This window comes from Ascaphus truei (assembly GCF_040206685.1).
Source record: "Ascaphus truei isolate aAscTru1 chromosome 20 unlocalized genomic scaffold, aAscTru1.hap1 SUPER_20_unloc_3, whole genome shotgun sequence".
Classification (NCBI taxonomy): Eukaryota; Metazoa; Chordata; class Amphibia; order Anura; family Ascaphidae; genus Ascaphus; species Ascaphus truei.
Window position 1 is genome coordinate 1 of NW_027453859.1, and position 144,179 is coordinate 144,179.

At 49.8% G+C, this 144,179-nt stretch overlaps 2 protein-coding genes and 1 long non-coding RNA gene across 17 annotated transcripts; 2 read left to right on the forward strand and 1 right to left on the reverse strand.

Annotated features, from left to right (window-relative positions):
- Positions 1-8,139: 8,139 nt before the first annotated feature.
- Positions 8,140-73,325, reverse strand: PHF1 (PHD finger protein 1). 15 transcript variants are annotated; one of them, XM_075580910.1, is made up of 16 exons: positions 73,132-73,313; positions 72,309-72,476; positions 68,368-68,563; positions 68,086-68,167; positions 63,820-63,915; positions 63,607-63,707; positions 62,625-62,773; positions 54,808-54,903; positions 39,736-39,804; positions 37,597-37,720; positions 32,399-32,449; positions 31,295-31,362; positions 30,794-30,934; positions 26,799-26,913; positions 21,735-21,832; positions 8,140-8,238 (listed from the first exon to the last, which is right to left on the reverse strand). In XM_075580910.1, exons 2-16 carry the CDS (start codon positions 72,323-72,325, stop codon positions 8,157-8,159), a joined length of 1,485 nt encoding a protein of 494 aa, XP_075437025.1. In that variant the 5' UTR covers positions 72,326-72,476; positions 73,132-73,313; the 3' UTR covers positions 8,140-8,156. The 15 variants fall into 15 exon arrangements, 13 of the variants coding, with proteins under 13 accessions (XP_075437025.1, XP_075437026.1, XP_075437030.1 ...); XM_075580911.1 differs by having other exon boundaries at positions 68,374-68,563; positions 73,132-73,312; XR_012790600.1 differs by having other exon boundaries at positions 8,159-8,238; positions 26,799-26,902.
- A 14,430-nt stretch (positions 73,326-87,755) lies between these two features.
- Positions 87,756-118,329, forward strand: LOC142474725 (uncharacterized). Its single transcript, XM_075580924.1, has 6 exons — positions 87,756-87,859; positions 88,128-88,229; positions 89,518-89,634; positions 95,705-95,848; positions 114,395-114,536; positions 115,857-118,329. Exons 4-6 carry the CDS (start codon positions 95,792-95,794, stop codon positions 117,923-117,925), a joined length of 2,268 nt encoding a protein of 755 aa, XP_075437039.1. The 5' UTR covers positions 87,756-87,859; positions 88,128-88,229; positions 89,518-89,634; positions 95,705-95,791; the 3' UTR covers positions 117,926-118,329.
- Positions 118,330-120,695: 2,366 nt separating this feature from the next.
- LOC142474726 (uncharacterized) lies at positions 120,696-126,477 on the forward strand. The gene is made up of 2 exons (XR_012790602.1): positions 120,696-121,930; positions 126,161-126,477. It is a non-coding gene; the product is annotated as an uncharacterized LOC142474726 (long non-coding RNA).
- Positions 126,478-144,179: the final 17,702 nt, after the last annotated feature.

Sequence of the window (144,179 nt, forward strand, 5' to 3'; positions counted from 1 at the left end):
GAGAGGTGAGATAGAGGGTGGGAGAGAGAAGGTGAGATAGAGGGTGGGAGCGAGAGAGGTGAGATAGAGGGTGGGAGAGAGAGGTGAGATAGAGGGTGGGAGAGAGAGAGGTGAGATAGACGGTGGAGAGAGGTGAGATAGAGGGTGGGAGAGAGGTGAGATAGAGGGTGGGAGAGAGAGAGGTGAGATAGAGGGTGGGAGAGAGAGAGGTGAGATAGAGGGTGGGAGAGAGAGGTGAGATAGAGGGTGGGAGAGAGAGTGAGATAGAGGGTGGGAGAGAGAGGTGAGATAGAGGGTGGGAGAGAGAGAGGTGAGATAGAGGGTGGGAGAGAGAGGGAGAGGAGGTGAGATAGAGGGTGGGAGAGAGAGGTGAGATAGAGGGTGGGAGAGAGAGAGGTGAGATAGAGGGTGGGAGAGAGAGAGGTGAGATAGAGGGTGGGAGAGAGAGAGGTGAGATAGAGGGTGGGAGAGAGAGGTGAGATAGAGGGTGGAGAGAGAGGTGAGATGAGGAGGAGCGAGAGAGGTGAGATAGAGGGTGGGAGAGAGAGAGGTGAGATAGATGGTGGGAGAGAGAGGTGAGATAGAGGGTGGGAGAGAGGTGAGATAGAGGGTGGGAGAGAGGTAAGATAGAGGGGTGGGAGCGAGAGAGGTGAGATAGAGGGTGGGAGAGAGAAGTGAGATAGAGGGTGGGAGCGAGAGAGGTGAGATAGAGGGTGGGAGAGAGAAGTGAGATAGAGGGTGGGAGAGAGAAGTGAGATAGAGGGTGGGAGCGAGAGAGGTGAGATAGAGGGTGGGAGAGAGAGAGGTGAGATAGAGGTGGGAGAGAGAAGTGAGATAGAGGGTGGGAGAGAGAGGTGAGATAGAGGGTGGGAGAGAGAGAGGTGAGATAGACGGTGGGAGAGAGGTGAGATAGAGGGTGGGAGAGAGGTGAGATAGAGTGTGGGAGAGAGAGAGGTGAGATAGAGGGTGGGAGAGAGAGAGGTGAGATAGAGGTGGGAGAGAGAGGCGAGATAGAGGGTGGGAGAGAGAGAGGTGAGATTGACGGTGGGAGAGAGAGGTGAGATAGAGGGTGGGAGAGAGGTGAGATAGAGGGTGGTAGAGAGAGAGGTGAGATAGAGGGTGGAGAGAGAGAGGTGAGATAGAGGGTGGGAGAGAGAGAGGTGGGAGAGAGAGGTGAGATAGAGGGTGGGAGAGAGGTGAGATAGAGGGTGGGAGAGAGAGGTGAGATTGAGGGTGGGAGAGAGAGGTGAGATAGAGGGTGGGAGAGAGAGGTGAGATAGAGGGTGGGAGAGAGGTGAGATAGAGGGTGGGAGAGAGGTGAGATAGAGGGTGGGAGAGAGAGGAGAGATAGAGGGTGGGAGAGAGAGGTGAGATAGAGGGTGGGAGAGAGGGTGGGAGAGAGAGGTGAGATAGAGGGTGGGAGAGAGAGGTGAGATAGAAGGTGGGAGAGAGAGAGGTGAGATAGAGGGTGGGAGAGAGAGAGAGGTGAGATAGAGGGTGGGAGAGAGGTGAGATAGAGGGTGGGAGAGAGAGGTGAGAGAGAGGGTGGGAGAGAGGAGGTGAGATAGAGGGTGGGAGCGAGAGAGGTGAGATAGAGGGTGGGAGAGAGAGGTGAGATAGAGGGTGGGAGAGAGAGAGGTGAGATAGAGGGTGGGAGAGAGAGAGGTGAGATAGAGGGTGGGAGAGAGAGAGGTGAGATAGAGGGTGGGAGAGAGAGGTGAGAGAGAGGGTGGGAGAGAGAGGTGAGATAGAGGGTGGGAGAGAGAGGAGAGATAGAGGGTGGAGAGAGAGGTGAGATAGAGGGTGGGAGAGAGGGTGGGAGAGAGAGGTGAGATAGAGGGTGGGAGAGAGAGGTGAGATAGAAGGTGGGAGAGAGAGAGGTGAGATAGAGGGTGGGAGAGAGAGAGAGGTGAGATAGAGGGTGGGAGAGAGAGGTGAGATAGAGGGTGGGAGAGAGAGGTGAGAGAGAGGGTGGGAGAGAGAGAGGTGAGATAGAGGGTGGGAGGAGAGAGGTGAGATAGAGGGTGGGACAGAGAGGTGAGATAGAGGGGGAGCGAGAGAGGTGAGATAGAGGGTGGGAGAGAGAGAGGTGAGATAGAGGGTGGGAGAGAGAGAGGTGAGATAGAGGGTGGGAGAGAGAGGTGAGAGAGAGGGTGGGAGAGAGAGGTGAGAGAGAGGGTGGGAGAGAGAGAGTGAGATAGAGGGTGGGAGCGAGAGAGGTGAGATAGAGGGTGGGAGAGAGAGGTGAGATAGAGGGTGGGAGCGAGAGAGGTGAGATAGAGGGTGGGAGAGAGAGGTCAGATAGAGGGTGGGAGAGAGAGGTGAGATAGAGGGTGGGAGAGAGAGAGGTGAGATAGAGGGTGGGGAGAGAGAGAGGTGAGATAGAGGGTGGGAGAGAGAGAGGTGAGATAGAGGGGTGGGAGAGAGAGAGGTGAGATAGAGGGTGGAGAGAGAGAGGTGAGATAGAGGGTGGGAGAGAGAGGTGAGATAGAGGGTGGGAGAGAGGTGAGATAGAGGGTGGGAGCGAGAGAGGTGAGATAGAGGGTGGGAGAGAGAGAGGTGAGATAGAGGGTGGGAGAGAGAGAGGTGAGATAGAGGGTGGGAGAGAGAGAGGTGAGATAGAGGGTGGGAGAGAGGTGAGATAGAGGGTGGTAGAGAGAGGAGAGATAGAGGGTGGGAGAGAGAGGTGAGATAGAGGGTGGGAGAGAAGGGTGGAGGAGGTGAGATAGAGGGTGGGAGAGAGAGGTGAGATAGAGGGTGGGAGAGAGAGAGGTGAGATAGAGGGTGGGAGAGAGAGGGTGGGAGAGAGGTGAGATAGAGGGTGGGAGCGAGAGAGGTGAGATAGAGGGTGGGAGCGAGAGAGGTGAGATAGAGGGTGGGAGAGAGGTGAGATAGAGGGTGGGAGAGAGAGAGTGAGATAGAGGGTGGGAGAGAGAGAGGTGAGATAGAGGGTGGGAGAGAGAGGTGAGATAGAGGGTGGGAGAGAGAGGTGAGATAGAGGGTGGGAGAGAGAGGTGAGATAGAGGGTGGGAGCGAGAGAGGTGAGATAGAGGGTGGGAGAGAGAGAGGTGAGATAGAGGGTGGGAGAGTGGGTGAGATAGAGGGTGGGAGAGAGAGAGGTGAGATAGAGGGTGGGAGAGAGAGAGGTGAGATAGAGGGTGGGAGAGAGAGGTGAGATAGAGGGTGGGAGAGAGAGAGGTGAGATAGAGGGTGGGAGAGAGAGGTGAGATAGAGGGTGGGAGCGAGAGAGGTGAGATAGAGGGTGGGAGAGAGAGAGGTGAGATAGAGGGTGGGAGAGAGGTGAGATAGAGGGTGGGAGAGAGAGAAGTGAGATAGAGGGTGGGAGAGAGAGAGGTGAGATGAGGGGGGTGGGAGAGAGAGGTGAGATAGAGGGTGGGAGAGAGAGAGGTGAGATAGAGGGTGGGAGAGAGAGGTGAGATAGAGGGTGGGAGAGAGAGTGGTGAGATAGTGGGTGGGAGAGAGAGGTGAGATAGAGGGTGGGAGAGGGAGGTGAGATAGAGGGTGGGTGAGAGAGAGGTGAGATAGAGGGTGGGAGAGAGAGAGGTGAGATAGAGGGTGGGAGAGAGAGGTGAGATAGAGGGTGGGAGAGGAGAGAGGTGAGATAGAGGGTGGGAGAGAGAGAGGTGAGATAGAGGGTGGGAGAGAGGTGAGATAGAGGGTGGGAGGAGAGAGGTGAGATAGAGGGTGGGAGAGAGAGAGGTGAGATAGAGGGTGGGAGAGAGAGAGGTGAGATAGAGGGTGGGAGAGAGAGAGGTGAGATAGAGGGTGGGGAGAGAGGTGAGATAGAGGGTGGGAGAGAGAGGAGAGATAGAGGGTGGGAGAGAGAGGTGAGATAGAGGGTGGGAGAGAAGGGTGGGAGAGAGAGGTGAGATAGAGGGTGGGAGAGAGAGGTGAGATAGAGGGTGGGAGTGAGGTGAGTAGAGGGTGGGAGAGAGAGGTGAGATAGAGGGTGGGAGAGAGAGAGGTGAGATAGAGGGTGGGTGAGAGGGGTGGGAGAGAGGTGTGATAGAGGGTGGGAGGAGTGAGGTGTGATAGAGGGTGGGAGTGAGAGAGGTGAGATAGTGGGTGGGAGAGAGGTGAGATAGAGGGTGGGAGCGAGAGAGGTGAGATTGAGGGTGGGAGAGAGAGGTGAGATAGAGGGTGGGAGAGAGAGGTGAGATAGAGGGTGGGAGAGAGAGAGGTGAGATAGAGGGTGGGAGAGAGAGGTGAGATAGAGGGTGCGAGAGAGAGAGGTGAGATAGAGGGTGGGAGAGAGAGGTGAGATAGAGGGTGGGAGAAGAGGTGAGATAGAGGGTGGGAGAGAGAGGTGAGATAGAGGGTGGGAGCGAGAGAGGTGAGATAGAGGGTGGGAAGAGAGGTGAGATAGAGGGTGGTGGAGCGAGAGAAGTGAGATAGAGGGTGGGAGAGAGAGGTGAGATAGAGGGGGGAGAGAGAGGTGAGATAGAGGGTGGGAGAGAGAGAGGTGAGATAGAGGGTGGGAGAGAGAGAGGTGAGATAGAGGGTGGGAGGGAGAGGTGAGATAGAGGGTGGGAGGGAGAGGTGAGATAGAGGGTGGGAGAGAGAGGTGAGATAGAGGGTGGGAGAGAGAGAGGTGAGATAGAGGGTGGGAGAGAGAGAGGTGAGATAGAGGGTGGGAGAGAGAGAGGTGAGATAGAGGGTGGAGAGAGGTGAGATAGAGGGTGGTAGAGAGAGGAGATAGAGGGTGGGAGAGAGAGGTGAGATAGAGGGTGGGAGAGAAGGGTGGGAGAGAGAGGTGAGATAGAGGGTGGGAGAGAGAGGTGAGATAGAGGGTGGGAGAGAGAGAGGTGAGATAGAGGGTGGGAGAGAGAGGGTGGGAGAGAGGTGAGATAGAGGGTGGGAGCGAGAGAGGTGAGATAGAGGGTGGGAGCGAGAGAGGTGAGATAGAGGGTGGGAGAGAGGTGAGATAGAGGGGTGGGAGAGAGAGAAGTGAGATAGAGGGTGGGAGAGAGAGAGGTGAGATAGAGGGTGGGTGAGAGAGGTGAGTAGAGGGTGGGAGAGAGAGAGGTGAGATAGAGGGTGGGAGAGAGAGGTGAGATAGAGGTGTGGGAGGAGAGAGGTGAGATAGAGGGTGGGAGAGAGAGGTGAGATAGAGGGTGGGAGAGAGGTGAGATAGAGGGTGGGAGAGAGAGAAGTGAGATAGAGGGTGGGAGAGAGAGGTGAGATAGAGGGTGGGAGAGAGAGGTGAGATAGAGGGTGGAGAGAGAGAGGTGAGATAGAGGGTGGAGAGGAGGTGAGTAGAGGGTGGGAGCGAGAGAGGTGAGATAGAGGGTGGGAGAGAGAGAGGTGAGATAGAGGGTGGGAGAGAGGTGAGATAGAGGGTGGGAGAGAGAGAAGTGAGATAGAGGGTGGGAGAGAGAGAGGTGAGATAGGGGGAGGGTGGAGAGAGAGGTGAGATAGAGGGTGGGAGAGAGAGAGGTGAGATAGAGGGTGGGAGAGAGAGGTGAGATAGAGGGTGGGAGAGAGAGAGGTGAGATAGTGGGTGTGGGGAGAGAGGTGAGATAGAGGGTGGAGAGGGAGGTGAGTTAGAGGGTGGAGAGAGAGAGGTGAGATAGAGGGTGGGAGAGAGAGAGGTGAGATAGAGGGTGGAGAGAGAGGTGAGATAGAGGGTGGGAGAGAGAGAGGTGAGATAGAGGGTGGGAGAGAGAGAGGTGAGATAGAGGGTGGGAGAGAGGTGAGATAGAGGGTGGGAGCGGAGAGAGGTGAGATAGAGGGTGGGAGAGAGAGAGGTGAGATAGAGGGTGGGAGAGAGAGAGGTGAGATAGAGGGTGGGAGAGAGAGAGGTGAGATAGTGGGTGGGAGAGAGGTGAGATAGAGGGTGGGAGAGAGAGGAAGATAGAGGGTGGGAGAGAGAGGTGAGATAGAGGGTGGGAGAGAAGGGTGGAGAGAGAGGTGAGATAGAGGGTGGGAGAGAGAGGTGAGATAGAGGGTGGAGAGAGAGGTGAGATAGAGGGTGGGAGAGAGAGGTGAGATAGAGGGTGGGAGAGAGAGAGGTGAGATAGAGGGTGGGAGAGAGAGGGTGGGAGAGAGGTGAGATAGAGGGTGGGAGCGAGAGAGGTGAGATAGAGGGTGGGAGCGAGAGAGGTGAGATAGAGGGTGGGAGAGAGGTGAGATAGAGGGTGGGAGCGAGAGAGGTGAGATAGAGGGTGGGAGAGAGAGGTGAGATAGAGGGTGGGAGAGAGGGTGAGATAGAGGGTGGGAGAGAGAGAGGTGAGATAGAGGGTGGGAGAGAGAGGTGAGATAGAGGGTGCGAGAGAGAGAGGTGAGATAGAGGGTGGGAGAGAGAGGTGAGATAGAGGGTGGAGAAAGAGGTGAGATAGAGGGTGGGAGAGAGAGGTGAGATAGAGGGTGGGAGCGAGAGAGGTGAGATAGAGGGTGGGAAAGAGAGGTGAGATAGAGGGTGGGAGCGAGAGAAGTGAGATAGAGGGTGGGAGAGAGAGGTGAGATAGAGGGGGGAGAGAGAGGTGAGATAGAGGGTGGGAGAGAGAGAGGTGAGATAGAGGGTGGGAGAGAGAGAGGTGAGATAGAGGGTGGGAGGGAGAGGTGAGATAGAGGGTGGGAGGGAGAGGTGAGATAGAGGGTGGGAGAGAGAGGTGAGATAGAGGGTGGGAGAGAGAGAGGTGAGATAGAGGGTGGGAGAGAGAGGTGAGATAGAGGGTGCGAGAGAGAGAGGTGAGATAGAGGGTGGGAGAGAGAGGTGAGATAGAGGGTGGGAGAGAGAGGTGAGATAGAGGGTGGGAGAGAGAGGTGAGATAGAGGGTGGGAGCGAGAGAGGTGAGATAGAGGGTGGGAGAGAGGTGAGATAGAGGGTGGGAGCGAGAGAGGTGAGATAGAGGGTGGAGAGAGAGGTGAGATAGAGGGTGGGAGAGAGAGGTGAGATAGAGGGTGGGAGAGAGAGGTGAGATAGAGGGTGGGAGAGAGAGGTGAGATAGAGGGGTGGGAGCGAGAGAGGTGAGATAGAGGGTGGGAGAGAGGTGAGATAGAGGGTGGGAGAGAGAGGTGAGATAGAGGGTGGGAGAGAGAGGTGAGATAGAGGGTGGGAGAGAGAGAGGTGAGATAGAGGGTGGAGAGAGAGGTGAGATAGAGGGTGCGAGAGAGAGAGGTGAGATAGAGGGTGGGAGAGAGAGGTGAGATAGAGGGTGGGAGAGAGAGGTGAGATAGAGGGTGGGAGAGAGAGGTGAGATAGAGGGTGGGAGCGAGAGAGGTGAGATTGAGTGTGGGAGAGAGAGGTGAGATAGAGGGTGGGAGCGAAAGAGGTGAGATAGAGGGTGGGAGAGAGGTGAGTAGAGGGGGGAGAGAGAGGTGAGATAGAGGGTGGGAGAGAGAGAGGTGAGATAGAGAGTGGGAGGGAGAGGTGAGATTGAGGGTGGGAGAGAGAGGTGGGATAGAGGGTGGGAGAGAGAGAGGTGAGATAGAGGGTGGAAGAGAGAGAGGTGAGATAGAGGGTGGGGGAGAAAGAGGTGAGTTGAGGGTGGGAGAGAGAGGTGAGATAGAGGGTGGGAGAGAGAGAGGTGAGATAGAGGGTGGGAGCGAGAGAGGTGAGATAGAGGGTGGGAGAGAGAGAGGTGAGATGGAAGGAGGGAGAGAGAGAGGTGAGATAGAGGGTGGGAGAGAGAGAGGTGAGATAGAGGGTGGGAGAGAGAGAGGTGAGATAGAGGGTGGGAGAGAGAGGTGAGATAGAGGGTGGGAGAGAGGCGAGATTGATGGTGGGAAAGAGAGAGGTGAGATAGAGCGTGGGAGAGAGAGGTGAGATAGAGGGTGGGAGAGAGGCGAGATTGATGGTGGGAGAGAGAGAGGTGAGATAGAGGGTGGGAGAGAGAGAGGTGAGATAGAGGGTGGGAGAGAGAGGTGAGATAGAGGGTGGGAGAGAGGCGAGATTGATGGTGGGAAAGAGAGAGGTGAGATAGAGCGTGGGAGAGAGAGGTGAGATAGAGGGTGGGAGAGAGGTGAGATAGAGGGTGGGAGAGAGAGAGGTGAGATAGAGGGTGGGAGAGAGAGATAGATGATAGACAAATACAGATAGATACGGATCGATCGATAGACAAATATATAGATGATGTGAGATCGTTACACACACACACACACACACACAAACACACACACACACTGTGCTGCTCTCACCTGGACTGCAGGGAGGTCGACACAGATCCTGATGTGTTTGCAGACGGATGAAAAGAGGCGAACATCCTGATGGGAGGACTGAGGGGGGAAATACGTATAAACACAGTGTGACTCACATACACACAGTGTAATACACACAGTGTGACTCACATACACACAGTGTAATACACACAGTGTGACTCACATACACACAGTGTAATACACACAGTGTGACTCATACACACGGTGTAATACACACAGTGTGACTCACATACACACGGTGTAATACACACAGTGTAACATCCTGATGGGAGGACTGAGGGGGGAAATACGTATAAACAGTGTGACTCACATACACACAGTGTAATACACACAGTGTGACTCACATACACACAGTGTAATACACACAGTGTGACTCACATACAAACAGTGTAATACACACAGTGTGACTCACATACACACAGTGTAATACACACAGTGTGACTCATACACACGGTGTAATACACACAGTGTAACATCCTGATGGGAGGACTGAGGGGGGAAATACGTATAAACACAGTGTGACTCACATACACACGGTGTAATACACACTGTGTGACTCACATACACACGGTGTAATACACACAGTGTAACATCCTGATGGGAGGACTGAGGGGGGGAATACGTATAAACACAGTGTGACTCACATACACACAGTGTAATACACACAGTGTAACTCATATACACACGGTGTAATACACACAGTGTAACATCCTGATGGGAGGACTGAGGGGGGAAATACGTATAAACACAGTGTGACTCACATACACACAGTGTAATACACACAGTGTGACTCATATACACACAGTGTAATACACACAGTGTGACTCACATACACACAGTGTAATACACACAGTGTGACTCACATACACACAGTGTAATACACACAGTGTGACTCACATACACACAGTGTAATACACACAGTGTCACTCATACACACGGTGTAATACACACAGTGCAACATCCTGATGGGAGGACTGAGGGGGGAAATACGTATAAACACAGTGTGACTCACATACACACAGTGTAATACACACAGTGTGACTCACATACACACAGTGTAATACACACAGTGTGACTCACATACACACAGTGTAATACACACAGTGTGACTCACATACACACAGTGTAATACACACAGTGTGACTCATACACACGGTGTAATACACACAGTGTAACATCCTGATGGGAGGACTGAGGGGGGAAATACGTATAAACACAGTGTGACTCACATACACACGGTGTAATACACACAGTGTGACTCACATACACACGGTGTAATACACACAGTGTAACATTCTGATGGGAGGACTGAGGGGGAAATATGTATAAACACAGTGTGACTCACATACACACAGTGTAATACACACTGTGTGACTCACATACACACGGTGTAATACACACAGTGTAACATCCTGATGGGAGGACTGAGGGGGGGAATACGTATAAACACAGTGTGACTCACATACACACAGTGTAATACACACAGTGTGACTCACATACACACGGTGTAATACACACAGTGTAACATCCTGATGGGAGGACTGAGGGGGGAAATACGTATAAACACAGTGTGACTCACATACACACAGTGTAATACACACAGTGTGACTCATATACACACAGTGTAATACACACAGTGTGACTCACATACACACAGTGTAATACACACAGTGTGACTCACATACACACAGTGTAATACACACAGTGTAACATCCTGATGGGAGGACTGAGGGGGGAAATACGTATAAACACAGTGTGACTCACATACACACGGTGTAATACACACAGTGTAACATCCTGATGGGAGGACTGAGGGGGGAAATACGTATAAACACAGTGTGACTCACATACACACAGTATAATACACACAGTGTAATACACACAGTGTGACTCACATACACGGTGTAATACACACAGTGTAACATCCTGATGGGAGGACTGAGGGGGGAAATACGTATAAACACAGTGTGACTCACATACACACAGTGTAATACACACAGTGTAATACACACAGTGTGACTCACATACACACGGTGTAATACACACAGTGTAACTCACATACACACGGTGTAATACACACAGTGTAACATCCTGATGGGAGGACTGAGGGGGGAAATATGTATAAACACAGTGTGACTCACATACACACAGTGTAATACACACAGTGTAACTCACATACACACGGTGTAATACACACAGTGTAACATCCTGATGGGAGGACTAAGGGGGGAAATATGTATAACACAGTGTGACTCACATACACACAGTGTAATACACACAGTGTAACTCATACACACATAGTGTAATACACAGTGTAACATCCTGATGGGAGGACTGAGGGGGGAAATATGTATAACACAGTGTGACTCACATACACACAGTGTAATACACACAGTGTAACTCACATACACACAGTGAAATACACACAGTGTAACATCCTGAAGGGAGGACTGAGGGGGGAAATATGTATAAACAGAGTGTGACTCACATACACACGGTGTAATACACACAGTGTAACATCCTGATGGGAGGACTGAGGGGGGAAATATGTATAACACAGTGTAACTCATATACACACAGTGTAATACACACAGTGTAACTCACATACACACGGTGTAATACACACAGTGTAACATCCTGATGGGAGGACTGAGGGGGGAAATATGTATAACACAGTGTGACTCACATACACACAGTGTAATACACACAGTGTAACTCACATACACACAGTGTAATACACACAGTGTAACATCCTGATGGGAGGACTGAGGTGGGGAATATGTATAAACAGAGTGTGACTCACATACACACGGTGTAATACACACAGTGTAACATCCTGATGGGAGGACTGAGGGGGGAAATATGTATAACACAGTGTGACTCACATACACACAGTGTAATACACACAGTGTAACTCACATACACACAGTGTAATACACACAGTGTAACATCCTGATGGGAGGACTGAGGTGGGGAATATGTATAAACAGAGTGTGACTCACATACACACGGTGTAATACACACAGTGTAACATCCTGATGGGAGGACTGAGGTGGGGAATATGTATAACACAGTGTAACTCACATACACACAGTGTAATACACACAGTGTAACTCACATACACACGGTGTAATACACACAGTGTAACATCCTGATGGGAGGAGTGAGGGGGGAAATATGTATAAACACAGTGTGACTCACATACACACAGTGTAATACACACAGTGTAACTCACATACACACGGTGTAATACACACAGTGTAACATCCTGATGGGAGGACTGAGGGGGGAAATATGTATAAACACAGTGTGACTCACATACACACGGTGTAATACACACAGTGTAACATCCTGATGGGAGGACTGAGGGGGGAAATATGTATAACACAGTGTAACTCATATACACACAGTGTAATACACACAGTGTAACTCACATACACACGGTGTAATACACACAGTGTAACATCCTGATGGGAGGACTGAGGGGGGAAATATGTATAAACACAGTGTGACTCACATACACACGGTGTAATACACACAGTGTAACTCATACACACACAGTGTAATACACACAGTGTAACATCCTGATGGGAGGACTGAGGGGGGAAATATGTATAAACACAGTGTGACTCACATACACACGGTGTAATACACACAGTGTAACTCATATACACACGGTGTAATACACACAGTGTAACATCCTGATGGGAGGACTGAGGGGGGAAATATGTATAACCACAGTGTGACTCACATACACACGGTGTAATACACAGTGTGACTCACATACACACGGTGTAATACACACAGTGTGACTCACATACACACGGTGTAATACACACAGTGTGACTCACATACACACAGTGTAATACACACAGTGTAACATTCTGATGGGAGGACTAAGGGGGGAAATATGTATAAACACAGTGTGACTCACATACACACAGTGTAATACACACAGTGTAACATCCTGATGGGAGGACTGAGGGGGGAAATATGTATAAACACAGTGTAACTCACATACACACAGTGTAATACACACAGTGTGACTCACATACACACGGTGTAATACACACAGTGTAACTCACATACACACAGTGTAATACACACAGTGTAACTCACATACACACGGTGTAATACACACAGTGTAACATCCTGATGGGAGGACTGAGGGGGGAAATATGTATAAACACAGTGTGACTCACATACACACTGTGTAATACACACAGTGTAACATCCTGATGGGAGGACTGAGGGGGGAAATATGTATAAACACAGTGTGACTCACATACACACAGTGTAATACACACAGTGTAACTCATACACACGGTGTAATACACACAGTGTAACATCCTGATGGGAGGACTGAGGGGGGAAATATGTATAACAGTGGGACTCACATACACACACTGTAACTCACATACACACGGTGTAATACACACAGTGTAACTCACATACACACGGTGTAATACACACAGTGAAACATCCTGATGGGAGGACTAAGGGGGGAAATATGTATAACACAGTAAGACTCACATACACACAGTGTAATACACACAGTGTAACTCATACACACGGTGTAATACACACAGTGTAACATCCTAATGGGAGGACTGAGGGGGGAAATATGTATAACACAGTGTGACTCACATACACACGGTGTAACACACACTGTAACTCACATACACACGGTGTAATACACACAGTGTAACTCACATACACACGGTGTAATACACACAGTGTAACATCCTGATGGGAGGACTGAGGGGGGAAATATGTATAAACACAGTGTGACTCACATACACACAGTGTAATACACACAGTGTAACTCACATACACACGGTGTAATACACACAGTGTAACATCCTGATGGGAGGACTGAGGGGGGAAATATGTATAACACAGTGTGACTCACATACACACGGTGTAACACACACTGTAACTCACATACACACGGTGTAATACACACAGTGTAACATCCTGATGGGAGGACTGAGGGGGGAAATATGTATAAACACAGTGTGACTCACATACACACAGTGTAATACACACAGTGTAACTCACATACACACGGTGTAATACACACAGTGTAACATCCTGATGGGAGGACTGAGGGGGGAAATATGTATAACACAGTGTGACTCACATACACACATTGTAATACACACAGTGTAACTCACATGCACACGGTGTAATACACACAGTGTAACTCACATACACACGGTGTAATACACACAGTGAAACATCCTGATGGGAGGACTAAGAGGGGAAATATGTATAAACACAGTGTAACTCATACATACATTGTAATACACACAGTGTAACTCACATGCACACGGTGTAATACACACAGTGTGACTCACATACACACAGTGTAATACACACAGTGTGGCTCACATACACACGGTGTAATACACACAGTGTGACTCACATACACACAGTGTAATACACACAGTGTAACATCCTGATGGGAGGACTGAGGGGGGAAATATGTATAAACACAGTGTAACTCACATACACACAGTGTAATACACACAGTGTAACTCACATACACACAGTGTAATACACACAGTGTAACATCCTGATGGGAGGACTAAGAGGGGAAATATGTATAAACACAGTGTAACTCATACACACATTGTAATACACACAGTGTAACTCACATGCACACGGTGTAATACACACAGTGTGACTCACATACACACAGTGTAATACACACAGTGTGGCTCACATACACACGGTGTAATACACACAGTGTGACTCACATACACACAGTGTAATACACACAGTGTAACATCCTGATGGGAGGACTGAGGGGGGAAATATGTATAAACACAGTGTAACTCACATACACACAGTGTAATACACACAGTGTAACTCACATACACACAGTGTAATACACACAGTGTAACTCACATACACACAGTGTAATACACACAGTGTAACTCACATACACACGGTGTAATACACACAGTGTAACTCACATACACACGGTGTAATACACACAGTGTAACATCCTGATGGGAGGACTAAGAGGGGAAATATGTATAAACACAGTGTAACTCATACACACATTGTAATACACACAGTGTAACTCACATGCACACGGTGTAATACACACAGTGTGACTCACATACACACAGTGTAATACACACAGTGTGGCTCACATACACACGGTGTAATACACACAGTGTGACTCACATACACACAGTGTAATACACACAGTGTAACATCCTGATGGGAGGACTGAGGGGGGAAATATGTATAAACACAGTGTAACTCACATACACACAGTGTAATACACACAGTGTAACTCACATACACACAGTGTAATACACACAGTGTAACTCACATACACACAGTGTAATACACACAGTGTAACTCACATACACACGGTGTAATACACACAGTGTAACATCCTGATGGGAGGACTGAGGGGGGAAATATGTATAAAAACAGTGTAACTCACATACATACAGTGTAATACACACAGTGTAACTCACATACACACAGTGTAATACACACAGTGTAACTCACATACACACGGTGTAATACACACAGTGTAACATCCTGATGGGAGGACTGAGGGGGGAAATATGTATAACACAGTGTAACTCACATACACACAGTGTAATACACACAGTGTAACTCACACACACGGTGTAATACACACAGTGTAACATCCTGATGGGAGGACTGAGGGGGGAAATATGTATAAACACAGTGTGACTCACATACACACGGTGTAATACACACAGTCTAACTCATACACACGGTGTAATACACACAGTGTAACTCACATACACACAGTGTAATACACACAGTGTAACTCATACACACGGTGTAATACACACAGTGTAACTCATACACACGGTGTAATACACACAGTGTAACTCACATACACACGGTGTAATACACACAGTGTAACATCCTGATGGGAGGACTGAGGGGGAAAATATGTATAAACACAGTGTAACTCATACACACGGTGTAATACACACAGTGTAACTCACATACACACAGTGTAATACACACAGTGTAACTCATACACACAGTGTAATAAACACAGTGTAACATCCTGATGGGAGGACTGAGGGGGGAAATATGTATAACACAGTGTAACTCACATACACACAGTGTAATACACACTGTGTGACTCACATACACACGGTGTAATACACACAGTGTAACATCCTGATGGGAGGACTGAGGGGGGAAATATGTATAAACACAGTGTGACTCACATACACACGGTGTAATACACACAGTGTAACTCATACACACGGTGTAATACACACAGTGTAACTCACATACACACAGTGTAATACACACAGTGTAACTCATACACACGGTGTAATACACACAGTGTAACTCATACACACAGTGTAACTCATACACACGGTGTAATACACACAGTGTAACTCACATACACACGGTGTAATACACACAGTGTAACATCCTGATGGGAGGACTAAGGGGGGAAATATGTATAAACACAGTGTGACTCACATACACACGGTGTAATACACACAGTGTAACTCACATACACACGGTGTAATACACACAGTGTGACTCACATACAAACAGTGTAATACACACAGTGTAACATCCTGATGGGAGGCCTAAGGGGGGGAAATATGTATAATCACAGTGTGACTCACATACACCCAGTGTAATACTCACAGTGTAACTCATACACACGATGTAATACACACAGTGTAACTCATACACACTGTGTAATACATACAGTGTAACTCACATACACACGGTGTAATACACACAGTGTAACATCCTGATGGGAGGACTAAGGGGGGGAAATATGTATAAACACAGTGTGACTCACATACACACGGTGTAATAAACACAGTGTGACTCACATACACACAGTGTAATACACACAATGTAACTCACATACACACGGTGTAATACACACAGTGTAACATCCTGATGGGAGGACTAAGGGGGGGAAATATGTATAAACACAGTGTGACTCACATACACACGGTGTAATAAACACAGTGTGACTCACATACACACAGTGTAATACACACAATGTAACTCACATACACACGGTGTAATACACACAGTGTAACATCCTGATGGGAGGACTAAGGGGGGGAAATATGTATAAAAACAGTGTGACTCACATACACACGGTGTAATACACACAGTGTAACTCACATACACACAGTGTAATACACACAGTGTGACTCACATACACACAGTGTAATACACACAGTGTAACTCACATACACACGGTGTAATACACACAGTGTAACATCCTGATGGGAGGACTGAGGGGGAATTATGTATAAACACAGTGTGACTCACATACACACGGTGTAATACACAGTGTAACTCACATACACACAGTGTAACACACACAGTGTAACATCCTGATGGGAGGACTGAGGGGGGAAATATGTATAAACACAGTGTGACTCACATACACACAGTGTAATACACACAGTGTAACTCATATACACAGTGTAACATCCTGATGGGAGGACTGAGGGGGAAATATGTATAAACACAGTGTGACTCACATACACACTGTGTAATACACACAGTGTAACTCACATACACACAGTGTAATACACACAGTGTAACATCCTGATGGGAGGACTGAGGGGGGAAATATGTATAACACAGTGTAACTCACATACACACGGTGTAACACACACAGTGTAACATCCTGATGGGAGGACTGTCATGGGAGAGGGTGTTTGGCCCGGTATTAAAGGGGTTACACCCCATTTGGCCACCCCCTGCTCTCACTTGGGAAGCAAGGGGTTAACTGGACTGCGGTCCAGTAATGTGTTTTTACCCTGCTTCAGAATCCAAATCTATATTCCCCTGTAAAAATGTATTGTCTCATCCCAGTGTTTGCACCAACACATACACTGGGGTTGATGCGGGAGGGAAGGGGTTAATGTTAATTCAGTGATTATAGCCCTTTGTTCCCTTTTCCCGCCTTTTCAGGCTCCATTTTGCAGCCTTCCATAGGTCGCCATTGCAGCTCCATTGATTCCAATGGAAGATCTGGCAGTTTTGGACCTGTTTCCAGCGGAGACCAGCAGGGGACGTCCGAGAGGAGGAGCGGCGGTTTCCCATTGTAAGTCAATGGGGCCATTGACTTCAATGGGGATTCCGACGCCGACCTCCAGGAACAGGTTGGCTGCCATCCAAACTGCAGACCGCAAAAGCGGATACCTTGTCTTTTAAGAGAGCTTTATCACTGAGTTCAAGTTCACTGAAAATTGGCGTGGGAATCTTAGGTTCTAGGGCACCTAGGAATAAAATTCTTTTTGCCCCTAGCTCCGAGGCCTCCCCACACTCGACCACCACGGGTCCGAGATTCCAGGACCCTTGTAAAGGGTCGAGCTCAGTAAGAGGGTCGCACCATTGACTTCAATGGCGGAGCGGAGGTCCCACTGAATCTAATAGCGGCACTCGCCCATACATTGCCTATAGCGGCGCGGCCATTGATTCCAATGGGAGAAAGCCGCGTGGCGTGAAAACGGCCAAGTCCGAAACTGTAAAAAGTGTAAGTCCATATCTCCGGTTCTGGGAGGACCAGAGGGCTGGCATTTGGGTCACATGTAGCCAAGGTTCCGGCATGAATGCATGGCCATTCCCAGCCCTCTACGCACAACCAGGCGGAGTGTGGGCAAAGGTAAAGATTGGTGAGTTTCCCCATAGCCGTCAATGGCGGCGTTTCCCCATTGAAAGGCTATGGCGGAGAAGTCCCATAGACGTCAATGGCGGAGTTGCCCCATTGAAAGTCTATGGCGGCGGAACCCATTGACTTCAATGGCGGAGTTGCTCCATTGAACGCCTATGGCGGCGGAGCCCGTTGATTTCAATGGGGAAAGAGTGAAAAGCAGAGATAACGTTTTAAAGGTAAGAATCCTGTATTAAAAAAGTGTTTTAACCTGCATTGGTGTATCTCCGGTTCTGGGGGTTGCAGGGAGCTGAAACTTGGCCACTATGTAGAACCCCCTCCGGCATGAGGGATTGGCAAGTATCAGCCCACTGGGCCCAACAGAACCGATTATTTTGATGTGTGTAGATATTAAACTATGAATTGTATTTTGGGTTTGGTATGAAAATTCAGAGCCCATCTGCTATGTCAATGTTCCGGATGGCTGACAAATGGCCGAACAAAAACTCCTGATCAAAGGCTCCCCCACCCTGCTTATGTATGCAAGCACAACAGAAGGCAGGACATGGGGACTTGAGATTAAGTGTGGTAATTCACACCTTGGACAAAGGGCATCCTGGGCCAAGCTAGACTTGAAGACACCAGGCTAGTGAGAGGGGGACTGAGAAAATAAGCCCCCTGTTTACAATATTACCCACCCAGTGGGCAGGTATTATGGTGCCCCTCAAGTGAGGTGGCATGGAGAGATTGGGTGCAGGTAATTGTTCTCCAATGGCCTGCACTCAATAATAAGGTATAGCCTGGAGATTGCATATAAACCAGTGTCCAGCATATACTCAGTTGTTAGTCGTGTTGTTCGTGTTTCAAGTTACCAACTATTTCATGCTGATGAAATGCTAATCCTGTTTCCTGATTACTTCATCATCCCCATTCCAACCCTAAGTAAGTGTCTATATTTTGCCTGTTATTTGTATATCTTGTGTGTTCACCTTATTTAAGGAATAAACTATAATTTATCATATCTAAGTCGTGTTCAATTCAACCCAGAGATATTTTTTGTGTGTATATTATAACCTTGTCATAAGTTACTGAGACAAGGACTAAGGGGGGGGTTGGGGGGGGGAGGGGTGTCACGGTCGCCTAGACCTCCTGCTTAGCCATAGTTCTTCTTTGTCCACTGGGTGTGCTGCTGTCTTCTGTTTCCTCTGGGTTCCTCTGTCTGCCGGTCTGTCTTCTTGTTGCTCCTGTCTCTGTCCTTTATAGCTTCTGCTTCCTGGTTGGTTCAATTGCCTTTGTTTCAAGTCAGACTCCTATTGCACATGCCTCTGTCTCTGATCCTGATCTGTTCCTGTACCCGCCTGTATTTGATTCCGTTCTTAGTAAAGGCCCTTGCTGGTAATTTGGCTTGTCCCTGTTTGTTCCTTGCTCCCCGTTCTCAGTCCCTGCTCCCGGACCTGTCCTGCCCCGCCTGTCCTGTTCCAGTCTCCTCGTTGCCGACCTCTGCTTGTTACCTGACTTCGCTACCTGCCGCCTGCCTCTGATCTCCGCTTGTGACCCCTACTACGCTCCTGCTGTTCCGGCCACCGAGATCCTACCCGCCACAGGTTGTAATACACACAGTAACTCACATAAACACGGTGTAATACACACAGTGTAACTCACATACACAGTGTAATACACACAGTAACTTACATAAACACGGTGTAATACACACAGTGTAACTCACATACACACGGTGTAATACACACAGTGTAACTCACATACACACGGTGTAATACACACAGTGTAACATCCTGATGGGAGGACTGGGGTTACACACACGTAGACCACCTTGCCCACACGCTGTACCTCTCGCGCATACACACACACAATTCTTCTCTTGCTCGTGCACACACGTGGTTCCTCTCGTTCACATACACATGGCTTCTCTCGTGCACACGCACAGCTCATCTCGTGCACACACAGTTTTTCTCTAGCACGCACGGCTCCTTTCATGAACACACACACACACACGGTTCTGCTCATGTACACTCGCGATTCCTCTCATGCACACACACGACTCCTCTTGTGCACAGTTCTTCTCGTGCACATACGTCGCTCCTCTCGTGCACACGTGCGATTCCTCTTCTCGTGCACACGCACGTGTCTCCTCTTGTCCACAGTTCCTCTGATGCACACACACGGCTCCTATTGTCCACAGTTCCTCTCATGCACACACGGCGTCTCTCGTGCACAGTTCCTCTCATGCACACACATGGCGCCTCTCGTACACAGTTCTTCTCGTGCACACACGTGGCTCCTCTCGTGCACAGTTCCTCTCGTGCACACACGCGGCGTCTCTCGTAAACAGTTCCTCTCATGCACACACACGGCTCCTCTCATGCAGTTCCTCTCATGCACACACGCGGCGCCGCTCGTGCACAGTTCCTCTCATGCACAGTTCCTCTCATGCACACTCACGGCGCCTCTCGTGCACAGTTCCTCTCATGCCCACACGCGGTGTCTCTCGTGCACAGTTCCTCTCATGCACACACGCGGCGCCTCTCGTGCACAGTTCCTCTCATGCCCACACGCGGTGTCTCTCGTGCACAGTTCCTCTCATGCCCACACGCGGTGTCTCTCGTGCACAGTTCCTCTCATGCACACACGCGGCTCCTCTCGTGCACAGTTCCTCTCATGCCCACACGCGGTGTCTCTCGTGCACAGTTCCTCTCATGCACACACACGGCTCCTCTCGTGCACAGTTCCTCTCATGCACACACGCGGTGTCTCTCGTGCACAGTTCCTCTCATGCACACACGCGGCGCCTCTCGTGCACAGTTCCTCTCATGCCCACACGCGGTGTCTCTCGTGCACAGTTCCTCTCATGCACACACGCGGCGCCTCTCGTGCACAGTTCCTCTCATGCCCACACGCGGTGTCTCTCGTGCACAGTTCCTCTCATGCCCACACGCGGTGTCTCTCGTGCACAGTTCCTCTCATGCACACACACGGCTCCTCTCGTGCACAGTTCCTCTCATGCACACACGCGGTGTCTCTCGTGCACAGTTCCTCTCATGCCCACACACGGTGTCTCTCGTGCAGTTCCTCTCATGCCCACACGCGGTGTCTCTCGTGCACAGTTCCTCTCATGCACACACGCGGCGCCTCTCGTGCACAGTTCCTCTCATGCCCACACGCGGTGTCTCTCGTGCACAGTTCCTCTCATGCCCACACGCGGTGTCTCTCGTGCACAGTTCCTCTCATGCACACACACGGCTCCTCTCGTGCACAGTTCCTCTCATGCACACACGCGGCGCCTCTCGTGCACAGTTCCTCTCATGCCCACACGCGGTGTCTCTCGTGCAGTTCCTCTCATGCACACACGCGGCGCCTCTCGTGCACAGTTCCTCTCATGCCCACACGCGGTGTCTCTCGTGCACAGTTCCACTCATGCACACACGCGGCTCCTCTCGTGCACAGTTCCTCTTATGCACACACGCGGCGCCTCTCGTGCACAGTTCCTCTCATGCCCACACGCGGTGTCTCTCGTGCACAGTTCCTCTCATGCCCACACACGGTGTCTCTCGTGCACAGTTCCTCTCATGCCCACACACGGTGTCTCTCGTGCACAGTTCCTCTTATGCCCACACACGGTGTCTCTCGTGCACAGTTCCTCTCATGCACACACGCGGTGTCTCTCGTGCACAGTTCCTCTCATGCCCACACGCGGCGCCTCTCGTGCACAGTTCCTCTCATGCCCACACGCGGTGTCTCTCGTGCACAGTTCCTCTCATGCCCACACGCGGTGTCTCTCGTGCACAGTTCCTCTCATGCCCACACGCGGCGCCTCTCGTGCACAGTTCCTCTCATGCACACACGCGGCGCCTCTCGTGCACGCGGCGCCTCTCACCTCTGCAGGCAGCGCGCTCCTGTGCGTCGAAAGTTATAGGTGCTGCCGCGGTATCCCTGGTAATCCTGGTGAGAGCTAAACGGATTGTGCACAATGTCCTGTGACAGAGAGAGAGATGCAACTAATCCAATACATCCCCTATACAGCTCACATCCATCTCCCTGCATGTCACCCCCTCTCCCTGCATGTCACCCCCTCTCCCTGCATGTCACCCCCTCTCCCTGCATGTCACTCCCTCTCCCTGCATGTCACCCCCTCTCCCTGCATGTCACCCCCTCTCCCTGCATGTCACTCCCTCTCCCTGCATGTCACCCCCCTCTCCCTGCATGTCACCCCCTCTCCCTGCATGTCACTCCCTCTCCCTGCATGACACCCCCTCTCCCTGCATGTCACCCCCCTCTCCCTGCATGTCACTCCCTCTCCCTGCATGTCACCCCCTCTCCCTGCATGTCACCCCCTCTCCCTGCATGTCACTCCCTCTCCCTGCATGTCACCCCCTCTCCCTGCATGTCACCCCCTCTCCCTGCATGTCACTCCCTCTCCCTGCATGTCACCCCCTCTCCCTGCATGTCACCCCCTCTCCCTGCATGTCACTCCCTCTCCCTGCATGACACCCCCTCTCCCTGCATGTCACTCCCTCTCCCTGCATGTCACCCCCTCTCCCTGCATGTCACCCCCTCTCCCTGCATGTCACCCCCTCTCCCTGCATGTCACTCCCTCTCCCTGCATGTCACCCCCTCTCCCTGCATGTCACTCCCTCTCCCTGCATGTCACCCCCTCTCCCTGCATGTCACCCCCTCTCCCTGCATGTCACTCCCTCTCCCTGCATGTCACTCCCTCTCCCTGCATGTCACTCCCTCTCCCTGCATGTCATTATCTCTCCCTGCATGTAATTCCCTCTCCCTGCATGTCATTCCCTCTCCCTGCATGTCATTCCCTCTCCCTGCATGTCACCCCCTCTCCCTGCATGTCACTCCCTCTCCCTGCATGTCACTCTCTCCCTGCATGTAATTCCCTCTCCCTGCATGTCACTCCCTCTCCCTGCATGTCACTATCTCTCCCTGCATGTAATTCCCTCTCTGCATGTCACTCCCTCTCCCTGCATGTCATCCCCTCTCCCTGCCTCTCCCTCCCTCATTCCCTCTCCCTCCCTCATTCCCTCTCCCTGCCTCTCCCTGCCTCTCTCCCTCTCCCTGCCTCTCTCCCTCTCCCTTCCACATTCCCTCTCCCTTCCTAATTCCCTCTCCCTGCCTCTCCCTCCCTCTCACTCTCTCCCTTCCACATTCCCTCTCCCATCCTGATTCCCTCTCCCTGCCTCACTCCCTCATTCCCTCTCCCTGCCTCTCAATCCCTCATTTCCTCTCCCTGCCTCTCTCTCTCCCTTCCTCATTCCCTCTCCCTGCCTCATTCCCTCTCCCTGCCTCATTCCCTCTCCCTCCCTCATTCCCTCTCCCTGCCTCTCCCTCCCACATCCCCTCTCCCTGCCTCTCCCTCCCACATTCCCTCCTTGCCTCTCACTCCCTCTCCCTCACTCATTTCCTCTCCCTTCCACATTCCCTCTCCCTGCCTGTCCCTGCCTCTCACTCCCTCATCCCCTCTCCCTGCCTCTCGCTCCCTCATTCCCTCTCCCTGCCTCTCACTCCCTCATTTCCTCTCCCTGCCTCACTCCCTCACTCCCTCCCCCTGCCTCTCCAACATTCCCTCCCCCTCCCTCATTCCCTCTCCCTGCCTCTCACTCCCTCCCTCAATTCCTCTCCCTGCTTAACTCCCTCTCTTTCCCTCTCCCTCTCTAATTTCCTCTCCCTGCCTCTCTCATTCCCTCTCCCTGCCTCTCACTCCCTCTTCCTGACTCTCACTCCCTCTCCCTGAGTCTCACTCCCTCTCCCTGACTCATTCCCTCTCTCTGTCTTAGGCAGGTCTGCAGCCCTGCCTTTCACCATTATCACCCAGCATAGCACTCCCACTGCAGCAAGGGATTCTGGGAAATTATTTATTATTATTTATAAAATATTTTACCAGGGAGTAATACATTGAGATGACATGCAAATGAACACACCGTGTCACCTTTTGCCTGAAAACCCACTGTTACATGGAGCCCATATAAGCTGATGCTCGCTAAGACATGCGAGTGTGCTCACAAGGGATCTTTTTATTTGCTATATGCCATACGGTGGAGGTTTCCTGTTGCCTTTTTCACCCACCATAACTTAAACCTTGACGGTAAACCCTACAGCCTTGAAAATGCAAAGCCAGCAGTACAACCAAATTCACACGGATGATACCCATTAAGGGTGAAACATGTCTGTGAGTGGTTACTCTGGCTTTGCATCTGATTCCCATGCTGTGCTTTTAAATCTGTGTTAACAGCGAGCATTAGCTTATATGGGCTCCGTGTAACAAAGGTTTTTCAGACAAAAGGTGACACATTGTGTGCTCATTTGCATGTCATTTCCCAGAATCCATTGCTGCATTGGAAACACTGTATGCTTGGGTGATAATGGTGAAAGGCAGGGCTGTAGACCTGCCTAAGACATGCGAGTGTGCTCACAAGTGATCTTTTTATTTGCTATATGCAATACGGTGGAGGTTTCTTGTTGCCTTTTTCACCCATCATAATGTAAAACGTGACGAGATATATGTATATATATATATGCAAATACAACGGTATATATATAGATGCAGAGGTATCAGTACCGTGCTATCCGAGTTTTAATAATCAAAAATGAATAGATGATACCGTTCTGTGGCTAACGAAATGCTTTTATTTGTGCGAGCTTTCGAGATACACTGATCTCTTCTTCCGGCGATGTTACAATGAATAAAGCTAAAAAGGGGTTTATACTTAAAAACAGTGCATCCTGGGATGTGATCTGTGATGGAAGCAATCCCTCCCCCGTGCAGTTATATGGCTAGAGGTGACAGATCACATCCCAGGATGCACTGTTTTTAAGTATAAACCCCTTTTTAGCTTCATTCATTGTAACATCGCCGGAAGAAGAGATCAGTGTATCTCGAAAGCTCGCAAGAATAAAAGCATTTCGTTACCCACAGAATGGTATCGTCTATTCATTTTATATATATATATATATATATATATATATATATATATATATATATATGTGTGTGTATATATGTATGTATATACAGTTAGGTCCGTAAATAATTGGACACTGACACAATTTTCATAATTTTGGCTCTGTACGCCACCACAATGGATTTGAAATGAAACAACCGAGATGCAATAGAAGTGCAAACTTTCAGCTTTAATTCAAAGGGTTGAACAAAAATATTGAATGAAACGTTTAGGAATTGCAACCATTTTCATACACAGTCCCCTTATTTCAGGGGCTCAAATGTAATTGGACAAATTAATACAATCATAAATAAAATGTTCATTTTTAATACTTTGTCGGGAATCCTTTCCAGGCAATGACTGCTAGAAGTCTGGAACGCATGGACATCACCAAACGCTGGGTTTCCTCCTTTGTGATGTTTTGCCAGGCCTTTACTTCAGCTGTCTTCAGTTGTTGTTTGTTCGTGGGTCTTTCTGCTTTAAGTTTTGTCTTCAGCAAGTGAAATTGTATTGTATGTCTTTATTTATAGAGCGCTTCACAGTAGTAACACACATGGTAATCAAATAAATAACATGCATGCTCGATCGGGTTGAGATCAGGTGATTGACTCGGCCATTGCAGAATATTCCACTTCTTTGCCTTAAAAACCTCCTGGGTTGATTTCGCAGTATATTTTGGGTCATTGTCCAATCAACTTTGCTGAATTTGGCTGAATCTGAGCAGACAATATATCCCTATACACTTCAGAATTCATCCGGCTGCTTCTGTCTTCTGTCACATCACATTTCCTTTCCCATTGTCTGATTTTTGCTGCACTTATTGTATTTTTAAAATTCCCTGTACTGTATTCTTTGTGAAGCGCTGAGTACACATCTGGCGCTATATAAATACAGACATAGAATACAATACATCATCAATAAACACTAGTGACGCTGTGCCATTGTAAGCCATGCATGCCCATGCCATCACCCTGCCTCCACCGTGTTTTACAGATGATGTGGTATGCTTTGGATCATGAGCCGTTCAAAGCCTTCTCCATACTTATTTCTTCCCATCAATTTGGTACAGGTTGATCTTAATTTCATCTGTCCAAAGAATGCTGTTCCAGAACTGGCCTGGCATTTTTAGATATTGTTTGGCAAAGTCTAATCTGGCCTTTCTATTCTTGAGGTTTATGAATGGTTTGCACCTTGTGGTGAACACACTGTATTTGCTCTCGTGAAGTCGTCCCTTTATGGTAGACTTGGATAATGATATGCCTACCTCCTGGAGAGTGTTCTTCACTTGGCTTGATGTTGTGAAGGTGTTTTTCTTTACCATGGAAAGGATCCTACTATCATCCACCACTGTTGTCTTCCGTGGACGTCCGGGCCTTTTTGTGTTGCAGAGCTCACCAGTGCGTTCTTGTTTTCTCAGAATGTACCAAACTGTTGATTTGGACACTCCTAATGTTCCTGCTATCTCTCTGATGGATTTTCTTTTTTTTTGCAGCTTAAGGATGCCCTGTTTCACTTGCATTGAGAGCTCCTTTGACCGCATGTTGTGGGTTCACAGCAACAGCTTCCAAATGTGAATGCCACACCTGGAATGAACTCCAGACCTTTTACCTGCTTAATTGATGATGAAATAACGAAGGAATAGCCCACACTTGTCCATGACACAGCTTTTGAGACAGTTGTCCAATTACTTTTGGTCCCTTGAAAAAGAAGGGGCTACATATTAAAGAGATGCAATTCCTAAACCCTTTCTCCAATTTGGATGTGAATACCCTCAAATTAAAGCTGATAGACGGCACTTTAAGCCCATATTCATTATTTAACTGTAGCTTGAATTTATTTTGGTACACAGCCGAAATAACAAAACTTGTATCAGTGTCCATTTATTTCCGGACCTAACTGTAGGTTATGTATATGTATATGAGAGGTTACCTGGGTAAGAGTTTAAATATATATATATATATATATATATATATATATATATGAGAAGTTACCTGGGTAAGAGCCCTGTGCAGCCTCTGTCTCTCCTTGCGGCTCCGCTGCATCATGCTCTGGGTCTTCCTCCTCTGTGGGGGGCGTCTCAGGATCCCGCCCCTCCCTGCAAGGGAACTGCAAAAGATCTTTATATCTGCTCGCTGAGGCGTGCGCGATATATATATACCACGGGGCTTCTCAGGATCCCGCCCCTCCCTGCAATGGAACTGCAAAAGGTCTTTATATCTGCTCGCTGAGGAGTGATATATATATACCACGGGGCGTCTCAGGATCCCGCCCCTCCCTGCAATGGAACTGCAAAAGATCTTTATATCTGCTCGCTGGGGCGCGATATATATATACCACGGGGCTTCTCAGGATCCCGCCCCTCCCTGCAAGGGAACTGCAAAAGGTCTTTATATCTGCTCGCTGGGGCGTGATATATATATACCACGGGGCGTCTCAGGATCCCGCCCCTCCCTGCAAGGGAACTGCAAAAGATCTTTATATCTGCTCGCTGGGGCGCGATATATATATACCACGGGGCTTCTCAGGATCCCGCCCCTCCCTGCAAGGGAACTGCAAAAGGTCTTTATATCTGCTCGCTGGGGAGTGATATATATATACCACGGGGCGTCTCAGGATCCCGCCCCTCCCTGCAATGGAACTGCAAAAGATCTTTATATCTGCTCGCTGGGGCGCGATATATATATACCACGGGGCTTCTCAGGATCCCGCCCCTCCCTGCAAGGGAACTGCAAAAGGTCTTTATATCTGCTCGCTGGGGCGTGATATATATATACCACGGGGCGTCTCAGGATCCCGCCCCTCCCTGCAAGGGAACTGCAAAAGATCTTTATATCTGCTCGCTGGGGCGCGATATATATATACCACGGGGCTTCTCAGGATCCCGCCCCTCCCTGCAAGGGAACTGCAAAAGATCTTTATATCTGCTCGCTGGGGCGTGATATATATATACCACGGGGCGTCTCAGGATCCCGCTCCCTCCGTGCAAGGGAACTGCAAAAGGTCTTTATATCTGCTCGCTGGGGCGCGATATATATATACCACGGGGCGTCACAGGATCCCGCCCCTCCCTGCAAGGGAACTGCAAAAGGTCTTTATATCTGCTCGCTGGGGCGCGATATATATATATACCACGGGGCGTCTCCGGATCCCGCCCCTCCCTGCAAGGGAGCTGCAAAAGGTCTTTATATCTGCTCGCTGGGGCGTGCGCGATATATATATACCACGGGGCGTCTCAGGATCCCGCCCCTCCCTGCAAGGGAACTGCAAAAGGTCTTTATATCTGCTCGCTGGGGCGTGATATATATATACCACGGGGCGTCTCAGGATCCCGCCCCTCCCTGCAAGGGAACTGCAAAAGGTCTTATTATATGCTCGCTGGGGCGTGCGCGATATATATATACCACGGGGCGTCTCAGGATCCCGCCCCTCCCTGCAAGGGAACTGCAAAAGGTCTTTATATCTGCTCGCTGGGGCGTGCGCGATATATATATATACCACGGGGCGTCTCAGGATCCCGCCCCTCCCTGCAAGGGAACTGCAAAAGGTCTTTATATCTGCTCGCTGGGGCGTGATATATATATACCACGGGGCGTCTCAGGATCCCGCCCCTCCCTGCAAGGGAACTGCAAAAGATCTTTATATCTGCTCGCTGGGGCGTGATATATATATACCACGGGGCGTCTCAAGATCCCGCCCCTCCCTGCAAGGGAACTGCAAAAGGTCTTTATATCTGCTCGCTGGGGCGTGATATATATATACCACGGGGCGTCTCAGGATCCCGCCCCTCCCTGCAAGGGAGCTGCAAAAGGTCTTTATATCTGCTCGCTGGGGCGTGATATATATATACCACGGGGCGTCTCAGGATCCCGCCCCTCCCTGCAAGGGAACTGCAAAAAGTCTTTATATCTGCTCGCTGGGGCGCGATATATATATACCACGGGGCGTCTCAGGATCCCGCCCCTCCCTGCAAGGGAACTGCAAAAGGTCTTTATATCTGCTCGCTGGGGCGTGATATATATATACCACGGGGTGTCTCAGGATCCCGCCCCTCCCTGCAAGGGAACTGCAAAAGGTCTTTATATCTGCTCGCTGGGGCGTGCGCGATATATATATACCACGGGGCGTCTCAGGATCCCGCCCCTCCCTGCAAGGGAACTGCAAAAGGTCTTTATATCTGCTCGCTGGGGAGTGATATATATATATATACCACGGGGCGTCTCAGGATCCCGCCCCTCCCTGCAAGGGAACTGCAAAAGGTCTTTATATCTGCTCGCTGGGGAGTGATATATATATACCACGGGGCGTCTCAGGATCCCGCCCCTCCCTGCAAGGGAACTGCAAAAGGTCTTTATATCTGCTCACTGGGGCGTGATATATATATACCACGGGGCGTCTCAGGATCCCGCCCCTCCCTGCAAGGGAACTGCAAAAGGTCTGTATATCTGCTCGCTGGGGCGTGCGCGATATATATATACCACGGGACATTATATATATATAATGGGTTGTGTGCAATATGTTTATACCACAGGATGTGCAATATATTAATACTACGGGACATTATATATATATACATATATATATATAGGTTATGGTGGGTAAAAAAAGTGACTAAAACCCTCCACAGTAAAGCATAAAGCAACTGTAAATATTCCTGTATATTCATTTGCATGTCTTAGACAGGTCTGTCAGTAAGCCAACCTCACACTGATGAGACCCATCAAGGTTGAAACATGTCGGTGAGTGGGTTAACTGACTTTGCATCTCCCAAGTCCTTGCTTAAAAGCTGTGTTTAAAGCAGCATGCATTGACTAAGGGTTGCTCATGTAATGTGAGCATGAGATAAAAGGTGGCACTGTGTGCTCATTTGCATGTCATTTCCCAGAATCCCTTGCTGCAGTGGAAGTGCTGTTTGCTGGGTGATAATGGTGAAAGACAGGGTTGCAGACCTGTCTAAGACATGCAAATGAATATACAGGAATATTTACAGTTGCTATATATATATATATATATATATATATATATATATATATATATATATATATATATATATATATATATATATATATATATATATAGTTATTTATACATACATATATATATATATAATGTCCCGTGGTATAAACATATTGCACACAACCCATTATATATATATATAATGTCCCGTGGTATAAACACATATATATAATGGGGCGTGTGCAATATGTTTATACCATGCAGGTCATGGTGCACGTAATACACAGGTCCTGATGTTTGTAATACACAGGTCCTGATGTTTGTAATACACAGGTCCTGATGTTTGTAATACACAGGTCCTGATGTTTGTAATACACAGGTCCTGATGTTTGTAATACACAGGTCACTGTGTGCGCAATAAATAGTAGCCGTGGTGAACGAAATACACTGGTCCCGGTGTACATAAAACAGGTCACGTTGTACGTAATACACAGGCTACCATGTGCACAATACGCAAAACACAGTGTACTTTATACACAGGTCACGGTGTACGCAATAAGCCGATCACGGTGTGTTTTTCCCTCCCGCAGTTTGTGTAATACACAGGTCGCAGTGTGTAATACGCAGGTCACGGTGTGTGTAATAAGCAGGTCACGGTGTGTGTAATAAGCAGGTCACGGTGTGTGTAATAAGCAGGTCACGGTGTGTTTTCCACCTCACACAGTTTGTGTAATACGCAGGTCACGGTGAACGCAATAAGCAGGGCACAGTGTGTGTAATACTCAGGTCACAGTGTGTGTAATACGCAGGTCACGGTGTGTGTAATACTCAGGTCACGGTGTGTGTAATACGCAGGTCACGGTGTGTTTCTCACCTCACAGTGTGCAGAGCTCCGCGCGCTCGTCCCGCGCAGTCTCAGCTCTCGCTCTGCGGGGCTGGAGGAGGGACGCAGTGTGTGTAATACGCAGGTCACGGTGTGTGTAATACGCAGGTCACGGTGTGTGTAATACGCAGGTCACGGTGTGTTTCTCACCTCACACAGTGTGCAGAGCTCCGCGCGCTCGTCCCGCGCAGTCTCAGCTCTCGCTCTGCGCTCTGCGGGGCCGGAGGAGGGACGCGGCTTTGCAGCCCAAACAAACACTTCTTCTTCTTAATCTCTTTCCCCGAGATAAACCTAAAGAGACACAGGGCCACGTGTGGAAAGCTATACAGAACGGAGGGGCCACGTGTGGAAAGCTATATAGAACGGAGGGGCCACGTGTGGAAAGCTATATAGAACGGAGGGGCCACATGTGGAAAGCTATATAGAACGGAGGGGCCACGTGTGGAAAGCTATATATAACAGAGGGGCCACGTGTGGAAAGCTATATATAACAGAGGGGCCACGTGTGGAAAGCTATATATAACGGAGGGGCCACCGACGGGTCACTACAGGACCACATGTTGATACATATATATATATATATATATATACACACACCAGGGCCCACACATGATACGGATATATAGCTGTGGGAATAATCAGGCCTCTTACCTGTCCTTCTGAGCAGTGAGAGCGTGAAGCAGGTGAGAGTATCGCTGAGACCGGGGGGTGTCTGTAAGCTGAAGAGCAGGCAACAACAACAAATGTATCCCCAATGTGTACCCTTCGCTGTATATATATATGCGTTCTGCTCAAGGATGTCTTCTCTCTACCCCTTTGTATAGAAAGCCCTCTCCCGTCTTAACCCTTTCTCACTGACTGCCCCACACCTCTGGAATGCCCTTCCCCTCAGTACCCGACTAGCACCCTCTCTATCCACATTTAGTACCCACCTTAAGACACACTTGCTTAAAGAAGCATATGAATAGCTCCATGGTTGATAATGAACACCTCATACATTAACCTTGGCCCCCTGCAGACGCACTTACCAGAAAACCCTCCTACTGTCTCTGTACGTTCTTCCTACCTACCAATTAGAGTGTAAGCTCTTCAGAGCAGAGACTCATTTTCCTAAATGTTACTTTTATGTCTGAAGCACTTCTCCCCATGATCTGTTATTTATATTATCTGTTATTTATATGATTGTCACGTATATTACTGCTGTGAAGTGCTGTGTACATTAATGGCGCTATATAAATAAAGACATACATGCATACATACAACTCTTGGATGTATGCCATCGGGGCCAGGTGCCTTATTTACTTTAATTTTATCAAGCCGCCTATGAACTTCTTCCTCAGTTAACCAATTGTTCGTTAATATGGAGGTTGTGGCTTCCTCCTGCGGCACTACAATTGAAATTGATTCTGCCCTGGTAAACACAGAGGCAAAGAATTTGTACATCTGCTTTTTCCTTATCTCCAATAATCTGCCTGCCCATCTCACACTGAAAGGGTCCTATATTTTTTTCTCATTTTTTTTGTTATTAAGGTACTGTTGAAATGGACTGGGGGGGAGTGGCTCTGGAGATTAATTATGAGCAGTTTTCATAATCCATTTTGTTCGTGTAGCCATCTCTGTGTGAAAGAATGTGTTTATTTGTAAGGATGAGTTTCGCTGACAGTAGATTTCACTCCGCCCAGAATTATAGTGATAAGATGTACCCTGACGTACTTTGTTGTTGTACTGAGCTGTTTTTAAGCAGTTTTTACTTACTTTTAGTGACCTTTTAGATGATAGGCTTATAATAGGGATAATACTAAAACGCTTGGAAAAAAAGAGATATAAATCACTTGTCTTTGCTAACTCACTAAATGATGTACTTGTTTCTCACAAAAATAAGAAACTAAGAACAACATACATCAAAGCAAAGATGAGAATCCTGGGAAAAACTGGATTCTGAATACAAGACAAACAGACTAGAGGCCCAGAGCGGGTCACCCCTGTCGCAATAGAAGTTATAGCATATAGCATCAGTGAAATATGTATGGAAAACTGGGAAAGAAATCTTATCAATAATATACATACATCCTGTCACTCAGTTTCAAGTCGCCCCTACGAACCTTCATGAGAAAAGCAACTTAAAACATTTTAACCTATTGAGTGCTGAATATATATATTGATTATATATTGATTGTTGTCCTACTTAATATAGAAAATATATATGTATAAAATAATATATCAAGTCCCTCTTTGATACTTGGAAGTATCATTTTGATAACAGGATCTTGTAATTAAAAAAATTAATCTATACTCAGCATCGGCTATATCTGCATTCAATTTTCTCATTCTTCTAAACAGAATGATACAACATATAATGAGTAGTGGTGTACCGAGTACCCGGAATTACCCAGTACCCGGTACATTTCCAGCTACCCGGACATTACCCGGACCCGGCAACTGAGAAGTGGGCTCAACGCCGGGTATTAATGTCAGGGCAGCTGGAAATAATCTTATTACTTACCTTTCCAAAGACATCTAGGACCAGCAGCCGCAGTCCTGTGGCGGTAGCAGCAACGGAGGTGTCTTCAGCCGGCGGGGGAGCTGCAGGAATCACTTCCACAGCAGCGGAGCAGGTAAACAGTGTGTGTGTGAGCGGCCGGGGAACCACGTGACCGGAGCAGGAGACAGCCGGCTGTCCAATAGGAACGCTCCGTCTCCTGCTCCGGTCACGTGGTTCCCCGGCAGCTCACACACACTGTTTACCTGCTCCGGTGCTGTGGAAGGGATTCCTGCAGCCCCCCCGCCGGCTGAAGACACCTCTGATGCTGCCACCGCCACAGGACAACTGCTGCTGGTCCTAGATGTCGCCGCCACCATGCAGGTAAGTGCCAAACCAGGTCCCGACCGGGTAGAACCATTGATTTTGGCCGGGTATCTGTTACCCGTTTTTTTTTTTTTAGAAATGAGGACCCGGTCCAACGCTAATAATGAGTACTAAAATTAAAATAGCAATCATTAACAGAGGATGGGTCATCCAATGTATCATTCCTTGGGTAAGAGAAGGCATTTTTCTTCCAAACTATCTTTGCCACCAGGATGTATTTTCTTCACTATAGTCCTATTTGATCGTAGTTAATTTTCCATCTACAATCTCTAATTGCATAAGTTAAGTATGAGATGATTTTGAACTGGAAACTTGATTCCTGATTGAAGATTTTTCTAACAACTGCATGATCACCGAATGTATGCGTCACGTCATAATAAACCTGCCTATTAACCAATGTTAGACTATGAAAATGAAAAGTGTATATAAAGCCTGATTGGGACCTACCCTGGCAGAGTCCGATTGACTTTCATGTATGATCATACTCTATGCTGTACAGGCAATAAACTACTCATTATCTAAGAACCCATGTTTGCTATTATCTATGTGAATTTGCAAACAACGACAATTTTGGTGACGAGGATGGGATTCCAAAATCTCGGAAACATGGACCAAAGGAGACAGACGGCTCTCATTGGAACACTCAACTCTATGATCATTTGATTGATAAGGCGCCTTTTGAAGCGCCTTTAGTTTAAAATGTTGAGTGTTTCATGAGGTCTCTTTGAAGTCTAGTCAGGGTGACGGAGTTCCCATAGTGAGTAAGTAATTGTGTGTGTCCATTGATAGAACCTGTGTGGTATAGAGGCTAACGACAATATCTGTATCTGTGTGATACAGGGTAATGTAAATCTGCAGTAGTTATTAAAGTCCTGTGTGGAAAGTTTAAAATGGGCCAAAAGAATTCTGTTGAAGAAAAGGAGGGTCCCGAAAAAGGAACTCCAAATTATATTATGATTGGACAGATTCCTTATACTTTAATATAACTAAGGATAAAAATAGAAATAATGGCCACTAGGTGGCACTTTTAATTTAGATAAATTAGAATATTTATCTATGTACAAAAAGGACTGGCCCATTGGAATGGCAATGTTATTTTAAATGGCATACAAAACAAAATAAGGTAGAAACAGTAAGTGCATGTGCCAATAGATTATTGAAAATGATCAAGGCATATGGAGGTATTGAGGAAAAGTAGAGACGAACGTAAGACCACTTATAATGGCGGCTTTTGTGAAACGTTTGCATGCAGAAATTGGGACGCGAGTACAGACAGTGTGCATTGGTTGGGAGCATAAAAGTTTGTCAGAGATTGCTACTGTGGTAGAACAGATGCAAACAAGCAGAGAATATAAGAAGAAAAAAAGCTCAGGAAGTGACATTTGTTAAGGCACAAATTGTGTTACTTTCTCAAAATAGATCAGTTAATGAAAATGGAGGATATGATAGGACCCCCGAGGGGTCACAGGACAGGGATCAATGAAGGTGATCAGAAAATGTTATAATTGAGAAAGCCAGGATATATTCTCTGTTCAGGGACATCATGCAGCAAATGTATTGTTGTTGTTCCGAATAATCTGTTTAATTCTGTCTATTCTGTTTTATCTGTATAACATGACTAATCTGATTAATTCGGTTATATTTGTTTTCACAAAGGTTATTGATTGTTAACTGATTAACTCTCGGGCAAGATATTGGTATGTTGAAAATATTCATCCAAAACGATTTGAAATCCCAACTGATGTGTTTTGAAACAATATGTTTTGAAGAAATACGTTTCTAAGCAATATGTTACTATATTGGTGTTTTCTTGTTCCCATTATATACGGGGGCGTTAGAGATGACGGTCTGTATTTTCTAATAATATATAGGACAAGTTCTACATTACGACGTACCAATAGGTTGAGAGATCTTCTTTTCAGAAAATGGATTATCCATATGTGTAATGTTTACGTTGTATGCATATTTATTTGAGATACTCATATAATTGATCTACTTTAATCATTTTGAATCATAGAAATGACATGGGTATAATGATACTGTCCAATAATGTTACTCATGTTTTATATAAATATAACTATGTTAGTCGTCTGATTAATTTTCATATGTATAGAAGTGATGTCTAAATACTTAGTAAATAGATAATCATCGTATATAGGTTATGGTTATTGATCATCTCTGTGAGATGGCATTTATGAACTTATAGATATGCTATAATGTTCACCCAATATAGTATTACGTTTAAAATCAGCTTAATGCACTATGTGGTATCGTTCCTATAGCTTATTTTATTCATTCAACAAATTGATTATATATTTCAGTTGTAGAGGGTATTGCATTCACTTTAATGATATGCATTTATCACCAGCCACTATGTCCTGGTTAATCCCTTATTAACCAATGAGAGTTGGGAGGTGCTCTTATATCTAGTGAGGGTCAGACGCCATCACCCCAACCCCTTAGGAAGCCGCAAACAGTAAGAACCGGCTGTTAACATGTTTAAATCCCACTGCTGCACATGAGGGGTGAGTTATACACCCATACATCACCCTAATCCCCCATTATGCAAACATGAGGGGTGAGTTATACACCCATACATCACCCTAATCCCCCATTATGCAAACATGAGGGGTGAGTTATACACCCATACATCGCCCTAATACCCCATTATGCAAACATGACCCAGTTTTGATGCCTTCTCCATTTGCAAAAGTATTTTAGCTTCCTCAATCTCACAGATATTTGGGGGTTTATAGCATATTCCCACAAACATTTTCTTTATACTTTTACCTCCTGTGCTAATTTCTATCCACAAGGTCTCTACATTTTCATCATTCCCTTCACAAACATCATCCCTTTATAATAGGTTTTAGATCCGGTTTAACATATAAACATACTCCACCTCCCCTTCTATTTGTTCGATCCTTCCGATAAAGGGAATAACCCTCTAAATGAACTGCCCAGCCATGAGTTTCATCCCACCATGTTTCAGTAATGCCTATGATATCATACTGCTCCCTTGCAGCTATTAATTCAAGCTCCCCCATTTTGGGGCCTATGCAGAGAGCAGCGCTATTTCGAAATTCGCCATTTTTTGGAGAAAATCGCGCAGAAAGCAGCAGAAAATGGCGAGTTCCGAAAAACGCGCCAATTTTTCTTTTCTAGTTATAAAACTCGCCTCGCGGCTGGCGAGAACCTCAATCTCGCCAGTTTTAAAAATATCCGTATGCAGAGAGGCGCGAACGGCATCTAGCGGCTGTTCGCGCCAATAAAATGGCGCGATTGTCTCAGTTTTAACTCGCCAGAAAAAACTGCCGCTCGCGGCCATTGCAAAGGGAAAAAAAAAGCCGCGAATTTGTTTTAACACATTTCTGAAGCGCGCATCTCGCCAATTTAAACTCGCCACACGCATCCATGTTAAACATAGCAGAATCCGCACTTTTCTGCATATGGAGATTAAAACTCTCCAAAAAATCTACTTTTTAATAAATTCGCCAATTTTAAAATTCGCTGCTCTCTGCATAGGCCCCTTTATCTGTCAGGCTTCTTGCATTAGCAAGCATGCATTGAAGTTATTTTTCAGCTATACTATTATCTTATCTGCTCCTTCCTTTCTGCGCCCACTTGGTTTAGTCTTTAGAAGTTTTCTAGTATTATCTGTATTTACTATGGGTGTCTCGCTGCTCATCAAACTCGCACTTGCTCCCATTCTACCTCTATGACCCCTTGTTTCCCAATCTATTCTATTTCATTCGTTATCTGTTTCATTTCCCCCCCCTTCCCAGCTTCGTGGCTGATAATGAACACCTCATACATAAAGCGTGGCCCCCTGCAGACGCACTTACCAGAACTCCCTCCTACTGTCTGTGCGTTCTCCCTACCTACCAATTAGACTGTAAGCTCCTCGGGGCAGGGACTCCTCTTCCTTAATGTTACTTTTATGTCTGAATCGCTTCTTCCCATGATGTGTTATTTATATTATTTCTTATTTATATGATTGTCACGTGTGTTACTGCTGTGAAGCGCTGTGTAGATTAATGGCGCTATATAAATAAAGATATACACACACACATATATGCACACTCACCTCGCCCAGCAGTAAACTCTCCCAGTTCTCGTTGATAAAGGACAAAATTTCTCGCTCAAAGTCGAAATATTTCTTCTTACAGCAAATACTGAGGTGATACAAGACCAGGTGCGACACGTCCACCCTGTGTGACAGTGACAGGGGATCGTGTCAAACACGTACACCGTGTTTGTGACAGAGAGGGGACAATGTGTGACAGTGACAGGGGATCGTGTCAAACAAGTACACTGTGTGTGTGACAGAGAGGGGACAATGTGTAACAGTGACAGGGGATCGTGTCAAACACGTACACCGTGTTTGTGACAGAGAGGGGACAATGTGTGACAGTGACAGGGGATCGTGTCAAACACGTACACCGTGTTTGTGACAGAGAGGGGACAATGTGTGACAGTGACAGGGGATCGTGTCAAACAAGTACACTGTGTGTGTGACAGAGAGGGGACAATGTGTAACAGTGACAGGGGATCGTGTCAAACACGTACACCGTGTGTGTGACAGAGAGGGGACAATGTGCGACAGTGACAGGGGATCGTGTCAAACACGTACACCGTGTGTGTAACAGAGAGGGGACAATGTGTGACAGTGACAGGGGATCGTGTCAAACACGTACACCGTGTGTGTGGCAGAGAGGGGACAATGTGTGACAGTGACAGTGGCTAGTGTCAAACACATCCACCCTGTGTGACAGTGACAGGGGATCGTGTCAAACACGTCCACCCTGTGTGACAGTGACAGGGGATCGTGTCAAACACATCCACCATGTGTGCGACACGTCCACCCTGTGTGACAGTCATAGGGGATCGTGTCAAACACGTACACCATGTGTGCGACACGTCCACCCTGTGTGACAGTGACAGGGGATCGTGTCAAACACATACACCATGTGTGCGACACGTCCACTCTGTGTGACAGTGACGGGATAGTGTCAAACACATACACCGTGTGTGCGACACATCCACCGTGTGACAAGGGATAGTGTCAAACACATACACCGTGTGTGCGACACATCCACCCTGTGTGGCAGTGACAGGGGATAGTGTCAAACACATGCACCATGTGTGCGACACATCCACCCTGTGTGACAGTCATAGGGGATCGTGTCAAACACGTACACCATGTGTGCGACACGTCCACTCTGTCTGACAGTGACGGGATAGTGTCATACACATACACCGTGTGTGCGACACGTCCACCCTGTGTGACAGTGACAGGGGATTGTGTCAAACACATCCACCATGTGTGCGACACATCCACCCTGTGTGACAGTCATAGGGGATCGTGTCAAACACGTACACCATGTGTGCGACACGTCCACTCTGTGTGACAGTGACGGGATAGTGTCATACACATACACCGTGTGTGCGACACATCCACCCTGTGTGACAAGGATAGTGTCAAACACATACACCGTGTGTGCGACACATCCACCCTGTGTGGCAGTGACAGGGGATAGTGTCAAACACGTACACCGTGTGTGCGACACATCCACCCTGTGTGAGTGACAGGGGATAGTGTCAAACACATACAACGTGTGTGTGACACGTCTACCCTATGTAACAGTGACAGGGGATAGTATCAAACACATACACCGTGTGTACAACACATCCACCCTGTGTCACAGTCATAGAGGATCGTGTCAAACACGTACACCATGTGTGCGACACGTCCACTCTGTGTGACAGTGACGGGATAGTGTCAAACACATACACCGTGTGTGCGACACATCCACCCTGTGTGAAAAGGGATAGTGTCAAACACATACACCGTGTGTGCGACACATCCACTCTGTGTGGCAGTGACAGGGGATAGTGTCAAACACATGCACCATGTGTGTGACACGTCTACCCTATGTAACAGTGACAGGGGATAGTATCAAACACATACACCGTGTGTGCGACACGTCCATTCTGTGTGACAGTGACAGGGGATAGTATCAAACACATACACCGTGTGTACGACACATCCACCCTGTGTGGCAGTGACAGGGGATAGTGTCAAATACATACACAGAGTGTGTGTGTGTGTGTGACACAGAGGGGACAGTATGCGACAGTGACAGGGGATAGTGTCAAGCACATACACCGTGTGTGACAGAGAGGGGACACAGGAGGGGACTGTCCCCATGTGTCCCACACTCACCATCCCAGGGGAAGTCTCCAGGCGCTTTCGGGACCTCTGGTACACACTGAGCACTCAAAAACATAAAACCTGAGAGACAGCACAGAGAAGAGAAAGTGAGAGACATATATGGGAGGAGAGAGCTCAAGAGTGTGAGAGATGTGTAGGGGAGGAGAGAGTTCGAGAGTGTGAGAGATGTACAGGGGAGGAGAGAGTTGGAGAGTGAGAGATGGATAGGGGAGGCGAGAGTTCGAGAGAGAGAGATGTATAGGGGAGGAGAGAGTTGGAGAGAGAGAGAGAGAGAGAGATGTATAGGGGAGGATAGAGTTGGAGACAGTGAGAGATGGATAGGGGAGGCGAGAGTTCGAGAGTGTGAGAGATGTATAGGGGAGGAGAGAGTTGGAGAGAGTGAGAGATATATAGGGGAGGAGAGAGTTGGAGAGAGAGATGTATAGGGGAGGAGAGTTGGAGAGAGTGAGAGATGTACAGGGGAGGAGAGAGTTCGAGAGTGTGAGAGATGTATAGGGGAGGAGAGAGTTGGAGAGAGGGAGGTGTATAGGGGAGGAGAGAGTTGGAGAGTGAGAGATGTACAGGGGAGGCGAGAGTTCGAGAGTGTGAGAGATGTATAGGGGAGGAGAGAGTTGGAGAGAGAGAGATGTATAGGGGAGGAGAGAGTTGGAGAGAGAGAGATGTATAGGGGAGAAGAGAGTTGGAGATAGAGAGATGTATAGGGGAGGAAAGAGTTGGAGAGAGTGAGAGATGTACAGGGGAGGAGAGAGTTGGAGAGAGTGAGAGATATACAGGAGAGGAGAGAGTTGGAGAGAGAGAGAGATGTAGAGGGGAGGAGAGTTGGAGAGATGTACAGGGGAGGAGAGTTGGAGAGAGAGATGTACAGAGGAGGAGAGTTGGAGAGAGAGATGTACAGGGGAGGAGAGAGTTGGAGAGAGAGAGATGTACAGGGGAGGAGAGTTGGAGAGAGAGATGTACAGGGGAGGAGAGAGTTGGAGAGAGATGTACAGGGGAGGAGAGTGTTGGAGAGAGAGAGATGTATAGGGGAGTAGAGAGTTGGAGAGAGAGAGAGAGATGTACATGGGAGGAGAGAGTTGGACAGGGGAGGAGAGAGTTGGAGAGAGAGATGTACATGGGAGGAGAGAGTTGGAGAGAGAGAGATGTATAGGGGAGGAGAGAGTTGGAGAGAGAGGTGTATAGGGGAGGAGAGAGTTGGAGAGAGAGAGATGTATAGGGGAGGAGAGAGTTGGAGAGAGAGAGATGTACAGGGGAGGAGAGTTGGAGAGAGAGATGTATAGGGGAGGAGAGAGTTGGAGAGAGAGAGATGTATAGGGGAGGAGAGAGTTGGAGAGAGATGTATAGGGGAGGAGAGAGTTGGAGAGAGAGAGAGAGATGTATAGGGGAGGAGAGAGTTGGAGAGAGAGAGATGTACAGGGGAGGAGAGTTGGAGAGAGAGAGATGTATAGGGGAGGAGAGAGTTGGAGAGAGAGAGATGTATAGGGGAGGAGAGAGTTGGAGAGAGAGATGTATAGGGGAGGAGAGAGTTGGAGAGAGAGAGATGTACATGGGAGGAGAGAGTTGGAGAGAGATGTACAGGGGAGGAGAGAGTTGGAGAGAGAGAGATGTACATGGGAGGAGAGAGTTCGAGAGTGTGAGAGATGTATAGGGGAGGAGAGAGTTGGAGAGAGGGAGGTGTATAGGGGAGGAGAGAGTTGGAGAGTGAGAGATGTACAGGGGAGGCGAGAGTTCGAGAGTGTGAGAGATGTATAAGGGAGGAGAGAGTTGGAGAGAGAGAGATGTATAGGGGAGGAGAGAGTTGGAGAGAGAGAGATGTATAGGGGAGAAGAGAGTTGGAGATAGAGAGATGTATAGGGGAGGAAAGAGTTGGAGAGAGTGAGAGATGTACAGGGGAGGAGAGAGTTGGAGAGAGTGAGAGATATACAGGAGAGGAGAGAGTTGGAGAGAGAGAGAGATGTAGAGGGGAGGAGAGTTGGAGAGATGTACAGGGGAGGAGAGTTGGAGAGAGAGATGTACAGAGGAGGAGAGTTGGAGAGAGAGATGTACAGGGGAGGAGAGAGTTGGAGAGAGAGAGATGTACAGGGGAGGAGAGTTGGAGAGAGAGATGTACAGGGGAGGAGAGAGTTGGAGAGAGATGTACAGGGGAGGAGAGTGTTGGAGAGAGAGAGATGTATAGGGGAGTAGAGAGTTGGAGAGAGAGAGAGAGATGTACATGGGAGGAGAGAGTTGGACAGGGGAGGAGAGAGTTGGAGAGAGAGATGTACATGGGAGGAGAGAGTTGGAGAGAGAGAGATGTATAGGGGAGGAGAGAGTTGGAGAGAGAGATGTATAGGGGAGGAGAGAGTTGGAGAGAGAGAGATGTATAGGGGAGGAGAGAGTTGGAGAGAGAGAGATGTACAGGGGAGGAGAGTTGGAGAGAGAGATGTATAGGGGAGGAGAGAGTTGGAGAGAGAGAGATGTATAGGGGAGGAGAGAGTTGGAGAGAGATGTATAGGGGAGGAGAGAGTTGGAGAGAGAGAGAGAGATGTATAGGGGAGGAGAGAGTTGGAGAGAGAGAGATGTACAGGGGAGGAGAGTTGGAGAGAGAGAGATGTATAGGGGAGGAGAGAGTTGGAGAGAGAGAGATGTATAGGGGAGGAGAGAGTTGGAGAGAGAGATGTATAGGGGAGGAGAGAGTTGGAGAGAGAGAGATGTACATGGGAGGAGAGAGTTGGAGAGAGATGTACAGGGGAGGAGAGAGTTGGAGAGAGAGAGATGTACATGGGAGGAGAGAGTTGGAGAGAGAGAGAGAGAGATGTATAGGGGAGGAGAGTTGGAGAGAGAGAGATGTACAGGGGAGGAGAGAGTTGGAGAGAGATGTATAGGAGAGGAGAGAGTTGGAGAGAGAGAGAGAGATGTACAGGGGAGGAGAGAGTTGGAGAGAGAGAGAGATGTACAGGGGAGGAGAGAGTTGGAGAGAGAGAGATGTATAGGGGAGGAGAGAGTTGGAGAGAGATGTATAGGGGAGGAGAGAGTTGGAGAGAGAGAGAGAGATGTATAGGGGAGGAGAGAGTTGGAGAGAGAGAGATGTATAGGGGAGGAGAGAGTTGGAGAGAGAGAGATGTATAGGGGAGGAGAGAGTTGGAGAGAGAGATGTATAGGGGAGGAGAGAGTTGGAGAGAGAGAGATGTACATGGGAGGAGAGAGTTGGAGAGAGATGTACAGGGGAGGAGAGAGTTGGAGAGAGAGAGATGTACATGGGAGGAGAGAGTTGGAGAGAGAGAGAGAGAGATGTATAGGGGAGGAGAGTTGGAGAGAGAGAGATGTACAGGGGAGGAGAGAGTTGGAGAGAGATGTATAGGAGAGGAGAGAGTTGGAGAGAGAGAGAGAGATGTACAGGGGAGGAGAGAGTTGGAGAGAGAGAGAGATGTACAGGGGAGGAGAGAGTTGGAGAGAGAGAGATGTACATGGGAGGAGAGAGTTGGAGAGAGAGAGATGTACATGGGAGGAGAGAGTTGGAGAGAGAGAGAGATGTATAGGGGAGGAGAGAGTTGGAGAGAGATGTACATGGGAGGAGAGAGTTGGAGAGAGATGTACAGGGGAGGAGAGAGTTGGAGAGAGATGTACAGGGGAGGAGAGAGTTGGAGAGAGATGTACATGGGAGGAGAGAGTTGGAGAGAGAGATGTATAGGGGAGGAGAGAGTTGGAGAGAGAGATGTATAGGGGAGGAGAGAGTTGGAGAGAGAGAGATGTATAGGGGAGGAGAGAGTTGGAGATAGAGAGATGTATAGGGGAGGAGAGAGTTGGAGAGATGTATAGGGGAGGAGAGAGTTGGAGAGAGATGTATAGGGGAGGAGAGTTGGAGAGAGAGAGAGAGATGTACAGGGGAGGAGAGTTGGAGAGAGAGAGATGTATAGGGGAGGAGAGAGTTGGAGAGAGAGAGATGTATAGGGGAGGAGAGAGTTGGAGAGAGAGAGATGTATAGGGGAAGAGAGAGTTGGAGAGAGAGAGATGTACAGGGGAGGAGAGAGTTGGAGAGAGAGAGAGATGTACAGGGGAGGAGAGTTGGAGAGAGAGATGTACAGGGGAGGAGAGTTGGAGAGAGAGAGATGTATAGGGGAGGAGAGAGTTGGAGAGAGAGATGTATAGGGGAGGAGAGAGTTGGAGAGAGAGAGATGTATAGGGGAGGAGAGAGTTGGAGAGAGAGAGAGATGTATAGGGGAGGAGAGAGTTGGAGAGAGAGATGTATAGGGGAGGAGAGAGTTGGAGAGAGAGATGTATAGGGGAGGAGAGAGTTGGAGAGAGATGTACAGGGGAGGAGAGAGTTGGAGAGAGAGAGATGTATAGGGGAGGAGAGAGTTGGAGAGAGAGAGATGTATAGGGGAGGAGAGAGTTGGAGAGAGAGATGTATAGGGGAGGAGAGAGTTGGAGAGAGATGTATAGGGGAGGAGAGAGTTGGAGAGAGAGATGTATAGGGGAGGAGAGAGTTGGAGAGAGAGAGATGTACAGGGGAGGAGAGTTGGAGAGAGAGATGTATAGGGGAGGAGAGAGTTGGAGAGAGAGAGATGTATAGGGGAGGAGAGAGTTGGAGAGAGAGATGTATAGGGGAGGGGAGAGTTGGAGAGAGAGAGATGTATAGGGGAGGAGAGAGTTGGAGAGAGAGAGATGTATAGGGGAGGAGAGAGAGATGTATAGGGGAGAGAGTTGGAGAGGGGGGTGTACAGGGGAGGAGAGAGTTGGAGAGAAAGATGTATAGGGGAGGAGAGAGATGGAGAGAGATGTATAGGGGAGGAGAGTTGGAGAGATAGATGTATAGGGGAGGAGAGAGTTGGAGAAAGAGATGTATAGGGGAGGAGAGAGTTGGAGAGAGAGAGAGATGTACAGGGGAGGAGAGAGTTGGGGAGAGATGTATAGGGGAGGAGAGTTGGAGAGAGAGAGAGAGATGTACAGGGGAGGAGAGAGTTGGGGAGAGAGAGATGTACAGGGGAGGAGAGAGTTGGAGAGAGAGAGAGAGAGATGTACAGGGGAGGAGAGAGTTGGAGAGAGAGAGATGTACAGGGGAGGAGAGAGTTGGAGAGAGAGAGATGTACAGGGGAGGAGAGAGTTGTACAGGGAAGGAGAGTTGGAGAGAGAGATGTACAGGGGAGGAGAGAGTTGGAGAGAGAGAGATGTACAGGGGAGGAGAGAGTTGGGGAGAGAGTGATGTACAGGGGAGGAGAGAGTTGGAGAGAGTGATGTACAGGGGAGGAGAGAGTTGGAGAGAGAGATGTATAGGGGAGGAGAGAGTTGGAGAGAGAGATGTATAGGGGAGGAGAGAGTTGGAGAAAGAGAGATGTACAGGGGAGGAGAGTTGGAGAGAGAGATGTATAGGGGAGGAGAGAGTTGGAGAGAGAGAGATGTATAGGGGAGGAGAGAGTTGGAGAGAGAGATGTATAGGGGAGGAGAGAGTTGGAGAGAGAGATGTATAGGGGAGGAGAGAGTTGGAGAGAGAGAGAGATGTATAGGGGAGGAGAGAGAGAGAGATGTATAGGGGAGAGAGTTGGAGAGGGAGATGTACAGGGGAGGAGAGAGTTGGAGAGAGAGATGTATAGGGGAGGAGAGAGTTGGAGAGAGATGTATAGGGGAGGAGAGAGTTGGAGAGAGAGAGAGATGTATAGGGGAGGAGAGAGTTGGAGAGAGAGAGATGTATAGGGGAGGAGAGAGTTGGAGAGAGAGATGTATAGGGGAGGAGAGAGTTGGAGAGAGAGAGATGTACAGGGGAGGAGAGTTGGAGAGAGAGATGTATAGGGGAGGAGAGAGTTGGAGAGAGAGAGAGATGTATAGGGGAGGAGAGAGTTGGAGAGAGAGATGTATAGGGGAGGGGAGAGTTGGAGAGAGAGATGTATAGGGGAGGAGAGAGTTGGAGAGAAAGAGATGTATAGGGGAGGAGAGAGAGATGTATAGGGGAGAGAGTTGGAGAGGGGGATGTACAGGGGAGGAGAGAGTTGGAGAGAAAGATGTATAGGGGAGGAGAGAGATGGAGAGAGATGTATAGGGGAGGAGAGTTGGAGAGAGAGATGTATAGGGGAGGAGAGAGTTGGAGAGAGAGATGTATAGGGGAGGAGAGAGTTGGAGAGAGAGAGAGATGTACAGGGGAGGAGAGAGTTGGGGAGAGATGTATAGGGGAGGAGAGTTGGAGAGAGAGAGAGATGTACAGGGGAGGAGAGAGTTGGGGAGAGAGAGATGTACAGGGGAGGAGAGAGTTGGAGAGAGAGAGAGAGATGTACAGGGGAGGAGAGAGTTGGAGAGAGAGAGATGTACAGGGGAGGAGAGAGTTGGAGAGAGATGTACAGGGAAGGAGAGTTGGAGAGAGAGATGTACAGGGGAGGAGAGAGTTGGAGAGTGATGTACAGGGTAGGAGAGAGTTGGGGGAGAGAGTGATGTACAGGGGAGGAGTTGGAGAGAGTGATGTACAGGGGAGGAGAGAGTTGGAGAGAGAGATGTATAGGGGAGGAGAGAGTTGGAGAGAGAGAGAGATGTATAGGGGAGGAGAGAGTTGGAGAGAGAGAGATGTACAGGGGAGGAGAGTTGGAGAGAGAGATGTATAGGGGAGGAGAGAGTTGGAGAGAGAGAGATGTATAGGGGAGGAGAGAGTTGGAGAGAGAGATGTATAGGGGAGGAGAGAGTTGGAGAGAGAGATGTATAGGGGAGGAGAGAGTTGGAGAGAGAGATGTATAGGGGAGGAGAGAGAGAGAGATGTATAGGGGAGAGAGTTGGAGAGGGAGATGTACAGGGGAGGAGAGAGTTGGAGAGAGAGATGTATAGGGGAGGAGAGAGTTGGAGAGAGATGTATAGGGGAGAATTGGAGAGAGAGATGTATAGGGGAGGAGAGAGTTGGAGAGATGTATAGGGGAGGAGAGAGTTGGAGAGAGAGATGTACAGGGGAGGAGAGAGTTGGGGAGAGAGAGATGTATAGGGGAGGAGTTGGAGAGAGAGGTGTACAGGGGAGGAGAGAGTTGGGGAGAGAGAGATGTACAGGGGAGGAGAGAGTTGGAGAGAGAGAGAGATGTACAGGGGAGGAGAGAGTTGGAGAGAGAGAGATGTACAGGGGAGGAGAGAGTTGGAGAGAGATGTACAGGGAAGGAGAGTTGGAGAGAGAGATGTACAGGGGAGGAGAGAGTTGGAGAGAGAGAGATGTACAGGGGAGGAGAGAGTTGGAGAGAGAGAGATGTACAGGGGAGGAGAGAGTTGGAGAGAGATGTACAGGGGAGGAGAGAGTTGGAGAGAGATGTACAGGGAAGGAGAGTTGGAGAGAGAGATGTACAGGGGAGGAGAGAGTTGGAGAGAGTGAGATGTATAGGGGAGGAGAGAGTTGGAGAGAGAGAGATGTACAGGGGAGGAGAGAGTTGGGGAGAGTGAGAGATGTATAGGGGTGGAGAGAGTTGGAGAGAGAGATGTATAGGGGAGGAGAGTTGGAGAGAGCGATGTATAGGGGAGGAGAGTTGGAGAGAGAGAGATGTACCGGGGAGGAGAGAGTTGGGGAGAGTGAGATATGTATAGGGGAGCAGAGAGTTGGAGAGAGATGTATAGGGGAGGAGAGAGTTGGAGAGAGAGATGTATAGGGGAGGAGAGAGTTGGAGAGAGATGTACAGGGGAGGAGAGAGTTGGGGAGAGTGAGAGATGTATAGGGGAGGAGAGAGTTGGAGAGTGATGTATAGGGGAGGAGAGTTGGAGAGAGAGAGAGATGTATAGGGGAGGAGAGAGATGTACAGGGGAGGAGAGAGTTGGAGAGAGAGAGAGATGTATAGGGGAGGAGAGAGTTGGAGAGAGATGTACAGGGGAGGAGAGAGTTGGGGAGAGTGAGAGATGTATAGGGGAGGAGAGAGTTGGAGAGATGTACAGGGGAGGAGAGAGTTGGAGAGAGAGAGATGTACAGGGGAGGAGAGAGTTGGAGAGAGAGATGTACAGGGGAGGAGAGTTGGAGAGAGATGTATAGGGGAGGAGATCGCTGCCATCGTGCCCTGCGGTCCAAGCCTCTGCCAAACAATCCCCCGAGAGATGTGGTCCAGGCGGAGAAGCGTCCAGCGCTGGAAATTAACTGGAGGAAAGCGACCAGCGCAGCTGGTGCTGGCGCGTTACTTTTCCACAGCGTGCCCTCTTGATACCAAGCTCTTTCCCATATTCATCTCCATACCAGACCAGGAGCTCTGTGTGAGGGGGGAGGTCTGTGCAGGTTCTGTAGTAGATTTTCCTGTGGTCCTGCAACGCCACAAGGTTCTGTTCTTCCTCGTTTCTCGCACAATTTACAAACCTGGTACAGGGAGGCGGCTGTGCTCTGACCTCTCCTCTCTGCTGCAGTCTCAGGTTCAGTTTCCCGGAAGTGGCAGCGATCTAGTTGGAGCTCCGCTGGTGTTTTATCTGGAAGCAGGGATTCCATCCATCTGCCCACGAACTCCTCCACGTCCAGGACCTCCTCAGAAAAAATTACAGCGGAGAGGAAGGCAGACGGAGGAAGACCCAGCTCGTGCACGGGCGTATGGACACCTTCCCTGCCGCTTGCTGATCTCCACGCACGGACTAGAAGACTCTGCCAGCTGGAAACCAGGCAACACATGACAACCCATCTCTGAAAGGGACGCTCTGTGGAGTCTGGATCTATCTCCTCACTATGCCAATATTATTTGGCCGCTTGCGAGTTTTTAATCTCTATTCTTTTGTATGTTAATACATTTTATTACACTATTTTTCCCCTTTTCCCTATTTTCTGAGGAATCATCAGGAGGCTTCCCCTCACCCTCAATCCATCCCCCCTCCAGAGGAGTAGTCATCTGACCAAGATTAGACACCTGATGTGACTGTGTCTCCTCCCTTATTATATATTCATTATTTACCCCCCTTAACGAAGAAGCAAGGTATATATGTATGTTGAATTTTTCCTCATTGTGGTCCCCCTCTCTCTTCTATTGTCTACGTTTATATATGCCCTGGAGTCACAAGCAGAACAACGCGCCTGAGGATCCTTCCCCTTTCCCTCCTGCACATCTATACAGAGGTTGGTGAATCACCTCTGAGAGACTCGGGCAGCGGAACTGCATTGTGTAAAGGACTGAAGTTACGTATCGAACAGTAGGAAATCTCTTTTGGCGCAACTTCTCTATTTTCCTTATACAGGGGAGGAGAGTTGGGGAGAGAGAGAGATGTACAGGGGAGGAGAGAGTTGGAGAGAGAGATGTACAGGGGAGGAGAGTTGGAGAGAGATGTATAGGGGAGGAGATCGCTGCCATCGTGCCCTGCGGTCCAAGCCTCTGCCAAACAATCCCCCGAGAGATGTGGTCCAGGCGGAGAAGCGTCCAGCGCTGGAAATTAACTGGAGGAAAGCGACCAGCGCAGCTGGTGCTGGCGCGTTACTTTTCCACAGCGTGCCCTCTTGATACCAAGCTCTTTCCCATATTCATCTCCATACCAGACCAGGAGCTCTGTGTGAGGGGGGAGGTCTGTGCAGGTTCTGTAGTAGATTTTCCTGTGGTCCTGCAACGCCACAAGGTTCTGTTCTTCCTCGTTTCTCGCACAATTTACAAACCTGGTACAGGGAGGCGGCTGTGCTCTGACCTCTCCTCTCTGCTGCAGTCTCAGGTTCAGTTTCCCGGAAGTGGCAGCGATCTAGTTGGAGCTCCGCTGGTGTTTTATCTGGAAGCAGGGATTCCATCCATCTGCCCACGAACTCCTCCACGTCCAGGACCTCCTCAGAAAAAATTACAGCGGAGAGGAAGGCAGACGGAGGAAGACCCAGCTCGTGCACGGGCGTATGGACACCTTCCCTGCCGCTTGCTGATCTCCACGCACGGACTAGAAGACTCTGCCAGCTGGAAACCAGGCAACACATGACAACCCATCTCTGAAAGGGACGCTCTGTGGAGTCTGGATCTATCTCCTCACTATGCCAATATTATTTGGCCGCTTGCGAGTTTTTAATCTCTATTCTTTTGTATGTTAATACATTTTATTACACTATTTTTCCCCTTTTCCCTATTTTCTGAGGAATCATCAGGAGGCTTCCCCTCACCCTCAATCCATCCCCCCTCCAGAGGAGTAGTCATCTGACCAAGATTAGACACCTGATGTGACTGTGTCTCCTCCCTTATTATATATTCATTATTTACCCCCCTTAACGAAGAAGCAAGGTATATATGTATGTTGAATTTTTCCTCATTGTGGTCCCCCTCTCTCTTCTATTGTCTACGTTTATATATGCCCTGGAGTCACAAGCAGAACAACGCGCCTGAGGATCCTTCCCCTTTCCCTCCTGCACATCTATACAGAGGTTGGTGAATCACCTCTGAGAGACTCGGGCAGCGGAACTGCATTGTGTAAAGGACTGAAGTTACGTATCGAACAGTAGGAAATCTCTTTTGGCGCAACTTCTCTATTTTCCTTATACAGGGGAGGAGAGTTGGGGAGAGAGAGAGATGTACAGGGGAGGAGAGTTGGAGAGAGAGAGATGTATAGAGGAGGAGAGAGTTGGAGAGAGAGAGATGTACAGGGGAGGAGAGTTGGGGAGAGAGAGAGATGTATAGGGGAGGAGAGTTGGGGAGAGAGAGAGATGTATAGGGGAGGAGAGTTGGGGAGAGAGAGAGATGTACAGAGGAGGAGAGAGTTGGAGAGAGAGAGATGTACAGGGGAGGAGAGAGTTGGAGAGAGAGAGAGATGTACAGGGGAGGAGAGTTGGGGAGAGAGAGAGATGTATAGGGGAGGAGAGTTGGAGAGAGAGAGATGTACAGAGGAGGAGAGTTGGGGAGAGAGAGATGTACAGAGGAGGAGAGAGTTGGAGAGAGAGAGATGTACAGGGGAGGAGAGAGTTGGAGAGAGAGAGAGATGTACAGGGGAGGAGAGTTGGGGAGAGAGAGAGATGTATAGGGGAGGAGAGTTGGGGAGAGAGAGAGATGTATAGGGGAGGAGAGTTGGGGAGAGAGAGAGATGTACAGAGGAGGAGAGAGTTGGAGAGAGAGAGATGTACAGGGGAGGAGAGAGTTGGAGAGAGAGAGAGATGTACAGGGGAGGAGAGTTGGGGAGAGAGAGAGATGTATAGGGGAGGAGAGTTGGGGAGAGAGAGAGATGTACAGGGGAGAAGAGTTGGGGAGAGAGAGAGAGATGTACAGAGGAGGAGAGAGTTGGAGAGAGAGAGAGATGTATAGGGGAGGAGAGTTGGGGAGAGAGAGAGATGTACAGGGGAGGAGAGTTGGGGAGAGAGATGTATAGGGGAGGAGAGTTGGGGAGAGAGAGAGATGTACAGAGGAGGAGAGAGTTGGAGAGAGATGTACAGGGGAGGAGAGAGTTGGAGAGAGAGAGAGATGTACAGGGGAGGAGAGTTGGGGAGAGAGAGAGATGTATAGGGGGGGAGAGTTGGGGAGAGAGAGAGATGTACAGGGGAGGAGAGTTGGGGAGAGAGATGTATAGGGGAGGAGAGTTGGAGAGAGAGAGAGATGTACAGAGGAGGAGAGTTGGGGAGAGAGAGAGATGTATAGGGGAGGAGAGTTGGAGAGAGAGAGATGTACAGAGGAGGAGAGTTGGGGAGAGAGAGAGAGATGTACAGAGGAGGAGAGAGTTGGAGAGAGAGTGATGTACAGGGGAGGAGAGTTGGAGAGAGAGAGAGAGATGTATAGGGGAGGAGAGTTGGAGAGAGAGAGAGATGTATAGGGGAGGAGAGTTGGAGAGAAAGAGAGATGTATAGGGGAGGAGAGTTGGAGAGAGAGAGAGAGATGTATAGGGGAGGAGAGTTGGAGAGAGAGAGAGATGTATAGTGGAGGAGAGTTGGAGAGAGAGAGAGATGTATAGGGGAGGAGAGTTGGAGAGAGATGTATAGGGGAGGAGAGTTGGGGAGAGAGATGTACAGGGGAGGAGAGTTGGAGAGAGAGAGAGATGTATAGGGGAGGAGAGAGTTGGAGAGAGAGATGTACAGGGGAGGAGAGTTGGAGAGAGAGAGAGATGTATAGGGGAGGAGAGAGTTGGAGAGAGAGAGAGAGATGTACAGGGGAGGAGAGTTGGAGAGAGAGAGATGTACAGGGGAGGAGAGTTGGAGAGCGAGAGAGATGTACAGGGGAGGAGAGTTGGAGAGAGAGAGATGTACAGGGGAGGAGAGAGTTGGAGAGAGAGATGTACAGGGGAGGAGAGTTGGAGAGAGAGAGAGAGAGATGTACAGGGGAGGAGAGTTGGAGAGAGAGAGAGAGATGTACAGGGGAGGAGAGTTGGAGAGAGATAGATATGTATAGGGGAGGAGAGTTGGAGAGAGTGAGAGATGTATAGGGGAGGAGAGAGTTGGAGAGAGAGAGATGTACAGGGGAGGAGAGAGTTGGAGAGAGAGAGATGTACAGGGGAGGAGAGAGTTGGAGAGAGAGAGATGTATAGGGGGGGAGAGAGTTGGAGAGAGAGAGATGTACAGGGGAGGAGAGTTGGAGAGAGATGTACAGGTGAGGAGAGAGTTGGAGAGAGAGAGATGTATAGGGGAGGAGAGTTGGAGAGAGAGAGAGAGAGATGTATAGGGGAGGAGAGTTGGAGAGAGAGATGTATAGGGGAGGAGAGTTGGAGAGAGAGATCTACAGGGGAGGAGAGTTGGGGAGAGAGAGATGTACAGGGGAGGAGAGTTGGAGAGAGAGAGATGTACAGGGGAGGAGAGAGTTGGAGAGAGAGAGATGTACAGGGAAGGAGAGAGTTGGAGAGAGAGAGATGTATAGGGGAGGAGAGTTGGAGAGCGAGAGATGTATAGGGGAGGAGAGAGTTGGAGAGAGAGATCTACAAGGGAGGGGAGTTGGAGAGAGTGAGAGATGTACAGGGGAGGAGAGTTGGGGAGAGAGAGATGTACAGGGGAGGAGAGTTGGAGAGAGAGAGATGTACAGGGGAGGAGAGAGTTGGAGAGAGAGAGATGTATAGGGGAGGAGAGTTGGAGAGAGAGAGATGTACAGGGGAGGAGAGAGTTGGAGAGAGAGAGATGTATAGGGGAGGAGAGTTGGAGAGTGAGAGATGTACAGGGGAGGAGAGAGTTGGAGAGAGAGAGAGATGTACAGGGGAGGAGAGTTGGGGAGAGAGAGAGATGTACAGGGGAGGAGAGTTGGGGAGAGAGAGAGAGATGTACAGGGGAGGAGAGTTGGAGAGAGATGTACAGGGGAGGAGAGTTGGAGAGAGATGTATAGGGGAGGAGAGAGGAAGATTGTGTGTGACAAGTAGGGGGAGGGGTAGTGATATAGGGGAGGGGTAGTGATATAGGGGAGGGGGTAGTGATATAGGGGAGGGGAAGTGATATAGGGGAGGGGGTAGTGATATAGGGGAGGGGGGAGTGATATAGGGGAGGGGTAGTGATATAGGGGAGGGGGTAGTGATATAGGGGAGGGGGTAGTGATATAGGGGAGGGGGTAGTGATATAGGGGAGGGGGGAGTGATATAGGGGAGGGGGGAGTGATATAGGGGAGGGGGGAGTGATATAGGGGAGGGGGTAGTGATATAGGGGAGGGGGTAGTGATATAGGGGAGGGGGTAGTGATATAGGGGAGGAGGTAGTGATATAGCGGAGAGGGTAGTGATATAGGGGAGGGGTAGTGATATAGGGGAGGGGGTAGTGATATAGGGGAGGGGGTAGTGATATAGGGGAGGGGGGAGTGATATAGGGGAGGGGGGAGTGATATAGGGGAGGGGGGAGTGATATAGGGGAGGGGTAGTGATATAGGGGAGGGGGGAGTGATATAGGGGAGGGGGGAGTGATATAGGGGAGGGGGTAGTGATATAGGGGAGGGGGTAGTGATATAGGGGAGGGGGTAGTGATATAGGGGAGGGGGTAGTGATATAGGGGAGGGGGTAGTGATATAGGGGAGGGGGTAGTGATATAGGGGAGGGGGTAGTGATATAGGGGAGGGGGAATGCAGAGGAAAAAGATACACTATTAAAGACAAACAAGACAAGAACACAACAAGATATTCAATATCAAATAACACACACTATGTGCTGCACACACTCAGGGTACCGTGCACGCACAAACTGCCACAGTGTATCATACACATACAATCACACACACACACAGTATGACAAACACTGTGTAACAAATGCACACACAATTTCACACAGTGTAACACACACATACAATCACACACACAGTATGAAAAACACTGTGTAACACACACACACACAATCTCACACACAGTATGGCAAACACAGTGTAACACATCCACACACAATCTCACACAGTGTAACACACACATACAATCACACACACAGTATGGCAAACACTGTGTAACACATGCACACACAATCTCACACACAGTGTAACACACACACAGACCTGTCCCTGTATAGCAGGTTTGCTCACACAGTGTAACACACACACACAGGCCTGTCCCCGAATAACAGACGTTTACTCACACACAATGTAATACACACACACAGTGTAACACACACACAGACCTGTTCCCGTATAGCAGAGGTTTGCTCAGACACAGTGTAACACACACACACAGTGTAACACACACACACACACACACACACACACAGTGTAACACACACACACACACACACACACACACACACACACACAGTGTAACACACACAGTGTAAAAGACACACACAGTGTAACACACACACACAGACCTGTCCCCGAATAGCAGAGGTTTGCTCACACAGTGTAACAAACACACACACACACACACACACACAGTGTGACACACACACACAGACCTGTCCCCGTATAGTAGAGGTTTGCTCAGACACAGTGTAACACACACACACAGTGTAACACACACACACACACAGTGTAACACACACACACACACAGTGTAACACACACACACACACAGTGTAACACACACACACACACACACAGTGTAACACACACACACAGTGTAACACACACAGTGTAACACACACACACACAGTGTAACACACACACACACACACACACACACAGTGTAACACACACACAGTGTAACACACACACACAGTGTAACACACACACACACACCTGTCCCCGTATAGCAGAGGCTTGCTCAGACACAGTGTAACACACACACACACACACACAGTGTAACACACACACAGTGTAACACACACTGTGTAACACACACACACAGACCTGTCCCCGTATAGCAGAGGCTTGCTCAGACACTGGGTACACGACTCATGGAACCACTGGAGACACCGGCAGCACTGCAACATCTTCATGTTCCATCTGTGGGGACAGATACCCGTGTGTGTGTGTGTGTGTGTGTGTGTGCATATATACATACATACATACAATTATTGTGTGCACCCCCCCCCCCGAGTATACCCAACATGTGTGTGTATATATAGTGTTCAGGAAAAACAGGACCTTTTTATTTTTCGTCATATCTTGCAGGAAATGACAATGGTGTTCGGTGCAGCAGATACGTGCGTTATGAAGCGCTTGGGACAGAGCAAGGATTATGGTCCACAACGCTGACATAAGACGCTTCCTGATGGAGGACGGTTACTAGGAGGCCTGTAACATCTAGTTCGTAAAACCACGTATCGATCACGAGGGGAGCAGCTGCACCAACGCGTTACTGATGATGCAATCAGACTGCGGCGTTCTCATCTGCAGGCGTTTCCGCAGAAGGACATCTTGAACACACACTTTCAACTCCAACTTTATAGTAAGCTTAGTGTTCCAGGTTATATAACGACAGTTTAACACGTTTACGAAGGAAAACCCATTTTTCTCGTTTAATGGACATTAAAACACATTGTATCTGGTACTTGTTGCCATAATGCAGTCACATCAATGTCGTTAAAATCAGTTGGTTGTCTATATTGTGCTACTTATATAGTTTTAATCTACTTTCCAGATCTACAATTGTGCACGTTTTCCTGGGAACCGAGGGAGAAATATATAAGATATGACGCAAAACTAAAGGGGTCCCTTTTTTCTTGAACATGGTGTGTATGTATGTATGTATGTATGATATATATATATATATATATATATATATATATATATATATATATATATATATATATAATCAGCGCTTGTCAACCCACTGCTGGATGAAGTCTTCCCCAATGATTTCCCAGCTAATGTAGTTGCAAGCCTCTCTTCTCCACTTTGCTCCAACAAATGACTACATTTCATCTCCTCCCATCCTCCTTTTGGTCGTCGCCTTGGTCTTTTTATACCCCTTGGAATCCAGTTAAGTACCATATTTGTCCAAGGATTGTCATTTCCTCATGCAATATATCCGTCCCACCGCCATTTTAACTTCTTCACCCTTGTGATGATGTCACAGACTTCTGTTTGATTCCGAACACATTCTTTTCCCCGTCTCTTTGGGTAATACCCAACATGCATCTCTCCATACTTCTTTGAGTTGTCTAAAGCTTCTGAATTATCATCACATTTAGGATCCAAGTTTCACATCCATACGTGTGCTCGGGCAGAATACACGGGTCACATCCATACGTGTGCACGGGCAGAACACACTAGTCAAAACGTTCCTCTGAAGCCACACTGAAAGATCCCTTGAAAGATTCCCTTGTTTCTTCCAGATGCCTCCATCCCATCTTCATTCTCCTACTGATCTCATTCAGAAGGTTCCCACCCATTGTTACTCGCCGGCCTACATAAAAAGTTTCTCCTACTGATCTCATTCAGAAGGTTCCCACCCATTGTTACTCGCCGGCCTAGATAAAAAGTTTCTCCTACTGATCTGATTCAGAAGGTTCCCACCCATTGTTACTCGCCGGCCTAGATAAAAAGTTTCTCCTACTGATCTCATTCAGAAGGTTCCCACCCATTGTTACTCGCCGGCCTAGATAAAAAGTTTATCCTACTGATCTCATTCAGAAGGTCCCCACCCATTGTTACTCGCCGGCCTAGATAAAAAGTTTCTCCTACTGATCTCATTCAGAAGGTTCCCACCCATTGTTACTCGCCGGCCTAGATAAAAAGTTTCTCCTACTAATCTCATTCAGAAGGTTCCCACCCATTGTTACTTGCCGGCCTAGATAAAAAGTTTCTCCTACTGATCTCATTCAGAAGGTTCCCACCCATTGTTACTCGCCGGCCTAGATAAAATGTTTCTCCTACTGATCTCATTCAGAAGGTTCCCACCTATTGTTACTCACCGGCCTAGATAAAAAGTTTCTCCTACTGATCTCATTCAGAAGGTTCCCACCCATTGTTACCCGCCGGCCTAGATAAAAAGTTTCTCCTACTGATCTCATTCAGAAGGATCCCGCCCATTGTTACTCGCCGGCCTAGATAAAAAGTTTCTCCTACTGATCTCATTCAGAAGGTTCCCACCCATTGTTACTCGCCGGCCTAGATAAAAAGTTTCTCCTACTGATCTCATTCAGAAGGTTCCCACCCATTGTTACTCGCCGGCCTAGATAAAAAGTTTCTCCTACTGATCTCATTCAGAAGGTTCCCACCCATTGTTACCCGCCGGCCTAGATAAAAAGTTTCTCCTACTGATCTCATTCAGAAGGTTCCCATCCATTGTTACTCGCCGGCCTAGATAAAAAGTTTCTCCTACTGATCTCATTCAGAAGGTTCCCAACCATTGTTACTCGCCGGCCTAGATAAAAAGTTTCTCCTACTGATCTCATTCAGAAGGTTCCCACCCATTGTTACTCGCCGGCCTAGATAAAAAGTTTCTCCTACTGATCTCATTCAGAAGGTTCCCATCCATTGTTACTCGCCGGCCTAGATAAAAAGTTTCTCCTACTGATCTCATTCAGAAGGTTCCCAACCATTGTTACTCGCCGGCCTAGATAAAAAGTTTCTCCTTCTATTGCGTTTATCTCAATATTCGCAGGGTTCCCACATTGGTTGAACATCAACACTTTGGTCTTGCCGAGATTCATATGGAAGCCCACCATCTTTGGCAAGTTCTCCGAGTTATTGCTGGAGGTCTTCTAGCCTTGTAGCAAAAGTTTCTATATCGTCGGCAAATCGTAGACTACAAGCATTCAACGTTGATTTTTATTCCTTAATCTTCCCAATTCAATGGCTTGAATTCTCCAAACGTTGCAGTGAAAAGCTTTGGTGACACGGTGTCTCCCTGTCGCACTCCTGCGCTGATCCTGGTGACACCGTGTCTCCCTGCCACACTCCCGCTCTGATCCTGGTGACACCGTGTCTCCCTGCCGCACTCCTGCGCTGATCCTGGTGACACGGTGTCTCCCTGTCGGACTCCCTTACTGCTCCTGGTGACAGTGTCTCCCTGTCGCACTCCCTTACTGATCCTGGTGACACAGTGTCTCCCTGCCGCACTCTCGCTGATCCTGGTGACACGGTGTCTCCCTGCCACACTCCCTTGCTGCTCCTGGTGACACAGTGTATCCCTGCCGAACTCCCTTACTGATCCTGGTGACACGGTGTCTCCCTGCAGCACTCCTGCGCTAATCCTGATGACACGGCGCCTCCCTGCCGCACTACCGCGCTGATCCTGGTGACATGGTGTCTCCCTGCCGCACTCCTGCGCTGATCCTGGTGACATGGCATCTCCCTGTCGCACTCCCGCGCTGATCCTGGTGACACGGTGTCTCCCTGTCGCACTCCCGCGCTGATCCTGGTGACACGGTGTCTCCCTGCCACACTCCCGCGCTGATCTTGGTGACACGGTGTCTCCCTGTCGCACTCCCGCGCTGATCCTGGTGACACGGCGTCTCCCTGCCGCACTCCTGCGCTGATCCTGGTGACACGTGTCTCCCTGCCACACTCCCGCGCTGATCCTGACACGGTGTCTCCCTGACACACTCCTGCGCTGATCCTGATGACACGGTGTCTCCCTGCCGCACTCCCGCGCTGATCCTGATGACACGGTGTCTCCCTGTCGCACTCCTGCGCTGATCCTGATGACACGGTGTCTCCCTGCCGCACTCCCGCGCTGATCCTGATGACACGGTGTCTCCCTGTCGCACTTAGGGCCTGGTACAGGGCTGTTTTCTCAGCTGTTTTTGCTAGCTCTGAAGATTCCCGGTATAACCCAATAATTGCCAGAGTGCCGGCTAAAACATGTGGTACAGAAGGTGTTGTACATTTGCACAGGGATCAGTCAGTTTCGTACAATATGAATCCCAAGCTCAGAGCTTCATTAGTTTGCAAAATCACTTCATAAACGACATGGACGTGGTCCATGGTATTGTATCGACTGCAAAATCCTGCTTGTTCTCTACAATGGGTAAAGGCCAGCGTCTCCTGCAGCAGATTAGTGAGTATCTGCGTAAAAATCTTGTGATTGGAAGTACTCTCCAGGCCCCTCTCCCTTACTCCATACTTACTCTCCAGGCCCCTCTCCCTTACTCCATACTTACTCTCCAGGCCCCTCTCCCTTACTCCATACTTACTCTCCAGGCCCCTTCTCCCTCTGCCCCCCCCCGTTACCCCCTGTCCCTGTCCCTGTGCTCCTTACTTCATACTTACTCTGCAGGGCCCCCTCTCCCTCTGCCCCCCCGTTCCCCCTGTCCCTGTGTTACCTCTCCCTCTGTCCCCCTGTTCCCCCCGTGTCACTTACTCAATACTTACTCTCCAGGCCCCCTCTCCCTCTGTCCCCCACTGTCCCTGTGTTACTTACTCCCTACTTACTCTCAGGCCCCCCTCTCCCTCTGTCCCCCCGTTCACCCCTGTCACTTACTCCCTACTTACTCTCAGGCCCCCCTCTCCCTCTGTCCCCCCGTTCCCCCCTGTCCCTGTGTTACTTACTCCCTACTTACTCTCCAGGCCCCCTCTCCCTCTGTCCCCCCGTTCCCCCCTGTCCCTGTGTTACTTACTCCATACTTACTCTCAGGCCCCCTCTCCCTCTGTCCCCCCGTTCTCCCCTGTCCCCGTGTTACTTACTCAATACTTACTCTCCAGGCCCCCCTCTCCCTCTGTCCCCCCCCTGTCCCTGTGTTACTTACTCCATACTTACTCTTCAGGCCCCCCTCTCCCTCTGTCCCCCCATTACCCCCTGTCCCCGTGTTACTTACTCCCTACTTACTCTCCAGGCCCCCTCTCCCTCTGTCCCCCCGTTCCCCCCTGTCCCCGTGTTACTTACTCCATACTTACTCTCAGGCCCCCTCTCCCTCTGTCCCCCCGTCCCCGTGTTACTTACTCCATATTTACTCTCCAGGCCCCCCTCTCCCTCTGTCCCCCCGTTCCCTCCTGTCCCCGTATTACTTACTCCATACTTACTCTCCAGGCCCCCCTCTCCCTCTGTCCCCCCGTTCCCCCCTGTCCCCGTGTTACTTACTCCATACTTACTCTCAGGCCCCCTCTCCCTCTGTCCCCCCGTTCCCCCCTGTCCCCGTGTTACTTACTCCCTACTTACTCTCCAGGCCCCCCTCTCCCTCTGTCCCCCCGTTCCCCCTGTCCCCGTTTTACTTACTCCATACTTACTCTCCAGGCCCCCTCTCCCTCTGTCCCCCCATTCCCTCCTGTCCCCGTGTTACTTACTCCATACTTACTCTCCAGGCCCCCCTCTCCCTCTGTCCCCCCGTTCCTCCCTGTCCCCGTGTTACTTACTCCCTACTAACTCTCCAGGCCACCTCTCTCTCTGTCCCCCCGTTCCCCCCCTGTCCCCGTGTTACTTACTCCCTACTTACTCTCCAGGCCCCCTCTCCCTCTGTCCCCCCGTTCCCTCCTGTCCCCGTGTTACTTACTCCATACTTACTCTCCAGGCCCCCTCTCCCTCTGTCCCCCCGTTCCCCCCTGTCCCCATGTTACTTACTCCATACTTACTCTCCAGGCCCCCCTCTTCCTCTGTCCCCCCGTCCCCGTGTTACTTACACCATACTTACTCTCCAGGCCCCCCTCTCCCTCTGTCCCCCCGTGTCCCCGTGTTACTTACTCCATACTTACTCTCCAGGCCCCCCTCTCCCTCTGTCCCCCCCTGTCCCTGTGTTACTTACTCCATACTTACTCTCCAGGCCCCCCTCTCTCTCTGTCCCCCCGTTCCCCCCTGTCCTCGTGTTACTTACTCCATACTTACTCTCCAGGCCCCCCTCTCCATCTGTCCCCCAGTTCCCCCGTCCCCGTGTTACTTATTCAATACTTACTCTCCAGGCCCCCCTCTCCCTCTGTCCCCCCGTTCCCTCCTGTCCCCGTGTTACTTACTCCATACTTACTCTCCAGGCCCCCTCTCCCTCTGTCCCCCCGTTCCCCCCTGTCCCCGTGTTACTTACTCCATACTTACTCTCCAGGCCCCCCTCTCCCTCTGTCCCCCACTTCCCCCGTCCCCGTGTTACTTACTCCATACTTACTCTCCAGGCCCCCTCTCCCTCTGTCCCCCCGTTCCCCCCTGTCCCTGTGTTACTTACTCTCCAGGCCCCCCTCTCCCTCTGTCCCCCCGTTCCCCCCTGTCCCCGTGTTACTTACTCCATACTTACTCTCCAGGCCCCCCTCTCCCTCTGTCCCCCCGTTCCCCCCTGCCCCGTGTTACTTACTCCATACTTACTCTCCAGGCCCCCCTCTCCCTCTGTCCCCCCGTTCCCCCCTGTCCCTGTGTTACTCCATATTTACTCTCAGGCCCCCCTCTCCCTCTGTCCCCCCGTTCCCCCCTGTCCCTGTGTTACTTACTCCATACTTACTCTCCAGGCCCCCCTCTCCATCTGTCCCCCAGTTCCCCCGTCCCCGTGTTACTTATTCAATACTTACTCTCCAGGCCCCCCTCTCCCTCTGTCCCCCCGTTCCCTCCTGTCCCCGTGTTACTTACTCCATACTTACTCTCCAGGCCCCCCTCTCCCTCTGTCCCCCCGTTCCCCCCTGTCCTCGTGTTACTTACTCCATACTTACTCTCCAGGCCCCCTCTCCCTCTGTCCCCCCGTCCCCCCCTGTCCCCGTGTTACTTACTCCATACTTACTCTCCAGGCCCCCTCTCCCTCTGTCCCCCCGTTCCCCCCTGTCCCTGTGTTACTTACTCCATACTTACTCTCCAGGCCCCCCTCTCCCTCTGTCCCCCCGTTCCCCCCTGTCCCCGTGTTACTTACTCCATACTTACTCTCCAGGCCCCCCTCTCCCTCTGTCCCCCCGTTCCCCCCTGTCCCCGTGTTACTTACTCCATACTTACTCTCCAGGCCCCCCTCTCCCTCTGTCCCCCCGTTCCCCCCTGTCCCTGTGTTACTCCATACTTACTCTCAGGCCCCCTCTCCCTCTGTCCCCCCCGTTCCCCCCTGTCCGTGTTACTTACTCCATACTTACTCTCCAGGCCCCCCTCTCCCTCTGTCCCCTCGTTCCCCCCTGTCCCTGTGTTACTTACTCCATACTTACTCTCCAGGCCCCCCTCTCCCTCTGTCCCCCCGTTCCCCCCTGTCCCTGTGTTACTTACTCCATACTTACTCTCCAGGCCCCACTCTCCCTCTGTCCCCCCGTTCCCCCCTGTCCCCGTGTTACTTACTCCATACTTACTCTCAGGCCCCCTCTCCCTCTGTCCCCCCGTTCCCCCCTGTCCCCGTATTACTTACTCCATACTTACTCTCCAGGCCCCCTCTCCCTCTGTCCCCCCGTTCCCTCCTGTCCCCGTGTTACTTACTCCATACTTACTCTCCAGGCCCCCTCTCCCTCTGTCCCCCTGTTCCCCCCTGTCCCCGTGTTACTTACACCATACTTACTCTCCAGGCCCCCCTCTCCCTCTGTCCCCCCGTTCCCCCCCTGTCCCCGTGCTACTTACTCCATACTTACTCTCCAGGCCCCCCTCTCCCTCTGTCCACCCGTTCCCCCCTGTCCCCGTGTTACTTACTCCATACTTACTCTCCAGGCCCCCCTCTCCCTCTGTCCCCCCGTTCCCCCATCCCCGTGTTACTTACTCCATACTTACTCTCCAGGCCCCCCTCTCCCTCTGTCCCCCCGTTCCCCCCTGTCCCCGTGTTACTTACTCCATACTTACTCTCCAGGCCCCCCTCTCCCTGTCCCCCCGTTCCCCCCTGTCCCCATGTTACTTACTCCATACTTACTCTCCAGGCCCCCCGCAGTAGCAGTAACACTGCTGTTTATTGGTCAGGTGCAGAGGGTCCCACTCTAAAGACTTGAGCTGATAGGGCAGAGACAGCTTCATGTGCAGCATAGAGCGCGCGTAGGGACCCTTCTTTAGGGCGCCTCCCCTCTGAGAGACAGACAGAGACATCAGAACTAGACATCAGCCCACTTCAAAGCACCCCCATGAAGAGCAGACACTACCAGGACAAAGAGTGACAGGCACAATGAGAGAGGAGAGAGAGAGAGAGAAAAAGAAAGAGAGAGAGAGAGGCACAGTAAGAGACAGATAAGTGATCAGAACAGTGAGATTGAGGGTGAGTGATCAGAACAGTGAGTTTGAGGGCGAGTGATCAGAACAGTGAGATTGAAGGCGAGTGATCAGAACAGTGAGATTGAGGGTGAGTGATCAGAACAGTGAGATTGAGGGTGAGTGATCAGAACAGTGAGATTGAGGGTGAGTGATCAGAACAGTGAGATGTGAGTGATGGTCACACAGAGAGAGAGGGGGTGAGTGACAAGCACAGTGAGAGGCTTGAATGACAGGCATAGTAAGAGAGAGAGGTTAGTGACATGCAGAGTGAGGGGTGAGTAATAGACATGGTAAGAATGGTGAGTGATGGACATAGTGAGACAGAGGGATGAGTGACGGGCACAGCGAGAGAGGGATGAGTGACGGGCACAGCGAGAGAGGGATGAGTGATGGGCACAGCGACAGAGAGGGATGAGTGATGGGCACAGCGACAGAGGGGGATGAGTGATGGGCACAGCGACAGAGAGGGATGAGTGACGGGCACAGCGAGAGAGGGATGAGTGACGGGCACAGCGAGAGAGGGATGAGTGATGGGCACAGCGACAGAGAGGGATGATTGATGGGCACAGTGAGAAAGTGAAAGAGAGAGAGGGTTGAGTGGCAGGCAAACTAAGAGAGGCGAGTGACAGGTGCACAGGGGGACCATGTACCTTGGTTGCCACAGCGAAGACGCACTGCCGGCACATCCAGGAGCCTCCAGCACAGTCTGAGTCGCACGGGAGGCTGGGAATGTGACATTCCTGGTGATAGGCTGCGGGTACAGGCACGGAGTCACATGATCACAGGTGGTAACGGAGGTCACACTCACATAGTCCGTTACCACCATCACGTTAACGAAACTGCACCCTCCCCCCCCCACTCACCGTGTTTACATTTCCCACAATGCACCAGCTTGTTGTCCGGGGTACACACCTGCGAGTTGCACATGCAGCACAGCTGCTCCTTGCCGGGCACCGCGGCTACGGGTATGAGAGAGAGAGATACTGTATGCCCATCCCGCAGAGCACGAGGCACAGGGGCCATACTGCACCCTTGTGTGACCCAGTGATAAACGGTGTGTATGACACGCAGTAATAACACAGAAGGGAACCTGCAGAACATGTGCACAAGGCATACAAGACACCCACAAGCACAACATTACTCTGACAATCTCCTCCAGAATACATCAAACCCAGCTAACTTCTACAAGTTCATAAACCGTATATATACTGAAACGTTCCAGCACTCACTGACTATTGGATAACATGGCAAGGCCGGAGTATGCCAAAATATGAATTTAATGAAGATAGCAAAATATACAATAAACCTGGGAAAATGTTACGTCGGCAGGAAATACACAAAAATGGACCATAGTGATGTGGGATTAAATACAAGGGAAGGAATACCACAATAGGAAAGAAGGAGGGAACAACAACAAAAAAGGGGGGGGCACGTTTCGGGGTGAGAACCCCTTCCTCAGGCCCATTCCCTCAAGTCCAAAGGGACAAAAAGTACTTCCCTAAACCCTTATAACCCCACTATATAGAACACAACCAAACACACAATGCAAGAACTGTAATCAGAAAAAGGTTCACCGAGTCCAGGTCCTAGTAGGAGAATGAAATTCTCAATAGATACAAAATCCAACCGTAAAGTCCTTGGTCTGGGTCTGGGTAATCGTCACTCTCGCCTGCTGTGTAGGTAATGATGGTAAAAAATATATTCCAGCCGTCTAGCCATCAACAGCCAAGTAATATCACTAAGGGGGATATTACTCTGACAAACCCCACTGACATTGCAAATGCATTCAATGATTACTTTGTAGGGTGTGCCACTAACTTATTAACGAAACGCAGCCCAAACCACAAACCTGAATCTCATCCTGGGAGTACCCCTACAGTCCCACCTCCTCCCAACACTGCCCACAATTTTCAATTTGCCCACAATTTTCAATTTGGCCCAGTATCCGAAGAGGAGATTACACAAGCGCTCCTCAAATTAAAACTAAGCAGCCAATGTGGACCTGACTTACTACAATCTAGGTTCCTACGACTTGGTGCCCCAGCCATTGCCAAACCAATTGCGTCCATAGTCAACTCCATCATGTCTGCAGGCCATATCCCTAAGACCTGGAAAACTGCTAGAGTTGTCCCAATCTTCAAAAGTGGGGACAAAAGCACTGTCTCAAACTACAGGCCAATCTCCCTTCTCCCAATCCTATCCAAAGTCATGGAAAAATGTGTCCACTCCCAATTAAGCGATTTCTATACCAAGACAAACTTCCCTAGCCAATTCCAATCTGGCTTTCGCCCCAAACACTCCACCGTAACTACCCTGCTAAAAGTTTGCAATGAAATCCAGTGTGGAATGGAATGGGGACAACTCACTGGTGCAGTATTCCTAGATTTTCCAAAGGCTTTTGACACAGTTGATCATGTTATCCTGCTTAACAAACTCCAGAGCTCTGGAATAGGGAAACATGCTTTAAACTGGTTCCAGTCCTACCTATCAGGTAAATCCCAACATGTGTCCATCTCAGGCTCTTAACTCCAACCCCCTGGATATCACCTGTGGTGTCCCGCAAGGCTCTGTTCTGGGGCCCCTACTCTTCTCAGTGTTCATCAATGATCTTCCCACAGCTTGTAAGGAAGCCTCATTACACATGTATGCAGATGACACAATCCTATATGCACACAGCCATAGCCTCTCCGACCTTCAACACGTACTTCATTCTGACTTTTTCAGACTCGAAAACTGGATTTCCCAAAACAAACTGTTTTTAAACATTGTCTAGACTGTATCTGAGATCCAAGGCTAAATTTCAAAAGCCACCAATGACCGAGCTTCAGATAAGAACCAGCTCTGAATACCATCCTAGCCCGTTACTAGTTTTAAATACAGTACTTGGGCATATAGTTCGACTCCCATTTAACATTTGGGATGCACATTGATACCCTGACATGCCAAACTAGGTGTACTTTATAGGAATGTCCATTGTATATTGATATAGAGACTGACGCTCAATATAAGTGTTTAGACTCACAAAAATACTATAGACATAAGATTAGACAGGAACTTTCATGAATCCATATCCTCATGTATGTAATGACAATTTAAGGGGGGGGGCAAAAAATAAAGGACCAAGCGGTCAGTCAGCCAGACTGCCGCAAATATGATCCAACCGCACACCCCCCTTAATAACCATACCTCCCCATATAGGCTCCAAGGTAAAAATATAAGGGCTATTGCCCATTACCTGACCACGGGGGTACTTTGAAGTCCAAAGATCATCTGAAATAATATTATATTAAATATTATATTTGATAGTGTATGCGCTCATATTTTCTCCATATGTTGTACTATGTCCATGACTATCACTTATACCTAGTCTGTGTTATCAATTATGGGGTTTGAGCTCAATTATTACTTAAATGAATGTGTATTTAATGTGTATATAAATATTTCATATAGTGAACATTATGTTATTTAAGTATGTCATTACTACAGTCAGTTTTGGGTTTTGTGATTTTGTTTAACATTTTTTAACATTTTCTTGCATGATAATGTATTTTTGATTTATCAAGTAAGGTTTTTTCAATTTTTTGTGTTTTTATTTCGTCGTATGTTTAGCTTAAGTTCTTTTTTGTGTATTATATGGATTTCTGAATAGGTATGTTAGTTTGTCCATTTTCATGAGTATTAATAACGTTGTTGTAGAAAAAATGCTTTTAACTTCCCTCTGCCCTTAGCCCGGTGGGAGTAGCAATGCCATGCGTTCCAGGCTGGAAGCGGGCGCACACGAATGACGTCACCTCAGGGATTCAGTTGATTGGTGGTTTATGAGCACTTGGTGGTTTATGAGCCGGCGTCACAGTGTTGCGACGTGTCACTGGCGCGCATGCGCAGTGTGTCTTCACGAACTTTTTGGCGCGAAACGGGGCTTATAAATGGTAGAAGGTTAATATACATGTTACACCTTGATAAAGTCCCATGGGACGAAACACGTTGGTGCGTGGGCTGTGTCTCTGTCCCTGTGTATTCATGGAATAAATTACCCTCAGTTTTAGTCACGGAGTTGTGCCCTTTATTTTTTCTATAAGAATTTTTCTTGTGGATTCTCTTACCAGCAGTGCTCCTTTGCTCTCATCTATTTTTGTACTTTATAGGAACAAATCCTCCCCACTGGTCAGAAAGCGTATCACACAGCAGATGCTAAAGCCAATTATAGACTACGGGGACATAGTATATGGTACAGCACCCCAATCTCAACCTTAGCAAACTAGACACTCTCTACAACTCAATATGCTATTTTGTTCTCCAATGCAACTACAACACACATCACTGTGAAATGCTCAAAGAACTAGATTGTCCATCACTTGGGTCTAGGCGCAAAGTTCATCTTTCCTGTCTTGCCTTCAAATAATTTCTGGGCAAGCTACCCAGCTACCTGAACAAGCTCCTCACCCCTACCACATGCAGCACTTATCACCTGAGATCAGACTCCAAAAGACTATTCATGGTCCCAAGGCTCAACAAAGTATCCGGACGTTCCTCCTTCTCTTACCGTGCACCCCAAAACTGGAACAGTCTACCGGAGACTATCACATCCACCACCAGTCTAAGTTATTTCAAAACAAAAGCTGTCTCACATTTTCATGTGGTCTGTAACTGTTAGATACACCTATGATATATTATGGGAGGAGCGGCTCAGTGAGGCACTGACTGGCACTGAGTTTGAAGCAGGGGAACCTGGTTCAATTGCCGGTGTCGGCTCCTTGTGACCTTGGGCAAGTCATTTTATCCCCCTGTGTACCATCAGGCACCAAAAAATAGATTGTAAGCTCCACGGGGCAGGGACCTGTGCCTGCAAAATGTCTCTGTAAAGTGCTACGTAAAACTAGCAGTGCTATACAAGAACATGCTATTATTATCTTTATGTGTGCATGCAATGTCTTGTATATAATGTATAATCCTGTTCACTTATGTAACCATGTATTTGTCATCATATCTGTGCCTAGGACATACTTGAAAACGAGAGGTAACTATCAATGTATTACTTCCTGGTAAAACATTTTACAAATACCTTCCGATCCCTGATGTGAAAACCCACAAGGTCACTTAAGAAAGGATGTAATTAACAGAATCCTTACGAGGGAAGATATCCTTCCAAAGGACCGTGAACTGGGAGTTATCCTCAAAACGCACAAGGCAAGTCTCCTGAGCGCTGTCCACCTGCAGGAAAGGGAGGAGTAAAAGAAGGGATGAGAGGGAGGGATGGAGATAAGGGAATGAGAGGAAAGAGATAGTGATAAGTGAGAGGAGTAAGAGACGGGAGATGAGTCAATGGGACAACGAGAGATAAAGCAGATAAAGAGGTGAGAGAGGGCATTGGAGGGAATGGGACAGGTGAAGGAGAGTTCAAGCACTGTCACCTTCACCTTCTTGATTATGCCCAGGTAGAGCAGCCCATCTGTCCAGCGTGCCAGGACGTCCTGCCCCTCCCAAAAGCGAGTCAGAGTCTGGAAGCGCGGCCGTTTGACAAGAGCAGGCGTGACCCTGGGGCTAGCAGAAGTGATGCGGCTGGGTCGGGTCGGGGGCTCCCCCCCCTCCATCACATTGTAAGAAAACCTGTGGGTGTGGGAGGGGAGAAAAGAGGGAGAAGACGAGAGAGGAGGCTCCCAGGAGGGCGAGTGATCGAAGACCCACATATTTAGGGTCACATTTACCAATGTGGCTCTGCCAAGTCACAAGGTCACATAAATGGGCCGTCAGGTGCCTTACTGCTTAGCAAATATGATCCATAAAGAGAAATAATCTCTACACATGCTAAGAGAATTACAATGCACCGCCCCACTACCACTCCTCTCCTGTACTCACTGCACAGACATGGTAATGACACACAGGTTGTATGGGGGAAAACGTTACAAAAAGGCTTAGGAACACCCTACTAATTCAGGCAACAGACCAAGAGTTCAGGTTATAGAGTATGACATCAGGAGAGCTCAGGTCATGGAGTATGACATCAGGAGTACTCAAGTTATGGGGTTTTACATCACAAGAGCTCAGGTTATGGAGTAAGATATCAGGGGAGCTCAGATAATGTACTATAAAATCATGAAAGCTCGGGTTATGGAATATGACATCACAAGAGCTGCAATGATGGAGTATGAGATTATGAGGGCTCAAATGATGGAGTATGACATCACAAGGGCTCTGGTCATGGAGTACGAGATCAGGAGAGCTTGTGTTATAAAGTATATCATGAGAGCTCAGGTTATGGAGTATGTGATTTAACTATTCAGATTGGTGGCTGCACTGTACAAATCATATCATAACCTCTCGTGTTTTTCAGGGACACTCTTCTTCATTTCTCTCTCCCAGTGCACTCTCTCTGTCATGCTCCCGTCTCACTCTCCTGTTTTCCTTTCCCAACCTTCTATGTTCAACTTGTTTGATTTGTATTGCGATCTAAATCGTCATGTTTTGGTCTATTAAACATGCCTGTGTAATTCGGTCGGCCTGGTCCTATGTGGAATCTTTAACATTCTCCTACCTCCCTCGTCTTTATTTTTACCTCCCTTTAATGTTCACACCTCTCCTTGCCATTCTATTTGCTTCCCTACCCCCTCCTCCAACATCTGTAACTTGTGCCCACATATCTCCAAAACGGTCATCCTTCATCTTGTTTTTGCTCAATGTGTCTCATTCTCTCCCTCTGGGACTACCTATATATTTTAAAGATAGACATGTGGCAATATGCTCATACTCCATATTATCAAACAGCAGCAGGTCATCTAAAATCCTCTAGTAATAACTGGTGATTTATGAGAAACTTTAAGTACTAAATGAGATTATGACTCAATGAGGTATATTACAGTCCATGCAACAGGTCCCAAAATACTCAAACAATAAATTTGACAATTTGATGCCATCTATAAATTTTGCACACAATAGGCTCCAAATAATTCTCGAATAAAAATGTATGGCTTCCAAAACAAAATGTTGCAATAAAAAGTGGTGCAAATGTACAGCAGCGCCTACCAAATGATTCTTCAATGATTGTATGACATTAACGGAGTCCCAAAGTTTATCTGAACAAATAACATGTGGAGGACATATCAACGTTAAAGAATTGGGATGTATTAAAGGTGCAATCTCTCCATAAAAACAAACAAATATTTTTCAGGAAAACACAAAGGAACTCAAAGCACACTGTAACATTCAGAACTGTTTATTTTTTAATTTTTCCTAAAATACCATATGATACACATTTAGTCAACACACAGAAAACAACTTTACTTCACAAGACAAAAGTGGTTATCATTACACACAACGGGAAAAACGAAATATACCAGCAAACTTTTCAAGTGCTGCAATGTGAATAAAAATTGGGAAAATGAAAGAAATCAAAAATATGAAACATTTTTTTTTAAACTAAAGAAACAGTACATCAACATCCTGTGAGAAACAAAAAACTAGTATCAAAGATTGCACCATTAATACCTTACAGTGAGGACTCCTGTCTGATAACATAATAAGATGATTAGGGAGAGTCCCAAGTGATCCTCATAAAAAAGAGGCCATTTTGGAGAAACTAGTACCGCAGAGGGGGTATCCATTTAGCAATCCTGACCCGAGTATACACTGATGGTCATACTCCACTTCCTTCATCCTCATTGTAACTTTTTCATGTTCTGATGCCTCCATCTCTCAGGTTGATATGGTCAACCCCCCCCCCCCTCCTAAATATGACCATATCCTACATATTCTGCTCCCTCTCGTTCAATGCCATTAATGGAAGCCCATTCTGTATTTATGTCGCTAGTTCTTGGAACGCTAGTTTCACTATTCTTTATAACACTACGCCTCCCGCAAAATTTATTTTGAACACAGGACGGACTCTCCATCCTGCCCGCCATTTTGCTCTTATATGATCAGCTGTTACTTTTACCCCCTTGTTCTTCATCCTAATTCTGCAATATACGTCTACTCCTGCCCGTGTCTCCTGTGGCTCTATTTTTTGGTCATACACCACACACCATGACATGAACCAGTGCTGCTTCATATACATTAAATAGGTCATTCATCACGATCTCTGTACGATGATTTTTGCTTTAATCTGATATTTTCTGTCTTTGTTCCTGTGACTCTCCAACACTCCTGTCTTTCTTTGTAGCCTCACAACCTTATCTTAACGAACAAGTAACTCACGCCCCTTCCATGTTTAGTTGAAATAACGGAAGATTCCCTTTCCTTTATACCTCGCCCTACGCATTTCTCTGTCCGCCTGCAATCCTCTCACTTTCCTTTACACTTCGTCCTGCACCACGTCCTTCTTCACTGGCCTGCGATCCTCTCACTTTCCTTTATACCTCGTCCTACGTCTTTCTTCGTCGGCCTGCGATCCTCTCACTTTCCTCCCTTTCCTTTACATCTTGTCCTACGTCTTTCTTTGTCGGCCTGAGATCCTCTCACTTTCCTCCCTTTCCTTTACACCTCGTCCTACATCTTTCTTCGTCGGCCTGAGATCCACTCACTTTCCTCCCTTTCCTTTACACCTTGTCCTACATCTTTCTTTGTCGGCCTGCGATCCTCTCTTTCCTTTACATCTTGTCCTACGTCTTTCTTTGTCGGCCTGCGATCCTCTCTTTCCTTTACATCTTGTCCTACATCTTTCTTCGTCGGCCTGAGATCCACTCACTTTCCTCCCTTTCCTTTACCCCTCATCCTACATCTTTCTTTGTCGGCCTGCGATCCTCTCTTTCCTTTACATCTTGTCCTACATCTTTCTTCGTCAGCCCACGATCCTCTCACTTTCTTCCCATTTCTTTGCACCTTGTCCTACATCTTTCTTCATCGGCCTGCGATCCTCTCACTTTCCTATGCACCATGTCCTACATCTTTCTTCATCGGCCAACAATCCTCTATCTTTCCTCTCATCGGCCTGCAATCCTCTCACTTTCCTCCCTATCCACCTCGTCCTATGCCGTGTCTCTCTTCCTCAGCCCACGATCCTCTCACTTTCCTCCCTTTCCTTTACATCTCGTCCTACGCCGTGTCTTTCTTCGTCAGCCCACGATCCTCTCACTTTCCTCCCTTTCTTTTACACCTCGTCCTACGCCGTGTCTTTCTTCGTCAGCCCACGATCCTCTCACTTTCCTCCCTTTCCTTTACACCTCGTCCTACACCACATCTTTCTTCGTCAGACCACAACCCTCTCATTTTCCTCCCTTTCCTTTACACCTCGTCCTACGCCACGTCTTTCTTCGTCAGCCTACGATCCTCTCACTTTCATCCCTTTCCTTTACCTCGTCCTACGCCACGTCTTTCTTCGTCAGCCCACGATCCTCTCACTTTCATCCCTTTCCTTTACCTCGTCCTACGCCACATCTTTCTTCGTCAGCCCACGATCCTCTCACTTTTCTCCCTTTCCTTTACGCCGCGTCTTTATTCGTCAGCCTACGATCCTCTCCCTTTCCTCTCTTTTCTTTGCATTCTCCTTGTCATCCCTCTCTCTCGCATTTGGCATAATTAATTAGTCCTAGTCGATAAAAGCACGAGATCTTACAATACTCACAGCCCCTACTTATCCAATCTCATTAAACCCGAGCAACAGACGGATGGTTTTGTCCATCACTTCATGTGTCAAACATGCAATGTCCATGTCCCGGTCACATTGACCCGACATCCTGCACGTGGCTCACGTTAAGACTATATTGCATATAGACTTCAAGCATCTCCTACGTCCACTGCCTCCCTCGCCTCAGATTATAACACAGGCTGGCCTCCTCCATTGGACTCTCTACCGAAACATAACATATCAAAAGGATTTTCTTCTCCCTGTAGCTCGATGTTTTAACAGCACAGGCGCCATATCCTGCGTTCCTCATTTATATGGTAATCTAGTCAGACAACATGTCTCGCGCTCTCTCTTTGCATCTTCACGGGCTCATTTCTCCCTCTCCCCTATTTATTTTGTTTTCTATGTAAATAGCCTCAGGTCCTCCTCCTGGTTACCAACTCAATGCTAATGGCTACCCTCGCTCTGTATATGAGTGCCTATGCCCCAATCTCTTCTCTTTATTACAATGCCATTGCTTCTCCTGCCTCCGTCTCCCTCCCCTGATCCCCCCTCATCCCGGGTCCCCTCAGATTTGGTTCCCCCCGGCTGCTCCTCCTCCTCCTGTTCCCCTCACTCTGGTTCGATGTCTTCCTCTCCGGGGGGGGTCCGGGCACAGCGCGTCCTCCTCACTCCTTTCCTCGGGCCGCACCTCGGCCCGAGTGACGCAGCAGGCAAAAGGCAGGAGACAAGCAACGGCCGCCGGCGCGCACGCGCGCCCCGAGCTACGTCACCACACCCTCCCCCGGAGCCAGCCAATCGGAGCGGCGCAATGGAGGAGTAGGTGGGCTGGGGTCTCAGCCTTTCTCTAATCGGCGGGCGGGGCGAGGGCGGGAACACTCCGCGTCTGTTACAGCCAATCGGCGGGCTAAGGGAAGGCGGGAACTCTTCATGTGTATTTCAACCAATCAGGGGCGGGCGAGGGCGCAATAAGGCTGCTCGCGCATGACAGCCAATGACTGGGCGGGGCGAAGGCGGGAACGCTTCTTTGCTATGACAGCCAATCACAAGGGAGAACATTTTGTGAGGGCGGAAAATCTGAGCGGAGCACTTTTTTTTTCTTCTGAACAAACAAAGCTTTATTTACAATGAATGTCAACTCAACATATACTGTAGTGTCTTTCAATGAAATGTATTTTCTCAGGCTGCGTCCATAGGACTGCGCGCCGGAGGCTGAGGCCTGGCCTTGGTCCGCGCGCCGTCCGCGGGCGCGTCGGGGGGGGGGGGGGGGGCTGTGACGTCAGCCTTGAGCGCTTGAATATAACATTTTGCTACGGCCTCGGACATGCTTACCGCTGGCGTGCTGATGCGCGCTGAGGCTCAGGGAAAGCGGGTGCTTTCCTTGGGGCGTGTCGGGGGGGGGCCTCGGACATGCTTACCGCTGGCGTGCTGATGCGCGCTGAGGCTCGGGGAAAGCGGGTGCTTTCCTTGGGGCGTGTCGGGGGGGGCCTCGGACATGCTTACCGCTGGCGTGCTGATGCGCGCTGAGGCTCAGGGAAAGCGGGTGCTTTCCTTGGGGCGTGTCGGGGGGAGGCCTCGGACATGCTTACCGCTGGCGTGCTGATGCGCGCTAAGGCTCGGGGAAAGCGGGTGTTTTTCTTGGGGCGTGTCGGGGGGGGGGGGGGCTGTGACGTCAGCCTTGAGCGCTTGAATATAACATTTTGCTACGGCTTCGGACATGCTTACCGCTGGCGTGCTGATGCGCGCTGAGGCTCAGGGAAAGCGGGTGCTTTCCTTGGGGCGTGTCGGGGGGGGGGCCTCGGACATGCTTACCGCTGGCGTGCTGATGCGCGCTGAGGCTCGGGGAAAGCGGGTGCTTTCCTTGGGGCGTGTCGGGGTGGGCCTCGGACATGCTTACCGCTGGCGTGCTGATGCGCGCTGAGGCTCAGGGAAAGCGGGTGCTTTCCTTGGGGCGTGTCGGGGGGGGGCCTCGGACATGCTTACCGCTGGCGTGCTGATGCGCGCTGAGGCTCGGGGAAAGCGGGTGCTTTCCTTGGGGCGTGTCGGGGGGGGCCTCGGACATGCTTACCGCTGGCGTGCTGATGCGCGCTGAGGCTCAGGGAAAGCGGGTGCTTTCCTTGGGGCGTGTCGGGGGGGGCCTCGGACATGCTTACCGCTGGCGTGCTGATGCGCGCTGAGGCTCGGAGAAAGCGGGTGCTTTCCTTGGGGGCATGTCGGGGGGGGGGGGGGCTTCGGACATGCTTACCGCTGGCGTGCTGATGCGCGCTGAGGCTCGGGGAAAGCGGGTGCTTTCCTTGGGGTGTGTCGGGGGGGGGCCTCGGACATGCTTACCGCTGGCGTGCTGATGCGCGCTGAGGCTCAGGGAAAGCGGGTGCTTTCCTTGGGGTGTGTCGGGTGGGGGGGCCTCGGACATTCTTACCGCTGGCGTGCTGATGCGCGCTGAGGCTCGGAGAAAGCGGGTGCTTTCCTTGGGGGCGTGTCGGGGGGGGGGGGGCCTCGGACATGCTTACCGCTGGCGTGCTGATGCGCGCTGAGGCTCGGGGAAAGCGGGTGCTTTCCTTGGGGCGTGTCGGGGGGGGGGGCCTCGGACATGCTTACCGCTGGCGTGCTCATGCGCGCTGAGGCTCAGGGAAAGCGGGTGCTTTCCTTGGGGCGTGTCAGGGGGGGGGGGGCTCGGACATGCTTACCGCTGGCGTGCTGATGCGCGCTGAGGCTCAGGGAAAGCGGGTGCTTTCCTTGGGGCGTGTCGGGGGGGGGGGGCCTCGGACATGCTTACCGCTGGCGTGCTGATGCGCGCTGAGGCTCAGGGAAAGCGGGTGCTTTCCCTGGCCTTGCGGGTGCTTTCCCGTGGTGTCGGGGGCGGGCCAGTGGCGTCACGGAGCTGCTTCGCCCTCATTGGGCGAACCGCTCAAGTGACCGGCCTGTCGCGCCGGCAAGCGGTGGGGAATTTTAAAATTCCCTAAGACCTGCGCTTCCCGCGCGCTTGCTGAAGCGCAGCGAGCCCCTACTAAAGCCGCTCTCAGTGCTGAGCGGGAGCGCGCCTCAGTGCGCTTCCGCCAGCAAGCGGTAAGCATGGCCGAGGTAAGACTTAGGCCTCGGACATGGTAGCATTGACAGCGCTCGGCAGCGCTGACGCTCATGCTCTCCTGCATGAGCGTCAGCGTGCGCGCTTTTGTGCCGGGGCGGGGAGGTGGGGCTAGCACCAAAACTAAAAAAAAATGTAGTGGCACGCTGTGCGCGAGCCCCTGCTAAAGCCGCTCTCACTGCGGCTGCAGGGCTCACTGCTGAGCGTCAGCACGGGTCAGCGCCTAAGCGCTGACCCAAGGCTGGGACCCGCTGCGCCCTGTGGCGCGGGGCGGCCGCGTGAGCGCAACTCACTATTGCTGTTTAGCCTCACGATCCGGTCCCAGTCCCTCCTCACTGCCAACTGACTACGTACGGTGACGCGTCAGCCAGCAGGGGATACCAGAGAAGTGTGTTCCCGTGCGGGCGACGCGTCACATGGTACGCGAGTCAGCCAATGGGGAGGAGGAGGGGAGGGAAGGAGCTAGGTGGGAGGCGCCTTGGGCGGGGAGCAGGGAAGGAGCTGCGGGTTATCAAAGTGTGTGTGTGTGTGTGTGTGTGTGTGTACGGCACCACGATCGGAGCCCGCCCCCCTCCCTCCCACTCCCGCCCCCCCTCCCTCCCACTCCCGCCCCCCTCCCTCTCCGGCTCCCTACAGACCGCGTATCGCGGTCTGTGTCTGTCAGCGCCCCGCCTGTCTGCAGTGCGGGCGCGCTGACTGAGGGAGCGGGGCCTTAGCCTTAGCCTAAGACGTGAATGTGCTCACAAGTAATATTTTAGTCTGAATATATATATATATATATATATATATATATATATATATATATATATATATATATATAGGCAATACGATACCGTATTGATGAATATCAAAGGCAGCACTCCAAAGGTTATTGTAATTTAACCAGACATCATTCCAACGTTTCGGTCCGCGTGCGGGACCTTTATCAAGGAGAGGGAGAGAGGGGGATGAGACACAGAGAGGGAGAGAGACACAGAGAGGGGGAGAGGCACAGAGAGAGAGAGGGGGGGATGAGACACAGAGAGGGAGAGAGGGGGAGAGGCACAGAGAGGGGGATGAGACACAGAGAGGGAGAGAGGCACAGAGAGGGGATGAGACACAGTGGGAGAGAGGAAGAGAGGGGGATGAGACACAGAGAGGGAAGAGACACAGAGAGGGGATGAGGCACAGAGAGGGAGAGAGGCACAGAGGGGGGTGAGACACAGAGAGGGGATGAGACACAGAGAGGGAGAGGGGGATGAGACACAGAGAGGGAGAGAGGCACAGAGGGGGTTGAGACACAGAGAGGGAGAGGGGGGATGAGACACAGAGAGGGAGAGAGGGATGAGACACAGAGAGGGAGAGAGGCACAGAGATGGTGAGACACAGAGAGGGGAGAGAGGCACAGAGAGGGGATGAGACACAGAGAGGGGGATGAGACAGAGAGGGAGAGAGGGGATGAGACACAGAGAGGGAGAGAGACACAGAGAGGGACAGAGGGACAGAGGGACAGAGAGGGGATGAGACACAGAGAGGGAGAGAGGGGATGAGACACAGAGAGGGAGAGGGGGATGAGACACAGAGAGGGAGAGAGGGAGAGGGGGATGAGACAGAGAGGGAGAGAGGCACAGAGAGGGAGAGGGGATGAGACAGAGAGGGGATGAGATAGAGAGGGAGAGGGGGATGAGACACAGAGAGGGAGAGAGGGACAGAGAGGGGATTAGACACAGAGAGGGAGAGAGGGGATGAGACACAGAGAGGGAGAGAGGGGATGAGACACAGAGAGGGAGAGAGGGAGAGGGGGGTGAGACACAGAGAGGGAGAGAGGCACAGAGAGGCACAGAGAGAGAGAGAGGGGATGAGACAGAGAGGGAGAGGGGGATGAGACAGAGAGGGGATGAGACACAGAGAGGGACAGAGAGGGGATGAGACACAGAGAGGGAGAGAGGGGATGAGACAGAGAGGGAGAGAGGCACAGAGAGGGGGGGTGAGACACAGAGAGGGAGAGAGGGGGGGGAGAGACACAGAGAGGGAGAGAGGCACATAGAGGGGGAGAGGGGGGAAGAGACACAGAGAGGGAGAGAGGCACAGAGAGGGGGGTGAGACACAGAGAGGGAGAGAGGGGATGAGACACAGAGAGGGAGAGAGGAGATGAGACACAGAGAGGAAGAGGGGGGTGAGACAGAGAGGGAGGGAGGGGATGAGACACAGAGAGGGAGAGAGGGGATGAGACAGAGAGAGAGAGACACATAGGGGGGAGAGACACAGAGAGGGAGAGAGGGGGAGAGGGCGTGGAGAGACACAGAGAGGGGGGTGAGACACAGAGAGGGAGAGAGGGGATGAGACAGAGAGGGAGAGAGGGGATGAGACAGAGAGAGAGAGAGGGCATGAGACACAGAGAGGGAGAGAGACACATAGAGGGGGAAAGGGGGGGAGAGACACAGAGGGAGAGAGGCACAAAGAGGGGGAGGGGGGGGGAGAGGACACAGAGAGGGGGTGAGACACAGAGAGGGAGAGAGGGGATGAGACACAGAGAGGGGATGAGACACAGAGAGGGAGAGAGGGGATGAGACACAGAGGGGAGGAGAGACACAGAGAGGGGGTGAGACACAGAGAGGGAGAGGGAGAGAGGGGATGAGACACAGAGAGGGAGAGAGGGGATGAGACACAGAGAGGGAGAGAGACAAAGAAGGGGAGAGGGGGGTGAGACTCAGAGAGGGAGAGAGGGGATGAGACACAGAGAGGGAGAGAGACACATAGAGGGAGAGAGGGGGGGGAGAGACACAGAGAGGGGGGAGAGACACAGAGAGGGGGAGAGACACAGAGAGGGAGAGAGGCACAGAGAGGGGGAAGAGACACAGAGAGGGAGAGAGGCACAGAGAGGGGGAGAGGGGGGATAGACACAGAGAGGGGGGTGAGACACAGAGAGGGGGAGAGGGGATGAGATACAGAGAGGGAGAGATGGGGATGCGACACAGAGAGGGGATGAGACACAGAGAGGGGGGAGAGGGGATGAGACACAGAGAGGGAGAGATGGGGATGAGACACAGAGAGGGGGAGAGACACAGAGGGGGAGAGACACAGAGGGGGGAGAGAGAGGGGGAGAGACACAGAGAGGGGGAGAGAGAGGGGGAGAGACACAGAGGGGGAGAGAGAGGGGGAGAGACACAGAGAGGGGGAGAGACACAGAGGGGGAGAGAGAGGGGGAGAGACACAGAGAGGGGGGCGAGACAGAGAGGGAGAGAGGGGATGAGGGGGAGAGAGGGGGAGAGAGGGGATGAGACACAGAGAGGGAGAGAGACACAGAGAGGGAGAGAGGGGATGAGAAACAGAGGGAGAGAGGGGATGAGACACAGAGAGGGAGAGAGGGGATGAGACACAGAGAGGGGATGAGAAACAGAGAGGGGGAGAGGGGATGAGACACAGAGAGGGAGAGAGGGGATGAGACACAGAGAGGGAGAGGGGATGAGACACAGAGAGGGAGAGAGGGGATGAGACACAGAGAGGGAGAGAGGGGATGAGACACAGAGAGGGAGAGGGGATGAGACACAGAGAGGGGGAGAGACACGGAGAGGGAGAGAGGGGATGAGACACAGAGAGGGAGAGAGGGGATGAGACACAGAGAGGGAGAGGGGGGGATGAGACACAGAGAGGGGGAGAGACACAGAGAGGGAGAGAGGGGATGAGACACAGAGAGGGAGAGGGGATGAGACACAGAGAGGGAGAGAGGGGATGAGACACAGAGAGGGAGAGGGGGGATGAGACACAGAGAGGGGGAGAGACACAGAGAGGGAGAGAGGGGATGAGACACAGAGAGGGAGAGGGGATGAGACACAGAGAGGGAGAGAGGGGATGAGACACAGAGAGGGAGAGAGGGGATGAGACACAGAGGGGGAGAGGACACAGAGGGAGAGAGGGGATGAGACACAGAGAGGGAGAGGGGATGAGACACAGAGAGGGAGAGAGGGATGAGACACAGAGAGGGAGAGAGGCACAGAGAGGGAGAGGGGATGAGACACAGAGAGGGAGAGAGGGGGATGATACACAGAGAGAGGGAGAGAGGGGGATGATACACAGAGAGAGGGAGAGACACTCAGAGAGGGGGGGGGGACACTGAGAGAGGGGGAGAGACACAGAGAGAGGGGGGAGAGGGGGGGGAGATACTCAGAGAGGGGGAGAGACACAGAGAGAGGGGGAGAGATACTCAGAGAGGGGGGAGAGACACAGAGAGAGGGGGAGAGGGAGAGGGGGGGGAGAAACTCAGAGAAAGGGAGAGGGGGGAGAGACACAGAGAGAGGGGGGGGGAGAGATACTCAGAGAGGGGGAGAGACACAAAGAGAGGGGGAGATACTCAGAGAGGGGGGGATACTCAGAGAGGGGGAGAGACACAGAGAGAGGGGGAGAGGGGGGGGGAGAAACTCAGAGAGGGGGAGAGGGGGGAGAGACACAGGGAGAGGGGGGGAGATACTCAGAGAGGGGGGGAGATATACAGAGAGAGGGGGAGAGGGGGGGGAGAAACTCAGAGAAAGGGAGAGGGGGGGAGAGACACAGGGAGAGGGGGGGAGATACTCAGAGAGGGGGGAGATACTCAGAGAGGGGGGGAGAGACACAGAGAGAGGGGGAGAGGGGGGGGAGATACTCAGAGAGGGGGGGAGATACTCAGAGAGGGGGGAGAGACACAGAGAGAGGGGGGGAGATACTCGGAGAGGGGGGAGAGGGGACAGGAAGAGGAAGTGAGGAAATGAGGAGGAGGGGAAACTGTGTGTGATACAGAGGTGTGTATGTATGTATACTATCTGTCTATATATATATGTGTGTATATGTGTGTGTATTTACATAGAGGTGGGTATATAAATATATATGTGTATATTTACATAGAGGTGGGTATATAAATATATATGTGTGTATTTAACATAGAGGTGGGTATGTATGAATATATATGTGTGTATTTACATAGAGGTGGGTATATAAATATATATGTGTGTATTTACATAGAGGTGGGTATATATAAATATATATGTGTGTATTTACATAGAGGTGGGTATGTATAAATATATATATGTGTGTATTTACATAGAGGTGGGTATATAAATATATATGTGTGTATTTACATAGAGGTGGGTATATATAAATATATATGTGTGTATTTACATAGAGGTGGGTATTTAAATATATATGTGTGTATTTACATAGAGGTGGGTATATAAATATATATGTGTGTATTTACATAGAGGTGGGTATGTAAATATATATGTGTGTATTTACATAGAGGTGGGTATGTATAAATATATGTGTGTGTATTTACATAGAGGTGGGTCTATAAATATATATGTGTGTATTTACATTGAGGTGGGTATGTATAAATATATATGTGTGTATTTACATAGAGGTGGGTATATAAATATATATGTGTGTATTTACATAGAGGTGGGTATGTATAAATATATGTGTGTGTATTTACATAGAGGTGGGTATATAAATATATATATATGTGTATATTTACATAGAGGTGGGTATATATATATATATGTGTGTGTGTGTGTGTATTTACATAGAGGTGGGTATATATAAATATATATGTGTATATTTACATAGAGGTGGGTATGTATAAATATATGTGTGTGTATTTACATAGAGGTGGGTATATAAATATATATGTGTATATTTACATAGAGGTGGGTATATATAAATATATATGTGTGTATTTACATAGAGGTGGGTATATATAAATATATGTGTGTGTGTATTTACATAGAGGTGGGTATATATAAATATATATGTGTGTATTTACATAGAGGTGGGTATATATAAATATATATGTGTGTATTTACATAGAGGTGGGTATATATAAATATATATGTGTATATTTACATAGAGATGGGTATATAAATATATATGTGTGTATTTACATAGAGGTGGGTATATATAAATATATATGTGTATATTTACATAGAGGTGGGTATATATATGTGTGTATTTACATAGTGGTGGGTATATATAAATATATATGTGTATATTTACATAGAGGTGGGTATATATAAATATATGTGTGTATTTACATAGAGGTGGGTATATATAAATATATATGTGTGTATTTACATAGAGGTGGGTATATATAAATATATATGTGTGTGTATTTACATAGAGGTGGGTATATAAATATATATGTGTATATTTACATAGAGGTGGGTATATATAAATATATATGTGTGTATTTACATAGAGGTGGGTATGTATAAATATATGTGTGTGTGTATTTACATAGAGGTGGGTATGTATAAATATATACAGGCAGTCCTCGTTTTACAACGCTTCGCTTTACAACGAATGGCTTATCCAACGCTATGCAATGCATACCTATATTCATTTTTACAACGCCAAAATGGCTTATCCAACGCTCTTACGACGCTTTGCAACGTTGTGTATGTGTGTATATATATATATATATATACACATTCACATAAACAATGTTGCAAAGCGTCGTAAGAGCGTATATATAATATTATACTATATAATATTATATTATACTATATAATATATTATTTATTATGTTATATTATATATATAATACAGTATATACACTATATAATTTATGTGTGTGCTGCATATCTTATTGCCTGCATAAAATATTTGGTGTATTTTAGTGTTAAAAATGCCTTCAGGAACGGAACCTTTCATTTAAACAGTGTTCCTTTGGGAAAACGTGTTTCGCTTTCCGACGTTTCGCTTTACAACGCCATTTTGAGTAACGCATTGTGTCGGATAACCGAGGACTGCCTGTATGTGTGTTTTTACATAGAGGTGGGTATGTATGTATAATATATATATATATATATAATAATCAAAAAATAAATAGATGATACCGTTCTGTGGCTAACGAAATGCTTTTATTTGTGCGAGCTTTCGAGATACACTGATCTCTTCTTCCGGCGATGTTATTGAAGCTCGGCTAACACGGTACTGAGGCGTGGGTGAGAAGAGATGGCAGGGAGGCGTGGGTGAGAAGAGATGGCAGGGAGGCGTGGGTGAGAAGAGATGGCAGGGAGGCGTGGGTGAGAAGAGATGGCAGGGAGGCGTGGGTGAGAGGAGATGGCAGGGAGGCGTGGGTGAGAAGAGATGGCAGGGTGGCGTGGGTGAGAAGAGATGGCAGGGAGGCGTGGGTGAGAAGAGATGGCAGGGAGGCGTGGGTGAGAAGAGATGGCAGGGAGGCATGGGTGAGAAGAGATGGCAGGGAGGCGTGGGTGAGAGTGGGAGGCAGGGAGGCGTGGGTGAGAAGAGATGGCAGGGAGGCGTGGGTGAGATCAGGTGGCAGGGAGGCGTGGGTGAGAGTGGGAGGCAGGGAGGCATGGGTGAGAGCAGGGAGGCGTGGGTGAGAGGAGGTGGCAGGGAGGCGTGGATGAGAAGAGGTGGCAGGGAGGCTTGGGTGAGAAGAGATGGCAGGGAGGCGTGGGTGAGAAGAGATGGCAGGGAGGCGTGGGTGAGAAGAGATGGCAGGGAGGCGTGGGTGAGAAGAGATGGCAGGGAGGCGTGGGTGAGAAGAGATGGCAGGGAGGCGTGGGTGAGAAGAGATGGCAGGGAGGCGTGGGTGAGAAGAGATGGCAGGGAGGCGTGGGTGAGAAGAGATGGCAGGGAGGCGTGGGTGAGAAGATATGGCAGGGAGGCGTGGGTGAGAAGAGATGGCAGGGAGGCGTGGGTGAGAAGAGATGGCAGGGAGGCGTGGGTGAGAAGAGATGGCAGGGAGGCGTGGGTGAGAGTGGGAGGCAGGGAGGCGTGGGTGAGAAGAGATGGCAGGGAGGCGTGGGTGAGATCAGGTGGCAGGGAGGCGTGGGTGAGAGTGGGAGGCAGGGAGGCGTGGGTGAGAGCAGGGAGGCGTGGGTGAGAAGAGATGGCAGGGAGGTGTGGGTGAGAAGAGATGGCAGGGAGGTGTGGGTGAGAAGAGATGGCAGGGAGGCGTGGGTGAGAAGAGATGGCAGGGAGGCGTGGGTGAGAAGAGATGGCAGGGAGGCGTGGGTGAGAAGAGATGGCAGGGAGGCGTGGGTGAGAAGAGATGGCAGGGAGACGTGGGTGAGAAGAGATGGCAGGGAGGCGTGAGTGAGAAGAGATGGCAGGGAGACGTGGGTGAGAAGAGATGGCAGGGAGGCGTGGGTGAGAAGAAATGGCAGGGAGGCGTGGGTGAGAAGAGATGGCAGGGAGGTGTGGGTGAGAAGAGATGGCAGGGAGGCGTGGGTGAGAAGAGATGGCAGGGAGGCGTGGGTGAGAAGAGATGGCAGGGAGGCATGGGTGAGAAGAGATGGCAGGGAGGCGTGGGTGAGAAGAGATGGCAGGGAGACGTGGGTGAGAAGAGATGGCAGGGAGGCGTGGGTGAGAAGAGATGGCAGGGAGGCGTGGGTGAGAGGAGGTGGCAGGGAGGCGTGGGTGAGATCAGGTGTGTATGTCTGGCTTCAGGCTATGGGGAGATCCCCAGCAGTGGGAAGGAGGAGATAGAGGGTGTGAATAGGGGATTTGTGTGGGTGCTTTTTATTGAGGGGTAAAGAAGATGGAGATATATGAATAGAGTTGGAGACATGGGGCTGGTAGAAAGAAATGTGTATTTAGAAAAGAAGCGAGGTCGGAGCGAATATAAATAGTAGCAGCAGCATGGCAGCCGTAGCTTAGCGCTGAGATGTGGGTCTAGGATAGAACATGTCCACCTTTCCAGCGCAGTCACAGCCAGGATTGAGGCCCGAGGTGTTCTGTAGCCCCCTTGTTTCCCTCCTAGTGAACTCGCTGTTAAACTCGACCGTGCCGCTTAGAACTGGGCCGCTTAGAACTGGGCCGCTTAGAACCGGGCCGCTTAGAACCGGGCCGCTTTGAAGCTTGGCCTGCTTTCCCTGCTCTGGCTGCTCTTATAAAGACCTAATAAGTCACCTGACAGAATTTATTTCAGCCCACCCACCTTAATTAGCACATGTGCGGCATATTAACACAGATGGGTTTTTCAACCGGGCCTTGCCATGCCTAAGTGTTAGTGTAAGTTACTTTAATTAAGACTAGAGACTACAACTAAAAATACACACAGCACAGGATTGCTCGCAGGCAGACAAGGCAGATATGTTTTTTATACACTGCGTATATGTGTATATATACACTGCGTGTGTGTGATAATGTGTGTATATATACACTGCGTGTGTGATAATGTGTGTATATATACACTGTGTGTGTGATAATGTGTGTATATATACACTGTGTGTGTGTGATAATGTGTGTATATACACACTGTGTGTGTGATAATGTGTGTATATATACACTGCGTGTGTGTGATAATGTGTGTATATACACATAGCACAGGATTGCTCGCAGGCAGACAAGGCAGATATGTTTTTTATACACTGCGTATATGTGTATATATACACTGCGTGTGTGTGATAATGTGTGTATATATACACTGCGTGTGTGATAATGTGTGTATATATACACTGTGTGTGTGATAATGTGTGTATATATACACTGCGTGTGTGTGATAATGTGTGTATATATACACTGCGTGTGTTTGATAATGTGTGTATATATACACTGTGTGTGTGTGATAATGTGTGTATATACACACTGTGTGTGTGATAATGTGTGTATATATACACTGCGTGTGTGTGATAATGTGTGTATATACACATAGCACAGGATTGCTCGCAGGCAGACAAGGCAGATATGTTTTTTATACACTGCGTATATGTGTATATATGCACTGCGTGTGTGTGATAATGTGTGTATATATACACTGCGTGTGTGATAATGTGTGTATATATACACTGTGTGTGTGATAATGTGTTTATATATACACTGTGTGTGTGATAATGTGTGTATATACACACTGTGTGATAATGTGTGTATATATACACTGCGTGTGTGTGATAATGTGTGTATATATACACTGTGTGTGTGATAATGTGTGTATATATACACTGTGTGTGTGTGATAATGTGTGTATATACACACTGTGTGTGTGATAATGTGTGTATATATACATTGCGTGTGTGTGATAATGTGTGTATATACACATAGCACAGGATTGCTCGCAGGCAGACAAGGCAGATATGTTTTTTATACACTGCGTATATGTGTATATATGCACTGCGTGTGTGTGATAATGTGTGTATATATACACTGCGTGTGTGATAATGTGTGTATATATACACTGTGTGTGTGTGATAATGTGTGTATATATACACTGTGTGTGTGTGATAATGTGTGTATATATGCACTGCGTGTGTGTGATAATGTGTGTATATATACACTGTGTGTGTGATAATGTGTGTATATATACACTGCGTGTGTGTGATAATGTGTGTATATATACACTGCGTGTGTGTGATAATGTGTGTATATATACACTGCGTGTGTGATAATGTGTGTATATATACACTGTGTGTGTGATAATGTGTGTATATATACACTGTGTGTGTGATAATGTGTGTATATATACACTGTGTGTGTGATAATGTGTGTATATATACACTGTGTGTGTGATAATGTGTGTATATACACACTGTGTGTGATAATGTGTGTATATATACACTGTGTGTGATAATGTGTGTATATATACACTGTGTGTGTGATAATGTGTGTATATATACACTGTGTGTGTGATAATGTGTGTATATACACACTGTGTGTGTGATAATGTGTGTATATACACACTGTGTGTGTGATAATGTGTGTATATACACTGCGTGTGTGTGATAATGTGTGTATATATACACTGTGTGTGTGATAATGTGTGTATATATACACTGTGTGTGTGATAATGTGTGTATATATACACTGTGTGTGTGATAATGTGTGTATATATACACTGTGTGTGTGATAATGTGTGTATATATACACTGTGTGTGTGTGATAATGTGTGTATATACACACTGTGTGTGTGATAATGTGTATATATACACACTGTGTGTGTGATAATGTGTGTATATATACACTGCGTGTGTGTGATAATGTGTGTATATACACATAGCACAGGGTTGCTCGCAGGCAGACAAGGCAGATATGTTTTTTACCTAGTTGTAACAACTAATATGTAACGTGTTCCCTCTGTCGATGCTCGCAGGGGCAGTCACCGCGTGACATCACGGACATAAGACGCCATGAGCCAGAAGCGAGCGGGGAACGCGATGCGGCCCATTGTGAGGATCGTGAAGATGGAAGAGACGTCTCCCAGCAGGAAGCAGAGTGGCGGGGAGGTGGTGCAGAAGAGGGGGAGAGGCAGGCCTCCCGGGAGCACCAAGAAGAAAGGGACTGAGAAGGTGAGGGGGAGAGTCACGGGGAGGGAGAGACGCACGGGGGAGGGAGAGACGCACGGGGGAGGGAGAGACGCACGGGGGGGGGAGACGCACGGGGGGGGGAGACGCACGGGGGGGGGAGACGCACGGGGGAGGGAGAGACGCACGGGGGAGGGAGGAGACGTCTCCCAGCAGGAAGCAGAGTGGCGGGGAGGTGGTGCAGAAGAGGGGGAGAGGCAGGCCTCCCGGGAGCACCAAGAAGAAAGGGACTGAGAAGGTGAGGGGGAGAGTCACGGGGAGGGAGAGACGCACGGGGGAGGGAGAGACGCACGGGGGAGGGAGAGATGCACGGGGGGGGGGAGAGACGCACGGGGGAGGGAGAGACGCACGGGGGAGGGAGAGACGGGGGAGGGAGGAGACGTCTCCCAGCAGGAAGCAGAGTGGCGGGGAGGTGGTGCAGAAGAGGGGGAGAGGCAGGCCTCCCGGGAGCACCAAGAAGAAAGGGACTGAGAAGGTGAGGGGGAGAGTCACGGGGAGGGAGAGACGCACGGGGGAGGGAGAGACGCACGGGGGAGGGAGAGACGCACGGGGGGGGGAGACGCACGGGGGGGGGAGACGCACGGGGGAGGGAGAGACGCACGGGGGAGGGAGGAGACGTCTCCCAGCAGGAAGCAGAGTGGCGGGGAGGTGGTGCAGAAGAGGGGGAGAGGCAGGCCTCCCGGGAGCACCAAGAAGAAAGGGACTGAGAAGGTGAGGGGGAGAGTCACGGGGGAAGGAGAGACGGGGGAGGGAGGAGACGTCTCCCAGCAGGAAGCAGAGTGGAGGGGAGGTGGTGCAGAAGAGGGGGAGAGGCAGGCCTCCCGGGAGCACCAAGAAGAGAGGGACTGAGAAGGTGAGGGGGAGGGAGAGACGCATGGGGGAGGGAGGAGACGTCTCCCAGCAGGAAGCAGAGTGGCGGGGAGGTGGTGCAGAAGAGGGGGAGAGGCAGGCCTCCCGGGAGCACCAAGAAGAAAGGGACTGAGAAGGTGAGGGGGAGAGTCACGGGGAGGGAGAGACGCACGGGGGAGGGAGAGACGCACGGGGGAGGGAAAGACGCACGGGGGAGGGAGAGACGCACGGGGGAGGGAGAGACACGGGGGAGGGAGAGACGCACGGGGGAGGGAGAGATGCACGGGGGAGAAAGACGCGGGGGAGGGAGAGATGCACGGGGGAGAAAGACGCGGGGGAGGGAGAGATGGGGAGGGATGAGAGACAATCCCTGCATGCTGCAGCCTCTCTGTTCTTTCACTGCAGGTCACAGATCCACCCAAGCAGAAGAGGAGGAGAGGGAGACCCCGAAATGTTGAGTGGCTTGGTTTTGATGGGATTCCGAAGTGGGAGAGAGAGGAAGAAACGGTGAGAGGGGGAGAGAGTGGGAGAGGGGGAGAGAGGGGGAGAGACTGGGAGAGGGGGAGAGACGGTGAGAGGGGGGGAGAGACTGTGAGAACCAGCGAGAGGGGGAGAGACGGAGCGAGAGGGGGTGAGACTGGGAGAGGGAGCGAGACTGGGAGAGGGAGCGAGAGGGGGAGAGACGGTAAGAGAGGGAGAGACGGTGAGAGGGGGAGAGACTGTGAGAGCCGGCGAGAGTGGGCGAGACGGGGGCAGGAAGGTGAGAGGGGAGCAGATGATGAGAGGGGGAGAGACGGGGGCAGGAAGGTGAGAGGGGAGCAGATGATGAGAGGGGGAGAGACAGGGGAAAAGAAGGGATCCAGCGCTCCACGGATTTCTGAATAAGAAAGATTTATTGTGCCACACAACGTTTCGACCTTATGGTCTTTATCAAGTGACTAGGTGATAAAGACCATAAGGTCGAAACGTTGTGTGGCACAATAAATCTTTCTTATTCAGAAATCCGTGGAGCGCTGGATCCCTTCTTTTCCTCAGTGTACTTTGGAGTTTATGGCAGGTACTTCCTTGAACCAGCAGCACCGGTAAATTGTATGCATCTTTTTCTTTTTTGTGGAGTGCAGACTTAACCCCTCTTACAGAGGGAGAGACAGGGGCAGGAAGGTGAGAGGGGGAGAGACAGGGGCAGGAAGGTGAGAGGGGGAGAGACAGGGGCAGGAAGGTGAGAGGGGGAGAGACAGGGGCAGGAAGGTGAGAGGGGGAGAGACGTGAGCGCAGGAAGGTGAGGGGGAGCAGATGATGAGAGGGGGAGAGACGGAGGCAGGAAGGGGAGAGGGGAGCAGATGATGAGAGGGGGAGTGACGGAGGCAGGAAGGTGAGAGGGGGAGAGACGGAGGCAGGAAGGTGAGAGGGGAGCAGATGATGAGAGGGGGAGAGACGGAGGCAGGAAGGTGAGAGGGGGAGAGACGGAGGCAGGAAGGTGAGAGGGGGAGAGACGGAGGCAGGAAGGTGAGGGGGGAGCAGATGATGAGAGGAGGAGAGACGGAGGCAGGAAGGTGAGAGAGGGAGAGACGCGGGCGCGGAAAGGTGAGGGGAGAAGATGATGAGAGGGGGAGAGACGGGGGCAGGAAGGTGAGAGGGGAGCAGATGATGAGAGGGGGAGAAAGTGAGATCAAGTAATGTCAAATATACACACAGTGTCATTTTGCTTCAATGACATCACTGGGGTGGATGTAATGAGCTCCATCTTGGATTCTGCCCCCGTTAGATACTGGTCACCTCCTCTTGCCCCCCCCAGAAGAGACCACGAGGGAGGCCGCGGAAATCACTGGAGAGGACAGGAGAAGACACCTCGAGAACTGTAGAGGGGAAACAGAGAGAGACGCCAAATCCAAAGACGAGAAGAGGAGGGAAGGTGAGAGGGAGGGAGGCAGCCATCTTTATTGTGTGATGCCATTATGAGCCTCTGCGTATAGATCAATCTCTCAAAGTACGTATCTAACTGCATATCTCTCTCTCCTTTGTGTTATGTATATGTATTAGCAGTACCTCTTTCCTTTGTGTATATGTGTGTATATATATATACAGTGTTCGACAAACCTATACATTTGCTCGCCCCGGGCGAGTGGATTTAACATCATGGCGAGCTCCTATTGGCCCAAGCAGCACACGTTTGGTACTAGGTGGCGAGTAGATTTTTTTGGTGATTTGTCAACCACTATATATATATATATATATATATATATATATATATATATATATATATATATATATATATATATATATATATATATATATATAATGTGTGTGTATATGTATATATATATGTGTGTGTGTATATATATATTATGTGTGTGTGTGTGTGTGTGTGTATATATATATATATATATAAATATGTGTGTGTGTGTGTGTATATGTATATACATATATATGTGTGTGTGTGTGTGTGTGTGTGTGTATATATATATATATAGAAGTGCTGTATGCTGGGTGATAATGGGGAAAGGCGGGGTTGCAGACCTGCCTAAGACATGCAGATGAGCATACAGCTATATTTGCATATTTGTTTTCCTGTGGAGGGTTTTTGTCACTCTTTTTACTCACCATAACTTAACTCAGTATTATGGTTTAGCCTATCCCATAGCCTCACTTGCTTTCCCAGTAAAATCAACCCCACACTGATGAGACCCATCAAGGTCGAAACAGCTGTCTGTGGGTGGTTTTCTGGGTATGCACCTTAACCCTGGCTGTGCTCAAAGCTGTGACCATGCAGCAAGCTTAAGCCTATAGGGAACCATGTTAAAAATGGTTATTGAGGCAAAAAGTGACACTGTGTGCTCATTTGCATGTCATTTCCCAGAATCCCTTGCTGCAGTGGAAGTGCTGTATGCTGGGTGATAATGGGGAAAGGCGGGGTTGCAGACCTGCCTAAGACATGCAGATGAGCATACAGCTATATTTGCATATATATATATATATATATATATATATATATATATATATATATATATATATATATATATATATACATATACATATATATATATATATATATACATGTAGAGGTATCAGTACCGTGTTAGCCGAGGCTTCAATAATCAAAAAATAAATAGATGATACCGTTCTGTGGCTAACGAAATGCTTTTATTTGTGCGAGCTTTCGAGATACACTGATCTCTTCTTCCGGCGATGTTACAATGAATGAAGCAAGGATAACTTAAAAATAGTGTCTCTTGGAATGTTATCTGTGCTTGTCCTATATGTTGTTTGTTTAATGTTTCAACAGTATTACGCTATGTGTTGTGCTTTCTCTTTGTTTTCAAGCCCACCGTGAGGATCAACAATCTTCACAACCAACAGGCTTGGTTTTCGTATATCCTTTATAGTGGTAAAATTTTATAGGCGCCCACGGAACTATTCCCTGTCCATACTGTTTTCCTGACCAGGGGGTCAGGCTTTGTGTCCTAGGCAGCCCCTTATGTATAGTTTTAATTAATATATAAGGTAATAGTTACTACACCACACACATTGCGGTTAGCGCTACCTGTTTTGTTGTTTAAATGAATGAAGCAAGGATAACTTAAAAATAGTGTCTCTTGGAATGTTATCTGTGCTTGTCCTTCCCCCGGTGTGGACTCTAGCCATAAAACACATCCACACCGGGGGAAGGACAAGCACAGATAACATTCCAAGAGACACTGTTTTTAAGTTATCCTTGCTTCATTCATTGTAACATCGCCGGAAGAAGAGATCAGTGTATCTCGAAAGCTCGCACAAATAAAAGCATTTCGTTAGCCACAGAACGGTATCATCTATTAATTTTTTGATTATATATATATATATATATATATATATATAATCTGTATTCAGCGCTCTTTAGTCGCTCGGCGAGGACTCTTCCCCAGGACAGTCTTTCCGTGGTTAGCTTCTTCACCTGTGTGGAGGACACTTTGCTCCAGCTCCTCTTCCCTTTGTGTATATGTATATATATATATATATACTGTTACCCATATACCCTGCAATCATTATACCCTATCCCTAGTATTCGTGTAATTATTGTCCCCCACCCCCTATATATATATATATATATATATATATATATATATATAGGGGTGGGGGACAATAATTACACGAATACTAGGGATAGGGTATAATGATTGCAGGGTATATGGGTAACAGTTTCACACAGGGGTGTGGGGGTTAGTGGACGTCTCTCAGCTTGTGGCAGGTGCTGACAGTGTGCAGCCAGTTCTGCTGTGGTTTCATCTTCTCCCAGGAGGATCGCTATTTTTTGGTTCTCTTCTGTATTATTAAAGTTCTGGATAACAGCAGTGAGTTTCTCTAGGTGGGCACTCCTCACTTCAGAGTATTGTGTGCAACGCAACAGGAAGTGAGTTTCATCTTCTACCTCATCTAGCTTACATCTTTGGCATAGTCTCATCTCCCGGGGCTTCCAGTTGTGTCTGTGTCTGCCTGTTTCTATTTCTAGGCTGTGGGCACTTATTCTGTACTGGCTCAGGGTCTGTCTCTGTTTTGGGTCTTTTACCTTCAGTAGGTAGGGTGCCAGAGTGTATTCTCTCTGTAGGCTGTGGTAGGTCTCCAGCTTCTTTGAGCGTTGGATGTCATTTTCCCACATTGTCACATACCGCTTCTTCATTTCGTTGACGATTGAGTTGATTTCTTTTTTCGGCAGGTTGTTAATCTGTGTGGGGTTTTGTCCTTGGAGTGAGAGGACAAGTTGTTTGATGGCACAGGGTTTAGTGGGGAGGTCCTGATTTTGCATTGCTCTGTAGCAGTAAGACTGTGGGTGGCTCTGGTTTAGGTGAGCCCAGAATGTCAGTGCTCTCTTCTGTACCGTGAGCAGTAGAGGAAAGCGGCCCAGCTCAGCCCGGCATGCATTGTTTCATGTACTCCTTTGTACTTGGAGAAGGTGTTTGCAGAATTCCAGATGCAGTATTTCTGTTGGGCTGGTATCCCATTTTGTGGAGTCTGGGTATGTTACATATATATATATATATGTGTGTGTGTGTCTCTGTGGAGGACTCTTTGCTCCAGCTCCTCTTTCCATTTTAACGAGTCTTTCTTTTAGCCGCTTGGCCACGAGTTTCTCCATGTGTCGAGCAATCTTTTCTTCCCTGAGACCACGGAGACCACATGCATCGGGTTCAGTATCCGTGGTCGCGGGTGGTTCCACCTGGGAGGGAGTTTTTACGCACTCGGATTGACCCCCCGTGGCATCCCTTTTGGTAGTCGGTAGTCTTATCGTCTTGTGGCCTACAGCTTCCTTATCCCACACGGACTTACCCACACGGACTTACCCACAAAACGTACCACCCCCTTATCCGTAGAGGGGTCATTTGCGGCAGGTTTAGGATCCCTAAATTCCAGTACCCGTCTTTTTGCCGTTCTCCTTTTTGCTGTTTGCAAGCCTGTAGTCTTGTGCCTCTTCCCCTTGCAAACACGCGTGGGACACCATGGTGGCATGTTTAGCAGCGTGCTAACCGACACCGTTCCCTCTGAGTCTGGCTAAAGACTGCATCTTTAAAGCGGCTATTTTCATTGTGAGGAAACTGGATAGTGACCCGTGGGTATGGTAACAGGACTGAATGTGTATTGTCCATCGCAGTCCGAATTCGGTTCTTCTGCCCTGAGTTTTATGCGCCGCCGTTTGTAGCACTTACAGTAACGCACGGTTTGCGTGGTTGTACCGTAGGGCGTGCACCGGGACTGAATCACACCAGCATCTTCTTGTGTCCCTGTAGCATCTTTGCTGCAGACACTTCCTAACATTTGATGACCTCTCTGATGCACGGCTAGTGGAGCAGGGGCAGATAATGTCCAATGGAAGGAGACAGGGAAATAAGATGACCTCTCTGATGCACGGCTAGTGGAGCAGGGGCAGATAATGTCCAATGGAAGGAGACAGGGAAATAAGATGACCTCTCTGATGCACGGCTAGGGGAGCAGGGGCAGATAATGTTCGATGGATGGAGGCTGGGAAATAAGATGACCTCTCCGATGCACGGCTAGGGGAGCAGGGGCAGGTGATGTCCAATGGAAGGGGGCTGGGAAATAAGATGACCTCTCTGATGCACGGCTAGGGGAGCAGGGGCAGATAATGTTCGATGGATGGAGGCTGGGAAATAAGATGACCTCTCCGATGCACGGCTAGGGGAGCAGGGGCAGATAATGTTCGATGGATGGAGGCTGGGAAATAAGATGACCTCTCCGATGCACGGCTAGGGGAGCAGGGGCAGGTGATGTCCGATGAAAGGAGACAGGGAAATAAACTGACCTCTCTGATGCATGGCTAGGGGGGCAGGGGGCAGGTGATGTCCTATGGAAGGAGGCTGGGAAATAAGATGACCTCTCTGATGCACGGCTAGGGGAGCAGGGGCAGGTGATGTCCTATGGAAGGAGGCTGGGAAATAAGATGACCTCTCTGATGCACGGCTAGGGGAGCAGGGGCAGGTGATGTCCGATGGAAGGAGACAGGGAAATAAGATGACCTCTCCGATGCACGGCTACAGGAGCAGGGGCAGGTGATGTCCTATGGAAGGAGGCTGGGAAATAAGATGACCTCTCTGATGCACGGCTAGGGGAGCAGGGGCAGATAATGTCCAATGGAAGGAGGCTGGGAAATAAGATGACCTCTCTGATGCACGGCTAGGGGAGCGGGGGCAGGTGATGTCCTATGGAAGGAGACAGGGAAATAAGATGACCTCTCTGATGCACGGCTACGGGAGCAGGGGCAGATAATGTCCAATGGAAGGAGACTGGGAAATAAGATGACCTCTCTGATGCACGGCTAGGGGAGCAGGGGGCAGGTGATGTCCTATGGAAGGAGACAGGGAAATAAGATGACCTCTCCGATGCACGGCTAGGGGAGCAGGGGCAGATAATGTCCAATGGAAGGAGACTGGGAAATAAGATGACCTCTCTGATGCACAGCTAGGGGAGCGGGGGCAGGTGATGTCCTATGGAAGGAGACAGGGAAATAAGATGACCTCTCTGATGCACGGCTACAGGAGCAGGGGCAGATAATGTCCAATGGAAGGAGACTAGGAAATAAGATGACCTCTCTGATGCACGGCTAGGGGAGCAGGGGGCAGGTGATGTCCTATGGAAGGAGACAGGGAAATAAGATGACCTCTCCGATGCACGGCTAGGGGAGCAGGGGCAGATAATGTCCAATGGAAGGAGACTGGGAAATAAGATGACCTCTCTGATGCACGGCTAGGGGAGCGGGGGCAGGTGATGTCCTATGGAAGGAGACAGGGAAATAAGATGACCTCTCTGATGCACGGCTACAGGAGCAGGGGCAGATAATGTCCAATGGAAGGAGACTGGGAAATAAGATGACCTCTCTGATGCATGGCTAGGGGAGCAGGGGGCAGGTGATGTCCTATGGAAGGAGACAGGGAAATAAGATGACCTCTCCGATGCACGGCTAGGGGTGCAGGGGCAGATAATGTCCAATGGAAGGAGACTGGGAAATAAGATGACCTCTCTGATGCACGGCTAGGGGAGCAGGGGGCAGGTGATGTCCTATGGAAGGAGGCAGGGAAATAAGATGACCTCTCCGATGCACGGCTAGGGGTGCGGGGGCAGGTGATGTCCTATGGAAGGAGACAGGGAAATAAGATGACCTCTCCGATGCACGGCTAGGGGAGCGGGGGCAGGTGAAATGAAGGGACCTTACCATAGCTGGAAATCGGGTCAGTGTAAGTCCTGCCAACAGACCTTCCTAGTGTATTTGCTTCACAATAACGTGCTTAGTTGTGGTTAATATATTTAATAACCAGGATTATCCAAGATGTAGAATAAACTCGTCTCATTAGCACAGGTCCGATTATTTACAGGCCCCCATCACTTTAAGTTTTAAAGAGTCACGTGTGTGTGTGTGTGTGTGTATATATACGCACACACACACCCTCTCCCACATCGCAGTGACTGCCATGTGTCTGTCCCCACATGATGCTCAGAAATTCCTCGAATCTGTGCCCTGGTCCTGCAAGAGGGCGCTTACCCCGGAGAGCGAGGGGTCCACAGAGAAGCCCACCCTGAAGAAAATGAAGAGGCGCCTAAAAGAGCGCAGCGCCGGCACCCCGAATACAGCGTTGCACCAGGTGAGAGCACCCAAGAAGGACTCATTGTCACCTGTCACTCTTCCAGTGTGTTTGTGTATATTTGTGTGTGTCTATATGTCATCAGAGAGAGAGAAAGAGGCAGGGGGGGACAGAAAGATAGAAACAGAGAGAGAAAGAGGCAGGGGGGACAGAAAGATAGAAACAGAGAGAGACAGGGGGGGACAGAAAGATAGAAACAGAGAGAGACAGGGGGGGACAGAAAGATAGAAACAGAGAGAGAGAGACGGGGGGGGGGACAGAAAGATAGAAACTGAGAGAGAGAGACGGGGGGGGGATGAAAGATAGAAACAGAGAGAGAGAGACGGGGGGGACAGAAAGATAGAAACAGAGAGAGACAGGGGGGGACAGAAAGATAGAAACAGAGAGAGACAGGGGGGGACAGAAAGATAGAAACTGAGAGAGAGAGACGGGGGGGGACAGAAAGATAGAAACAGAGAGAGAGAGACGGGGGGGACAGAAAGATAGAAACAGAGAGAGAAAGACGGGGGGGACAGAAAGATAGAAACAGAGAGAGAGACGGGGGGGACAGAAAGATAGAAACAGAGAGAGAAAGAGACAGGGGGGGACAGAAAGATAGAAACTGAGAGAGAGAGACGGGGGGGACAGAAAGATAGAAACAGAGAGAGAAAGAGACAGGGGGGGACAGAAAGATAGAAACTGAGAGAGAGAGACGGGGGGGACAGAAAGATAGAAACAGAGAGAGAGACGGGGGGACAGAAAGATAGAAACAGAGAGAGAGAGACGGGGGGGGACAGAAAGATAGAAACAGAGAGAGAGAGACGGGGGGGACAGAAAGATAGAAACAGAGAGAGAGAGACGGGGGGGACAGAAAGATAGAAACAGAGAGAGAGAGACGGGGGGGACAGAAAGATAGAAACAGAGAGAGAAAGAGACGGGGGGACAGAAAGATAGAAACTGAGAGAGAGACGGGGGGACAGAAAGATAGAAACAGAGAGAGAGAGACGGGGGGGACAGAAAGATAGAAACAGAGAGAAAGAGACGGGGGGACAGAAAGATAGAAACAGAGAGAGAAAGAGACGGGGGGACAGAAAGATAGAAACTGAGAGAGAGACGGGGGGGACAGAAAGATAGAAACAGAGAGAGAGAGAGACGGGGGGGACAGAAAGATAGAAACAGAGAGAAAGAGACGGGGGGACAGAAAGATAGAAACAGAGAGAGAAAGAGACAGGGGGGGACAGAAAGATAGAAACTGAGAGAGAGAGACGGGGGGACAGAAAGATAGAAACAGAGAGAGAGAGACGGGGGGGACAGAAAGATAGAAACAGAGAGAGAGAGACGGGGGGGACAGAAAGATAGAAACAGAGAGAGAGAGACGGGGGGGACAGAAAGATAGAAACAGAGAGAGAGAGACGGGGGGGGACAGAAAGATAGAAACAGAGAGAGAAAGAGACAGGGGGGGACAGAAAGATAGAAACAGAGAGAGAAAGAGACAGGGGGGGACAGAAAGATAGAAACTGAGAGAGAGAGACGGGGGGGGACAGAAAGATAGAAACAGAGAGAGAGAGACGGGGGGGGACAGAAAGATAGAAACAGAGAGAGAGAGACGGGGGGGACAGAAAGATAGAAACAGAGAGAGAGACGGGGGGGACAGAAAGATAGAAACAGAGAGAGAAAGAGACGGGGGGACAGAAAGATAGAAACTGAGAGAGAGAGACGGGGGGGGAACAGAAATATAGAAACTGAGAGAGAGAGACGGGGGGGGGACAGAAAGATAGAAACAGAGAGAGAGACAGGGGGGGACAGAAAGATAGAAACAGAGAGAGAGAGACGGGGGGGACAGAAAGATAGAAACAGAGAGAAAGAGACGGGGGGACAGAAAGATAGAAACAGAGAGAGAGAGACGGGGGGACAGAAAGATAGAAACAGAGAGAAAGAGACAGGGGGGGACAGAAAGATAGAAACAGAGAGAGAAAGAGACAGGGGGGGACAGAAAGATAGAAGCTGAGAGAGAGAGACGGGGGGACAGAAAGATAGAAACAGAGAGAGAGAGACGGGGGGGACAGAAAGATAGAAACAGAGAGAGAGAGACGGGGGGACAGAAAGATAGAAACAGAGAGAGAGAGACGGGGGGGGACAGAAAGATAGAAACAGAGAGAAAGAGACTGAGAGAGAGACAGTGGCACAGAGAAGGACAACGGGAGAGACAGTGAAATTAAAAGACCAACACGACGACCAAAAGTAAGATGCGAGGATGAGATCAGAGCGACATGGAGAAGAGCGGCTGTAACTACAGGACCTGGGAGATCATCCGGGAGGCCTCACCCAGCAGTGGGGAGACACGGGCTGAAGATGAGGATATATATATATAACATTGGGGAGGCCTCACCCAGCAGTGGGGAGACACGGGCTGAAGATGAGGATATATATATATAACATTGGGGAGGCCTCACCCAGCAGTGGGGAGACACGGGCTGAAGATGAGGATATATATATATAGAACATTGGGGAGGCCTCACCCAGCAGTGGGGAGACACGGGCTGAAGATGAGGATATATATATATAGAACATTGGGGAGGCCTCACCCAGCAGTGGGGAGACACGGGCTGAAGATGAGGAGATATATATATATAACATTGGGGAGGCCTCACCCAGCAGTGGGGAGACACGGGCTGAAGATGAGGATATATATATATATATAACATTGGGGAGGCCTCACCCAGCAGTGGGAGGCACTGGCTGAAGATGAGGATATATATATATATATAACATTGGGGAGGCCTCACCCAGCAGTGGGAGACACGGGCTGAAGATGAGGATATATATATAACATTGGGGAGGCTTCACCCAGCAGTGGGGAGACACGGGCTGAAGATGAGGATATATATATATATATATATATAACATTGGGGAGGCCTCACCCAACAGTGGGAGACACGGGCTGAAGATGAGGATATATATATATAACATTGGCGAGGCCTCACCCAGCAGTGGGAGGCACGGGCTGAAGATGAGGATATATATATATATAACATTGGGGAGGCCTCACCCAGCAGTGGGAGACACGGGCTGAAGATGAGGATATATATATAACATTGGGGAGGCCTCACCCAGCAGTGGGGAGACACGGGCTGAAGATGAGGATATATATATATATATATATATATAACATTGGGGAGGCCTCACCCAGCAGTGGGAGACACGGGCTGAAGATGAGGAGATATATATATATATAACATTGGGGAGGCCTCACCCAGCAGTGGGAGACACGGGCTGAAGATGAGGAGATATATATATATATAACATTGGGGAGGCCTCACCCAGCAGTGGGAGACACGGGCTGAAGATGAGGATATATATATATAACATTGGGGAGGCCTCACCCAGCAGTGGGGAGACACGGGCTGAAGATGAGGATATATATATATAACATTGGGGAGGCCTCACCCAGCAGTGGGGAGACACGGGCTGAAGATGAGGATATATATATATAACATTGGGGAGGCCTCACCCAGCAGTGGGAGACACGGGCTGAAGATGAGGATATATATATATAACATTGGGGAGGCCTCACCCAGCAGTGGGAGACACGGGCTGAAGATGAGGATATATATATATAACATTGGGGAGGCCTCACCCAGCAGTGGGGAGACACGGGCTGAAGATGAGGATATATATATATAACATTGGGGAGGCCTCACCCAGCAGTGGGAGACACGGGCTGAAGATGAGGATATATATATATATAACATTGGGGAGGCCTCACCCAGCAGTGGGAGACACGGGCTGAAGATGAGGATATATATATATAACATTGGGGAGGCCTCACCCAGCAGTGGGGAGACACGGGCTGAAGATGAGGATATATATATATAACATTGGGGAGGCCTCACCCAGCAGTGGGAGACACGGGCTGAAGATGAGGATATATATATATATAACATTGGGGAGGCCTCACCCAGCAGTGGGAGACACGGGCTGAAGATGAGGATATATATATATATAACATTGGGGAGGCCTCACCCAGCAGTGGGAGACACGGGCTGAAGATGAGGATATATATATATATATATATATATATAACATTGGGGAGGCCTCACCTAGCAATGGGGAGACACGGGCTGAAGATGAGGATATATATATAACATTGGGGAGGCCTCACCCAGCAGTGGGGAGACACGGGCTGAAGATGAGGATATATATATATAACATTGGGGAGGCCTCACCCAGCAGTGGGGAGACACGGGCTGAAGATGAGGATATATATATATATATAACATTGGGGAGGCCTCACCCAGCAGTGGGGAGACACGGGCTGAAGATGAGGAGATATATATATATAACATTGGGGAGGCCTCACCCAGCAGTGGGAGACACGGGCTGAAGATGAGGAGATATATATATATATAACATTGGGGAGGCCTCACCCAGCAGTGGGGAGACACGGGCTGAAGATGAGGATATATATATATAACATTGGGGAGGCCTCACCCAGCAGTGGGGAGACACGGGCTGAAGATGAGGATATATATATAACATTGGGGAGGCCTCACCCAGCAGTGGGAGACACGGGCTGAAGATGAGGATATATATATATCATTGGGGAGGCCTCACCCAGCAGTGGGGAGACACGGGCTGAAGATGAGGATATATATATATAACATTGGGGAGGCCTCACCCAGCAGTGGGAGACACGGGCTGTAAGATGAGGATATATATATATAACATTGGGGAGGCCTCACCCAGCAGTGGGGAGACACGGGCTGAAGATGAGGATATATATATATAACATTGGGGAGGCCTCACCCAGCAGTGGGAGACACGGGCTGAAGATGAGGATATATATATATATATATATAACATTGGGGAGGCCTCACCTAGCAGTGGGGAGACACGGGCTGAAGATGAGGATATATATATAACATTGGGGAGGCCTCACCCAGCAGTGGGAGACACGGGCTGAAGATGAGGAGATATATATATATATAACATTGGGGAGGCCTCACCCAGCAGTGGGGAGACACGGGCTGAAGATGAGGATATATATATATATATATAACATTGGGGAGGCCTCACCCAGCAGTGGGGAGACACGGGCTGAAGATGAGGAGATATATATATATATATATATATATAACATTGGGGAGGCCTCACCCAGCAGTGGGGAGACACGGGCTGAAGATGAGGATATATATATATAACATTGGGGAGGCCTCACCCAGCAGTGGGGAGACACGGGCTGAAGATGAGGATATATATATATATATATATAACATTGGGGAGGCCTCACCCAGCAGTGGGGAGACACGGGCTGAAGATGAGGATATATATATATATATAACATTGGGGAGGCCTCACCCAGCAGTGGGAGACACGGGCTGAAGATGAGAATATATATATAACATTGGGGAGGCCTCACCCAGCAGTGGGGAGACACGGGCTGAAGATGAGGATATATATATATATATATATATAACATTGGGGAGGCCTCACCCAGCAGTGGGGAGACACGGGCTGAAGATGAGGATATATATATATATATGTATATATAACATTGGGGAGGCCTCACCCAGCAGTGGGGAGACACGGGCTGAAGATGAGGATATATATATATATAACATTGGGGAGGCCTCACCCAGCAGTGGGGAGACACGGGCTGAAGATGAGGATATATATATATATATATATATAACATTGGGGAGGCCTCACCCAGCAGTGGGGAGACACGGGCTGAAGATGAGGATATATATATATATATAACATTGGGGAGGCCTCACCCAGCAGTGGGAGACACGGGCTGAAGATGAGGATATATATATATATATATATGTATATATAACATTGGGGAGGCCTCACCCAGCAGTGGGGAGACACGGGCTGAAGATGAGGATATATATATATATAACATTGGGGAGGCCTCACCCAGCAGTGGGAGACACGGGCTGAAGATGAGGATATATATATATATATAACATTGGGGAGGCCTCACCCAGCAGTGGGGAGACACGGGCTGAAGATGAGGATATATATATATATAACATTGGGGAGGCCTCACCCAGCAGTGGGGAGACACGGGCTGAAGATGAGGATATATATATATATAACATTGGGGAGGCCTCACCCAGCAGTGGGGAGACACGGGCTGAAGATGAGGATATATATATATATATAACATTGGGGAGGCCTCACCCAGCAGTGGGGAGACACGGGCTGAAGATGAGGATATATATATATATATATAACATTGGGGAGGCCTCACCCAGCAGTGGGGAGACACGGGCTGAAGATGAGGATATATATATATATATAACATTGGGGAGGCCTCACCCAGCAGTGGGGAGACACGGGCTGAAGATGAGGATATATATATAACATTGGGGAGGCCTCACCCAGCAGTGGGAGACACAGGCTGAAGATGAGGATATATATACATATCATTGGGGAGGCCTCACCCAGCAGTGGGGAGACACGGACTGAAGATGAGGATATATATATATATAACATTGGGGAGGCCTCACCCAGCAGTGGGTGGTGACACGGGCTGAAGATGAGGATATATATATATATATATAACATTGGGGAGGCCTCACCCAGCAGTGGGGAGACACGGGCTGAAGATGAGGATATATATATATAACATTGGGGAGGCCTCACCCAGCAGTGGGAGACACGGGCTGAAGATGAGGATATATATATATATATATATGTATATATAACATTGGGGAGGCCTCACCCAGCAGTGGGGAGACACGGGCTGAAGATGAGGATATATATATATAACATTGGGGAGGCCTCACCCAGCAGTGGGGAGACACGGGCTGAAGATGAGGATATATATATATATATATATATAACATTGGGGAGGTCTCACCCAGCAGTGGGGAGACACGGGCTGAAGATGAGGATATATATATATAACATTGGGGAGGCCTCACCCAGCAGTGGGAGACACGGGCTGAAGATGAGGATATATATATATATAACATTGGGGAGGCCTCACCCAGCAGTGGGGAGACACGGGCTGAAGATGAGGATATATATATATAACATTGGGGAGGCCTCACCCAGCAGTGGGATACACGGGCTGAAGATGAGGATATATATATAACATTGGGGAGGCCTCACCCAGCAGTGGGGAGACACGGCTGAAGATGAGGAGATATATATATATATATATATAACATTGGGGAGGCCTCACCCAGCAGTGGGGAGACACGGGCTGAAGATGAGGATATATATATATATATAACATTGGGGAGGCCTCACCTAGCAGTGGGGAGACACGGGCTGAAGATGAGGATATATATATAACATTGGGGAGGCCTCACCCAGCAGTGGGAGACACGGGCTGAAGATGAGGAGATATATATATATATAACATTGGGGAGGCCTCACCCAGCAGTGGGGAGACACGGGCTGAAGATGAGGATATATATATATAACATTGGGGAGGCCTCACCCAGCAGTGGGGAGACACGGGCTGAAGATGAGGATATATATATATAACATTGGGGAGGCCTCACCCAGCAGTGGGATACACGGGCTGAAGATGAGGATATATATATATATATATATAACATTGGGGAGGCCTCACCCAGCAGTGGGGAGACACGGGCTGAAGATGAGGATATATATATATATAACATTGGGGAGGCCTCACCCAGCAGTGGGGAGACACGGGCTGAAGATGAGGATATATATATATAACATTGGGGAGGCCTCACCCAGCAGTGGGGAGACACGGGCTGAAGATGAGGATATATATATATATATATATAACATTGGGGAGGCCTCACCCAGCAGTGGGGAGACACGGGCTGAAGATGAGGATATATATATATATATAACATTGGGGAGGCCTCACCCAGCAGTGGGGAGACACGGGCTGAAGATGAGGATATATATATATATATAACATTGGGGAGGCCTCACCCAGCAGTGGGGAGACACGGGCTGAAGATGAGGATATATATATATATATAACATTGGGGAGGCCTCACCCAGCAGTGGGGAGACACGGGCTGAAGATGAGGATATATATATATATATAACATTGGGGGAGGCCTCACCCAGCAGTGGGGAGACACGGGCTGAAGATGAGGATATATATATATATATAACATTGGGGAGGCCTCACCCAGCAGTGGGGAGACACGGGCTGAAGATGAGGATATATATATATAACATTGGGGAGGCCTCACCCAGCAGTGGGGAGACACGGGCTGAAGATGAGAATATATATATAACATTGGGGAGGCCTCACCCAGCAGTGGGGAGACACGGGCTGAAGATGAGGATATATATATATATATAACATTGGGGAGGCCTCACCCAGCAGTGGGTGGTGACACGGGCTGAAGATGAGGATATATATATATATATATATAACATTGGGGAGGCCTCACCCAGCAGTGGGGAGACACGGGCTGAAGATGAGGATATATATATATAACATTGGGGAGGCCTCACCCAGCAGTGGGAGACACGGGCTGAAGATGAGGATATATATATATATATATATGTATATATAACATTGGGGAGGCCTCACCCAGCAGTGGGGAGACACGGGCTGAAGATGAGGATATATATATAACATTGGGGAGGCCTCACCCAGCAGTGGGGAGACACGGGCTGAAGATGAGGATATATATATATATAACATTGGGGAGGCCTCACCCAGCAGTGGGGAGACACGGGCTGAAGATGAGGATATATATATATATATATATATATATATATATATATAACATTGGGGAGGTCTCACCCAGCAGTGGGGAGACACGGGCTGAAGATGAGGATATATATATATAACATTGGGGAGGCCTCACCCAGCAGTGGGAGACACGGGCTGAAGATGAGGATATATATATATATAACATTGGGGTGGCCTCACCCAGCAGTGGGGAGACACGGGCTGAAGATGAGGATATATATATATATAACATTGGGGAGGCCTCACCCAGCAGTGGGGAGACACGGCTGAAGATGAGGAGATATATATATATATATATATAACATTGGGGAGGCCTCACCCAGCAGTGGGGAGACACGGGCTGAAGATGAGGATATATATATATATATATATATAACATTGGGGAGGCCTCACCCAGCAGTGGGGAGACACGGGCTGAAGATGAGGATATATATATATATATAACATTGGGGAGGCCTCACCCAGCAGTGGGGAGACACGGGCTGAAGATGAGGATATATATATATATAACATTGGGGAGGCCTCACCCAGCAGTGGGGAGACACGGGCTGAAGATGAGGATATATATATATATATAACATTGGGGAGGCCTCACCCAGCAGTGGGGAGACACGGGCTGAAGATGAGGATATATATATATATATAACATTGGGGAGGCCTCACCCAGCAGTGGGGAGACACGGGCTGAAGATGAGGATATATATATATATAACATTGGGGAGGCCTCACCCAGCAGTGGGGAGACACGGGCTGAAGATGAGGATATATATATAACATTGGGGAGGCCTCACCCAGCAGTGGGAGACACAGGCTGAAGATGAGGATATATATACATATCATTGGGGAGGCCTCACCCAGCAGTGGGGAGACACGGGCTGAAGATGAGGATATATATATATATAACATTGGGGAGGCCTCACCCAGCAGTGGGTGGTGACACGGGCTGAAGATGAGGATATATATATATATATATATAACATTGGGGAGGCCTCACCCAGCAGTGGGGAGACACGGGCTGAAGATGAGGATATATATATATAACATTGGGGAGGCCTCACCCAGCAGTGGGAGACACGGGCTGAAGATGAGGATATATATATATATATATATGTATATATAACATTGGGGAGGCCTCACCCAGCAGTGGGGAGACACGGGCTGAAGATGAGGATATATATATATATAACATTGGGGAGGCCTCACCCAGCAGTGGGGAGACACGGGCTGAAGATGAGGATATATATATATATATATATATATATATAACATTGGGGAGGTCTCACCCAGCAGTGGGGAGACACGGGCTGAAGATGAGGATATATATATATAACATTGGGGAGGCCTCACCCAGCAGTGGGAGACACGGGCTGAAGATGAGGATATATATATATATAACATTGGGGAGGCCTCACCCAGCAGTGGGGAGACACGGGCTGAAGATGAGGATATATATATATAACATTGGGGAGGCCTCACCCAGCAGTGGGATACACGGGCTGAAGATGAGGATATATATATAACATTGGGGAGGCCTCACCCAGCAGTGGGGAGACACGGCTGAAGATGAGGAGATATATATATATATATATAACATTGGGGAGGCCTCACCCAGCAGTGGGGAGACACGGGCTGAAGATGAGGATATATATATATATATAACATTGGGGAGGCCTCACCCAGCAGTGGGGAGACACGGGCTGAAGATGAGGATATATATATATATATATATAACATTGGGGAGGCCTCACCCAGCAGTGGGGAGACACGGGCTGAAGATGAGGATATATATATATATAACATTGGGGAGGCCTCACCCAGCAGTGGGGAGACACGGGCTGAAGATGAGGATATATATATATATATAACATTGGGGAGGCCTCACCCAGCAGTGGGGAGACACGGGCTGAAGATGAGGATATATATATATATATAACATTGGGGAGGCCTCACCCAGCAGTGGGGAGACACGGGCTGAAGATGAGGATATATATATATATAACATTGGGGAGGCCTCACCCAGCAGTGGGGAGACACGGGCTGAAGATGAGGATATATATATAACATTGGGGAGGCCTCACCCAGCAGTGGGAGACACAGGCTGAAGATGAGGATATATATACATATCATTGGGGAGGCCTCACCCAGCAGTGGGGAGACACGGGCTGAAGATGAGGATATATATATATATATATATATGTATATATAACATTGGGGAGGCCTCACCCAGCAGTGGGGAGACACGGGCTGAAGATGAGGATATATATATATATAACATTGGGGAGGCCTCACCCAGCAGTGGGGAGACACGGGCTGAAGATGAGGATATATATATATAACATTGGGGAGGCCTCACCCAGCAGTGGGGAGACACGGGCTGAAGATGAGGATATATATATATAACATTGGGGATGCCTCACCCAGCAGTGGGGAGACACGGGCTGAAGATGAGGATATATATATATAACATTGGGGAGGCCTCATCCAGCAGTGGGGAGACACGGGCTGAAGATGAGGATATATATATATATATATAACATTGGGGAGGCCTCACCCAGCAGTGGGGAGACACGGGCTGAAGATGAGGATATATATATATATATAACATTGGGGAGGCCTCACCCAGCAGTGGGGAGACACGGGCTGAAGATGAGGATATATATATATATATATAACATTGGGGAGGTCTCACCCAGCAGTGGGGAGACACGGGCTGAAGATGAGGATATATATATATAACATTGGGGATGCCTCACCCAGCAGTGGGGAGACACGGGCTGAAGATGAGGATATATATATATATATATATATATATATAACATTGGGGAGGCCTCACCCAGCAGTGGGGAGACACGGGCTGAAGATGAGGATATATATATAACATTGGGGAGGCCTCACCCAGCAGTTGGGAGACACGGGCTGAAGATGAGGATATATATATATAACATTGGGGAGGCCTCACCCAGCAGTGGGGAGACACGGGCTGAAGATGAGGATATATATATATAACATTGGGGATGCCTCACCCAGCAGTGGGGAGACACGGGCTGAAGATGAGGATATATATATATATATAACATTGGGGATGCCTCACCCAGCAGTGGAAGACACGGGCTGAAGATGAGGATATATATATAACATTGGGGAGGCCTCACCCAGCAGTGGGGAGACACGGGCTGAAGATGAGGAGATATATATATAACATTGGGGAGGCCTCACCCAGCAGTGGGGAGACACGGGCTGAAGATGAGGATGTATATATATATATATATAACATTGGGGAGGCCTCACCGAGCAGTGGGGAGACACGGGCTGAAGATGAGGATATATATATATATAACATTGGGGAGGCCTCACCCAGCAGTGGGGAGACACGGGCTGAAGATGAGGATATATATATATATATATAACACTGGGGAGGCTTCACCCAGCAGTGGGGAGACACGGGCTGAAGATGAGGATATATATAACATTGGGGAGGCCTCACCCAGCAGTGGGGAGACACGGGCTGAAGATGAGGATATATATATATATATATATATAACATTGGGGAGGCCTCACCCAGCAGTGGGGAGACACGGGCTGAAGATGAGGATATATATATAACATTGGGGAGGCCTCACCCAGCAGTGGGGAGACACGGGCTGAAGATGAGGATATATATATATATAACATTGGGGAGGCCTCACCCAGCAGTGGGGAGACACGGGCTGAAGATGAGGATATATATATATAACATTGGGGATGCCTCACCCAGCAGTGGGGAGACACGGGCTGAAGATGAGGATATATATATATATATATAACATTGGGGAGGCCTCACCCAGCAGTGGAAGACACGGGCTGAAGATGAGGATATATATATAACATTGGGGAGGCCTCACCCAGCAGTGGGAAGACACGGGCTGAAGATGAGGAGATATATATATAACATTGGGGAGGCCTCACCCAGCAGTGGGGAGACACGGGCTGAAGATGAGGATGTATATATATATATATATAACATTGGGGAGGCCTCACCGAGCAGTGGGGAGACATGGGCTGAAGATGAGGATATATATATATATAACATTGGGGAGGCCTCACCCAGCAGTGGGGAGACACGGGCTGAAGATGAGGATATATATATATATATATATATATAACACTGGGGAGGCTTCACCCAGCAGTGGGGAGACACGGGCTGAAGATGAGGATATATATATATATATAACATTGGGGAGGCCTCACCCAGCAGTGGGGAGACACGGGCTGAAGATGAGGATATATATATATAACATTGGGGAGGCCTCACCCAGCAGTGGGGAGACACGGGCTGAAGATGATATATATATATATATATATATAACATTGGGGAGGCCTCACCCAGCAGTGGGGAGACACGGGCTGAAGATGAGGATATATATATATATAACATTGGGGAGGCCTCACCCAGCAGTGGGGAGACACGGGCTGAAGATGAGGATATATATATATATATATATATAACATTGGGGAGGCCTCACCCAGCAGTGGGAGACACGGGCTGAAGATGAGGATATATATATATAACATTGGGGAGGCCTCACCTAGCAGTGGGAGACACGGGCTGAAGATGAGGATATATATATAACATTGGGGAGGCCTCACCCAGCAGTGGGGAGACACGGGCTGAAGATGAGGATATATATATATATATATATAACATTGGGGAGGCCTCACCCAGCAGTGGGGAGACACGGGTTGAAGATGAGGATATATATATATATATATATAACATTGGGGAGGCCTCACCCAGCAGTGGGGAGACACGGGCTGAAGATGAGGATATATATATATAACATTGGGGAGGCCTCACCCAGCAGCGGGGAGACACGGGCTGAAGATGAGGATATATATATATATAACATTGGGGAGGCCTCACCCAGCAGTGGGGAGACACGGGCTGAAGATGACGATATATATATATATATATATATAACATTGGGGAGGCCTCACCCAGCAGTGGGAGACACGGGCTGAAGATGAGGATATATATATATAGAACATTGGGGAGGCCTCACCCAGCAGTGGGAGACACGGGCTGAAGATGAGGATATATATATATATAACATTGGGGAGGCCTCACCCAGCAGTGGGAGACACGGGCTGAAGATGAGGATATATATATATATATATATATATCATTGGGGAGGCCTCACCCAGCAGTGGGGAGACACGGGCTGAAGATGAGGATATATATATATAACATTGGGGAGGCCTCACCCAGCAGTGGGAGACACGGGCTGAAGATGATGATATATATATATATAACATTGGGGAGGCCTCACCCAGCAGTGGGGAGACACGGGCTGAAGATGAGGATATATATATATATATAACATTGGGGAGGCCTCACCCAGCAGTGGGGAGACACGGGCTGAAGATGATGATATATATATATATAACATTGGGGAGGCCTCACCCAGCAGTGGGGAGACACGGGCTGAAGATGAGGATATATATATATATATAACATTGGGGAGGCCTCACCCAGCAGTGGGGAGACACGGGCTGAAGATGAGGATATATATATATATATAACATTGGGGAGGCCTCACCCAGCAGTGGGGAGACACGGGCTGAAGATGATGATATATATATATATAACATTGGGGAGGCCTCACCCAACAGTGGGAGACACGGGCTGAAGATGATGATATATATATATATAACATTGGGGAGGCCTCACCCAGCAGTGGGGAGACACGGGCTGAAGATGAGGATATATATATATATAACATTGGGGAGGCCTCACCCAGCAGTGGGGAGACACGGGCTGAAGATGAGGATATATATATATATATAACATTGGGGAGGCCTCACCCAGCAGTGGAGACACGGGCTGAAGATGAGGATATATATATATAACATTGGGGGAGGCCTCACCCAGCAGTGGGGAGACACGGGCTGAAGATGAGGATATATATATATATATATATATATATAACATTGGGGAGGCCTCACCCAGCAGTGGGGAGACACGGGCTGAAGATGAGGATATATATATATATATAACATTGGGGAGGCCTCACCCAGCAGTGGGGAGACACGGGCTGAAGATGAGGATATATATATATATATATATAACATTGGGGAGGCCTCACCCAGCAGTGGGGAGACACGGGCTGAAGATGAGGATATATATATATATATAACATTGGGGAGGCCTCACCCAGCAGTGGGGAGACACGGGCTGAAGATGAGGATATATATATATAACATTGGGGAGGCCTCACCCAGCAGTGGGGAGACACGGGCTGAAGATGATATATATATATATATATATATATAACATTGGGGAGGCCTCACCCAGCAGTGGGGAGACACGGGCTGAAGATGAGGATATATATATATATAACATTGGGGAGGCCTCACCCAGCAGTGGGGAGACACGGGCTGAAGATGAGGATATATATATATATATATATATAACATTGGGGAGGCCTCACCTAGCAGTGGGAGACACGGGCTGAAGATGAGGATATATATATAACATTGGGGAGGCCTCACCCAGCAGTGGGGAGACACGGGCTGAAGATGAGGATATATATATATATAACATTGGGGAGGCCTCACCCAGCAGTGGGAGACACGGGCTGAAGATGATGATATATATATATATAACATTGGGGAGGCCTCACCCAGCAGTGGGGAGACACGGGCTGAAGATGAGGATATATATATATATAACATTGGGGAGGCCTCACCCAGCAGTGGGGAGACACGGGCTGAAGATGAGGATATATATATATATATAACATTGGGGAGGCCTCACCCAGCAGTGGGAGACACGGGCTGAAGATGATGATATATATATATATAACATTGGGGAGGCCTCACCCAGCAGTGGGGAGACACGGGCTGAAGATGAGGATATATATATATATATATATAACATTGGGGAGGCCTCACCCAGCAGTGGGGAGACACGGGCTGAAGATGATGATATATATATATATATAACATTGGGGAGGCCTCACCCAGCAGTGGGGAGACACGGGCTGAAGATGAGGATATATATATATATAACATTGGGTAGGCCTCACCCAGCAGTGGGGAGACACGGGCTGAAGATGAGGATATATATATATATATATATAACATTGGGGAGGCCTCACCCAGCAGTGGAGACACGGGCTGAAGATGAGGATATATATATAACATTGGGGAGGCCTCACCCAGCAGTGGGGAGACACGGGCTGAAGATGAGGATATATATATATAACATTGGGGGAGGCCTCACCCAGCAGTGGGGAGACACGGGCTGAAGATGAGGATATATATATATATATATATATAACATTGGGGAGGCCTCACCCAGCAGTGGGGAGACACGGGCTGAAGATGAGGATATATATATAACACTGGGGAGGCCTCACCCAGCAGTGGGGAGACACGGGCTGAAGATGAGGATATATATATATATATAACATTGGGGAGGCCTCACCCAGCAGTGGGGAGACACGGGCTGAAGATGAGGATATATATATATATATATATAACATTGGGGAGGCCTCACCCAGCAGTGGGGAGACACGGGCTGAAGATGAGGATATATATATATATATAACATTGGGGAGGCCTCACCCAGCAGTGGGGAGACACGGGCTGAAGATGAGGATATATATATATATATAACATTGGGGAGGCCTCACCCAGCAGTGGGGAGACACGGGCTGAAGATGAGGATATATATATATATATATAACATTGGGGAGGCCTCACCCAGCAGTGGGGAGACACGGGCTGAAGATGAGGATATATATATATAACATTGGGGAGGCCTCACCCAGCAGTGGGGAGACACGGGCTGAAGATGATATATATATATATATATATATATAACATTGGGGAGGCCTCACCCAGCAGTGGGGAGACACGGGCTGAAGATGAGGATATATATATATATAACATTGGGGAGGCCTCACCCAGCAGTGGGGAGACACGGGCTGAAGATGAGGATATATATATATATATATTATAACATTGGGGAGGCCTCACCTAGCAGTGGGGAGACACGGGCTGAAGATGAGGATATATATATAACATTGGGGAGGCCTCACCCAGCAGTGGGGAGACACGGGCTGAAGATGAGGATATATATATATATATATATAACATTGGGGAGGCCTCACCCAGCAGTGGGGAGACACGGGTTGAAGATGAGGATATATATATATATATATAACATTGGGGAGGCCTCACCCAGCAGTGGGGAGACACGGGCTGAAGATGAGGATATATATATATAACATTGGGGAGGCCTCACCCAGCAGCGGGGAGACACGGGCTGAAGATGAGGATATATATATATATAACATTGGGGAGGCCTCACCCAGCAGTGGGGAGACACGGGCTGAAGATGACGATATATATATATATATATATATAACATTGGGGAGGCCTCACCCAGCAGTGGGAGACACGGGCTGAAGATGAGGATATATATATATAGAACATTGGGGAGGCCTCACCCAGCAGTGGGAGACACGGGCTGAAGATGAGGATATATATATATATAACATTGGGGAGGCCTCACCCAGCAGTGGGAGACACGGGCTGAAGATGAGGATATATATATATATATATATATCATTGGGGAGGCCTCACCCAGCAGTGGGGAGACACGGGCTGAAGATGAGGATATATATATATATAACATTGGGGAGGCCTCACCCAGCAGTGGGGAGACACGGGCTGAAGATGAGGATATATATATATAACATTGGGGAGGCCTCACCCAGCAGTGGGAGACACGGGCTGAAGATGATGATATATATATATATAACATTGGGGAGGCCTCACCCAGCAGTGGGGAGACACGGGCTGAAGATGAGGATATATATATAACATTGGGGAGGCCTCACCCAGCAGTGGGGAGACACGGGCAGAAGATGAGGATATATATATATATAACATTGGGGAGGCCTCACCCAGCAGTGGGGAGACACGGGCTGAAGATGAGGATATATATATATATATAACATTGGGGAGGCCTCACCCAGCAGTGGGAGACACGGGCTGAAGATGATGATATATATATATATAACATTGGGGAGGCCTCACCCAGCAGTGGGGAGACACGGGCTGAAGATGAGGATATATATATATATATATAACATTGGGGAGGCCTCACCCAGCAGTGGGGAGACACGGGCTGAAGATGAGGATATATATATATATATAACATTGGGGAGGCCTCACCCAGCAGTGGGGAGACACGGGCTGAAGATGAGGATATATATATATATAACATTGGGTAGGCCTCACCCAGCAGTGGGGAGACACGGGCTGAAGATGAGGATATATATATATATATATATATAACATTGGGGAGGCCTCACCCAGCAGTGGAGACACGGGCTGAAGATGAGGATATATATATAACATTGGGGAGGCCTCACCCAGCAGTGGGGAGACACGGGCTGAAGATGAGGATATATATATATAACATTGGGGGAGGCCTCACCCAGCAGTGGGGAGACACGGGCTGAAGATGAGGATATATATATATATATATATATAACATTGGGGAGGCCTCACCCAGCAGTGGGGAGACACGGGCTGAAGATGAGGATATATATATAACACTGGGGAGGCCTCACCCAGCAGTGGGGAGACACGGGCTGAAGATGAGGATATATATATATATATAACATTGGGGAGGCCTCACCCAGCAGTGGGGAGACACGGGCTGAAGATGAGGATATATATATATATATAACATTGGGGAGGCCTCACCCAGCAGTGGAGACACGGGCTGAAGATGAGGATATATATATATATATATCACCAGGGCGGAAGATGATATAGTGACCTCTGTGTCTGTCCTGCAGTTGTATATAGCCCAAGGCCCTGTCCGTATACCGCAGCACCGGAGACCGTCAAGTGAGGGGGCGGAAAGCGATGGTGAAAAATACAACGCCCAATACCAATCCTGGGAGATGGAACCAGCACATGTACGCTGGGACTCAGGAGGTGAGAGAGGCGTGTGCGTGTATAACATATACATGTATGTACGCTGGGACTCAGGAGGTGAGAGAGTCGTGTGCGTGTATAACATATACATGTATGTACGCTGGGACTCAGGAGGTGAGAGGCGTGTGCGTGTATAACATATACATGTATGTACGCTGGGACTCAGGAGGTGAGAGAGGCATGTGTGTGTATAACATACATGTATGTACACTGGGACTCAGGAGGTGAGAGAGGCATGTGCGTGTATAACATATACATGTATGTACGCTGGGACTCAGGAGGTGAGAGGCGTGTGCGTGTATAATATATACATGTATGTACACTGGGACTCAGGAGGTGAGAGAGGCGTGTGCATGTATAAAATACATATATGTACGCTGGGACTCAGGAGGTGAGAGAGGCATGTGCGTGTATAACATACATGTATGTACACTGGGACTCAGGAGGTGAGAGAGGCATGTGCATGTATAACATATACATGTATGTACGCTGGGACTCAGGAGGTGAGAGAGGCGTGTGTGTGTATAACATACATTTATGTACACTTGGACAAAGGAGGTGAGAGCAGTGTGTGTGTATAATGTCGTTGTTTGCAAACTCACAAACACGGGTCGTAGATAATGAGTAGTTTATTGCATAGTATACTGAATGATCAAATAGGAGGGCCCAAGCTGGCTTTTTATACACATTTGATTTTCTTTGTCTATCATAAGTTGCTAGGCAGAATATAAATGGCTACTTCCTATTCTAAAGCCTATCATCTGAGAGGTCACTAAACCAATTAAAAATTGGGTTAACACAGCTCAGTAGAAATAACGAAATATAATAAAATACATAAGATACAAAAGATACATTTTATCCAATTATTTTGTATAATTAGAGACTTGGTACTTCTGGGCATTGAGCCAAACACCTGGTCTTATGGCTCTAACTGATAACGAAACGCGCACCATCTTCCACACACAGATAAGGCGTTCTGGATCACAACGTGAAGAAATGCATATGAGGCACAACAACACAGACAAGATGGATCCTGAACACTGTTACAATTTCCTCTCCATAGACCCCCCCAGCCAATAATATGTCCATGCCAACATTATTATTTCAACAATAACATATACCTGTATGTACATTGGGACTCAGGAGGTGAGAGAGACGTGTGTGTGTGTATAGAATACACATGTATGTACACTAAGGTCCAGGAGGTGAGAGAGGCGTGTGTGTGTATATATGTAACATACACATGTATGTGTGCTGTTTACATTGTATATATTATACTATATGAACACATTTTGTATATACATGTTTCTGTCCCCGCAGAGGGTTGTGTCCCGGCCCATATACCCACATCGTCAGGAAGTGCCGAGGTGACACAGTGGGTGATAGAGGATCCCCGGCTCCCTGCCTCCCCGGCGCCTTTGTACCCGGAGGGGTTGTCTGAGACTTGGGCGCCGGGGCCCCTGCAGGAGCAGCACGAGTTCCGGGAGGACCTTCTGCGGGGCCTGGCTGACTTCAAGTACCAGCTGACGCGGGAGCTTGCGGCGGCCCGAGGAGAGGTGCGGGACGGCGCAGAAGTGGTGCAGGCTGCTATCGCAGGGGTGTCAACTGAGATTCGCCGACTCGGGCTCCTACTGCAGCCCCTCATCATGATGTTAACCGCCAACACCATGCTCCGCCGCCCACAGGACACGCCACCCACCAGTGACATGCTCCACCGCCCACAGGACACGCCACCCACCAGTGACATGCTCCGCCGCCCACAGGACACGCCACCCACCAGTGACATGCTCCGCCGCCCACAGGACACGCCACCCACCAGTGACATGCTCCACCGCCCACAGGACACGCCACCCACCAGTGACATGCTCCGCCGCCCACAGGATACGCCACCCACCAGTGACATGCTCCACCGCCCACAGGACACGCCACCCACCAGTGACATGCTCCACCGCCCACAGGACACGCCACCCACCTGTGACATGCTCCACCGCCCACAGGGCACGCCACCCACCAATGACATGCTCCGCCGCCCACAGGACACGTCCCCCACCAATGACATGCTCCGCCGCCCACAGGACACGCCGCCCACCAGTGACATGCTCCACCGCCCACAGGGCACGCCACCCACCAGTGACATGCTCCACCGCCCACAGGATACGCCACCCACCAGTGACATGCTCCGCCGCTCACAAGACTCACCACCCACCAGTAACATGCTCTGCCCCACACAGGACATGATGCCCACCAGCACCATGCTACGCCCCCTACAGGACACGCCGTCCACCAGCACCATGCTACGCCCCCCACAGGACATGCTATGCCCCCCACAGGACACGCCACCCACCAGCACCGTGGTATGCCCCCCACAGGACACACCGCCCACCAGCCCCATGCTACACTCCCCACAGGACACGCCACCCACCAGCACCATGCTACGCCCCCCACAGGACACTCCGCCCACCAGCACAGTGGTATGCCCCCCACAGGACACTCCGCCCACCAGCACCTTGCTACGCCCCCCACAGGACACTCCGCCCACCAGCACCATGCTGCGCCCCCCACAGGACACTCCGCCCACCAGCACCGTGGTATGCCCCCCACAGGACACTCCGCCCACCAGCACCTTGCTACGCCTTCCACAAGACATGGCGCCAACCAGCACCATGCTACGCCCCCCACAGGACACACCGCCCACCATCACCATGCTTCGCCCCCCACAGGACACACCGCCCTCCAGCACCATGCTACGCCCCCCACAGGACATGCCGCCCACCAGCACCATGCTACGCCCCCCACAGGACACGCCGCCCACCAGCACCATGCTACGCCCCCCACAGGACATGCCACCCACCATCACCATGCTACGCCCCCCACAGGACATGCCACCCAACAGCACCATGCTACGCCCCCCACAGGACATGCCACCCACCAGCACCATGCTACACTCCCCACAGGAAACGTCAACTGTCGGCATCATGCTACGCCCCCCACAGGACACACCGCCTATGCCAGTCTGCCTGCTATCCCCAGCCACAACCCCTACGCCCGAGTCCCCACCCTCCAACTCGCTCGTAATTTCACAGAACGCTGCTATGAGGTCACAGGCTTCCTCTGTGATGTCACTGGACCCTCCCATGTCTCCTGCAGGTACAGCGCTGCTACAGCTAGATGGGGGGTCTGCAATGATGATGTCCGAGGACCCTAAGCCCCCGACGTCACTGATAGACCTCCCATCTGTGATGTCATCAGTGCTGGACGTGAAGACCAGTACCACTCACCCTGAACTGCCATTTCAATATGCCCCTCCCCTCGTTCATCAGGATAACCAGGACCCCGGGGCTGATCCACGACCCCCAACATCAACGCGGGAGACAAGTTGGCCATTTTAAACAACCCGATTCCAAAATCACAAGGGGCCCAAGGCCTCCCGTGCGCTGGCGTCCATTTTAAAACCCCACTGGTTTCCAAACGTGAAGGGAGCTTTTCTGCATGGAAATCGTTTATAGTTCTTGTGTAGTATATTCAGATGTGTGACGTATACATGTGCCGTGTTTATAAGTGTCTGATATATACAACTGTAATATACACGTGTCACATACGTGTGTGAGGTGTACGTGTAGTATATATACACGAGTCTGATCCATACAAGTGCAATATGCATGTGTCGCATACACACGCAGTATATACATGCATGTGATACACATGTAGCGGGGTCAGTGCATGCGTAACGTTACATGACATAGTTGATTAGTGACCATTAATAAGATCCCTGTGTGATTGCTGAGGCAGAGCCGGCCGCTCACTCCAGCGTTAACATTAATACACAGAAGTGGGGGGGAGGAGGTTCTGGGTGGGGGTGGGGGGGGGAGGTAGTTCACGGTTGGGGAGGTGACACATGATTGGGGAGGTGACACCATGACATGATTGGGGAGGTGACACATGATTGGGGAGGTGACACAGTGACACATGATGGGGGAGGTGACACAGTGACACATGATGGGGGAGGTGATACAGGATTGGGGAGGTGACACTGACATGATTGGGGAGGTGACACAGTGACATGATTGGGGAGGTGACACAGTGACACATGATGGGGGAGGTGACACAGTGACACATGATTGGGGAGGTGATACTGACACATGATTGGGGAGGTGACACAGTGACATGATTGGGGAGGTGACACAGTGACACATGATTGGGGAGGTAACACTGTGACACATGATTGGGGAGGTGACACAGTGACATGATTGGGGAGGTGACACAGTGACCCATGATGGGGGAGGTGACACAGTGACACATGATGGGGGAGGTGATACAGGATTGGGGAGGTGACACTGACATGATTGGGGAGGTGACACAGTGACATGATTGGGGAGGTGACACAGTGACACATGATGGGGGAGGTGACACAGTGACACATGATTGGGGAGGTGATACTGACACATGATTGGGGAGGTGACACAGTGACATGATTGGGGAGGTGACACAGTGACACATGATTGGGGAGGTAACACTGTGACACATGATTGGGGAGGTAACACAGTGATACATGATTGGGGAGGTGACACAGTGACACATGATTGGGGAGGTGACACCGTGACATGATTGGGGAGGTGACACCGTGACACATGATAGGGGAGGTGACACCGTAACATGATTGGGGAGGTGACACTGTGACATGATTGGGGAGGTGACACCGTGACACATGATTGGGGAGGTGACAGTGACATGATTGGGGAGGTGACACAGTGACATGATTGGGGAGGTGACACAGTGACATGATTGGGGAGGTGACACTTACATGATTGGGGAGGTGACACAGTGACATGATTGGGGAGGTGACACAGTGACACATGATTGGGGGGGTGATACAGGATTGGGGAGGTAACACAGTGATACAGGATTGGGGAGGTGACAGTGACATGATTGGGGAGGTGACAGTGACATGATTGGGGAGGTGACGGTGACATGATTGGGGAGGTGACACAGTGACATGATTGGGGAGGTGACACAGTGACATGATTGGGGAGGTGACAGTGACATGATTGGGGAGGTGACACAGTGACATGATTAAGGAGGTGACGGTGACATGATTGGGGAGGTGACACAGTGACACATGATTGGGGAGGTGACACAGTGACACATGATTGGGGGGGTGATACAGGATTGGGGAGGTGACACAGTGACATGATTGGGGGGTGATACAGGATTGGGGAGGTGACACAGTGACACATGATTGGGGAGGTAACACAGTGATACAGGATTGGGGAGGTGACGGTGACATGATTGGGGAGGTGACACAGTGACATGATTGGGGAGGTGACACAGTGACATGATTGGGGAGGTGACGGTGACATGATTGGGGAGGTGACACAGTGACACATGATTGGGGAGGTGACACAGTGACACATGATTGGGGAGGTGACACCGTAACACATGATTGGGGAGGTAACACTGTGACACATGATTGGGGAGGTGACACAGTGACACATGATTGGGGAGGTAACACAGTGACATGATTGGGGAGGTGACACAGTGATACAGGATTGGGGAGGTGACGGTGACATGATTGGGGAGGTGACGGTGACATGATTGGGGAGGTGACACAGTGACACATGATTGGGGAGGTAACACTGTGACACATGATTGGGGAGGTGACACAGTGACATGATTGGGGAGGTGACACAGTGACACATGATGGGGGAGGTGACACAGTGACACATGATTGGGGAGGTTATACAGGATTGGGGAGGTGACACTTACATGATTGGGGAGGTGACACAGTGACATGATTGGGGAGGTGACACAGTGACACATGATTGGGGGGGTGATACAGGATTGGGGAGGTAACACAGTGATACAGGATTGGGGAGGTGACAGTGACATGATTGGGGAGGTGACAGTGACATGATTGGGGAGGTGACGGTGACATGATTGGGGAGGTGACACAGTGACATGATTGGGGAGGTGACACAGTGACATGATTGGGGAGGTGACAGTGACATGATTGGGGAGGTGACACAGTGACATGATTAAGGAGGTGACGGTGACATGATTGGGGAGGTGACACAGTGACACATGATTGGGGGGGTGATACAGGATTGGGGAGGTGACACAGTGACATGATTGGGGGGGTGATACAGGATTGGGGAGGTGACACAGTGACACATGATTGGGGAGGTAACACAGTGATACAGGATTGGGGAGGTGACGGTGACATGATTGGGGAGGTGACACAGTGACATGATTGGGGAGGTGACACAGTGACATGATTGGGGAGGTGACACAGTGACACATGATTGGGGAGGTGACACAGTGACACATGATTGGGGAGGTGACACCGTAACACATGATTGGGGAGGTAACACTGTGACACATGATTGGGGAGGTGACACAGTGACACATGATTGGGGAGGTAACACAGTGACATGATTGGGGAGGTGACACAGTGATACAGGATTGGGGAGGTGACGGTGACATGATTGGGGAGGTGACACAGTGACACATGATTGGGGAGGTAACACTGACACATGATTGGGGAGGTGACACAGTGACATGATTGGGGAGGTGACACATGATGGGGGAGGTGACACAGTGACACATGATTGGGGAGGTTATACAGGATTGGGGAGGTGACAGAGAGAAATGGCGGGGGAAGGGACACAGTGACACTCCTGAGGGAGGTGACACAGATGTCCCTGAGCTTCTAATCTGCTCGCTGCTGACTCTGTAAAACACGTCCTCAGACAGATTAGAGAGCAGTCTCGCCTATCAGCAGCAGCAGACCCTCCTGTGCACTCACTCTCTGTTGCGCGCTCTCTGATCCCTGAGACCCTCGCTCACTCTCTCAATCAGCTGTCTCCCTCTCTTTCCATCTCTCCCTCCCCCCTCTCTTTCACCGAGCTCTCTTCACCTTTCTCCTCCTCTCTCCCGCTCCCCCTTCTCTCTCCCCCTCTTTCTCCCCTCCTCTCTCCCCCCTCCTCTTCTCTCTTCCCCCTCTCTCTCTCCCCTTCCCCCCTCCTCTTCTCTCTCTTCGCCCTCTCCCCCCTCTCTATCTCCCCCCCCTCCTTTCTCTCTCATGGACAGCAGTAGCACTGACACAGAGGACCCTTCCGCTCCCCTCTTGTCAGTGTCCCCTCCTGCCGGTGACAGTGAAGATGACGCCTTTGCGGTCCTTGCGCGGATGACACAGCCGCCGGACACGGTCCCCTGGGAGCAGCGCAGCCTGAAGATGAAGATCGTGCATGTGGCTGACAGAGTCTTCCTCAGCTTCCTCGCCATGTTCCTGCTGCTGCTGCTCGGGGAGGTGCTGTACATCGTGTACCACACCACGCCGTGGGGGGCGATATACCGGGGCCTGACACAGGAGGAGGGGGAGGAGGAGGAGCTGTGAGGTGAGCCAAGAGCTAGCACTCTAATACACTCTGACACCGCCTGGGGAGGTGATATATATAGTGGACAGCAGCCAGCACCCACAAGGATGGCCACTACATAGACCTGGTTTTCACTAAAAACTTTTCTCTCTCTGATTTCTCCATTTCCCCTTTTCCTCTCTCTGACCATCACCTCAACTCATTCTCTCTATCTCCCCTTCTCCACCTCCATCTACCCCCCGGTTCTGAAGAAACTTGCGCTCTATTCACTTACCAGCTCTTGATTCCACTTTACGCTCCTCCCTCTCCTCTCTCAGTTCTGCTACAGACCCCGACAACCTGGTCAGGAACTACAACTCTGCCCTATCTTCCTCTCTTGATCTTCATGCCCCGCTTTCTCTCTGCCGTCCTCGCCCTTCTAACCCCAGACCCTGGCTAAACTCCCACACGCGCATGCTGCGTTCCTCCACTCGTTCCTCTGAACGCCTCTGGAGGAAGTCTCACACTCTCGCAGACTTCCTTCACTACAAATTAATGCTGTCCTGTTTCAACTCTGCCCTCTCTCAGGCTAAACAAACCTACTTTTCATCACTAATCAACACGCACAAGTCTAACCCACGCCGACTCTTCTCTGTCTGGCTCCCTTCTCAGACCACCCTCGGCTGCCTCCTCTTCTTCCTCCATTTCACCTCAGGACTTTGCCGACTATTCAAGGAAAAGGTGGAATCCATACGTCAGAACATCCCCTCTGTTTCCTCCTCCCATCCTACACCCCTTCCTAACTGTCCTCCTGCCTTCCATGACTCTATCCGCTGTCACAGAGGAGGATCTGTCACAGCTGATCTCCTCTTCTCCCTCTACCACTTGCCCTCTTGGCCCCATTCCCACCCATCTCCTAAAACCTCTTGCTCCTACTATAGTCCTTACGCTCACACACATTTTTAACTCCTCCCTCTACTCCGGTACCTTTCCATCCTCCTTTAAACATGCAACAGTCATACCATTACTCAAAAACAGCAAGCTTGACCTACCTGTCTTTCTAACTATCGACCTGTCTGCCTTTTGCCTCTAAACTCCTTGAACGTCTTGTATTCTCTCGCTAGCTCCATTTTCTCAACACCTATTCTCTCCTAGACCCTCTACAATCTGGCTTCCGCACTGCTCACTCCACGGAAACAGCCCTCACTAAAATAATTAATAACCTCCATGCTGCCAAAGACAGAGGTCATTATATTCTGCTCAGATTACTCGACCTCTCTGCAGCATTTGACACCGTGGACCACCCTCTTCTCCTTCACATTCTCCACACTCTTGGTATTCGGAACAAAGCTCTATCCTGGATCTCCTCTTACCTCTCCCATCGTACTTTCAGGGTCTCTTCTGCTAACACCTCCTCCTCAATCGATCTCTCTGTGAGGGTACCCCCGGGCTCTGTCCTGGGACCCTGTAAGAGACGTGTGCAGAGGTACGCAATTATTAATGGAGACCGTTTAAAGTGAAGTTAAAATTAGGCTTTAATGCGCCTGTCCCTTTAACACAGCAAAAATATTCAAAATAAGCCAAAGAAAAACCACCTACTTCGCTTTGAAGAATATCTACACATGTAGTCCAGCCCTCTAACTGGGTGGTTAGCTAAGCTAATTACCAGACCAAATATATATATATATATATATATATGCAAATATAGCTGTATGCTCATCTGCATGTCTTAGGCAGGTCTGCAACCCCGCCTTTCCCCATTATCACCCAGCATACAGCACTTCCACTGCAGCAAGGGATTCTGGGAAATGACATGCAAATGAGCACACAGTGTCACTTTTTGCCTCAATAACCATTTTTAACATGGTTCCCTATAGGCTTAAGCTTGCTGCATGGTCACAGCTTTGAGCACAGCCAGGGTTAAGGTGCATACCCAGAAAACCACCCACAGACAGCTGTTTCAACCTTGATGGGTCTCATCAGTGTGGGGTTGATTTTACTGGGATGCAAGAGAGGCTTATGGGATAGGCCAAACCATAATACTGTATTATAATACATAATAATATATATATATAGATAAAGCAGAAAATAGCTGTGTTAGTCCAGTTGCGATTGTGCAGAATAAATTAGTTCTTCAGTATTAGGTGATACCTTTTTTATTGGACTAACAATTTATGTCATAGGACAAGCTTTCGAGAGTTATCCTCTCTTCTTCAGGTCACTTTCAACACCCTACCTTATCTACAGTAAATATCTGTTGTTTTTTTTTTTTTTCCCCTCTCTCTACACTGTTTTAGCCATTGAATCCTTTGTATATCAGTATTGCTGACCTGAAGAAGAGAGGAGAACTCTCGAAAGCTTGTCCTATGACATAAATTGTTATGTCATTTATTCTGCACTATAGATAGATAGATAGATAGATAGATCCCATAAGAAAGTCTTAATTGTTTCTTGTAGTTGTAGGGGAAGGCCTCTCTGCTCTCCTGGGTCAGCACCCTTGTGTGCTATGGCAATATCTGCTTCCAGGTATAGAGGTATTGTCCCGTTTGTCTTGCTGTCAGCCTGCAGTCTCTTTGCAGCTCAAGACATCTGTTGTTCCCCAGGTCAGCCCAGTTGTGGACTAGGGAACTCTGGTCTGTCCTTCCTGGGTCAGCTCCAATTGTGAGACTCAGGAAAATCCCCCTCCTGTGTCTCAGAACAGGCTTTTTCTGACAGAGCACTGATTAGGCAGGTGGAGATGGTTGATTGTACACCAGCAATTAACCAGCACACTGCTGGATTAGAGGCAAGTTTCTTAACAGGGATAAGTCCCTGTTACTGACCTCTTCTCTTTTCTCTGTACACACTTTCTCTAAGTGACCTAATCACATCTCAGGTTTAATTATCACCTCTATGCTGACGACACACAAATGTACTTTCCAACACCCGACCTTACACCTGCTATACAAACCAAAGTTTCTGAATGTCTCTCTGCTATATCATCCTGGATGGCCCTCCGTCGCCTTAAACTCAACATGGCTAAAACCGAGCTCCTCATACTTCCTCCCAAACCTGGCCCTACTACCTCCTCCCACATTACTGTTGGAAGTAATATCATTCACCCAGTTGCCCAAATACGCTGCCCAGGGGTCACACTCGACTCCTCTCTCACATTCACCCCTCACATTCAAAACATTTCTAAAACTTGTCGCTTTTTCCTCCGCAATATAACAAAGATTCGCCCTTTCCTCTGTTACTCAACTGCTAAAACTCTGACTCAGGCCCTCATTCTCTCCCGTCTTGATTACTGTAACCTCCTGCTGTCTGGCCTTCCTGCCTCTCACCTGCCTCCCCTACAATCTATCATAAACGCTGCTGCCAGAATCACTCTACTCTTTCCTAGATCTGTCTCAGCATCTCCCCTCCTGAAATCCCTCTCCTGGCTTTCGATCAAATCCCGCATCTCACACCCCATTCTTCTCCTCACTTTTAAAGCGTTACACTCTTCTGCTCCTCCTTACATCTCAGCCCTAATTTCTCGCTATGCACCATCCAGACTCTTGCGTTCTGCGCAAGGATGTCTTCTCTCTACCCCCTTTGTATCTAAAGCCCTCTCCCGCCTTAAACCTTTCTCGCTTTCTGCCCCGCACCTCTAGAATGCCCTGATACAAATTGCAACCGGCACAGCTAGAAATAAAGATCTTATAAGAACATCCTATTAGGAGAGGGTTAGAGAAAGTGTATTGATTGAAGACCAAATGGAGCCTTGAACTTGTAACACACACACATATACATATATATATATATAGGCCTATAGGGAACCATGTTAAAAATGGTTTTTGAAGCAAAAAGTGGCACTGTGTGCTCATTTGCATGTCATTTCCCAGAATCCCTTGCTGCAGTGGAAGTGCTGTGTGCTGGGTGATAATGGGGAAAGGCGAGGTTGCAGACCTGCCTAAGACATGCAGATGAGCATACAGTTGTATTTACATTTATATATATATATATATATATATATAAATATATATATATATATATATATATATATATATATATGTATGTTAGTGAAGAGTGCCCATGACTCTAATACATTCTGTATAGCGGCACAGCCTGGAGAGACTGAGAAGATACAAAGGGGTCATAGCCAGACTCTTGCCCCCTGAGCTTGCAATCTAAGTTGTCCCTTGTGAAGGTCAGTTAGTCCCTGTGTGTGGGAATCAGACAGTTATAACTACAGTATTACAATATAATGATATTTGCACATATTGATATTATATATCTGTGTATCCGCAGCTCGCGTCTCCCGAAGGAACAGCAAACGCCGAGAAGGGGGAGAGTGATTCAGACGTCCCTCCCTATACCCCCCACACTCACAGATACCCAAACCCGATCCGCAGAGCACCATTAGATCATAAGCTCTGTGGACCAGGAGCCTCCTGTTACAATGTGAGCGTCTGGCACGGAGCCTGTAGCTTATACATGCATATATATATATTATATTTTAATATTATATATATTTATATATACGCACACACACAACAGTGCATCCTCCAGTATATAACATTGTGTTATTTTATATTAAGTGTAACATTAAACACAAACAGAATTCATATCATGTCCTTATAGCAATTTGACATCATCATGACGCTTCTGTTGACCTCCTGAATATTTATAGGCAGTATATATATTTCCGGACTCTATGTCCGGCTATTCCTGTGCGGACCTAGTGATATATATTATATCCAATCAGCACTACCATCTTTCTGATCCCCTGATAATACAATCTGGGACTGTCCGTCTCCCTTTCGCTGGGGATGAGATATTTCTGTCCTTCCAGAACCTGCGTGTTTCGACTTTATCATATCGAGCCCCTTACAAACATTATCAGTGTGTTACCGGGGAGTGATCCGTGGAGAGTTACCGCTCGTTTTCACGCCTGGGCACAGAGATACGGTGACCGATGCATTAAATGAACATACATTATATATAAAGACGTGTCACGAACCATTAAAAGATAATACGTTGAAGGAAACCAGATTTCACTAAGATTACAGGAGAAGTATTCACCGCCTCACGTTTGATCGCCTGTGATCCGGTAGACGCGGTTTATTTATTAGAGCGTCCTCGCTGCCTCCGATATGTTGGCCGCACCACAAGAAACTTAAAGTTAGGATTCTGGAACATGTCAGAAATATAAAAAACAGCCTAGAACCTCACAATGTGGCATTTCCCATTTTAACATCGTCATCCTGATCCAAGTGCTTTGAAGTTTCTAGGAATTGATCATATTCCAAAGAGCTGGAGGGGGAGAGTTCGCCTTGAAACCATTTCCCAAGGAGAAAGCTTCTGGATACACAAACCTAAAGCTTTGAAACCTCTTGGATTTAACGTGGAATTTGATATAAATGTATTTCTTCTTTAAATGTCATATTTAACGGTGTTTATTTGACTATTCTGATGGCCAGTCTGCCCCTTGATCGTGTTTTTTTTTAATTTAAAGCCCGAATCAGTATATTTACCAGATACTGTATATTTTAAATGTAATTTCTCATTTAAAAATACCTAAAGGTGCGAAATGAGAAACATTTTTGTAACTATTTAAATTTTTAAATCATATAGAATTTATCGGTTCTCTAAATAGAATCTGTATGTTCAATTTTTATATTTGTATCATTTTTTAGACTCTCAGTAATTTCATGTAGATTAAACTAGCCATAACTAACAATAACTAGCCATAACTAACAATAACTAGCCATAACTAACAATAACTAGCCATAACTAACAATAACTAACCATAACCAACAATAACTAGCCATAACTAACAATAACTAGCCATAACTAACAATAACTAGCCATAACTAACAATAACTAGCCATAACAAACAATAACTAGCCATAACTAACAATAACTAGCCATAACTAGCCATAACTAACCATAACTAGCCATAACTAACAATAACTAGCCATAACTAACAATAACTAGCCATATTGGAATCCCTAATTGTAAATTGAGAAGAATTTCTCTTTTCTATATTTTTTAATTGAGTAATATACCATTGGCATATTGAAATTGATTTTGCAATAAACCTAATTAAAATTTGTAGGACCATACAGAAAAGTTTTTCATTTGTGTTTAATATCTTCTTCTTTCATTGCGGTTAGTCCCACCATTGGTTATTATTAAGATATCTGATATTTGTACTTTTTTAGTTGAATATGATTACAAATATTCATTTGTAGTCATATATACAGTGTTTTTATAATCATTGATTGTTTTTGATTATTTGTACAATTGTTATTAGGATGTTACATAGTATAACGTGTGTGTGTTACTTCATTCACATGTTCACACTTTTGTGTCTGTTTAAGATAGTTCCTCGTCCCATAGCTTTACCAATGTGGTTTGATTGTGATCACACCCAGAATTTGATTGGACAGGGATAGTCCACCTTGTTACAGATTAGGGTACATATATTTTGGAACTATGGGGACCCGAATAGAATCCCTGAAGAAGCCATAAAACAAGCGAAACGCGTTGTAAATTATACTGAGGCCACCGTACCTGCAGCCGAACCAGTAGCCGACCCAAGCTTCGCAGTTCAGAGGACGTGACCGGAGTTAGGTGGAGGGTACCCTGAACCCCTCACTGTGTGTTACCAGCGGGGAAAGTGTGACATTATGTCCTTTGCTCTCTGTGCTGTGTGTCTTTTGAGTAAAATATAGTACACTACGCGGTTTTGCTCTTCCGTTCGTCGCGGAGAAGAGACTACCTTTCCATCCAGTCCATTTTTCCGTGGAGGAATTGAATGTGCGAGATTTCTGCCAACCTTAGGTTTTTATTCTTTATTGCACATATTTTGAATATTCACTAAATTTGTATTTATTAATTCACCATCCAATTAGCGCCGCAGCACCCGTTGTTTGTATATCTCTAAAGACCGGTACGTCCCCACCTAGGGTTATCTCTACAGACCGGTGCGGCCCCACCTAGGGTTATCTTTACAGACCGGTACGGCCCCACCTAGGGTTATCTTTACAGACCGGTACGGTCCCACCTAGGGTTATCTTTACAGACCGGTACAGTTCCACCTAGGGTTATCTTTACAGACCGGTACGGTCCCACCTAGGGTTATCTTTACAGACCGGTACGGTCCCACCTAGGGTTATCTTTACAGACCGGTACGGTCCCACCTAGGGTTATCTTTACAGACCGGTACGGTCCCACCTAGGGTTATCTTTACAGACCGGTACGGCCCCACCTAGGGTTATCTTTACAGACCGGTACGGTCCCACCTAGGGTTATCTTTACAGACCGGTACGGTCCCACCTAGGGTTATCTTTACAGACCGGTACGGTCCCACCTAGGGTTATCTTTACAGACCGGTACGGCCCGACCTAGGGTTATCTTTACAGACCGGTACAGTCCCACCTAGGGTTATCTTTACAGACCGGTACAGTCCCACCTAGGGTTATCTTTACAGACCGGTACAGTCCCACCTAGGGTTATCTTTACAGACCGGTACGGTCCCACCTAGGGTTATCTCTACAGACCGGTATGGCCCCACCTAAGGTTATCTCTACAGACCGGTACGGACCCACCTAGGGTTATCTTTACAGACCGGTACGGCCCCACCTACGGTTATATTTACAGACCGGTACAGCCCCACCTAGGGTTATCTCTACAGACCGGTACGGCCCCACCTAGGCTTATCTTTACAGACCGGTACGGTCCCACCTAGGGTTATCTTTACAGACCGGTACGGCCCCACCTAGGCTTATCTTTACAGACCGGTACAGTCCCACCTAGGGTTATCTTTACAGACCGGTACGGCCCCACCTAGGGTTATCTCTACAGACCGGTACGGTCCCACCTAGGGTTATCTTTACAGACCGGTACGGTCCCACCTAGGGTTATCTTTACAGACCGGTACGGGCCCACCTAGGGTTATCTTTACAGACCGGTACGGCCCGACCTAGGGTTATCTTTACAGACCGGTACAGTCCCACCTAGGGTTATCTTTACAGACCGGTACAGTCCCACCTAGGGTTATCTTTACAGACCGGTACAGTCCCACCTAGGGTTATCTTTACAGACCGGTACGGTCCCACCTAGGGTTATCTCTACAGACCGGTACGTTCCCACCTACGGTTATCTTTACAGACCGGTACAGTCCCACCTAGGGTTATCTTTACAGACCGGTACGGTCCCACATAGGGTTATCTCTACAGACCGGTACTGCCCCACCTAAGGTTATCTCTACAGACCGGTACGGACCCACCTAGGGTTATCTTTACAGACCGGTACGGCCCCACCTACGGTTATATTTACAGACCGGTACGGCCCCACCTAGGGTTATCTCTACAGACCGGTACGGCCCCACCTAGGGTTATCTTTACAGACCGGTACGGTCCCACCTAGGGTTATCTTTACAGACCGGTACGGTCCCACATAGGGTTATCTTTACAGACCGGTACGGTCCCACCTAGGGTTATCTTTACAGACCGGTACGGTCCCACCTAGGGTTATCTTTACAGACCGGTACGGTCCCACCTAGGGTTATCTTTACAGAGCGGTACGGTCCCACCTAGGGTTATCTTTACAGACTGGTACGGTCCCACCTAGGGTTATCTCTACAGACCGGTACGGTCCCACCTAGGGTTATCTCTACAGACCGGTACGGCCCCACCTAGGGTTATCTCTACAGACCGGTACGGCCCCACCTAGGGTTATCTTTACAGACCGGTACGGTCCCACCTAGGGTTATCTTTACAGACCGGTACGGCCCCACCTAGGGTTATCTTTACAGACCGGTACGGCCCCACCTAGGGTTATCTTTACAGACCGGTACGGTCCCACCTAGGGTTATCTTTACAGACCGGTATGGCCCCACCTAGGGTTATCTTTACAGACCGGTACGGTCCCACCTAGGGTTATCTTTACAGACCCGTACAGTCCCACCTAGGGTTATCTTTACAGACCGGTACAGTCCCACCTAGGGTTATCTTTACAGACCGGTACGGCCCCACCTAGGGTTGCGAGAGATGAGACAGTCAGGGAGATGAGACAGTCAGGGAGAGGGAGGAGACAGCCTGAGAGATGATACAGTCAGGGAGAGAGATGAGACAGTGAGGGAGAGATGAGACAGTCAGGGAGAGGGAGGAGACAGCCTGAGAGATGAGACAGTCAGGGAGAGATGAGACGGTGAGGGAGAGATGAGACAGTCAGGGAGAGGGAGGAGACAGCTTGAGAGATGAGACAGCCTGAGAGATGAGACAGTCAGGGAGAGATGAGACAGTCAGGGTGAGAGATGAGACGGTGAGGGAGAGATTAGACAGTCAGGGAGAGGGAGGAGACGGCCTGAGAGATGAGACAGTCAGGGAGAGATGAGATAGTCAGGGAGAGGGAGGAGACAGCCTGAGAGATGAGACAGTCAGGGAGAGAGATGAGACAGTGAGGGAGAGATGAGACAGTCAGGGAGAGAGATGAGACAGCCTGATAGATGAGACAGTCAGGGAGAGAGATGAGACAGCCTGAGAGATGAGACAGTCAGGGAGAGAGATGAGATAGTCAGGGAGAGAGATGAGACAGTCAGGGAGAGAGATGAGACAGCCTGAGAGATGAGAAAGTGAGGGAGAGATGAGACAGCCTGAGACATGAGACAGTCAGGGAGAGATGAGACAGCCAGGGAGAGATGAGACAGCCAGGGAGAGATGAGACAGTCAGGGAGAGATGAGACAGTCAGGGAGAGATGAGACAGTCAGGGAGAGATGAGACAGCCAGGGAGAGATGAGACAGCCAGGGAGAGATGAGACAGTCAGGGAGAGATGAGACAGTCAGGGAGAGATGAGACAGCCAGGGAGAGATGAGACAGCCAGGGAGAGATGAGACAGCCAGGGAGAGATGAGACAGCCAGGGAGAGATGAGACAGTCAGGGTGAGATGAGACAGTCAGGTAGACATGAGAAAGTGAGGAAGAGGTGAGAAAGTGAGGAAGAGGTGAGAAAGTGAGGGAGAGATGAGACAGTCAGGGAGAGATGAGACAGCCTGAGAGATGAGAAAGTGAGGGAGATGAGACAGTCAGGGAGAGAGATGAGACATTCAGGGAGAGATAAGACAGCCTGAGAGATGAGACAGTGAGTGAGAGAGATGAGACAGTCAGGGAGAGAGATGAGACCGTCAGGGAGAGAGATGAGACAGCCAGGAAGAGAGATGAGACAGTCAGGAAGAGAGATGAGACAGTCAGGGAGAGATGAGACAGTCAGGGAGAGAGATGAGAAAGTCGGGGAGAGAGGTGAGACAGTCGGGGAGAGAGGTGAGACAGTCGGGGGGATAGGTGAGCCAGTCAGGGAGAGAGGTGAGACAGTCAGGGAGAGAGATGAGAAAGTCGGGGAGAGAGGTGAGACAGTCAGGGAGAGAGGTGAGCCAGTCAGGGAGAGAGGTGAGACAGTCAGGGAGAGAGATGAGCCAGTCAGGGAGAGAGGTGAGCCAGTCGGGGAGAGAGGTGAGACAGTCGGGGAGAGAGATGAGCCAGTCGGGGAGAGAGGTGAGCCAGTCGGGGAGAGAGGTGAGCCAGTCAGGGAGAGAGATGAGCCAGTCGGGGAGAGAGATGAGCCAGTCGGGGAGAGAGATGAGTCAGTCGGGGAGAGAGATGAGCCAGTCGGGGAGAGAGATGAGCCAGTCAGGGAGAGAGATGAGCCAGTCAGGGAGAGATGAGCCAGTCAGAGAGAGAGATGAGCCAGTCAGGGAGAGAGGTGAGACAGTCAGGGAGAGAGGTGAGCCAGTCAGGGAGAGAGGTGAGCCAGTCGGGGAGAGAGGTGGGCCAGTCGGGGAGAGAGGTGAGACAGTCAGGGAGAGAGATGAGCCAGTCAGGGAGAGAGGTGAGCCAGTCAGGGAGAGAGATGAGCCAGTCGGGGAGAGAGGTGAGCCAGTCAGGGAGAGAGGTGAGCCAGTCAGGGAGAGAGATGAGACAGTCAGGGAGAGAGATGAGACAGTCAGGGAGAGAGGTGAGCCAGTCAGGGAGAGAGGTGAGCCAGTCGGGGAGAGAGGTGGGCCAGTCGGGGAGAGAGGTGGGCCAGTCGGGGAGAGAGGTGGGCCAGTCGGGGAGAGAGGTGGGCCAGTCGGGGAGAGAGGTGAGCCAGTCGGGGAGAGAGGTGAGCCAGTCGGGGAGAGAGTCAGGGAGAGAGATGAGCCAGTCAGGGAGAGAGATGAGCCAGTCAGGGAGAGAGGTGAGCCAGTCAGGGAGAGAGATGAGCCAGTCAGGGAGAGAGATGAGCCAGTCAGGGAGAGAGGTGATCCAGTCAGGGAGAGAGGTGAGCCAGTCAGGGAGAGAGGTGAGCCAGTCAGGGAGAGAGGTGAGCCAGTCAGGGAGAGAGATGAGCCAGTCAGGGAGAGAGGTGAGCCAGTCAGGGAGAGAGATGAGCCAGTCAGGGAGAGAGATGAGCCAGTCAGGGAGAGAGATGAGCCAGTCAGGGAGAGAGGTGAGCCAGTCAGGGAGAGAGGTGAGACAGTCAGGGAGAGAGGTGAGACCGTCAGGGAGAGAGGTGAGACCGTCAGGGAGAGATGAGCCAGTCAGGGAGAGAGATGAGCCAGTCAGGGAGAGAGGTGAGCCAGTCAGGGAGAGAGGTGAGCCAGTCAGGGAGAGAGGTGAGACAGTCAGGGAGAGAGATGAGACAGTCAGGGAGAGAGATGAGCCAGTCAGGGAGAGAGGTGAGCCAGTCAGGGAGAGAGATGAGCCAGTCAGGGAGAGAGGTGAGCCAGTCAGGGAGAGAGATGAGCCAGTCAGAGAGAGAGATGAGCCAGTCAGGGAGAGAGGTGAGACAGTCAGGGAGAGAGGTGAGACAGTCAGGGAGAGAGGTGAGACAGTCAGGGAGAGAGGTGAGACAGTCAGGGAGAGAGATGAGCCAGTCAGGCAGAGAGGTGAGACAGTCAGGGAGAGAGATGAGCCAGTCAGGGAGAGAGGTGAGCCAGTCAGGGAGAGAGATGAGCCAGTCAGGGAGAGAGGTGAGCCAGTCAGGGAGAGAGATGAGCCAGTCAGGGAGAGAGATGAGACAGTCAGGGAGAGAGATGAGCCAGTCAGGGAGAGAGGTGAGCCAGTCAGGGAGAGAGATGAGCCAGTCAGGGAGAGAGATTAGCCAGTCAGGGAGAGAGATGAGCCAGTCAGGGAGAGAGATTAGCCAGTCAGGGAGAGAGGTGAGCCAGTCAGGGAGAGAGGTGAGCCAGTCAGGGAGAGAGGTGAGACAGTCAGGGAGAGAGATGAGCCAGTCAGGGAGAGAGATGAGCCAGTCAGGGAGAGAGATGAGCCAGTCAGGGAGAGAGATGAGCCAGTCAGGGAGAGAGGTGAGCCAGTCAGGGAGAGAGGTGAGCCAGTCAGGGAGAGAGGTGAGCCAGTCAGGGAGAGAGATGAGCCAGTCAGGGAGAGAGGTGAGCCAGTCAGGGAGAGAGATGAGCCAGTCAGGGAGAGAGGTGAGCCAGTCAGGGAGAGAGATTAGCCAGTCAGGGAGAGAGGTGAGCCAGTCAGGGAGAGAGATGAGCCAGTCAGGGAGAGAGGTGAGACAGTCAGGGAGAGAGATGAGCCAGTCAGGGAGAGAGATGAGCCAGTCAGGGAGAGAGGTGAGCCAGTCAGGGAGAGAGATGAGCCAGTCAGGGAGAGAGGTGAGCCAGTCAGGGAGAGAGATGAGCCAGTCAGGGAGAGAGGTGAGCCAGTCAGGGAGAGAGGTGAGCCAGTCAGGGAGAGAGGTGAGACAGTCAGGGAGAGAGGTGAGCCAGTCAGGGAGAGAGATGAGCCAGTCAGGGAGAGAGATGAGCCAGTCAGGGAGAGAGGTGAGACAGTCAGGGAGAGAGATGAGCCAGTCAGGGAGAGAGGTGAGACAGTCAGGGAGAGAGGTGAGCCAGTCAGGGAAAGATGTGAGACAGTCAGGGAGAGAGGTGAGACAGTCAGGGAGAGAGATGAGCCAGTCAGGGAGAGAGATGAGCCAGTCAGGGAGAGAGGTGAGACAGTCAGGGAGAGAGGTGAGACAGTCAGGGAGAGAGGTGAGACAGTCAGGGAGAGAGGTGAGCCAGTCAGGGAGAGATGTGAGACAGTCAGGGAGAGAGATGAGCCAGTCAGGGAAAGATGTGAGACAGTCAGGGAGAGAGGTGATCCAGTCAGGGAGAGAGATGAGCCAGTCAGGGAAAGATGTGAGACAGTCAGGGAGAGAGGTGAGACAGTCAGGGAGAGAGGTGAGACAGTCAGGGAGAGAGGTGAGACAGTCAGGGAGAGAGGTGAGACAGTCAGGGAGAGAGGTGAGACAGTCAGGGAGAGAGGTGAGACAGTCAGGGAGAGAGGTGAGACAGTCAGGGAGAGAGGTGAGACAGTCAGGGAGAGAGGTGAGACAGTCAGGGAGAGAGGTGAGACAGTCAGGGAGAGAGATGAGACAGTCAGGCAGAGAGATGAGCCAGTCAGGGAGAGATGAGACAGTCAGGGAGAGAGGTGAGCCAGTCAGGGAGAGAGATGAGACAGTCAGGCAGAGAGATGAGACAGTCAGGGAGAGAGGTGAGACAGTCAGGGAGAGAGATGAGACAGTCAGGCAGAGAGATGAGCCAGTCAGGGAGAGAGGTGAGCCAGTCAGGGAGAGAGGTGAGACAGTCAGGGAGAGAGATGAGACAGTCAGGGAGAGAGGTGAGACAGTCAGGGAGAGAGGTGAGACAGTCAGGGAGAGAGGTGAGACAGTCAGGGAGAGATGTGAGACAGTCAGGGAGAGAGATGAGACAGTCAGGGAGAGAGGTGAGCCAGTCAGGGAGAGATGAGACAGTCAGGGAGAGAGGTGAGCCAGTCAGGGAGAGAGATGAGCCAGTCAGGGAGAGAGATGAGCCAGTCAGGGAGAGATGAGACAGTCAGGGAGAGAGGTGAGCCAGTCAGGGAGAGAGGTGAGACAGTCAGGGAGAGAGATGAGCTAGTCAGGGAGAGAGGTGAGCCAGTCAGGGAAAGATGTGAGACAGTCAGGGAGAGAGGTGAGACAGTCAGGGAGAGAGGTGAGACAGTCAGGGAGAGAGGTGAGACAGTCAGGGAGAGAGGTGAGACAGTCAGGGAGAGAGATGAGACAGTCAGGCAGAGAGATGAGCCAGTCAGGGAGAGATGAGACAGTCAGGGAGAGAGGTGAGCCAGTCAGGGAGAGAGGTGAGACAGTCAGGGAGAGAGGTGAGACAGTCAGGGAGAGAGATGAGCCAGTCAGGGAGAGAGGTGAGCCAGTCAGGGAGAGAGGTGAGCCAGTCAGGGAGAGAGGTGAGCCAGTCAGGGAGAGAGATGAGACAGTCAGGGAGAGAGGTGAGCCAGTCAGGGAGAGAGATGAGACAGTCAGGGAGAGAGATGAGCCAGTCAGGGAGAGAGGTGAGCCAGTCAGGGAAAGATGTGAGACAGTCAGGGAGAGAGGTGAGACAGTCAGGGAGAGAGGTGAGACAGTCAGGGAGAGAGGTGAGACAGTCAGGGAGAGAGGTGAGACAGTCAGGGAGAGAGATGAGACAGTCAGGCAGAGAGATGAGCCAGTCAGGGAGAGATGAGACAGTCAGGGAGAGAGGTGAGCCAGTCAGGGAGAGAGGTGAGACAGTCAGGGAGAGAGGTGAGACAGTCAGGGAGAGAGGTGAGACAGTCAGGGAGAGAGATGAGACAGTCAGGCAGAGAGATGAGCCAGTCAGGGAGAGAGGTGAGCCAGTCAGGGAGAGAGATGAGCCAGTCAGGGAGAGAGGTGAGACAGTCAGGGAGAGAGGTGAGACAGTCAGGGAGAGAGGTGAGACAGTCAGGGAGAGATGTGAGACAGTCAGGGAGAGAGATGAGACAGTCAGGGAGAGAGGTGAGCCAGTCAGGGAGAGATGAGACAGTCAGGGAGAGAGGCGAGCCAGTCAGGGAGAGAGATGAGCCAGTCAGGGAGAGATGAGACAGTCAGGGAGAGAGGTGAGCCAGTCAGGGAGAGAGATGAGCCAGTCAGGGAGAGAGGTGAGCCAGTCAGGGAGAGAGATGAGCCAGTCAGGGAGAGAGGTGAGCCAGTCAGGGAGAGAGATGAGCCAGTCAGGGAGAGAGATGAGCCAGTCAGGGAGAGAGATGAGCCAGTCAGGGAGAGATGAGACAGTCAGGGAGAGAGGTGAGACAGTCAGGGAGAGAGATGAGCCAGTCAGGGAGAGAGATGAGCCAGTCAGGGAGAGAGATGAGCCAGTCAGGGAGAGAGGTGAGACAGTCAGGGAGAGAGATGAGCCAGTCAGGGAGAGAGATGAACCAGTCAGGGAGAGAGATGAGCCAGTCAGGGAGAGAGATGAGCCAGTCAGGGAGAGAGGTGAGCCAGTCAGGGAGAGAGGTGAGCCAGTCAGGGAGAGAGGTGAGCCAGTCAGGGAGAGAGGTGAGCCAGTCAAGGAGAGAGGTGAGCCAGTCAGGGAGAGAGATGAGACAGTCAGGGAGAGAGGTGAGCCAGTCAGGGAGAGAGATGAACCGGTCAGGGAGAGAGGTGAGCCAGTCAGGGAGAGAGGTGAGCCAGTCAGGGAGAGAGGTGAGCCAGTCAGGGAGAGAGGTGAGCCAGTCAGGGAGAGAGGTGAGCCAGTCAGGGAGAGAGGTGAGCCAGTCAGGGAGAGAGGTGAGCCAGTCAGGGAGAGAGGTGAGACAGTCAGAGAGAGAGGTGAGACAGTCAGGGGGTGACACGTGTCAGTGGCTGAAGCTCCTCCCCTGACCTCCCGCCCACGTGTTCTTCCCGGATATACTACCGGGTGGGCGGGGCTAGTGACTCCTCTCTTCTCGCGAGACTGCCGGTGTGTGCCACGTCAGAGAGCCCGGGGAGCGGACGGAGCAGAGGACTGCGCGTAATACAGAGGTACCATGGAGACTGGGAATGGGGGGGCCAGGCAGTGTAATACTGAGGTACCATAGAGACTGGGCATGGGGGGCCAAGCAGTGTAATACTGAGGTACCATAGAGACTGGGCATGGGGGGCCAAGCAGTGTAATACTGAGGTACCATAGAGACTGGGCATGGGGGGGGGGCAGTGTAATACTGAGGTACCATAGAGACTGGGCATGGGGGGGGCAGGCAGTTTAATACTGAGGTACCATAGAGACTGGGCATGGGGGGCCAGGCAGTGTAATACTGAGGTACCATAGAGACTGGGCATGGGGGGGCCAGGCAGTGTAATATTGAGGTACCATAGAGACTGGGCATGGGGGGGGGGGCAGTGTAATACTGAGGTACCATAGAGACTGGGAATGGGGGGGCCCAGGCAGTTTAATACTGAGGTACCATAGAGACTGGGCATGGGGGGCCAGGCAGTGTAATACTGAGGTACCATAGAGACTGGGCATGGGGGGGGGGGGGGCAGGCATTGTAATACTGAGGTACCATAGAGACTGGGAATGGGGGACAGGCAGTGTAATACTGAGGTACCATAGAGACTGGGCATGGGGGGGGGGCAGGCAGTGTAATACTGAGGTACCATAGAGACTGGGCATGGGTGGCAGGCAGTGTAATACTCAGGTACCATAGAGACTGGGCATGGGGGGGGACAGGCAGTGTAATACTCAGGTACCATAGAGACTGGGCATGGGGGGGACAGGCAGTGTAATACTGAGGTACCATAGAGACTGGGCATGGGGGGGGACAGGCAGTGTAATACTGAGGTACCATAGAGACTGGGCATGGGGGGGCAGGCAGTGTAATACTGAGGTACCATAGAGACTGGGCATGGGGGGGCAGGCAGTGTAATACTGAGGTACCATAGAGACTGGGCATGGGGGGGGCCAGGCAGTGTAATACTGAGGTACCATAGAGACTGGGCATGGGGGGGCCAGGCAGTGTAATACTGAGGTACCATAGAGACTGGGCATGGGGGGGGCAGGCAGTGTAATACTGAGGTACCATAGAGACTGGGCATGGGGGGGGGGCAGGCATTGTAATCCTGAGGTACCATAGAGACTGGGAATGGGGGACAGGCAGTGTAATACTGAGGTACCATAGAGACTGGGCATGGGGGGGGGGGCAGGCAGTGTAATACTGAGGTACCATAGAGACTGGGCATGGGTGGCAGGCAGGTGTAATACTGAGGTACCATAGAGACTGGGCATGGGGGGTACAGGCAGTGTAATACTCAGGTACCATAGAGACTGGGCATGGGGGGGACAGGCAGTGTAATACAGAGGTACCATAGAGACTGGGCATGGGGGGGCAGGCAGTGTAATACTGAGGTACCATAGAGACTGGGCATGGGGGGGGCAGGCAGTGTAATACTGAGTTACCATAGAGACTGGGCATGGGGGGGCAGGCAGTGTAATACTGAGGTACCATAGAGACTGGGCATGGGGGGGCAGGCAGTGTAATACTGAGGTACCATAGAGACTGGGCATGGGGGGCCAGGCAGTGTAATACTGAGGTACCATAGAGACTGGGCATGGGGGGGGGGGTCAGGCAGTGTAATACTGAGGTACCATAGAGACTGGGCATGGGGGGCCAGGCAGTGTAATACTGAGGTACCATAGAGACTGGGCATGGGGGGGGGCAGGCATTGTAATACTGAGGTACCATAGAGACTGGGAATGGGGGACAGGCAGTGTAATACTGAGGTACCATAGAGACTGGGCATGGGGGGGGGGGGCAGGCAGTGTAATACTGAGGTACCATAGAGACTGGGCATGGGTGGCAGGCAGTGTAATACTGAGGTACCATAGAGACTGGGCATGGGGGGGGACAGGCAGTGTAATACTCAGGTACCATAGAGACTGGGCATGGGGGGGGGGCAGTGTAATACAGAGGTACCATAGAGACTGGGCATGGGGGGGCAGGCAGTGTAATACTGAGGTACCATAGAGACTGGGCATGGGGGGGCAGGCAGTGTAATACTGAGGTACCATAGAGACTGGGCATGGGGGGGCCAGGCAGTGTAATACTGAGGTACCATAGAGACTGGGCATGGGGGGGCCAGGCAGTGTAATACTGAGGTACCATAGAGACTGGGCATGGGGGGGCAGGCAGTGTAATACTGAGGTACCATAGAGACTGGGCATGGGGGGGCCAGGCAGTGTAATACTTAGGTACCATAGAGACTGGCATGGGGGGGGGGCAGGCAGTGTAATACTGAGGTACCATAGAGACTGGGCATGGGGGCAGGCAGTGTAATACTGAGGTACCATAGAGACTGGGCATGGGGGGGCCAGGCAGTGTAATACTGAGGGTACCATAGAGACTGGGCATGGGGGGGACAGACAGTGTAATACTGAGGTACCATAGAGACTGGGCATGGGGGGGCAGGCAGTGTAATACTGAGGTACCATAGAGACTGGGCATGGGGGGGCAGCAGTGTAATACTGAGGTACCATAGAGACTGGGCATGGGGGCCAGGCAGTGTAATACTGAGGTACCATAGAGACTGGGCATGGGGGGGCAGGCAGTGTAATACTGAGGTACCATAGAGACTGGCATGGGGGGGCCAGGCAGTGTAATACTGAGGTACCATAGAGACTGGGGCATGGGGGGGCCAGGCAGTGTAATACTGAGGTACCATAGAGACTGGGCATGGGGGGCCAGGCAGTGTAATACTGAGGTACCATAGAGACTGGGCATGGGGGGGCCAGGCAGTGTAATACTGAGGTACCATAGAGACTGGCATGGGGGGGGGGCAGGCAGTGTAATACTGAGGTACCATAGAGACTGGGCATGGGGGCAGGCAGTGTAATACTGAGGTACCATAGAGACTGGGCATGGGGGGGGGCCAGGCAGTGTAATACTGAGGTACCATAGAGACTGGCATGGGGGGGGCAGGCAGTGTTAATACTGAGGTACCATAGAGACTGGGCATGGGGGGCAGGCAGTGTAATACTGAGGTACCATAGAGACTGGGCATGGGGGGGGGCCAGGCAGTGTAATACTGAGGTACCATAGAGACTGGGCATGGGGGGGCAGGCAGTGTAATACTGAGGTACCATAGAGGCTGGGCATGGGGGGGCAGGCAGTGTAATACTGAGGTACCATAGAGACTGGGCATGGGGGGCCAGGACGTGTAATACTGAGGTACCATAGAGACTGGGCATGGGGGGGCCAGGCAGTGTAATCTGAGGTACCATAGAGACTGCTTGGGGGGGGCAGGCAGTGTAATACTGAGGTACCATAGAGACTGGGCATGGGGGGGGCCAGGCAGTGTAATACTGAGGTACCATAGAGACTGGGCATGGTGGGGGACAGACAGTGTAATACTGAGGTACCATAGAGACTGGGGCATGGGGGGGCAGGACTGAGGTACCATAGAGACTGGGCATGGGGGGGCAGGCAGTGTAATACTGAGGTACCATAGAGACTGGGCATGGGGGCCAGGCAGTGTAATACTGAGGTACCATAGAGACTGGGCATGGGGGGGCAGGCAGTGTAATACTGAGGTACCATAGAGACTGGGCATGGGGGGGCCAGGCAGTGTAATACTGAGGTACCATAGAGACTGGGCATGGGGGGCCAGGCAGTGTAATACTGAGGTACCATAGAGACTGGGCATGGGGGGGCCAGGCAGTGTAATACTGAGGTACCATAGAGACTGGGCATGGGGGGCCAGGCAGTGTAATACTGAGGTACCATAGAGACTGTCATGGGGGGGGGCAGGCAGTGTAATACTGAGGTACCATAGAGACTGGGCATGGGGGCAGGCAGTGTAATACTGAGGTACCATAGAGACTGGGCATGGGGGGGCCAGGCAGTGTAATACTGAGGTACCATAGAGACTGGCATGGGGGGGGGGCAGGCAGTGTAATACTGAGGTACCATAGAGACTGGGCATGGGGGCAGGCAGTGTAATACTGAGGTACCATAGAGACTGGGCATGGGGGGGCCAGGCAGTGTAATACTGAGGTACCATAGAGACTGGGCATGGGGGGGCAGGCAGTGTAATACTGAGGTACCATAGAGGCTGGGCATGGGGGGGCAGGCAGTGTAATACTGAGGTACCATAGAGACTGGGCATGGGGGCCAGACGGTGTAATACTGAGGTACCATAGAGACTGGGCATGGGGGGGCCAGGCAGTGTAATACTGAGGTACCATAGAGACTGGCTTGGGGGGGGCAGGCAGTGTAATACTGAGGTACCATAGAGACTGGGCATGGGGGGGGGGGGCAGGCAGTGTAATACTGAGGTACCATAGAGACTGGGCATGGGGGCCAGGCAGTGTAATACTGAGGTACCATAGAGACTGGGCATGGGGGCAGGCAGTGTAATACTGAGGTACCATAGAGACTGGGCATGGGGGGGGGGGGCAGGCAGTGTAATACTGAGGTACCATAGAGACTGGGCATGGGGGGCAGGCAGTGTAATACTGAGGTACCATAGAGACTGGGCATGGGGGGGCAGGCAGTGTAATACTGAGGTACCATAGAGACTGGGCATGGGTGGGCAGGCAGTGTAATACTGAGGTACCATAGAGACTGGGCATGGGGGCCAGGCAGTGTAATACTGAGGTACCATAGAGACTGGCCATGGGGGCCAGGCAGTGTAATACTGAGGTACCATAGAGACTGAGAATTGGGGGGGCCAGGCAGTGTAATACAGAGGTACCATAGAGACTGGGAATTGGGGGGGCCAGGCAGTGTAATACTGAGGTACCATAGAGACTGGGCATGGGGGGGACAGACAGTGTAATACTGAGGTACCATAGAGACTGGGCATGGGGGGGCTGGCAGTGTAATACTGAGGTACCATAGAGACTGGGCATGGGGGGGCAGGCAGTGTAATACTGAGGTACCATAGAGACTGGGCATGGGGGGGCAGGCAGTGTAATACTGAGGTACCATAGAGGACTGGGCATGGGTGCCAGGCAGTGTAATACTGAGGTACCATAGAGACTGGGCATGGGGGCCAGGCAGTGTAATACTGAGGTACCATAGAGACTGGGAATTGGGGGAGCCAGGCAGTGTAATACTGAGGTACCATAGAGATTGGGAATTGGGGGGGCCAGGCAGTGTAATACTGAGGTACCATAGAGAATGGGAATGGGGGGGGGGGGGCAGGCAGTGTAATACTGAGGTACCATAGAGACTGGGCATGGGGGGGCCAGGCAGTGTAATACTGAGGTACCATAGAGACTGGGCATGGGGGGGCCAGGCAGTGTAATACTGAGGTACCATAGAGACTGGGAATGGAGGGGCAGGCAGTGTAATACTGAGGTACCATAGAGATGGGAATGGGGGGGCAGGCAGTGTAATACTGAGGTACCATAGAGACTGGGTGTGGAGGCAGGCAGTGTAATACTGAGGTACCATAGGGACTGGGCATGGGGGGGGGGGGCAGTGTAATACTGAGGTACCATAGAGACTGGGCAGGGGGGCAGGCAGTGTAATACTGAGGTACCATAGAGACTGGGCATGGGGGGGCCAGGCAGTGTAATACTGAGGTACCATAGAGACTGGGCATGGGGGGGGTCCAGGCAGTGTAATACTGAGGTACCATAGAGACTGGGCATGGGGGGGGGCAGGCAGTGTAATACTGAGGTACCATAGAGAATGGGTATGGGGGGGGGGGCAGTCAGTGTAATACTGAGGTACCATAGAGACTGGGCATGGGGGGGGCAGTCAGTGTAATACTGAGGTACCATAGAGACTGGGCATGGGAGGCAGTGTAATACTGATGTACCATAGAGACTGGGCATGGGGGGCCCAGACAGTGTAATATTGAGGTACCATAGTGTCACGGGAGACTTTTATAAAACATTTATATTTCGTGGATCCTGATTGAGCAGAACAGGTTGAGCAAAATAAACTGAGATTTTTTCCCTTGATAGGCAAACACACGACAACGGCAGAATAAACTTAATAATTACACTCACGGGTAGAGAAACAGAGGATAATGTCCAGAAAGGTACAAAGCACCAGCATATAAATAGCCAGTCCAGTCCTTCTGTGAATGTGCAAAGTCCTTTCTGGTAGTTTTAAATGCTTGAAGAAATCAGGTAACAACAGCAACAACAACCGCACAGCAACAGCAGCAACAGCACAGGAACAACACAGGAATGAGGGGTACAGGCCTTTTTAAGGACAAGGGCCTGTGAAGTGTTACATTAGCCTCATCCCATTGGCAAGGAATTATCTTCCTCCTATCAGAACCTGCCAGGTCACATGGGCAAATCCTACAGCCAGCTCAGGTAACTCTGAGCATGCTCAGTAAGCAGCTTGGTAGCACTGCTAAGTAAAAAGGGGCCACTCATTTCTGGGGACGCAATGTCTGGAGTTTGGTCCCAAGGTGTGAAATATCTAGGATGAGTAACAGGATCTGCTACTCAGAAACATCCTGATTAAGTGACACTTTAAGACTCTGGGGTCTTTCATCTACTAGAAC

Coding starts and splice junctions, on each gene's coding strand:
- LOC142474725 (XM_075580924.1), top strand. CDS start 95,792: ATGAAGAGGCGCCTAAAAGAGCGCAGCGCCGGCACCCCGAATACAGCG. Junction 95,849..114,394: donor CGAATACAGCGTTGCACCAG/GTGAGAGCACCC, acceptor TCTGTCCTGCAG/TTGTATATAGCCCAAGGCCC. Junction 114,537..115,856: donor TGTACGCTGGGACTCAGGAG/GTGAGAGAGGCG, acceptor CTGTCCCCGCAG/AGGGTTGTGTCCCGGCCCAT.
- PHF1 (XM_075580910.1), bottom strand. Junction 63,708..63,819: donor TTGTGGGAAATGTAAACACG/GTGAGTGGGGGG, acceptor CTGTACCCGCAG/CCTATCACCAGGAATGTCAC. Junction 62,774..63,606: donor TCTTCGCTGTGGCAACCAAG/GTACATGGTCCC, acceptor TCTGTCTCTCAG/AGGGGAGGCGCCCTAAAGAA.